Below are 139600 nucleotides of genomic sequence, written 5' to 3' on the forward strand. Positions count from 1 at the left end.
AAAAATAATATTAAAAAAATGTTGGAGTGTGCATAATGATTCATATCATCTGTTCGAGTTTTTACTGTTTGCTGCTGAAATAGGTAAGTAAAGATTTTTCCTGTGGCAATGATTAAAAATTTTAGAAAATTTTATGAATTTATATTTTTTGACTGGAGCCTGGTTTACCTTTCAGTGTGCCCAATTTTGCATCTAGTAATCTAAGTTGATAATACTTTCCTAGGTCTTGTTTATTAACCTGTTATTTGCTGCATGTAATATATGTGGTGTATCCTTTGACTTTTTGTGTAAGCTTAATTGAATGCATAATTATAACCTATATATATATATATATATATATATATATAGTACTTTGCAGCATGTCAGTTTTTTTCTTACCAAGATGATTGGCGGTCTAATTGAAACATCAGTTCTTATTTCACCTTGGTTTGTTGTGTAAAGTCTTTCTTTTATGGATACTATGCATTGACAGATGAAGCTACACTTTTTGTCTATCTTTCTATATGTTTAGGGTCTTAATGTAAATACGATAATATAGGTAAACATGTGCATTGTTTGTTACATGAGATGGGCCATAGCCTATTGTAATTATTGATTTCTTGTTGTAACGCAAAAATCAAACGATTGTGTAATGGAGGACCATCTAATAAAAAATCTAGGTGCACTTCTATTGGATGCAACTATAGAAATTAGAATTTTTTTATTAGAGAATTATTGAATTTTATTTTTTATGTGGGCTCTAGGACTAGAATTTTATGAGGATTCTACTATTCTATATCTATGCAGACTCTTAGTAGGATTTTGGCTCTATATAAATCTATTGCTATTTAATTGAGAATACAAGTTTGTATTAATGAGATTTGATAATATTGAGTTGCCCTCTCCCCCCTGCCTTCTCCTCCTCCCTCACTTTTCTTCCCTCCTCTTCTTCTTCTTTCTCCTCTTCTTTTCTCTCTCCTTCTTCTTCTTCTTTTATGCTACGTCAATTTGGTATCAAAGTATCTTACTCTCCTTGCCTCCTAAGCTTGTCCTGCATCAGTTTGATCAACAACCACTACTGTACCATGCAGCTCCATCACTGTAGCTCTAGCAACCCCTCAAACCACCCTCTCCAGATCCGTTGGCCGCACCCCACCTAACACCCAAAAAAAAGGAAAAAAAAGAGAGAGAGGGGGGGGGGGGGTCCCTTGTTCACCATCGCCCCCTCATGTCCATCAGTCGCCAGTGGGCTGCCAGCCCTTCATTGAAGCCCTACTGCTCACGATTGCACTAGTGCCGGTCTTCGTAGCCTCCAACAACAGCCGCCTCCCAAATCCCTTCTCCATTCACAGTCAATTGTGGCCTACATCACTGCCTTTGGCCATCTCATCGTCTTTGCCCCCCTTTGTCGTGGGAAATTCTTTGCTGCCCTCATGAGAAAGTAGAAGCCCCATGCCATGATCCGCGCCTCTCCATCGAGATCTGCTCCCCTCCGTCCTTTCATCGTGCCGTCCCACGATCAGGGTTCGAATTTGACGCCTCCCTTGTTTCACCACCACGAAGATGCCCCCCACCTAAAGTTCCTCATCCTGTGCAACATCACTAGCGTCGCCCGGACCTCCCTCGCCGGTCGCACCAAGAGGTGCACCGCCTAGGGCTTCGAATTGAAGCTCCTGCAGAATTTGGTCGTATTGCAATCTTTTGCACATATAATCTTAAATCCTGAGTTTCCAACTATCTGAGTAATTCAATGAAAGATATACAGAATTTTACCAATTACACTAGTTCATAAACCAATGAATAACTTCCTCCTTTCAAATTCAGGTTCTTGTGGCATACAGAAATAAAGATCCAGACCATGTAGAGTGGGCAAAAGCATTGAAGGAGCTCTATCTGCCTGGCTTACGAGACTATGTCAAAGGTTTTTATCCTTTGGGCCCTGTTTGGGGTCCTGCCGGGTCAACTGTTTCTGCACCTAGATCTGCTTCTTCCACTTCAAAAGCTCCCCCAGCAAAGGCTCCTGCCCCTCCACCATCTCTTGTCAGTTCTGAGACTGCACCATCGCAACCTAAACAAGGGATGTCTGCTGTCTTTCAGGAAATCAACTTGGGCAAGTCTGTGACTACAGGTATCCGTGCTTGTTTTTTCTGAAAACAATGGATCACACTTCTGTTCTTCATTTTGGGGGAAATGGATAGGGTGTAATCCGGAGTCATGCTGCTCAGGTTTGAGGAAGGTTAGTGATGACATGAAGACCAAGAATCGAACTGATAGAACTGGTGCTGTCAGTACGACTGAAAAAGATTTTCGTGCCAGTTCCTTTTCCTTTTCTAAAACAGGACCTCCGAAATTGGAGCTTCAAATGGGTCGCAAGTGAGAAAATTTTCACTTTTCTTTCGAATGTTTAGTTTACTTTATTTATTTATTGGAAGATCGGGCTTGCTTTTCCTTATCTTGATAATATTTTGCAACTCTTCATTTTTTTAAACATCTTTTGGCAGATGGGCAGTTGAAAATCAGATCAGAAAGAAGGACTTGGTAATTGATGACTGTGACTCAAAACAATCTGTATATGTATTTGGGTGCAAGGATTCTGTTTTGCAAGTCAAAGGTAATCTCAAGCTTTATGATTTAATAGTCTGTGTATTTATTTTCATTGTTTCTAGCTCAAGCTTTACAATTATATAGTCTGTGTATTTATTTTCGTTGTTTCTAGTCTTGAATGCGGTTCATATATTTCACAATATGCAGGAAAAGTGAACAATATAACTGTTGACAAGTGCACCAAAATGGGAATCGTGTTTACGGTCAGTGCCCACATGCATTTTGTAAAGGACTTCATAACATGCTTATATATTATAAAATCATGTTATAATATAACAACACATCCTCTTCATGATTGTGACTCAGGATGTGGTCGCAGCTTGCGAGATTGTGAACTGCAATGGTGTGGAGGTGCAATGTCAGGTATCTCGCTGTTTCTGATTTGGAACATAGAATCAGAAAAGAACTAAGAACCTTGTATTTGTGGGAATCTGTTATTTGAGGTATCCACGATTAAAAAAGGTAATTGCCATATAGCATACGAGCCATCCGGAGTATTTCCTTGTTTTGACCAACGGTTGAGCTGAAGAGGTGCTCTGTTCATTTTTTTCTGAGAGTATCTATCTCCTTGTTTTTTTCTAGAGAAAGGCGTGAAATCTTTCATCCATGCTGCTCTGCTCCTCATTTCACTCCAAAAACTTGATTCAAGGCATAAGTCAGCACACACATTCAATCCAACACCCTTTAAGTGGAGTCATTGTAGCTTGTGCTGCATAATAGGACTATGACAACAGCTTTAATGTGAGCATCTTGGAATTGTTCCAAAGATTCTGGTTTAAAAACATGACTCTTCAATGTTCAAGTGCTCGGGGAATCAGGCTTGGAATATGGAGATATGTTTCATAGAAAGGGGAACAAAATATAAAGCAAAGGAGTTCGTTCTCCCCTTGTGCTATTTTTAATTATCTAGCATACAACATGATCAGCATCTCCACATATATAAAATTTCTAAACTAATCTAAGTTAGTGAACCAGTTTTGGTTTAGTGAATCAATATTATGGGAATATATACATACATGCATAATATATATACACACACACACAGTGGGTGATTTAAGTCAAACCTAGTCGAATTGGTTATTTGATGATCCAATCCCAGTATTCAAAAGAAGCATTTCTTAACAGAGTATCTACAGTTTAGAAATCTGTGTATTTTGTCATCTTTTGCTTCATTTACTTTGTTGCTATTGTTATCATATATGTGCAGGGTTCAGCACCGACAATATCAATAGACAACACATCAGGCTGCCAATTGTACCTAAGCAAAGATTCATTGGAGGCTTCCATAACAACAGCTAAATCAAGTGAAATTAATGTAATGATTCCTGGTGCAGGCCCAAATGATGACTGGGTAAGAGTACCTTGTCTTTCAGTTTTCACTTCTTATTTATCAGATAATAGAAAACTTCCTTTTTGTTTAAGAATGTGCTCGAGTGCATGCATAATTTATTGGACATCAAGATGACTCCTTTGGATATGGCTACATTATGACATTTAGACTTATGCTTAGTTTCTGAAATCAAATTGGTAGCCAAATTATGTATGCATTATGCAAGGACATCAAGATGACTCCTTTGGATATGGCTACATTATGACATTTAGACTTATGCTTAGTTTCTGAAATCAAATTGGTAGCCAAATTATGTATGCATTATGTTTCCTTGCAATGTGAATTCAATCTTCATGAATTAAATAGAAATTCCAGAAAAGCCTCATGGCAATATCATTTTAGATTATAGTGAGTCTGGCCTTTTCTTCACCGATTCAGCAGAATTTTACTTGATACTTTACAGATGAATGCATCTGACCTGAGCGGAGTTAATTTTGTTGCCTATCCTTTTTCTTTTACGATGGTGTAGTTTATGAAGTCGTTGTCTACCCTTGAAGGCTTGGTTTCTTTTGTTTATGATTTTGCCTTCCTAAAGTATATTTATGTTTGATTAGGAAATTACTTATGTTGTATTAGTGGCTGAGTCAACATCTTTATCGTTTAAATTTGAGTTTCCATGCTCTAATAAATCATTACATTTTTATATTTTTTTCATCTTTTTTGTAGCTAATTGATTATAAAATGGGATTTAGAAGCGAGCCTATGACATGATTCAAGGATGAATTATGTTTATGGGGTTTTACCATAAACAAGCCTTATGGTCCTTATTTCATCCATATAGCATTGGCCTGAGAAATAGCACTAGGTCAAAGAACCAGGATTCCAGATGGAAGGGTAAGTGGAAACTAGCATTTGATGGAGGAAAACATTCTGAAACAGGCTTTTGTTTTTCAAACTAGAATTGGGAAAGAATTTTATTTTTAGCTCTACAGAATATTAGATTTGACTCCATTTGTCTTCTGGCTTGAACCTTGAACCAGGTAGGCAAATCTATGACCCATATTCACATTCCTCTCTGAAAGATTAGGAAACATGGAAAAATATTTCTTTTCTTGGTTGTATGCTTAAATTTGGCTGCCTAATCATGTCATTAATTAAAGGTAGTTTAACATGTCAAAAGAATTCAGTGTGGGTAGGACTTGTTTTAGCTAGAATAGACTTCTAAAACTACAAACTCCTATCCTTATTAGCATACCTAGTGTCAGGTCCTGTAGCCCTGTACTTGAGCCAGATGGACTGACTCTCATGCAAAAATGGAGCTTCAGTGCCATTTTGGAACCGCCATATGGCAATTTGTAGAAAAGTTTGATCTGACTATTGTAGTAACTTCTTCACGGAGAAAAAGTGGTTGCCTGACTTGCCATTTACAAAAATGCGAGTTATACATGTGTTTTTTTATGAAGAAGCGATCTATGGATGACTAATCCACTTTATTATTAGGCATTCCTGTAGGTAGGAAATGGATGTTTGATGTTTACATGCATACCATTTTGAATGCACTTTGTGGGACCTGCAAGAGATTAGTTAAATAAGATCTGGAATAAGAAACCAATGAATCATTTTGTATCTCGAAATCCTAGAAAGACCTCAAATCCAATCTAAGGATCCAAGTCATTACTAAAGTTTAGAAATTAACACATCATGCAATGGGGGATATTTTAAATGTATATAATGGGGTTCGCACGATAATTGGTATTTAGCTGTTGTTCCATTATAACGGCCATTGTGTAATGGGGATAACAGCTGTAATTGGACATTTTAAGCATTCATCTCAAAATTAATATTATTATAGTCTGATCTCCATGACAGCTGAGCAAATAATGTTGCTGCTATTTGCCTGTTTAGCAGCAAATAAATTAATATTATTATAGTCTTATTTCCTGTTCTAACAGCTAATGAAAGCTTGTAGCAACAACCATTATCTTCATTCCTAATAAACTGAGCCCAAGGCTGAACTACAGTGACTATTTCTTTGATAAAAGGAAATAAAAGTTTCAGAGGCAGCTCATTATTTGGTTGTTATCAGCTTTGTTGGAATTATTCCTGTTATTTGCATTGATAACAAAGGAGGTCATGTTTTGTCGCCATCTCTGCATCAGAGTTCACTAGTAGACAAGGTTTTGTCCCGGTCGAGATGTCGGTTTGTATCCGTATCAGGCGCCTCTCCTTGATAGATAGATAGATAGATAGATAGATAGATAGGTAGATAGATAGATAGATAGATAGATAGATAGATTATCTCAGATCCAAATATCTTGGCTGATATAAGAAATCATGAGATATTGGCTGGTACGACATAAATCTATCAGTTAATATTTTTCATCTTTTTGCCTTTTCAAACAGGTTTTTTAAGTATTAAGTTTCAGCACCAGTACCTTAAAATAGTTGGTAATATTGGATATACCGTATTGAGATCTCAGAATATCTCAGTTTCTTTGGAATTTTCTTCTTTTTTTTTGTCTATATCTATATTCGCTGAGATAAACCAAGATCTCTGTTCATCTCAGCCTCGGCCACCCACTAAGATGACGGTGATCTCAGCCTTTAAAAACCTTGGGAGTGCATAATAATGAATAAAATGCTTTGTCACTTAATTGAAATTTTTTGCTTTTGATGATTGCAGGTGGAGCATGCATTGCCACAGCAGTATGTCCATACTTTCAAGGATGGCCGGTTCACAACATCTCCAGTCTCTCACTCTGGCGGGTAACTGTGCTTATTACCAACTTTATCCCTATCTATGTCTAATAGCATTATTCCATGGCAGAGAGAAATAAGACCAACAGTCGTGTTAGTGGGTTTTGCAAGTCTGCATTTAAGTTTATGCTGCAACTGAAACAGCCCTTTTTCGTTCCCTCTTCATTTCTGTGGATTTGTTATTTTTGCCGATTTGTGATTTATTTGGTTTGGAAAGATGCAAAGCTTTTCTTTTGCTTTTTGTTTACCTTGTGTACATGAAAAGCAGCCCTAGTGGTCATTTTCTATCTCCTCGTTCTTTATCATATGCATGGTTTTGTTGTTGGTGTTCTGCTATTAATTTGAACAATAGGAGTTCATAGATACTTGACCTGCACATTTTGCAATGGTGATTGCCTATTAACATCCCCGGTGCCATGCACGACAATCTCTCATGAAAAGATCCTGCTTATATGTATTGTAGTGGTACATGTTGGAATCCCCCAGTTGTATATCAATAGAGGCAGATAGGCCCATTTGTTTGTGTAAACAAATGAGATGGGCCTTTCTCATGATTCGTAAGTGTATTGGGATGGACGTGTGAGTAGTCAAGGGCACGCCCATAGTTCCGTATGTCGATAAAGCCACTACTTGATTTAATCAGTAAGCAAGATGAATTATAGTTGTTTGATCATTATGATAGATGCATTTAGTAGTTGATACAGAACATCAAATAGGCATTGTGAACTCTCTTGAACCCCTCATTAGAGAAATTATTCAATGACATGAACCCCTTTCAATTCTCTCGATGGCCTGTAACTGCCTATCTTTTTTCTTTGTCCTCGATGTTCTACAATTTTCTTTCGTTCCTAAGAAGATGTGCAGTTCTACATATGAGGATCTGAATATTATGGGAACTTGGATTCTAGTTTTGGGGACAAGTCGGGTTAGATTAGATAAGATACGGGTCAAGTTGGATACGGGTCATATTAAGAATCTATCAATTTGAATCCAATCTGTTTTTTTAAATATGGAAAAATTTCAGATCCAAACCTATTCATTCTATTAAATAAGTAATCTCCACAATGAATTCCACTGTTGTATTTTGTATCATTTCTTTGCCCCTTTTTTTAGAAACGAGGGACATGAGGGGGACTGTGTCATGACAAATGCCATGATCCAAATCGGGTATGGTTGAGTCCCATGAGATGGGTGGTCCTCATAGGCTAGCTGCAAGCCTCAAGTCAGATACCCGGCGGATCGAGGGTCCCTTATGTAAATTTCTATGCGCGTTTCAGGGGTATAGATAATAGCATTGTCCCGAGTGGATGTTCCAGTTGACCCTAAGCATTGGTTTATTATAATTCGTGTACATATCCGGGGAGCCAACTTTTATTTAATTAATGTGGGAGCCACAAGGCAATTGGATTTTGGGTTGCAGGAGAACGGATAGACGACGTGCGTCAACGTGTTCGTCTTTAATCGCACGAGTGGAACAAAAAGAAGTTAAAAGGTTGTGATGCAGCTTTTGTGGTTATAGAATCGTGTTATCTTCTCATCTTCCTCATTTGGGGCTAGGTGTGTCTATGGGGCTGGGTGTTCTAGCTTGTGCCTTTTTGTGTAAGAAAATTTCGTTATCACATGGTGACCTAGGTGGGATGCTTTTTATGAGCTTTGTTTCACTGGTTGATACATGCATGACACCAACCATGACGTGCATTTGGAGGATGAAGTCATGTCTTTGAAGCGTGTCATGCTATTTTACAAAGAACAACGCAACAATGTGAATACGCTTGTGCAATAAGGGGTTGGTAGTGTGATACCAGACACAAGAAGCATTGAACTGCATGAACCCTTTCACAAAATACACATTTGTTTGAATGATCATTTGAAGATAGATTGTTATGAAACGTCGCAATTAATAGGATGTGGATTATCAGCTAGCACCTCTTATGGGCCCGCTTAGATTATTATAAAACATCGCACAATAATGTTTGTGATCTCTCCGCATGGAGGTTGAGAGACGGAAACGAGGCAGGAAGACACGATAAGGACCATAGGAAGTTACCTCTTGACAGACTTACCATAGTTTGGGGGATTTCCTTTGTGACCTCCCAGAACCTTTGCCAGGAGAGCAGGGTGGTTCCAGTACATTGGACTATTTTGATCATCTATTGCAACATAGTGAAAACATCTTGCCTTTAAAATGATTTAGATAATTAAGTTAGATCAAATACATGCAATGTACAATGCAAGTGTGGAATCACTGCGATCGAAGATCTAAATAATCAGACGCCCCCACCCTTCAATATCCTGTCTTTAAACTTCGGCAAATGGTGCACTCATGAGGGCTGGCAACTTGAGACAAAATGGTCCAACATCCACGGAGGGCCACAAACCTCCAACATACAGCATAGGCTTTTAATATATATATACTTATATACACACACACATACATATATCCCCCCTCCATATTCAATTAGAAATCTGACAGAAAGAGGCTATTAGGGTGCAATCGTTATCACTTGTTAGCATTAATGCCGCCCTTCAATGGTGCTTCAGGATGGGATCTTAGGAAGAAGAAAAAATATTCTTCCAATACATTTAAAAAGAAAAAAAAAACAAAAGCAATGGCCTTCGAGCAAAAGAGAACGAGGGGATACCTCGTGGTGTAGGAAAAACAGTGGGAACTTTGGCAAGCTGGATATCGCATGCGAGCACTACTGTCAGTTCGATTTACAACAGCAGCAATATCACAGAAGGGGCACTGTATCTCAAATGATAAAAGATATTCACTTAGATAGCCCTTTCTTGGCCAGGATAATCTCTCTGGGGACTTCTGATATTCTCGATGACCAGCACAAATTAATCATGTTCTAAGTTTGTTCCACAAATAAGATGCTCTTCTGATGATAGGATCTGCAGAGAAACCTTCTGCATATGCTCCCAAAGCTCTCAAGAGGGTTATCCATTTTTCTCCATTGTCCTGCATACAGATAAAGAAGTACATGGTTGAGAAATGGACGCACCAAACTTCTTCTAAGAAACTCAGTATGTCAAGATAATTTGGAAAATAACACAAACCTGCGGTTTCTGAAACACGAGGTCAGATGTTTCAAATGGAACCATGTATGATGGAAGATCGGAACGCAAAGTTGCCTTGGGGGGAAAAAAGAATCCGGTTAGGACCAGTTTCTAGAAGCTTGAATGATTATCACAAAATGCTCAACTATGGCTACTGAAGAATTGAACTAATGGAAGTCTCAAATTTGAGAACTCTGACCTACATATACTAATTAACAATTCGCATATAAAAAACAGCAATTCAATAGAGGAAAGGCAGAAGAAACATCGAGCATGCACAGCAGATTGAGAACCAATTTCTCTGTTTGACTTGTTCTCAGCTCGGTTTTATAATAACTAAAGATTCTACATGATACGCCCTTGTCACACATGCCCATGCACGCCATGCATGCGCACGCGCAAACACAGATAGAGAGAGAGAGAGACTCCCGGTAATATGACAATATTGCAGAAACTTATAACTGACTATTTTATAGCAAGCATTATGATAGTTGAGTCAAGATAAAATACATTAATAGCCTTCAACAAGTCTTCACCAAGGCCTCGTATCACCAAATTAATCTACGATAATATAATCTGGATGCACATCCGAAAATGCACATTTGATGAATTATCATCTAAAACAATAAAGATCATCTACATCTTTACTCTTCAGAAGATTCAAGTATAGCACATGTTCAAAAGTTATCCATGTAAAAGTAGCATTATGTTCCAATGTAGTAGCTTTTACAACTTTACCAAGTACTAGTTGGATATGACTTTTCGTTATCATCTAATGCATTAACGTTGATCTACTAAATGTGAAAGCTAGGATTGCTCATCAAATGGCAATTTCTGAGGCACTACAGGAATGGTCAATGAGCTTCCAGTAATTAGATTTCTTGCTGGTATTATAAAATAAACCCTCCAGATAGTTATTATATTAAAATAAGACTACATTGGCAGTTCAGTTTTCATTAGACTCAAAGATTATACACCAAAAAGGGTTTCACAGCTCTGCTGCAAATGCAGTAAATCTAATGCTTAGAAAGGATCATTGACAAGTCCACCACACACACCATCAATCAAGCCATTTCTCATCAAATGCTTTATGATTCAAATTCCACTGGCTATAACAGCCTTTACTACTACACGGAAGCGGGATCAACGTGACTAGAAGATATAAATTTTATAAAGCCAATCATGTATCAACAAAGTAACAAGCTCCAAAATATTGTCTGCGATGTGGAGAAGACCCATAATTGATGGGAAAAGGAAAAGGTTAAGTACATGATAATGCTTTAAAAGCTAAGTATGTAGAAGACAGAAAAAGGCAAGAATATTACCAAGTTCTTGCAAAGAAGAGCCTGATCGGCACTTGATAACAATGCCTGCAGGACCGGATTTAGAAACACGTAAGTGCAATGGACACGCAAAGATTTATCACTTACGTAGCGATAAGAAGGCCAATAGAATTAATAATACAAAAGGAGTAAAGCTAAAAAGAACAAACATAAATTATGATAAATAGGCATCTAAGCAAACTACTCAACATACTAAAGAAAATTGTTACATATTGACTGCACCTTTTTGATACGTTCCTCCTCAACTTGATCAGCACATTGCAACAAATTCTCCAAGGAACCTGGGTGTACATACAACATAATGCATGTGCATTACTGTGATCTGGATATGAACAAGATTTTTAAAATTGAAGAATCAACTTACATAATGATTATAACAACCAACTCCGAGTAAAAAGAAAATTAACATTGCGAAGATAGAAAGCAAATGTAGACACGGGGAACAACTAGATAATATTGCTCCAAAAAGAAGAAAAATAAACAAAATAAAGAAAAGTAAATTAGCGTCCAAGATTTTCTGACAAAAAATATGGTTTACTATGGAGAACAGCTCTAATTAGAGAAGGCTACATAGAACTGAGCAAATTCATATATTTGACTGTTGAGTTGAAGTCAGTCCTCTAAGAATTGGTGCCATTTCCTTGCAAAGACAACTTTAAACAAGAGGGGGGCCTAAGATGAAACCTGTAAGGCCAATTGGAGGGTAAGATGCCTACTATTTTAGTTGCAGCTTGAGACCACAAAAACAAAGACCCAGATTCTCCCAGATGTAAGAGTGAAGACAGAGAAACGGCAATGTTTGACAATGGGAACTTTGTTCATCTTTGATGCACAAATTATGAACTGAAATTCAGTATCGAAGCGTAGTCCCTGAAGAATGTAGAGATGAGTCCAAGAAATATGTGAAAAGCCAGAGAATTACTAGGAAAAGTTCGAAGTTGGAGACTTCAAAAGCATTTTGTTAAATCATGCCACTGTAGAGAGATATCCTACTAGCACTTATAGCAAGCTGCAATAAAAGAAGTTGGGCCTTCCATAATTTCAGAGGCAAGGACCAAATCACATTGATAGTCCCATGTTCAACTAAGCCACCTGTACCTGGCTATTGATCATGCACCATATGAACCAATTGATTTTTCAGCTATAAAAGTTGGAGCCTAACGCATACCATAAATAATTGCCAGATGAATTGTACCTGCTCCTGTCTTCAAGATTGATGGCTTGTATCTTTACTATCAATAAAGCACCTTTCTAGCATTGCTCCAAAACAAGAATTCATTATGCTTTGAAAAAACATTGTGTTACGACTCATTTTGGGGATAACACGAGACATTTATGCTAGAAGGGTGCATTAACTTTGAAATGTGAGGAGCTTGCTAAAGTATTGCTGAAATTTAATAAGCAGCATAGGCATGACCTTAGAGTGAACTCAAGGACTCCTTTCTTGAACAATGCGAATGATGCAAGAAGAACATATCAACTAGATTTTATTCAGCAGTCCGGCACACACAACAACATTTTGGACATTTTTGTTGATCTATTAATGAAGCCAACCTAGTTCAACTTACTAACCTACTCACCCCACATACAACTCAAAACCAATATCTACCTCCTTAAATTATACAGCTTCCTGTGCATGTTTGCTCATATTGTTATAAGGACAATATCATTGAGCTTGGGAAAATCAAACATGTCATGCAAATGTTCAACACCAATACCGGTAACAATGAATTGTCATGAAGTGAAAACCAATATGCTTGAACCATTAATAATCTGTATAATTGTGGGGGGTGTGGAGAACTTTGAACGTATGAATATGATAATATAAGTTTCTTACATACCTAAAGGTAAATGATCAATGTAAGCTTTCCAATTTTATTTTTTTTTGACAATTACCAATCGATGGTTCGTCCACAATTTATTAGCCTTATCCATCCAGGTTGCCTACCAAACTTTAACCATCGACTGAGAAAAGGAAAAGTGTATGTTGATGATTGAAAACTTCCATTTACTGAATTATGATATCTTTTGACAGTCCTGGTGCACATACCAAAAGAGATATATGTCAAGGTAGCAGAACAAATGTCATGGTTGAATCTGAAATGCTTGAGTACCAATATTTCGGGATATATAAATGCTGTCTGTAATATACCAGGTACTCAAATTTTATCAAACAACGATAACTCATAGCCATCAATAAGCAAGCTATATCTGCACCACTGTCTATCCATACCAGACAAGCAGTGCTTATCATTTTGCATTCATAACACATAATCCAATAAGTTTTTGGGAAAGAAGGTCAAAAGAAATCAACGTACCAAACCTAGTGATAAGTTTTAAAGCATTTACATGTCCTATGCCTTCAACTCCTGCATAAAATGAAAAGCAATCAAAAAATAGCACTTAACATGCAGTAGAACTTTCACTGAGAGGCAATTCAAAACGCCTATTAACCAAATAAAGAATATAGATATAACAATATCGTGTATATTGAGGATTGAAGTTGCAATTTTTATATAAAGACTTAACATAACTATGATGCAAAGTGCTTTGATCAAATGTATTTCCCAGCGACTTCCTTACGTAACCTTTAAGGAAGAGAAAACAGTTAGATTTGATGAGAAAATTTATGTGATACTCCAAGGAATAATTTATCGCTGAAGTTCATTATAGTGTGATTTCTATGACCACATTGTTCCTTGTAATATGACTTAATTATAGTATAGTTTAGAGGATCAATGTTGGTTTAACAGCTACTCACATAAATTTGCTCAATCCTTCCATAATCTCCTCCACTAAGATATGTGCTCATTACAGACCCTCTTTCTGATGAGAAATGGTTTTGGTGGTAATGATAGTGACAATTTTATAAATATGGAAATTGAATAATTCAACAAAAATAAGTGCAAAGTTTGGCTATCAACATATACAGGTCATTTCACTCCCCCAAATTTATAATAAATATGGGAAATTCTCTGGAAGAAACTTAAATAAAAAGGTGGCGTGACAAAAAGATTACATCATCCATCAAGAGAAAAGTGGCAGCACCATCAAGCAAAGTCAAACTTGTGAGCATCTTGAAACAACTTATCACACCCCCTACAACAACTTAAAAGAATCCATCTTAAAATTATGAACTTACAAATTTCATTCCACTCCCCTTTATATGGTGTTTTTAACTATCAATAACAGTTCCACTTAGAAGAAAAACTAAAAAAATAGTTAAGTTACAATGTAGAGTGGGTAAAAATCATGTTATTTACCGAGAGAGAGAGAGAGAGAGAGAGCTTAGCATTTCTGGTCATATTTGGTCCTCCCTCCACTACCTCTTCCAATTCCATGTTCTTGTTACATTATTTCAATACCTTTCTTTCTACTGCTTATTTCACCAACACTGAACTTTTGTTTGTCCAAACAATGGTTGCAATCATAAAGCAAAGTCAGCATAAAAATTCTTCCTTTCAGAAATCAATGAAAAAGAAAAAAGCCATCCATCTGCCAAAGAAACATCTTCTAGGAGAATCCAAAGGATATTAAAAAGCTATAATGCGAAAATTGCTGAGTGGAAAAAATAGTAACATGGCTATATATATTTCAACTATTAAGGCACAAGCAACTTCTCAATGCCGAGATTGTATGAACTCTAGAATCAGAAGATACTATAAAATCATGATAGTTTGCGATTTTGCATGATCTTTTTGAAGTTACAAGTTATAATTTATACAGTACTATTTTTTTTATTGTGCCACAAGAACTCATAAGATGAACATTGTGGAATTGGCAATTTCTAGTTTTAATAGATTTGTCGAGTTCATATTTTTTTCTTCTTCATTCACTTTACAAGTTTCCACTCCCAAAATGTCCTTCCAACAATCAAATAGTTCCTGGAAAATCTTAATTCTCAAAATCTAAACTTTTGAATCAAGGAAAAGGAGAGAAGCTCAATTTTGAAATTTAGCAACCTTTAACCACAGATTTAATGCCACAGTAAGGCCTCTTTTTCCAACAACATGCAGGAAATTATTTTTAAAGTATGCTGTTAACTGTCCCATGCAACAATCAAGTTCGGATTCACATTCCATGAGGCTGAACTTGCACTAAAATAAAGAATTCAGAGAATCATGTTTTAGTCCTCAAAACAGAGTAATACAGCAATCAACAAGTCCCACAGGGTACTAGAAAATAAGATATTACTATAACCTGGAATATTGTCAGATTTGTCGCCAGCAAGTGCAACAACATCAACAAACTGAGAAGGTTGTAATGCTCCATATCTTTTGGCAAAGTCTTCCAATCCAAAAGAAACCATCCTATACACAAACCCCATCTATATCAATAGATTGAACCCTTTTGGATCAGAATAACAAAAGCTAGCAGTTCCCTTCAAAAAAAAGAACAAAAGCTAGCAGTTCATACATTAACTTACACTAAAACCAAAAAATTTACAGGCATAATAAAATAGAATCAAAGTTCGTCATAGTTCAATTACCCATCAGACAGCATAAGAAACAAAAAAAAAGGGTAAATTATGTTTGATGAAAGAAACGCTTCTTCACCACTTCTCATCCAACTAGGAAAATCTGAAAAGGAACTATGGCTATCATATTACAACAATTCAAAAGATTATAATTGTAGTTTTCACCTTTCATTGGTTAAAAAATAGGAATTGTTACAGCATCCATGCTTGGACAAACGATATCAATCAAAACAATAATGGGTGTCAAATTTCTCTCCGTGGAGAAAGGTGTCCGTCAAAGCACAGATGCAAGCATGATTGGTTGGGTTGTAGGGTCAGGCAAGAGCTTTATTTGGAAAAAGGTCCAAATCTTGGGACCATTCCTGATCCAGCGAAATGGTTCAAGGAGAACAAGACTTGATTCTCCTACATTTTTAAAATAAGTTCTTTAAGCTGATCTGGATGAGGTCATATCCAGTTCTGAGGCCTGTAACCAGAAAGTACAGGGACAGGCCTCACATTTGGACTGACCAACAAGCCCAAGTCTAGGTTCAAGTCATATCTCTGAGTAATTCCACTGATTTCATGATGCTAGCATGTTCCCTATAAAGTTATCTACACAGAGAATTGGGACCCCGATTTTTAACTCAATCATACTACAATGAAGGAAATTTCATGTCATTATGACATGAACACATGAAACATATTGAATTAGGATCCAAATGGGGTGACTTGCAGGATGAGATGTTCTTCTAGCGCGAGATGCAAAAATTAATGCACAATGTTTGTATGCAAAGGAGGGGCATAGCAAAAAGTATATAATAATATGTATTCATACTCGAGAATAAGAGTTACATACAGAAATCCATGACAGATTCAAATGGTAGCTATACTAACCCAGACCCACGTGATGCAATTCGTAGAAGACGTAATGAAGGTGATAAGATTTGAAAGAAATCTTTGTCTGGAGAGACAATCCGTACCTGTGAAAAAGATATCAAGAAAATGAAAACATAAAGTAACACCCAAGGACAAGGGAACAAGACTGTCAAGCACACACAGCACACTGGGACACATGTGGGCACATGAAAATGTGTGCAAAATGCATCCAGGAACCTGTATAGGCACACAAGCACAAAGACATACATGCTTCCACTGACAGTAAAATGACCTAACATCATGCTCAAATAGTAAGTTTTTCTTTCAAGGTATTTGCATGGATAATGATGCAATATGAGACATCAACAAGCACTGTTTGCTGATTTTGTTGATTCCTTTGCAACTAATTCTTATTAAGGACTAAATCTATGTAACTAGAATCTCTAAGTTTTTGCTCAAACCTTTCACCTAAGCTATTTGCTTTTCCACTCCCGTGTTCTAAATTTCCCCTATGCATGTTCCGGCATCTTGCCTTGCAAGTTATCAAAATTTTGTTTGGTTTGCTGGAAAAAAATTTTCTCACTGGAATGTTTTTTCTGAGAAGCTGATACCTGAAAGTAGTTTTTTCATGTTTGGTTGACTATGGAAAAGTGGCACATTCTAGAGTAGCTTATATTTGGTTAAACATCTATTTTTCTAGGAAAGTTATAAAATTTCTGTTATGCCCTTAATAAAGGGAAAGATCTTAGCCCGTTCTATCTAAAAGCTTAAGGGTACTTTTGAAAAAAAAATATCCCAATTCCTAGCCAATGGGACAGTCACTTTCTGATGTCCTAGATGGATTTTTCTTTTCCATGAAATGTGGGAATCTTATTCTCATAGGAAAGCTACTTTTTCATCTCTCTCCTTTGAAAACTCCAACCAAATACGAGGCATTTCTCTATTTTTATGTTGACCACACTTTTCCCCCTCCCTGTGAACCAAACAAGTCCTTAGTCATTCTAGATTGGTGCACATGCAACTCCTATGTGCAAATCACCTGAAACATGTGATCAACTTTTACTTTGTTGCAAGTCTTTTTTCAAATAAATCCATTCACCTCCATCGCCTGGACTTCATACCCACTTTCACATTCTTTAATGTTTTTAGGACTACTTGCTCTTGCTCAGATATACACACCAAGCACAATTAGTGGGTTGATAAACATTCAACTTTATGGTAACTTGGAGAGCAAGTACGAAAGAGAAAATGCATATCTCATCAAGAAAGGAGCCTAAATTAATATATTTATACAACACATATTCTCGCTACAGTGGTGAACAAACCACATAATGAAGGATCCCTTAAATACAAGGTTAATATATATTTAAAGATACACTATATAATTTTTATACATTACATCCAACACTTTAGAACACTCTAAAAGTTTTGCATTTGGAGGGAGATTTATGATTGATCATTTTCATATCAGGAATATAAAAATAGGCAGCCAGTAGAATAAGAGATAAGCTAAAATTTATTTAAGAGATGCCTCAATCTTCTATTTCTAATTGTAAACTCTCTTTTCATTGGTCAAAGTTACCATGAGACTTGGCATTACTGCATTAATGAGGTAACCCCACAGTGTCTGACAATTCAGCCACCAGAAACTTGATTTATGACACTGCTATGTAATTCTAATATTTGAAAAAATATGAATAACATCAAAATGTATTGATTACTAAAATTGGTTGGCTGTTAATAGCGTCTTCTTTTAAAACATGCATCTCAAGCTGCATTGCACACTAGAAAAGAAGAACAAAATACCATGCTAGTCAGATGTGCTTGGTTCTTTTAATTAATACAGGTAAGCCATTAATAGAATTGAGAACTGAAATGCCATTAATTGAACTAGTGTGCAAGGAAACCCCAAAAAAAATTGCACCAAGTGCCAAAACTTTCGGATGAAGGGCAGGAAGATACAAAAATGTAGAAATGTAGAACATTTCCCAAGTAACTAAATTACATAAGAAGAAGCATAAAATACAATAAGTGCTTAATCAAACTTTGATGTGCATAATACGATATTCTAGTCTAAACAATCAGGAGCCAACAAGTAATATAAAATTTGTGAATAGAACTTGGCCTTCTCAAGAAACTCTAAAGCTTGAATGCCCAAAGTATGATGATCAATCATATTAACTGCTTAAATTTCTATGATGTGTTGGTATTTTATATTCAAGTTACCAAGTGCCCAAGGTAGATCCTGGAAGCATCAACCAGCCTTAGCTCAGCTGGTTGACACCCCTCTCTGCTTAGGAGAGGTCCAGGGTTCGAACTCTCATGGTGGTGTCACCCTGTATTCGTCGAAGCTTGTAAGTTGTAACAGTATATGATTACCACAGTGTTTAACATATAGAAAAAACAATCAAAGTTCTATTTATCCTATATTAGTGAACAAGGACATGACAATCTACGAAAATAACCTTGTACCCAGCAGAAACGCTGTTTACAGCCAAAGTTCCAATTACATCATCAGCTTCAACACCTGGAACCTGCATCAATGCCTTAGGATGAAAACTGCTGCAACATTCTATGCAAAAACCAATACATCCATGTTATTTACCTCAATGACTTTAATGGACATAGCCTTGATGGATGCTTTCAGATATTGAAGACCCTGAACAACAGTATCAGGGGTCGGAATGCGGCTGCTTTTGTAAGAGGGATATAACATGTGACGGAAAGTCAAGCCTTCAGGCAAAAAAACAATATGGTTAGAAGATGCAGAACTATAATATAGCTCATAAAAGTCTAACAGCATTAGGATAAGTGGCATCAATCACAGAACATACTTATAGAAGAACTGGTGCATTAATAAATGTCCAAGAAATATCAACAAGAAACATGATTACACAAGGAAATTAATGCATAATTGATGAATTGTATTCGTAGAATTAAACACCAAGGATAGTTAGAGTAACCATGACCTTTGGCAGTTATTAGCATCAATTTTTAGACAACTGTAAGTGCAGAAACAATTCCTAAACTATGACTGGACAGGTTATAAGGTTGGCTGAATATAATCTGGAAACGAGGAACCCAAAGTTTAAGTATTGCATGCTAAATTTCGTTCTCAAATGCTCTACATTCTACAGACTACAGTAATCTACTTAGTTTAATTTTTTGAACAAAAAAGTTTTAACAAAACCACAAACTTAAATTTTAGGCAATTTCTTCTCCTTGTGAAAAAGGCTAATTTTTGGATATATATATATATAGAGAGAGAGAGAAGAGAGAGAGAGAGAGAGAGAGAGAGAGAGAGAGAGAGAGAGAGAGGAGAGGATGAGCAGCTAGAACAACAGAAACAAAGAATGGAAAAAACATTACACACAATCTGCAAGCTTGTATCATACCACCAACATAGAGAATAAACTAGATGACTAGGACATAGCTACAAATTTAGACAATTCCATCAACATATTTAGGCTTTTCAGGCCAACTAGACTTGTACTCAGTTGCTCATATCACATAAAAACATTGGTCCAAACCATTCTACCGAATTATGGAAAGCTATGTTACCCAGACCCTTTGGTTTAGCTTATAAGTATCAGCAACGAACACTTAATCTCAGACATTGGTATGACACTTGCGCATGGCTCCATAAGAAGAATTTCTTAGATGTTGAAAGGACCCAACACTTAGACATGCACCAGCACCTGACACACGAACCCCAGTCCACGTAACATAAATGGAAAGGATAACTCTTACCTTTTGCCATGTAAGATTCTTTGGATGGCATGGTAGTAGTGTGACCAAATGGAACTCCTGAAAAGAAAGTTTGACCACTTGTATCACTTAATTTGAAACTTTTGTGAATTAAACTACCCAACTCCTCAAATAACTTTGACAATAGGAAGGAAGGCTCGGTAATATCGGTAATGCAGTTTCATAAGTAAATTTCACCAATAACATGCAGCAAATTATTTAATCAGACTATACAAAAATGGTTTTCTTTTTTGTTTGCAATAATGTTGATTGAGTGATAATGGTGGACAACTATACATTCACACTGATAATGTAAATTAAACTCAATAAATCAAGGGAAGAAGAGGACTTCCTGACACATCCATGAGCTGCAGTTTAAGGTCACACATTTGCAATATTCTTATAAATTTCAAAATCAAAAAAGACCATTATGTAGAAAAAGAACTAGTCCGATGCTACAGATCCATCCTCCAGGATGGTCTGCCAAAAGTTTGACAATTATATATATATTATATAGTTTGTGCGATCTTCTGGCATTTCACCCTTTTATGTTGCAGCGGCAATGTACAAGTGAAGCTTTAAATATATCTTGCAAACTGATAAGAGAATTGCCATGCAGATAAAATATGGCAGATCTATGGTTACAAACGACAGTTCACTCCATCTTAACAATGTTTCTTTTTCCCTTATAGATCAATTGTTATCAGACATTTTCAGTATCATAAATCAAAATTGTCAATCAACCAAACCTTCTTCTCATTAACATAGAGTTACTAGAGAGCATAACTTGAAACTGAGAAGACTATATGGAAATATGGACTTCACAACTTCCAGAAATACAGATTCAGATATAGTAGGACTACAGGTTTGCAACTTCGAGTGTCTAACCTTGGTAGACGTGTATATGTATATTAATCAGCAATTCAGATGTCTGAAAGAGGCAAAAAAAATGAACTTACAAACAAGATGAATCTTAATCAGACATCTGTAACAAACCATATTACTGGTCGTTAGATGCTGCATGCAAAGCCATCAATGCAGTAATATTCTAGTCATTTAAGAATTAAGATAGCAATATGGTCAAAGAAGGGAGCAATTGATATCAGAAGATTGGTTATACTGCCGCCGCATGGCAAGCCACAAGAAACTAAAATGGCATCATCCGTAAGCAAGCATTGTGGAAATGTATATCAATTGCCTCCAATGAAGAGTATGCAGAAAAATCATGAAGATTCAAAGATCCACGTCTTAAGTATAAGACATTCTGTGGTTATATATGGGACAATTTATTATAAGTTATCATATGTAGATCATATAATTCTTATACATGTGAAATTTTATCAGAGAAGATAATACTGTGGTTAGATCCTGATTTTGAAGCAAGGCAAAATGATGCTCTCCCATGTTTTTACTTATGAAATACTTAAGCAGTTTAGAACACATCTGTGGATAATTTAGTTACAAGAATGCTGCAAGCTTTTAGAAATTTCCATTATTACAGTTTCTAATAAAATATGTAAGTCCACAAGAACTTCAAAGTTCCACTTTATATTCAAATCCTTCTTCATGACTTAGAAAGCAGGGATCGTCAAATTAGAGTATCAATTCCATGTCTGTACTGTGCTCCTGTCGACCACTTCCTTGGATTGTAAACAATATGATTGCAATTTGCAATGTTCTTTCAATCCACTCTATCACTCCCAATACACATTCTTTCATCTACTTTGTAAGTCCAGACAAAATAAGACAATCAGAAGTTGCATGCTTATCAAAAATCACAGAGCAGTGCTTGTGGGACACATTGGTATAGTGTCATGGTGAAAGTTCATCATCTGGTTATGCACCTATTTATGGTTCTCCATTGTTACACTTGAAATTTGAAAAGATAGAATAGGTTAATACCACAGGCTTTTCTGACAATATATATTCAAATCCAATAAATTAGTCAATCAGGTCTCACCCAGATAAATTTCTCTAATTTGATACAAATAAAGACGCAGGACTATATACGTATAAATAAAAGGAAGCTGCGCAAATGAGGCAGCAAATGTAATGTATAAGTCATGTACCACATTTTCAAAAGAAGATTTCTTCTAGATGTGATACATAAGTATTATAACAGGATTGAAGATAGCATAAGAGTGAATCAAGACATTCACTGACATATACATCTCACCATCATGGTCAAATATCACCTGCATCAAAGAGAGTTCTATCAATTCCTTTACTTGAAATATAAGCAAAGCAAGTACAGTATAAAAAAAGGTAAGGGCATTAATCAAAAGCAAATGTTATATAAAACATATATTTAAAAAAATCAGAATTAGATTCATCGTGAATATGATATTAACCAAAGGTGAAAACAAACAAGAAGCCTAAAAGGAATAAGTGCAGTAAGTGGAATTGTTAAGGCAAGAAAACAAATATGAGCCCAAATCATTCAACACAGGCAAAATTAAATCAGTGACAATTCTTTTTTCACCCTCTTAGTGCGATATTGTATGGTTAGGAGTTAAACTTTAGGGCCTTCAAGCAAAATTCTTGCCAATCATCCATTAAAACAGTACTTTTTTCCTGACAAAACTGCTGGTCTGAGGCCAAGGTCATGGACTTTATCATAATTCCTAAAGATAGGCAATTGCTTAAAGTGGTAATTCGAACTACGAGATAATTATTGATTTTATGATTTGCTAATGCTGGAATATTTTGTAAGTACTATAAAATAAATAAGTCGCAATTATTTATGCGCGCTAGCTGCTTGGCTTCCATCACTACAATATACCCAAGAGCAGCATACATCCCAACCTTCTACAAAACTTAGCTTTGCTTATGCACCATCATTTTCCTGCCTCATCTCAGTTGCTCCTTTCCATGCCATAGTTCATAAAACCAGCAAAGTCACCCACTGGTTTATAATTGCATTAATCCACAAGCTTGAGCTATATTTATTCCCTTGCTTTAATAAATCTCCATGGCCTAGTCACTCTTCTGAAGATTCACCCTCTTCACCTTCATTTTGCCCCTAAATGGCACGTGGAGGCAAAAAGGCCGCCACTAAACAGCTCCTCGGAGCTACAGTACCTTATTTCACAACATTCAAAGGGATGCCAGAGTCACCACCTCATTTTCTTGCAGGTAGTGCAGGTTTGTATAATGCCTTACAAACAAGAAATTTGAATTGTTATAATGACATGAGAAAGAAAGAAAGAAAGAAAGAAGAAAATAGCCTTTGCAAAGTGACTGTTCAGTTTGTCCAACCCTACAACTGTTCATCTTGTAACTTGCATGTTTATGTGAACACTTGGTCATAACGTTTACCGTGTCTTTCATGCTGTAAGGAAACCACTACATTGGAACTTTGCCTTTTCATAATTTAGTAGAGTTGTGATCTTCTTTAGTCAAAGAAAATAAGACATGCATGCACGAACTCACTCACATGCATCCTGAGATATTCCAATAGCTGCATATTTTATTACAATGGTTAAGTGTTTGATCCCACCCTAAGGAGGTGTCGCAGTTGAGTATTTAGTTAAGATACAACATTAATTATAGAAGTAATTGCCAATATGTATAAATTCTTTGTTCTTTTCCATTTTTTCCTTTTTCTCTGTTGTCCATCATGCATGGGACTATTTTATCATTTGACTCATCCATCAAGTAAATACAAAAAGTCGCTTTAGATTTCAACATAAGATTACCTTATATCATGGAAAAAGAAAGAAAAAAGAAAATATAAAAGGACCTTTTCTCTGGCATGAATAGTTCTTTTTGTTAAATCATAAGTATCTACAGACCACATAGAGCTCAAATAATTTCTTTTGAAAACCAAATTTGCGAGACATTGCACCATCCTAATTCTTTAGCTCCCATGTAAGTCTATCACAAGTAAGATTGATGCAGTGCAGTAACAGCCAGCATTTGAATTAAAGTTATCACCAATGACCACAAGCAGTACAAATAACCAGAAAGAAAGAAAGCAAGGGGAAAAGGACTATAAGCAGATATAATGTATTAAAAAAAGAATCAACAAATTCAGTGGAAAATTTTATTAAAAATGTCCTCACAAATAAGAAGCAGTGGAAGAACAATTGAAAATCTAGAACAAAACCAATTCACTTGAAGGCCAATGCAAGAAAAGCATATAAAGGCCAATGCAAGAAAAGCATATTTAGTCAGATTTTGTAATAAAGCATAAAATTATAAAAAAAGACTAAGCTAACTTTATAAGGATTGATAACATACTGCAACATGAGAGGGCATGAATTCCAACACGTCAAATAGCTGCAACAAAATAGGTGCCAGTTAAGAATTAATAAACCAATGAGCAAAAGAATCATAAGCTGATATTATACCATCCATGCTAATGCAGAAGAAATTTTTAAATGGTGAAAACCTAGAATGGTTAGCATACCTTTTTTGTCTGGAGTAAATGCAGTTGTAAGAATCAACAAAATACAATTAAGAAACAACATCCAGTACGTACTTATCCATACACAACTTAATTGCTTGATGAATATTTGTTTGCGTGAAAGCAAGCAAAACAAATGGAAAACTAGGTAACCTGACCTAGAATAAATCAAACCCCTTTCCCTCTCTATCACTGGGCTCAGGCCAAAACTGAGCTGGGGAAGTGGCAAATGCAGGCTGGGCTTGGGCCTTGTCTTTTCAGGCCCAGACAAGGTCTGGCTGGTTGCTGCTTTTAGAAACAGGCCACAGACAACCTTTGAATGGTCTAGGCAGCCCTAGTTAATACCCAGGTGTCATTCAGCTTTCTTTGAATTTTTAAGAGAGAGAAGCCAGTGTCATTGCATGATTTGATACTTATGCCGGATATATGCTAAAATAACCTCTCAACATTATGTATACAGGAAAAAATGTCATATGGTAAAAAATTTTAAAAAAAAAAATATGGAAGTAGCCAAAATTCGTGGAGAGGGGAACTGCTAGTGAGTACTGAGCAGTCAGTTATTAACCACAAGTACTGAGCAGTCAGTTATTAACCACAATTACAGGAACAGATCTATTAATCATTAGCGATGACTGATGAGCATAGCCAAAGAAGTAGCATTTAGTGAGCGATAAAAGATTGTGGCAATAGCTTCTGAAATTGTACAATATACCACAGGTAGCCATAATTTCTACTTGTCATTAAGAGAATACTAGAATGTGGCATGTGCAATGCACATGTTATTTTATTGCTTTGATTAAAAAAATAATTGATGTAATAAATAATAACCGCTAGAAGGACAGAAATCCTTGATCTTATGGTTAAAAGCCACATAGAGAAAGGAGAAACATTCAGATAGAATGTGGGATAGGTAAAGGCAAGGTGAGGAAACGCGAGGGATGGAAAAAGTGGGGTCGGGAAATACAGGCAGTCAGACATGCCTCATCCATGGACACATTAGAGGAGTTGGCATTATATAATAGAATAGATGTATCGAATCTCCTTTATATAGCTGGGACTTGGGAATAAAGATTGAAGTCTTTAGATAATTTACCTGTGTGGTTCATAAATTTGGTTGTGATGCATGGACATAAATATTCTTAGGATGAGATTAGATTTAAATTCTTTTCATATAAATATGATTATCATTTCGATATGCCAGGATTTGATCAAATCCTTGCCATCAAATGAAGATAACAAGACCCAGCAAAATAACTTGCAACTTCCTGCAACTTATGAACAAGGACTTGAACTACAGCAACTTGTCTGTGCATAACAAGACTCAGACTTGTTATGTTGTGGAGTTCTTGAAATTGTTCAACATAACAAGAGCCAGACTTGACTGTGCTTACAACTTTCATAGGAATATAGTTAATTGAAACAGAAAATAGGGAAAAGTAAGCATATTAGGTTATTATAGCTTTTGAAAAACATGCACAAATTAAGATTAAGTATGCTCCAAAAAATGAGCTCAGCTTGCAAGATAAACTGGCCAGATAATAAAAAAATGGTATAGCTTACAAGCGATAGAGCTGTAAATATGGTTAAAACCCAATCTCCATTGCCATCAGCATGCTCCAAAAGCCCACGATGCAACTTTGCTAGAACCATGCAAATGGTGAAACTATTAATGGGAAATCACAGATGAGGATCCAGAATAATTCAACAGATAGCTTTAGAAAAGCAAATAGTTAAGCAAAAGCTGGTAATATAATTTAGAATCCCATCATTAAGTAAATGAGCAAGAGGGACATGCATAAGTTTGCCATATTACCACCATTTAGAAAGGGAACAAAATGACATTAAGATGGGAAAATACACCACATAACCCTTTTCCTAATTATATTGCACTGGCCCCAAAAGACCCAATTTTTGTAACAGCTAATTAAAAAATATATGTAGCTCCAAGTGGTAAAACTAAATTGTCTACCTTAAAAGAATCCTGATTGATCCAATTGCCCAAGCTATAAACTAACCATCCAAGAAAGCTGTGGTCATACACAGCACAAACACTTCAACTACCAATTTTCTTCATGAGATGACTATGGACAAGGATAACATCATTAAAGACCTGCCTATCGATTCATAATTTCATCCTTCAAAAAAAATTTAATCCCATCAAATAGGCTTTATACCGACCATAGATTCTGTGACCAGAAGTTCAGTAACAGTGATAATCTGAAATAAGGACAACATTTTGATAAGCAGGAACCTAAAACAGGCTATAACCCATAGTTTCAACACAACCTGAGCAAAAAACTTTTTCTTATGTCTACAAGATGACAAAAGAGGGTTTTTTTTACTTTATTAATTTACCAAACTAAACTGATGACATGTAAACTATTGCTTACATTTATATCATTTCAACAAAAAATGTATTACAAGCAATACACCAATATGCATGTATTCAAAAAATGCTAGCAACTTGAGCTTGTCAAAAAAAAATATATATATATATATATATGACTTTTTAAAATAATTTTCAAAAGAAATAATATTCTAACAGTTAAAAAGAAGGATAGAACATGCAATATTTAGACCCTGCAATATAAGCTAGTAGCTGCAATCTTTCAAAGAACGCATACTTTAATAGGCCTATGTCTCAATATCTAGTAATACGTTGGTTATTGTTTTTTCATTATATGGTAAGGTGGCCTAACTATAGTGTTGCGATTGACCGTAGATGTGCCCATACCAAACCAGTATAGTGGAGAATGCTCAGTGTGTTGAACAGATATTACTTTGCAAAGATCATTTTTATGCACAGTCGCCTAACAGTTCTTAGATATTTTTGATAAAGAAACCTTTGTCATATGCATGAGCAATTGTATATAATGGTGCATTTACAGCATTATTCTGTATTTGAGTGTCTATGACTCTCATGACTGTGGACAACCATAACAATCCAGCCTCAGCCAACTACTTGGTGTTGGCTTCAGGTATCCTCATTCATCAAGCATTCCTATTTTGGGCCACACGAAAAATGTATTTAATGGGCTATTGAACCCACAAAAGAGTATCATTGCATTTCCCTGATTTCTTTCTCCTTCACTTACATGGTGTTAGAACATCCAGAGTTTCATAAGGTGTCTTCCAACCTGAACAGACAGCAATATTGTCCAATCAGTTGATTTTGATGCCAGTCCAAACACTTAATTCACCACTCCAATGTCGATATTAACAATTCTATGATCAGGTTATACTTGCTAAAGTAATCTTGTGGTATTTGTCCTCCATGATGGCTTCACCAATATCTTTAGCAGCTGATATATGAACAAACGGATGAGATCCAAGGTCTCCTAAAGCTTGTTAAGATAACTGATAACAAGCCACTACCTTTTTCTTTTGATCCTCCTTTGTCAAACCTCACTCGTAGTTGCTTGTTGTAGGAGAACCATGCCCTAGAACTTATTCGCAACTATTAGTAGTATTCAATGATTTGAAGCACATCTTAATAATGCCTGTCGGAGTAAGTGCCAAATATCAGTCCTGTTCCATCTTCCCATAATAGAAACATTTGGCATTTGAATCAAAATTTAATAATAGAGTTTAAGATTAGACTGCACAATGGTAATAGTGAAATAAAGGGAATATAAGCAGTTATTTTACCGGTACGGTAAAGAAATAAACATGAAAAATTGAACAGATAAGAGAATGTAACAATGTATTTTGCAACAAATCATGCAGTGCCTTTATGATGAATAGGATTTTTATAATAAAATTACATTTAGGATAGCTAGACGAGAAAATGGAAAGTTAAATTTAAAAATGGTCATAGTATTTATTTTTGGGCCTTTATTTAAGCTATGTTAGACTAATAAACAAATGGTGAGCAAAGCAATTCAAAGCTTTTTGTAAGCATTTCAGCAAAGATTAAGGAGCATAAACGGAATCATAATTAGAAAATCTCATCTGCCATGTGATGCTTGTAACCAAATGCAAAAATTTATAATGAAATTTCTGTGAATTGCTGGGCATATAGAACCTTAAGTTTCAATCATGACCTTAAACAATCAAGAGTATCATGACTGTTCAAGATATCTCTCTACAGCTCAAGTTTCTGTCACACCCCTGTCACATGACTACAGATTGTGTTTGTTGGATGCATATGCAGATAAATACCCACCCCATCAAGACATAAACTGTATAAAGCAAAAACCACACAGCTTTATCAAGTAAAACATGCATATCTATGTCAATTGAATGAGAAAGAAAGAATAATGGCATCCGAAGAAACTTGTGAAAGATGCCAAGAATATACAGGCACATAAATGCATTTGTAAAAAGAATTAAATAGAAAGAGTAACTAACGGTAAAGTTTAGTAGTATACCAATAAGTTTGTAGTAAGACCTGTACATAATTGCAGTTCCGTCAACAAGCATCACTCGATTATTCAAAAGATCTACACTGGCATCACTTTTGCTAAGTTTTGAAGAATCAGCTTTTATGGGCCTTGTGGTTCTCAAATCTTCCGAAGAAACAAGTGGATCACTTTGCAAGTGCCTTGCTTGAGCAGCGATAAGTGGCTCGAATTTTGGAAAAATAGCCAGCTTGGAACAACCCTGGTAGATGAGCATCTAGTTAAATACTTCAACCAAACACAGGATTTTATTTCAAGGATGCTTTTAAATTTTCTTTGTTGGACGTATTCTGGCTAGTCACATCTATTGAAGGTCTGATGCCTTTTTTAGGGAAAAGTCCGGGATGAGAAGAAGACTATAAAATGACTATGCAAAATGAGGATGGAAATCAAAATATGGAAGTTGAATGGCACAATCTCATAAGACTCAACTAAATTTAAAATAAAAATAAAGTTATATCAGGACCTTTCTGGACAAGGTAATTGAACCATAACGGAGATGCATAGGCAACCGGCCACATAGCATCTTGCTTCCAACCATTGGACTCGCCCAAATCCACCCTCCTATCCCATCAATAGTTCTCCAAAACGAGGAGATGTGATTGTAAGACAGCCGACAGCAGGCCATAGCAAGACCATTTCAGTTCAAACTTGTCACTTTTTACAGCGTAGAATTCACCACGTCGAGAACAATAGAAGAGGGCATTTCTCCTGCAAAATTTTATAGCATTGGAGAAAATACATGACTCGAACAGCAGATAATTCTACGTTTTACTCGATGATAATCTTTTTGGAAAGGGGGGCAGTACTTAGAAGTGCAGAGTACTAGGGTTCGTGCAGATGATGATATCTGAGTGGAAACTGTTTTTCCCCAAAAGGCGTAATGTGGGAGCTTACCTGAGTTGGATAGAGGGATGGAAGAAGAAAATCTGGAAGAAGGGTGGCGCCAAGGAGCCGAGACCTGTTTGTGGTTTTTCCCCAGTGGGCGAGCACGGCAAAGCGCGCGCTCTATTTTTTGAGGCGCTCCTACCTTAACCGGTCTTCCGGAGGCTGTCCGTGGTCTTATTAAGCTGCGACTTGCGACCACGAAAAGCGAGCGGCTCAACAAGCCACCCAACGGGCCTTTTTATTTGCCTTTCTTTCTATAGCCGAAACGATTACATCCCCAGGCCCACAAACAAACCTGAATTATGACATTTAATTAATACATTTTGTAGACGTATATTGCATTTGCACTTGTTAGATTGCTAATATTTCAAAAAATAAATTATTTCGTTTTTCATTTAAGAAATGCAAAAGTTTGTAACATCATCATTATAACACTTGTTTTGTGAATGAAAACATGATTAGGCCCATTATTGATTACAGAAAAAAAAAAAAAAAAACTAGGATAGGAGGAAGTACCATTAAAATTAGAACAAAGGTGGGATCAAACATAAGTTGGATCTAATCCAACTGGTCGGCACCTTGAGAGTTAAATATTCTAATATACTTTTCGTACACACCATTATTGCAATAGTCTCTTAAATAACTAGATGCCTCTATGCAACAATCAAATTGAACAATATGTCCGAAAAAGAATCTTAATAACGGCGAAAAGTAGCATCACCAACCTTTTATATATATACATATAAAGAAGAAATAACATTTGCCATTCAAAAAAACATAATTTGACAGATCAACAATTTCAATAATCCTGCATGTTTGTTACTTCTCGGCCCTTATATCTCAATCTTGTCACTAAATATACCAAAAACAATATTTTAAAGATGAAACAATGTTATACCCATATAATGACATATAGATAAGGGTTTTGCTACGGTACTTTTCATAACTTTTTTATTCTTGCTTGTTCCTTCATGGCTCTCACTGCTCCAACGACAAGGTTGCTTGCTTCAATAGCATCCACCTCTTCCCCCTCCAGCTCCATTGCCTCTGATGCCAATACTTTTTTAGAAGCTCCTGACTCTTTTTTGATGTAGTAAGAAGCTTCTGACTTAAAGATAGTATTATTAACTTATTGACCCAAAGCCCCTGACTTTTAGCAGCATCAACGTCAATCAGTTTCGATCGTAACAATTTGATCAGAATTTTCTTGTTCGTCAGGAGTTACGTCTCTTGTATGTACGGCCCTGTGGCTGCTGTTATAAATGATACCATTAAACCTTTCACAATCCATTGTCGTCTAGTCCGGTTAGGATACCTGGCTTTCACCCAGGCGACCCGGGTTCAAATCCCGGCAATGGAATTGTTTTTTGGTAAAATCTCGGCAATGGAATATGACTCCTCTTTTTTTTTTTTTTGACTAAAAGGGAGGCAAGGCCACCCTAAAATTCCACGCTTTGTTAATTGTTACCGGCTACAATTTTGTGAAAAATTCCACGGCTAGCACTTAATACTTTTAATTTTCTTAAAAAACAAGGGAAAAAAAGAGAAAAACAGCCGGAATATGGCAATCCGAGAGACTAATATCCAAGTTTCTTTAAAAATATAACCAGGTGTAAAAGCTTAAGGCTATTTTTAAACTACAATTGTTGGGCAATTGTTACTCAGAGAAGCTATCCAATTTCTGGAACATTCCTATAAAATGGAAGCCTTATTCTTCAATCACCATTCCCATCCAAATTCATTTGACTTTAAATGTCTCAGGCGTCCTACTGCATGCTAAAAAGGCACTGAAGCAAACATAAAACACTGAGAAGTTTGGATTCGACCTATTAGCTCACTCCAAAGCAAAATGGGTGTCCTAATCTTAAAGAATCCCACAGCAACGGAACACTAACAAATCATGAAGAAAATATATCTAAATATATTATGAGCAGAAGCACATATCATCTTATAGCCAATTTGCGCAAGGGACACGGTGCCATATCATTTTAGCTTACAAACAAGAATTCTACGTTCATGGGATGGAGGCTAACACAGCTTGTTGCTTCCCTGGAGAGTCTTGTCAAAATTGCAACAAACTACAGGATCTGCCCTCGCTTTTTCTTGCACTTCCTATACAAAAGTTCCATGAACCAATCCCATGGACTACCATAGTGTGAATCCAATGGAATGATCACCACCCAAAAATAAAAAGGGTTCGTTCACTGCACTCAAGAGTCAGCTACTGAGTGAAGAGAGCACACTGCCACCACTTTTAGCTGCTATCACCACCTCCCAACCAGGTCCTCTAAGAGGAAGAGAACTAATTGATGCTGCATCACCATCTGCTGGTCCTGTCAAGTCGCTGCGATCCAAGACTCTCAATAGATCTTCGTCGCTGATGTCAGTCTGAATAAGCTTATCCTCTTCATCCTCTTCGTCTCGAAGCAGTGCCAATAGTTCAGATTCCTGAAGGTTTTAAAGCAAAAAATCCATGATTGCCCCAATGAGTATAGATATCAAGTAGAACATAACATTCTTGGACGAGAAAAAATAAGGGCCTGTTTGGGCTAACCCGCAGGATCCAGACTGATAAGTGCAGGATATCGGCGCAGGGGGGCAAGAGAAGGAGCAGGTGAGGGAGAAAAAGAGAGAGTATATAGCAGGGCCCAATTCCCATGGAAAGGGGAAAAAAAAGACTTCAAGAGGGTTGTCTTTCTTCTAATTCCTTCAAGGATCGGGCCAAGCAACAAGCAAAAAAAACAAGATCTTATGAATCCCAACAGTTAATTCAATTATATCAAGTAAAAGAAGATAAACAAAAAATCGATGACCCTTGTTGCCACCTTATTCAAGCCCTAAAAACCATTTGACATATGCTTTCAATAAGTATGTCTTAAGTCATTGCCATCAAATTAACTCCGTAAAGATTAGGGTTGCAACTGGATTGAGTACACCTAGATACCTCCCAAAACCATGTCAGTCGGAGTTCGGGAAAAACTCAAAACAGGAAATACACCAACAAGTTTGGTCTCAAAACATCATCCAATTAGTTCAGATTCAAAATAATAAAATGTGACCATAGTTGACCTGAAATAGTTGAGTTTTAAGAACATCGGATTGGCTCATACTGCTCAAAACTGACCAAACCAGTTGAGCAAATGGCTCAAACCTGGGTATAGGCATGATCCAGAACCGTCATATATTAGGACTTTAGGCATGACGCAAGTATGCACCAAACCCAACCAAACTACACCCTAAATAGAATCAGACAACACTTGTCGTAAACAAACAGGACCTCCTTTACACTATTACAATTCCCAAAAATTCTCAAAGGCTCAATTGAAAGACCAAACTTTCTAGCATGAAACAGACTTAATACTTGCCCATTCCGCTACTGTCAACACCTTCACATGACAATTAATACAGTTTCACAGTGACCTGCTTAATTGTGTGCCATTTATTCATATTTAATTGTTATCTTGAATTTTGTTAACATTCATGTAGCATTTTCCTACTATTCATGATTTCATTAAAAAATATACACACTAGAATATCTATGTTCTAATTATTTATTTTAGTTCTTTCCAAATCTTTAGAAATCTAAGCACAGTACTATTCAAATTTCAGAAGCATTCAGCCAAGAGGATTGCAGCTAGGGGTGGTAACTTCTCACCCAGACCTGCCAACCAGCCCAAAATAATCAAGCTGGGTTTGGGGTTAGCAAACTGATTGTAGTTATGGGTTTGAGCCTCCAACCTGCCAAGTCACCGTGGGTTGAACAAACCTTTAAACTAATCATCAAACAGCTAGTATGTGTAGAGAAAGGTGGAGGGGGCAATCAGACAGTGTATCTAGGATTAGCCCAAGTCCCCTTATTTTTCGCAATTTCATTTCTATTTAACAGAATAAAAGATTTGACTACCACTAATTGGGTTGGTGGGTTAGATATGGGTCCATATAAAATAAATGGGTCAGGTATAGGATTACAAAGCTCGAGTATGAATTATGGGCTGAAGGATTTTCTACGTAACCAACCTATCGCTATGCTGGAGATGTCAACAAGAATGAATACCCAAACATTTTACATGTCCCCGAACCAAACCAAGCAGTTTTAACCGAAATTAAATGGAGATGGTTTCAGTGATGGGTTTAAAAATCAAAAACCATCCAGTTTTGGTTTTGGTTTCGGTTATAGTTTTGATGATTCCCTGAGCCGAAACTAAAATCAAAACCAAATACACCCGATACTTAATAGTTAATACCCTTAAAACCCTTTATATTTTGCGTAAACCGAAAATATTATATGATTAATTTGGTTAGATTATGGATTATATTATGAAAATTATGGACAATATCTTTAATTTGGTTACTTAAATGTGAAAATTTTGAAACGAATAAAAAAAGTTAACAATTTTCGGTTTTTCAGTTTTAGTTTCGATTTTGCGGTCATTTCCGGTGGCGGTTATGGATTTTTATGTCAAAATCATTCAATTTTGGTTTCGGTTTCGGGGGCGGCAGTGGATTTCAGTTTTGGTTTCGGTTTTTTCAATTTCAAACATCACAAAGGAAAATGGAAAAACCATACTGACCTCAAATGTGTTGGGCTTCACCCTGTCTTGCTGAAACTGTCCTTTTGCAATAACCACATGCTCCAACTTTAATTTCCCAAAAGCTTTCTTTATGATTCGTCCCTGCCAACACGAAGGGTATAAGCTTTCATCCTGTGATGCATAGGTTCTCAAAAACATAAATGGTTTCAAGAACAATCAACCTCTACAGAATGTGATGTTGCCAGCCTATATACATGCACTGGCCGTGTTTGCCCAATCCTGTGGCATCGATCCATTGCCTGCAGATCCATTTGAGGGTTCTGTATTTAATGAAAAGATCAGTCAGTTCCCAAATATTGCACTACATTATAATGCAAGTATGAAATATCAACTAGAAAAGAAGCTTACCCAGTCACTATCATATAATATACAGGTATCAGCAGCAGCAAGATTAATACCTAACCCACCAGCCCGAGTGCTGAGAAGAAAGACATTGACATCGCTATTTGGATCATTGAATGCCTCTATCTGCCATCCACAAGAACAAGGCATAATCTATTTAGCACTACAGCCGAACACTGCTAATAAAACCATAAAAATTAAGAATTAAGGAACACATTGACCACATGAGAAGGAAAATGTTTCAAAAGCATGCTCTGTTAGTTACAACTTAACCTGCATTTAAATAGTTAAACCAGGGCTGCAAATAGGCCAGAGGATCCATGACCTGACACGATCCCAACCCAATTAGACCTGGCATGACTTGTATTTGAAGACTCATGGGTCAGGTCAGGTCCAAAATTGGACCTGATTTGAAAACTGGGTTGGCTCTGAGTTTTATATTTTCTGATCCAACCCGATTGGACCTGGCTCACAAATCATCTAGGCCTTATTTGGGTCAACAAAAAAAGAGCCCGACCCAACTCATAAGCGATCCTACCCAACCCGAAAAACAGAATCATATAAAAACCCTCCTCCTTTACCATATATGTATTTTTTTTTCAACTCATTAAACAAACCCTCATTTAAACTATCCCCATTTGTTTATCTCAACAACCGCATTTCCTCTAACCTACTTTCTGTTAATTATATTTAAACACTCATTAATTATTTTAGAGAATTCTTATTTATAATGTTCTCAAGCATATTAATATATGATTTTAAAGTTATAGTGTGTAAACTTGTACCTCAAGAAAGATAATTTCTTCCATAAAACTTAAAAAATGAATAAGAACTTATGTTCAAGGTGATTTTAATTTTATTTAAATTTTTACTGATTTATATTTAATTATAAATTACTATATGTTTAGCTATAAAAGGATAGCTAAATTCTTGATCCAAAATGCAGATTTGACTTGACTCAGTTTAAACCAAAGTTTGGGTCACACTTGACCCTGATCCAGCTTACAAGATCCATCTAAAATATTTTCCATAGGCCTAGCCCAACCCGATTCAAGTGGCCAATGGATTGGGTTTGGGTCCAGAATCAAGATCCAAATATTAAGCCAGTCAGGTTGGGGCCAAGCATGCACCTGTCTGACCTACCCCATTTGCAGCCCTAGTTAAAACCTTTAATATAAATGTAAGAGTGCATTCAATCAAATGATATTCGAAACATGCTAATATGATATCCTCCCAACGAACTTTTAGTTCTTTAATTCAAAATCCAAAATAATGTGGTGGTTCAATCCTCAAAATTATGGCCATTCAAAGAAAAATGTCAAAAGAAAAGAAAAACAAGTCAGTTTCATATTTGCATTTTATGTATGCATGCTTGACAGACATGCAAAAGAAGGCATATCATACCAGGCACATTTTCCTCCTTCCTTAAAAGTCACCATTCTGACAGTAAGGGAATCAGCTTGCATGATAGCATACACAGTCCCACACAAAAAACCTCATATTATCTAAATGCATTAATCAGTATATGTATTATAGTCTACACTGCGACCGCTAGTAAAATACTGATACAATCATCCAGTTCGCGATAATATATCTGCTTGTCCCCTGTGTCAGTTAAAAAGACATGTCAATGTTGAAGTAGCATGAATTTCCCAAATTCAATTTAATGGAGGCAAACCACTTCATGAGCTGCATGTACAAATTGCAGGATGGTAAATGATGTTATGTACACAGGATATAAACAATCCATCAGAAAAGTAGACATAAATCAAAACTAACACAACTAGAAGCAAAAACCAAACCCAGAAAACACCAGCATGTAACAGGAGATCTTGTGATATAAAAACTGTTTTTTGTAAAGGAAAAAAGTCATTTTATCCAGAAAATATGTCACTTGCCTGCCTTTTCCTTTCATCCAGTTTGACTCCCCCATCAATCCTGCAAATCTCAAGGCCTTTCTCGCTGAAGTAATAGTCCATGATGTCTAATACTTTTGTCCACTGGGAGAAAATCAGAACCTGAAAACAACCCCGATTTCATAATGTTTTAAAAGTCAATATTGTCCCATTAAAGAAATATTTAAAAAAACAGACTTTGTGCTTCCGAGCAAGTAATAAACCCAATAATCTGTCCAGCAACTGAAATTTGCCACACTGTTCCACTAACTGTTCAATGGGAGGATAAACATCTGTAGAGGAGGAGCAAAAGAAAACATTATGAAGTTGAATTCATCTCCACTTGCTGAATATAAATTTACCAGTTTATAAAACACGTACATGAGCCATCATATGCAGACTCTAGGAGATCAGGGTGGTTGCAGTTCTTTCTAAGCTGAACTACCAAATTATTTAGCTTTCCTTTCATGCCAGATCTCCAAACTACTGTATTGCAGTCCAAACATTAAAACAAAACACGGAACAATGCAATACAAAACAAATAGGCAGGCTTTACTTTGTCCAAAGCATTTTACAAGATTTAGTAAAACTTATCCCACATATCGAAAATCCTTACTATTGTCTGCCTTCTCTTGCAAGTAGTTTTCAAGTGATTTATTGACTAAAAGATCCTGGAGATGCTTTTGATGCTGAGTCATATTAGCATATAAAATAATCTCTTTCTTTCGAGGGAGCAACTGTTCCACATCTTCCTTCATTCGTCGTAGGAGGAATGGGCGTAAAATAGAATGGAGCTTTGATACCACCTGAAAACAACTCATCAGATATTACTGAAAATACAAGGGAAACCTACGGGAAGTTAGTAACTGCAGAATACGTAAAACATATCTACAAAAAAGTCAAGTACCTGAACCCTTCTCTTTTCTTCACTCTCTTCCTGCTGATTCTCAACATTGCCCCTCCCAGACAGATCAAACCTTGGAAAAGTAAATGTATATCGATACCCAAATCAACAACAAGAAAATGATCAAAATACAGTCCATGAGCCACATACCATGTATCTCTTGGTACAAAAAATATGCTTTACCAATTGAAGAAAGTTATACAAAAAATTGAATAGGAAACTAAAGGAGAAGAACCAATTTATATACCAGCTAGAGATCCATAAAAACTTAATGTTGTCCTGACAACATCAATCAGTGTTCAATGGACATGGATTCGAGAATCAGATTTGGACACGTGTCCAAGCGTCTGACTCGGCAAGAGAGAGAAAAAAAGGAATATGGAATACATAAATAATGATTAAATCATATATTTTATTTCTCAACATCGTACAAAAGAAAATATTAGAATATATATTATTTGTTAAGGTCTTTCACTATATGTGTTTTCCAGACTTCCTAATTTGTTGACAGATACAGGAAAAGGGATATTTTGCAAAGTTATTTCAATATCTACATATTTGGCCAATATATAGAAAAGAAGAGAAAGATCACTTTCGACATTATTAGGGTCAGCTTAACTCATTATCAGAAGAGTCAAATTGTTCATCCATCTGTAAAAGATGGGGGGAAAACTAAACATCCAAGTGCCTGACACATATTTGATTCCAATATGTATCCAACACATAGAGTTAGACACGAGCGTCCATGTAACATGGACATCAATGGACAGAGAAGACTCCCAAAACCGGTACTCAATTCCGTCATATTAGAATTTAAGAGCATACTGCCAAAAATGATGTGACAATAGAATTTAGCAGTATCTAAATAGACCAAAAGCAATGACAATCACAAAGGTTGAAAATAAAGAAGGCATAGTTGATCTATGAGATTCATAAAACTAACTAGAAAACCAGTTCTCAAGATATCCATTTAACATGGACAAAATCATCATAGCTAACTTATTGACAACCTATATAACAATCAACCACAAAAGTAATTCCAACCTATTCACATGCAAGATTTCAGTTCTTTCTACATTTATCTTTCGGTGTTGATGTGGACTTTCTATTTACTAAAAGGAAACGTTATTTCCTTGCAAAGCCTCACAAAATCAAACAAGAATGTGTATGACAGTAATGATGATGACAGTGAAAAGATACAAATTTCAACAATGTGCAATTCAATTTAGAAGGGAAATGAAACCCCAAAGCATCCTTACCATGACTCAAACTCTTGATGGGATGAGAAAATATCAGGTAAAATGAAGTTCAATAATGACCAAAGCTCAGCCAAGTTGTTTTGAAGAGGTGTTCCAGTTAGAAGAAGTTTATTTTCAATTGGCAGGCGTCTCAATTCCCTTAATAATATGCACTTTGAATTTTTCAATCGATGGCCCTGTGAAAGGGAAAAAGAATAAATGATCAAATGCCATGTACAGATCACTGATATGATGCAAGAAAGATAAGCAAAAAATGGAAAGAAAAAACAGTAATTTAGTTTCAGCATCACCTCATCCACCACAACATATTTCCATTTATACTGAGCTAGAACCTTTGCATCATTGAGTGCAACCTCATAGGAAGTAACAACAAGGGGAAATTTAGGGCCTATCGCTTGAGGCATAAACTTTCTCCGCATCTCCATCCTTTCTTTCTTTGATCCATGGTATATAATAGCACTCATGGAAGGCACAAACCTGAAATTGAAAATTTTCATGTTAGATAATAATGTTTACAAGTATAAAGAATGAGAAAAAGGACAGAGTTTTACCTTGAAACCTCATTTACCCAATTTGAGAGAGTAGAAAGAGGAGCTATAATCATGTAAGGACCATCTAAACCCTTCCCTTTAAGATGTGCAAGAAATCCAATTGTCTGAATTGTTTTGCCCAGGCCCATTTGATCAGCTAGTATCCCATTGAGACCATTCTGCCAAAGTGAAATTAACCACTTAACACCTTTGGTTTGATAAGACTTTAACTTTCCCCCAGTCATTAGAGGCACAAGTTTGGCCTGTTCTTTGGCAGCCCTCTCCTCCTCTGTAAGATCAGCATCTTCAGGAGCAATAGTTTCATGGGATCTAGTAAGCATTGCTGCAACAGCAGTCTTTGCTTTCCTCTAAAGACAGCAAAGCAGACATACATCTTAGTCAGGTACAAGGAACCAAAAAGGAATTGCATGATAAAAGCACAAGGATATGAATATATAAATATATATAGCTAACTGATAGATAAATCTTTTTCTTCTGAAAATGTGCTGCTTTTGGGCATAACAACACTAACCATTCTGTATTGGCTTGGCATTCAATTGTAAGACCCTTTTCTTCTTTCTTCTACTCTATGTGACTTGAAGTTAGTAGTTGGTAGTTGGTACTGCCTCCATAAGCTACTTCTCATTTTTCAAAACTCGATCAATGTTAACCGCCCTTTTACTTAATGGTTTATAAGGGTGTAGCCCCCTCAATGCGGTCACCGGGATTTTGTGTTCTAATATAATCTCAGGTTGTCTAACAAAAAAATGTTGGAAATAGAAATTGCACGCAAGATATTCAATGGCTTCAATAATGATGCTAGAATAGTTAAAGGGAACAGAATATTATGAAACTTTAGATGTGAAAATTAAAATGATCGACCCAATTTTGCAGTTCAGGCATCCCACTAGTAAGTAGAATATATAACATAAGCAAGAGAGAATTTGCATGGTGCAATTTCGAAAAACATATAAAGCAAGAAATATGTGTAAAGAAATCATAAAATAATGTTACCACCCAACATTTGTTAAAAGACCCAATAAGTATTTTCTAAGTAGAAAAAAGGAAATGAGTTTCAGGGAGTGTCATATTAAAGACAGTCTTAGGAAACATGTGACTATGAGGGGCAACAGGAACTGAGGAAAGCATGTAGGCCATGTACCCTTTCACACTAGCTAACATGAGTATGACATCAAATAATTAAAAAGTGCATGCAAGAATGCAGAGCTAAAAACCTTCACTAGAGAGCCATCCAATATAGCCTAAATTGAAAGAAAAATCAGGTATCTCCTTTGCAGTAGATCTTTAGCTTAATTCTAAATACTTAAGAACAAGAAGCAAGCATAATTCTAAATTTGGTACCAAATTTAGCTACAAAGCACCAATCATCAAGCCTTTGTATGTTCAAGCAACACCATGACTTAACATCTTCATCAAGTATTAAGAGAAAACAACAAAAATCTAACAAACTCAGTAGGAAGCACATCCAAAAGCAGTTCCCTTCGACTAATAAAAACATTCCAAAGCCCTAAGATGACCCAGGAAATTTATCATCCTTTTCATACTACTCCAACAGTCACATCCAATCTTCAGTATCAAATTTAAAATCTTAGCAAAGCACAGAGGTTGAGAAAGGATCACTGCATGAACTCACAGTGTTGTATTGAGTGGTGGCTTTCCTCTTTCGACCCCGATCGGTCTTCTTTCCTTTACCCTCGTCCCCTGCTTCAGCATGGTTCTCCATGCCATTCTGCTGGCCAAACCCATACGAAAATTCAAACAGGCATCCAAACAAACAGAAGGACTGCAGAAAATAAGATACGCCACAAGAAACTTAACAAATGTAATGTCGTCCATCTTCTCAAGGAGGAACTCTGAGTAGAGCTGGGTCTGTGTCAACAACTCATCCAGCTTGCTGAACCGAAAGTTGGGATTTTGAGCATCCTGAGCCTCTTCCTGCTTTATCTTCATATCCTCCTTCACTCGGGCCTCCAGCAACTTCTCCTCTTCCTGTGTCATGGCTTCTGTGATGAGGGAGGTGTCACCATTCTTTGCTTCGAATTCGAGTGGCAGCGAGGAGTCTTCCTCAAAGGCCACCCCGTTCTTCCTATTGCCATCAACTTGCGGTTTTTCTTCCTCTTCCGATGTAACACCACCAGTGGCCTGACCGTTGCACATCTCCTGTTTTCACCCATTAAAAAAACGTACAAATAAGATATAGCATCGAGAAAAGGAGTAACTCCCGCTTCCACGACCAAATAGAAAGCAAAAAGGGGCAAAAGTAAAGGGGGAAAAAAAAAACTTGACGGACAAGTGAATTGAAAAGATGATGGAAGGAAAAAAGAATATCTGAAATCAGATGATATTATTCAAAACAAGGGGAAAAAATGCTTTAGCAATGGTTAAAAATATATGTTAAAAAAAATTGAAACCCTAACCCTAATAGAAGCGCGAATTAGAAGTACAGTGGAAGAAAGAAAGGAACTTGAGATCAAATGAAACTATAGACAACAGAAACAAACAAACAGAGAAAGCAAGAGAAAACACTGAAAGATACCTCGTCTTCCAAAACGGATGTGGGCGAATCCGCTGTTCCGTCGTTTTTGCCCCCATTCTCCATTTCCCTCTCCATCTCTTCTACTGAGATTTAAGCAAAATAGAAACCTGAAAATAAGAAAAAATAAAACAAGGCATTAATCAATCATTTCAGAATAACCCAAATTCAAAAAAAGAACATAGAAAAAGCTATAAATAACGATCCATTAAAAAGGAAGAAAATTTCTTTTCACGCTCTCTCTCTCTCTCTCTCTCTGAGGAAAAATAAAAAATAAAAGCATACAAATCTTTTTCCTCCATACCTAAGCGGCGAGAGGAGAGCGAGATGAGTTCGAGAAGCAGAGAGGAAGAGAGAGGGGAGGGACGGCGTCGCTTGGCTAGATTTCTTGACATATTAGGGCAGATCCCTGGGTTTTGAGCGGGAAAATGCAAGCCTGTGCGAAGCGCTACACTCAAAAGGGCCTGGGGATCGAACATAATTACGAGAATGCCGTTTCAAGGGCGAGGGTGATTTGACTGAGATTTCACCCGGTCTGCGCGGTCCGACCGCTAGAGAAGGTCGTGAGGGCAGCAATGTCAAAGGGGAGTGGGGATTTGAAAAGGCCCCAACGGGTCCATTAGTGGGTTGCGGCAATTGGTTCTCCGGCGCTCTGCGTCGGGACAAGGTTTTTTATTTCGATTCGTGAGTGGCTACGCATAAGATAGTCTACGGAATGAGCCAGGCCACGCTTTTTCAGTACGGTTGGACTCAAAATTGGCTTACAACGTCAGAGGCGGTTCAGTGGTGCACAACAAGTTAATGTGATTCACTAAAAAACTTGGCTGAAATCTATATTTTTTCAGATAAATATTTTCTGGATAATATTTAGATAAAAAAATATTTTATTTATATTTTTTTATGCATTGGTTTTCCTAGATATATTGCTAAGATCTATCTATATTTTCTATAATATCTTTTATTATATAAATATTATTATATATCATATTATATTATATAATAATAATATATTATAATATAACATATGATCATCTATATTATAACATAATATCATAATATCTTATGTATAATATATTATATTATATTAATAACATATCATTATATGATAATAATATCATATTATATTATATTTAATATAATAGTAATAATATATAATATAATGTTGATAATATATTATATTATATTACACTAGTATAATATATGTTATAGCATTATTATGTTATTACATTATTATTATATTATTATAGGGTTAAGGATACTTTAAAAACAAAAAAAAAAAATGTTATTTTTTGGCTAATGAAAAAATGATTTATCTATCTCTTAGGTGAGTAAAGCTTTTCCATATTTCATAGATAAATGTTATCTATAGGAAAATAACTTAGCTATTTAAAGAAGTATAAAAATATGGGTAAGTTGGTCGATGAAAAAGTTGACCAATTTTTTTTATGATACTTATCCACCCAAGGATGGTTTTGAAATAGGGATAGAAACGAGTGACTTTCATTCCAATTACTTAGTTGGAGAGAGTCCCATATGGAATATGAAGACTCCAATCCTCTAAAACATAATAATGATTATCCCATAATATTCAAATTCCATAATAATTTAGATTTCGATTTTGGTCATGAACCAAATACATTGGAAAATATGACCATTCTGATTTTGACTATGATTTTAATTTCAATCATGTACCAAACAGAACCTCAAAGTATTATAGACATTCGGATTCCATCCATATTATATATATATATATATATATATATATATATATATATATATATATTATCATACATGCTATGCATAAGACAAATAAAAATAAGGTTCACTTTGATCCCTTTTTTAAAACTTTTTTCTTCTTGTGTGTCTAAGATGATGCAAGCATGGTTTAGGATGGTTCTTTACGGAAATAAGGTAAAAAGGAAAGGTAACACACTATACTGAAAAATGTTGACGTTGACAATAAAACCATAGCCATAATGCTTTTGGTGGGAAAGATTCCTACCTTTTGGCAAAAATTTTGTGCTCATATGGATCGATAAAGGGTCTAGATAAATAAGTAGGGATCAGCTATTTTTAATATGTTCTACCGCAATGGCTGTTATTTAGTTATAATTTTATTATAAGCAATCTTCATTGCAATGAGGATGCATCCAAAAATGATGTCTTTTATGTAAAAAGTTATGATAACATGGACTTAAAAGTTTTCATTGTGAAGTTTCTCCTACCATCTGCAATTCTTTTTTTCTTTTTTTTCTTTCTCTTCATCCTTCTTTTTTTTTCATGCGTGAGACTGGATTTATCTATGAAGCCTTCAGTCCATATCTTCTTCCCCACCTTCACACATTTCTGTGTTCTATCTTCTCTTTTCGGTCACATACATTACAACTACAAATATCTAGTCATCAAATAATGCCATCATTTCATCTTTTAGCTATTTTTCATTGCAATCTATGACAATTCAGAATAGTGGCTATATCATCCTACAAAATCTGATTAATACTAGATTATATAAATTTAATCAATACTATTTGGAAAGTCAGGCCAATAATTATAATATCGATGAAATAGAAAATAAAAACTCATGCTCAATCATACATAAAAACTATGGTGTTACATGTTGCTATGATATGCATAGCATCCACAAATGACCAATCACTCATTAGCACAAGAGCACCCATTTAAGCCGTGGGTTAATTAATTAGGTACACTATAATATTTAAATTTAAATTTTCTTTTGGTACACCGTTGCCTCACACAACACTCATGTAAGTACAGCCAACAAAGTAAAAAAAAAAAAAAAAATGGCGAAAAGAGTAAGGAACCTCCACTTGGCTCGTCTAGAAAAATCAATGAGAGTGATGCGCCGCAAAGAAGGCTATCCAGTCAGCTGCACTATTCATCTCTCGATAAACATGAGTAGCTCAAAAAGAGCCACAACCCCCAGCAAGCCTCTGGATGTCGTAGAGCAGAATCTACCCGTCTGTCATCGTGTGCCAACCTCAGATCCACTTGATCACAGTAGCCGAATCCTATTCGAAGTGGATGCAGCATGCACCCAGAGTGTGCCCCGCATAAGAGATGCCTTTTCACGCCACTCTCAACTCAACTCCGAGAGCAAAGACGTCATATATAGATATGCCGTCTACCGACCGCCACAAGTTCAAAGTAATGGTCTCTAATAACAAAGTTCACTCCCTCCACTCACCTCTCTTAGCAATATTACCATCGAAATCTACCTTTAAGAAAGCTAGGATGCGAGGGCTTTTAGAAAACAAAGACAAGTCTGGCCGCTGACTCAGCTGAGTGGGAGAATGATGACCTTGATGTGGCGTAGAGCTCTATCCTTTATTTTTTTTTCAAGATAATTCTTCAAAGCCTACTACTAAGAAATGATTTTAGAGCCACACGTCATTGTTGTTTTATGCCAAAGACCTCCCATATGATGGCCGGATTGGCCTCCGTCGACTTAGCCGTTGCTTCCTCCCGCCACACGGAACGGAACGCAGGAACCATGCCTCTCATGCACTCCCTCCATCTCCCTACCCTCTGTTCCTCCCAAAATCCTAACCCCAACCCTAATTCCCCTCCTCTCTCTTCTCCACACCCCCCTCTCCTCCTACGATTCCGCCCCTCGCGGCGCCAGAAGATCCAATACCTCAAAACCCTCGGCGTCGACACCTCCTCCTCCTCCTCCTCCTCCTCCTCCTCCTCGCTGGAAACCCTCGATTGGATCCTCTCCATCGTCGACTACCTCAGATCCAAAGGCTTCTCCGACTCCCATTTCCCCCGGCTCTCCTTCCTCTGCCCCAGGATCTTCTCCTCGGCCGACATCGATCGCACCCTCGCCCCTGTCTTTGCCTTCCTGGCGACCGACCTCTCAGCCGATCACGAGCAAGCTCGTGATCTCATCCTCCGGTGCCCTGAGCTCCTTGTCTCCAACGTCGAGTATCGACTTCGGCCGACCCTTCAATTCCTCCACGAGCTGGGGCTCAAGAACCTCAACTCCCCCACCAATCTCAATGCCCACCTCCTCAATACCCCCATCGAGAAGCTTGTCTCCAAGATCAGATTTTTAGAGAATCTGGGGTTTTCTTACGAGGAGTCAGCTGGTCTTTGTGCCCGCTGTCCAGCAATCTTTGGCTACAGTGTGGAAAATAACCTGAGACCTAAGATCGAGTACCTGGTGAACAATATGGGGAGGTCGGTGGCTGAGCTGAAGAAGTTTCCACAGTACCTTGCTTTCAGTTTGAAGAAGAGGATAATTCCGAGGCACTTGCATTTGAAGCAGAGGAATGTTCAAATTCCATTGCAGAGGATGCTGTTGTGGAGCGATGAGCGGTTTTATGCTAAATGGAAGTGAAGCATGTCGAGGCAGTATGATTCTGTCCTCCTTCCTTTATTTTTCTGTTTTACTAGAGATTTTTATTGGATATATGGAGGAATGCATATTATAACAAACAATTTGCTGATGTCTATGTAAAATTGGTGAATTAGAATCTTAACAAAAAGTTGTTTGTTTTTTGCTAGTTTGATTGTGATTGCAAAATATCTGTTGTCTATAATTGAAACAGAAAATTGTTTTTTCCTGCTCACTTATTTGCCAAGGATCATGCTACGAATTCCACCATTATAGAAAAGTAATCATTCGTCGAATCATTTCTTCATCCTTACAAGCATCTCAAATGCTAGAATAAGTAAGGCTCTTCCTTAAATTCTGAAGGAATTTAAGAATTACCAGTTTTTCATTGAAAATTTTGGTGAATTGATAGGTCATGATAGCAAAAGTGATGTTTATCACCCTGCAGGCATTAGCTGGATAGTTTTATCCATCACAAGGGGATGGGTTTTCAAAACATGAGAGAAACTCATAAACAACTAAGATAGGTATGGCAATAGCTGCTCCGGGTAATATCAGAAAGAGTTTAAAGACTGTTGATAAGCTGTAGTTTTACCATTCATAAATTGAACTTAGAGATCGAATCAAACAATCACAAAGTCATACACTCAGAAAATCACTGATGGCTGATAATGGCGAGAAAGGGCTGGAAACATCATACAAGGCATTCTTTGAGCAATTTATTTTGGTCCATCACTTTCATTGCAAGTCATTAACTCGTTATGGATTAACATGCAATCGTTGTTGAAATACCAATGAGCATGTTTGGTGAATTCAATTCTCAGTCAGTTTGATGGAAGAGGTATATGAATGTCACTTAGATTTTTTTTGAGTGTGTGAAGCTTCCTTAGCCAACATGGTACATATCACTAGTGATATTTCACAATGATGTCCCAATAATCCCATCCCCCTATTTTTTTTAAACCATCTCAGATTGTAGCAACAATAGGTTAATTTGCAATTTGGGCTTGTTTTTAGATAATATGTTCGGTTGGTTTCATACATAGAAGTTTCCTACTAATTTATACAATGAAAATCTTTTCTGAGTCTCAGCTCCCATTGCTACATGAACAGTTACAACCTTCTTGGTTGAGCAGAAAAAAAGCTGGAATAAAAACTACTTGCTAAAAAATGAATACTACAAGATAGTTTAGTTGACAGAACCTAGGCTGGTAAGAGAGGTTCTCAAAACCCATATACTCCTCCCATTCTAGCTTATCTACCATGTTTGCTATATCCATACAACCGCAGTGAGGCATCATATTAGTTTTGGAATTTATTGGGTCATAACCTTCACTGCATAACTGGAATCGAGGTCATAGTTACCTAAACAGATTATACTCATAAAAATGGTCACAACCAGGATGAATATGATCAATGATGTGTATCACTAGAAACTTTCAAACAATGTGCTAATCATTGAAAGCAGCAATTGTTGTTAGAAGCAAAAGGTAAGCAGCTGCAACAAAAACAACGAGATTTTGCCTGAAGAAATTTGAAGCAGTCTTATGTGCAAGCAATTGCAGTGCACTGGTGTGGAACGGAGGCTGCTGCTACTCACCATATGGAACAAGGAAGTGATCTAGCAGGTAATATTTTATAACAGACATAGATGATGAGAACATCATTGCAAAAGTTGATGTTGTTTTGGCAATCTCTGTGAGTCTGTTTGGATAATCCAGCAGGATTGGGTCGGATTTCTTGCTGGCTTCGTGAATCGGGCAGCCCATTGGAGCATGGCCTATATCAACCCAACACCAGACTGGCCCGAATCCTTTTGGAGGAAAAAAATCCACCGAGGTTTTTTTTTTTTTTTTTTTTTTTTTTTTCTGTCCACAAGATTTGGATTGGAGGGGTGTCGGGTTGATATGGGCCCCGACCCAAATAAACTTCCCAATCGATGAATCCAGTAAGAAATCGATGAAGCCGCCTCCGAGCGCAAGCAGATCTCCAACTATCCTGGCTACAACACCATAGAAGCAGTATAGAAAAGCTGGTACCATCTCCATGTTAGGCTATTGTCCTCATTCCTTTGTAAAGGCAATTGCCTTCATACAATGTAACACCAACCGCAATTGGCACCTTGATGACACAATTTGTCTGATGTGTCATCTTCCATAATGTGTCATGAAGAAATAAAGCCTTGAACATAACTTCTTACTGATCTGGTGGCTGATACTTCAAATGCTCAGCTTCTGCTAGAATCTCTTCACTTGTTGCCTATGAAGTATTAATATAGGTACAGGACATGGATATAAATATGTTGCTGATACGCCGTAGCTCATATTTCATACAGTAGCATTAACAAACCCCAACTTTTAGTCATTACTTGAATCAACGGACCCTAATATATACTCTTTACAATAATATCAGCATCACAGATTCTGAAATTAATTATTCATCAATGAAAGTTCTGCATTTATCGTAAAATCAATGAAAATAAAGCAGATCTCTCTAGTGCTGTAGAAGTGATACATAATTTAGTTTGCAGATATGCACATATATTTCTTGGTGGAGATAAATCCATATATAGATTAGAATGCGGGCAGCTACACTAGCAAAGATTTCCTAGCAACCTAACGCCCTCAAATTTTAAAACAACAACCGGCGGCTGCCACGCCATGCTGCCCAATTGATACAACATAACATACTTTAAGATAGAATTTAAGTAAAGATATCATCAAATTTTAATTCAGATGGTAGGAATTCTCGATAGTTTAGATATGGGTTGGTGTTTTGACTCTGAAATGAAAGAATCCAGCCTTGTGTTTGGCTCACCCAATTAAATGCAATCGAAATAAGGGCGTCTTTTATGCGAGACGAGTTTTGGAGGCCCGATGTATCATCTTGGAGGAGGACTCGATGGACGTGGTTGAGTGGATTCTAATTTCTACATGAGGGGTTGGGGGTTTCCGATGAGGATGTCTGATGGTTATTGTAGGGGTGTGACGTCTTTTAGGTTGCGCATGTATTTTGGAAGGCAAGCAGAGCTGCTGATTGGGTCACCTTTTTTCATCATTCTAGAGATATTTTTTGGACCTGGTGTGTATATGTTCCTCTACCATTGTGGAGTATTTTAGCCTTCGATTAAGTGGGCAGTGCTCGTGCAAGATTAGTGTGAGATGCGAGTGAAAAAAAATAAAATAAAAACAAAAACAAAACAAAACAAGGAACCGAATCACCACCATTTGTCTGGCATGGCAAGCCTGTGCAGAAAGCAGAGCACTCCGCTGGTCCCAGACTTCCCGATGTCATGCCTTCAATCTCTCGCCGGCCAACCTCTCTCCCTCCAGAACCCAAACCCTCGCTGCCTCTTCCCATCCCTCCTTCCTCTCAGAAGACATTCTTCAAACGATCCCACCACCCAATCCTCACCACCCCGGGAAGATGACCTCCCCGTCCTCATCGCCGACGCCGTCCTCCGCCACTCCGGCGACGACGACCCCCAAACCCTCGCCCGATCCCTCTCCCGCCTCTCCCCCAGTGCCTTCCCCCCCGCCCTCGTCGACCGCGTCATGAAGCGCCTCTGGAACGACGCCCCCCGCGCTCTCCTCTTCTTCCACTCCCTCCTCCACCTCCCCTCCTCCCGCCCCGCGGCCTCCTCCTTCGACCTTGCCATCGACCTCGCTGGCCGCCTCCGCGACCCCCGCGCCCTCCACGGCCTTCTCTCCCTCCGCCGACGCCATGGCCTCCCCCCCACCCCCCGCACCTTCGCTATCATCGCCGAGCGCCACCTCGCCGCCGGCAAGCCTGACCGCGCCGTCCGCTCCTTCCTCTCCATGCCCCGCCTCGGCTGCCCCCACGACCTCGCCGCCTTCAACTCCCTCCTCGACGCCCTCTGCAAGTCCCGCCGCGTCGAGAAGGCCTCCTCCCTCCTCCGAGCCCTGAAGAACCGATTTCTACCCGACGCCATCACCTACAACATCATCGCCGACGGTTGGTGCCGGCTCAAACGCACTCCAAAAGCTCTGGAAGTTCTCCGGGAGATGGTCGATTCTGGCCTCGAGCCGACGCTGAACACCTACAACATCTTGCTCAAGGGCTTCTTCAGAGCAGGTCAGATCAAGGAGGCGCTGGCATTCTTCTCTCAGATGAAGAAGAGAGGGAGGAAGGAGAATTCGAATTCGGGGGCCAATTGCCGGCCGGATGTGGTCTCCTACACCACCATGGTCCATGGACTGGGTCTCGCCGGTCGGCTCCACAAAGCCCGGAAGGTGTTCGACGAAATGGTCGGCGAGGGCTGCCTCCCTTCGGTGGCGACCTACAATGCGTTGATTCAGGTCATCTGCAAGAAGGGCTGCGTCAAGGATGCCGTCTTGGTGTTTGATGAGATGGTGAGGAAGGGATACACCCCCAATGCCATTACCTATAATTTGGTGATCAGAGGGCTTTGCCACGCCGAGGAGATGGACCAAGCCATGGAATTCTTGGAAAGGATGAAGCGTGAGGAGTGCGAGCCCAATGTGCAGACTTATAATATATTGATAAGGTATTGGTGCGAGGAGGGAGAGATAGAGAAGGGTTTGGAGTTGTTTGGGAGGATGGCGGAGCGAGGGGGTTGCTTGCCAAATTTGGATACATACAACGTGTTAATAAGTGCGATGTTTTCGAGGAAGAGGCCGGAGGACATGGTGGTGGCCGGGAAGATGGTGATGGAGATGGTGGAGAGGGGACATCTCCCAAGGAGGTTCATGTTCAATCGTGTTCTGAATGGCTTGTTATTGACCGGGAACCAAGGATTTGCCAGAGAGCTCTTGAGGATGCAGGACCGGCATAAACGTCTAGCTCGGGTTATCAGGCCATGATTTTGTTTTATTTTTCGGCATTGGAAGGCTGGTTTTGATTAAAGGGTGAAATTCGAATGCCGTTCGAGCATGCGAAGAGTTGAAGATCCAAGGAAGCTTAAGCTAAGAGTGATGCTCAAATCTGGGTCAAAAAAGATCTAGAAAGAGAAGGGGAATGCTTAGGTTGACTTGGATGGACATTGTGAAGGATTTAGAAAACCCTGGAGTAATTTGCGAGCTGGTCCCTTATTAGCATGGACCGAAGCCAAACAGATGGAAGAGGGCTTGATGATCAAGTTCAAGATAAGTGGATGCCTTTGAGAACAATTTGTGGATGTCAAGACCAGCACATGGCTGGGGTTCATGACCATTGTTGCAGAATTTTGAAAGTTGTTAAAGCTGCGGTGTTTGCCATCGTATCTTGCATATCATTTGATCAAAGACAGCCGAAAAAAATTAAGCATCAAGTCATTAACAAAAGAAGTGCAGGTTCTGGTTTGAGCTGGGAGTGAAAGTGAGGGTGGAGGGCTAGCAAGAAGAGTTGGTAGTCTTTGCCAATCATTTTTCTCATAGTGTAGAAGTTCATCCGTCCTTTTCATTTTGCTTCCTCTAAACCTTCCTCCAATTTGAATATGGGTGGACCTCCTCATTATGTATGCTACATTGGACTACCACTTGCAATCTAACTTGATTTATTGGCTGCATTCCTGATCTGATATCTGCCATCTTGCTGACTGTGATGCAGTTTTGTCAGCCTAATAAGAGCCCAAAATGGCATGTTAAACTCTGAATGCCCATCAGATCCTGAGATGATTCCCTTATTGTCTCACACAAGATTGAATAAATGCCCATCAGATCCTGAGATGACTAGTTTGTTGCTGTTTCAGCTAACAGCCTTTCAGATTTTTTGGGTCTTTTTTGGTGTCAGAAGAGGTTAATACATCCTAACCTGATTCATTGGTTCAACCAAATAAGCTAATGTGTATTTGTTATATTTTAATAAGTTAAAGGTTAAAGAGCACCATGCAAGACAGCTCTCCAGCAAAACAACTTCCATTAACTCGATCCTTGTGGCTGTTTTAAGGTGCTTTAATCTATGGAAAGCCTTTTTTCCTGAGTGAGAATAAGTGATTCTTCTCATTTTCACATCTGTTATTTTACTCTGCTTGTATTCTTTTATTCTCTAGAAAATAATGGATGTTTTTTGCTTCCTCTATTCTCAAAAAAAAAAAAAAGGTTAAATCTAGGAAACCAAACAAGAGGAGAGGCTTAGACTATGGTTACATGTTTTTTTTTTTTTTTTTTTTTTTAGGGGATGGACTGTGGTTTCATCTAAAACAGAAGAAACCACACATTAATGCATGAAATTCCCTTAAAACAGATCTATCCAAGGTCAGTCTCTCCTTTTACTTGGTAGTATGGAAGTGCTATGAGATGCTACTTAGAGAGGCCGCTTTGCTCTTTAGTTGATGGATCTAGTGAGAGTGTTGTATGGCCATGCCAGAAGCTTACTAGAAACCAACCAAAAAAAAGGAAAAGAAAGGCTCGCCACTTAAATATGAAACAAAAGAAAACCAGGCTGCAAACATGGACACTACTGCCAAATAAAAGAATCCCAATTTTCTCTTTTCACATCCTTTCCTGTAAACAAGAATCAAAAACATGCAGTCAGTGGGGCAAGACAATTCTAGATATCCCCAGCTTTTTCTTAATTCGAACAATAGTTGCCCATGCTGTTAGTAAATAGTAGAAGCCAAGTCCAATAATTACGATATTAATAAGAACAAACACTCATAGGACATCAACCAAATCATCTCTCCCACCAACAAAAGAAGGCTACAATGCATTAGACTCATTAAGCTTCTTGCTTTCATGAATGAGTACATATCTTCTATTATGATCATCTTTTTTGTTCTTTTTTTTTCTTCTTCTATTTTTTAGGAACATTTAACGAGCTTTATGCCTCTGATTTCCAAGAGCATTCGAGTCCCCAGAGCTGCTCGTATCGGATGCATTGAGCCCATACTCGCTGGTCTGTCCACTGTACTCATTGCTGAATTCCTCGCTTCCAAGCGCAACCCTTCTGAATTGCCTCATATTCGCGCTGTATGAACCTGACTCGTAGTCTGAGCTTGAGTTGAAATAAGTGCTCTGCCCAGGCTTCACCCCCTCGTTCAAGTCTTCCAACGATGTGTCACCCTCCAATGCCCTCACAATCTGTTTCAAGACAATCATTTATGGGCCCTGTCAACTTTTTTTTTTTAGAATTAAAAAGATTAAAGTTCCTTCCTTGCGAGCTATCGAGCAACAAGGCGATGCAAAGGCTCCATACCTGGCTCATCTTGGGGCGCCTTTTCGCAGAATGGCGAACACAAGCAGCAGCACATGCTATCATACGTTGCATCTCGATTGCATTGTAATTGTTCTCCAAGCGCGGATCTACCAGCTCATCATAGTTTTCATCAGACAATGCACGGCTTAAGAGGGGCCTTGCCTGCTCCCAACAAACATATTAGATGCGCATAGTCAGCGGTTTTATTAGTTGGTGCATGCGAAAAATAATGAACCTATAAAGTAGCATACTAACCCAATCAACCAAGCTATCGTCCATAAATGTGCTAGTGTTGTCAAAAGGACGCCGTCCGGTTATCAGCTCCAAAAGCATCACGCCAAATGAGAACACATCAGATTTCTCTGTCAGCTTTCCACTTGATGCATACTCGGGAGCCAAATACCTATATTGAAGGAAGAAGATTGTCTCAAAAAGATGGAATTCATCTGGATTAGCTGTTGATCTTCGATTAATTACTATATGGATGATCTTGCTTACCCGAAAGTTCCCATGACACGTGTCGAAACATGTGTGTTATTGTCGGAATTTAACTTGGCCAGTCCAAAGTCCGCAACCTGGATATGCAATCGTGTAGCTGGTCAAGTCCTTTCTAATGATGAGAGAAACAAAAGACTATCACCCAAAGCACTTGCAATAACAAGAAAAACTATGGGTAGGCCATCTTACCATGGCTTCAAATTTACTATCCAAGAGGATATTAGCGGCTTTGATGTCACGATGGAAAATACGAGGGTGGCCTTTATGTAGATACATGAGAAAAAGAATACTCGGACATGTTAATTCAACCAAGTAAAATGAATTGGGACTACAAGAATATAAACATGAAACTCACAGTCTTCGTGCAAGTAAGCTAGACCCCTTGCTGATCCTAAAGCAATCTTCAGTCTTGATGGAAAATCCATTGCTGGAAGGCCTTTCCCTGAAAAAGATGAATGCAAACTATTAATTTTTGAATCCTGCAGGGAATTATATGGACTAGCTATTCTACTTCCACTAAGACAAAGTGCAACATAAACATATAGATTCTGTGTTTTTGGAGCATGTTTAAATGAAAAAAACTACCAAAAGAGAGAGCTAACCATGAAGATGGTATTCAAGGGTTTTGTTGGGAACAAAGTCATAGACAAGCAGCCGTTGCGACCCAGCAATGCAATATCCGACAAGGGACACAAGGTGGCGATGATGGACCCTACTGATGATATCGACCTCAGCTTGGAACTCCCTCTCCCCTTGCCCACTTCCCGACTTGAGCTGTTTCACTGCAACCTCCTTTCCATTAGGGAGCACGCCCTTGTATACGTACCCAAACCCGCCTTGTCCGATGAGATTGGCCTGGGAGAACCCGTTCGTTACGGATGCCAGCTCCTCGTAGGTGAAGGTGCTCTTGTTGAACCCTAAGGCGATGTTGGGTGAAGGGGGCGGCAATGGAGGACCATGAGGGCCGGAGTAGCCCGAGCTCATGTCACCACTACTCATCATCACCGGAGGTGGTGATTGCTGCCACCCGCCGCCGCCTGGGGCAATTGCACCCGGAGGTGGTGGGATCTTGCCCATGCGGTCCATCCCTTGGGGTTGCCATTTTGGAAGCGATCCATTGTTATAGTATGCACCACCTACAAAGATGACCATATTTACAACCACATACAAGAGTGCTTGAAACATGTAATAAAACACCATAGACATCAACAATTATAACACAGCGAGATCATAAAAATTCACAAGCCATTCATTACCTAATGACAAATTCTCCCATCCTTTGCTCCTCATAACTCTTCTTATGATAGTTTAGGAAATTAATTTTAGAATACCAATGTCACCTCTCTTTTCTCTAATAGAAAGAAGCAGAGGACTAGTCAAATGCAATATACTTGTTTGCATCAAACACAATAGCCCGTCCAGCTACATTGAAATCAACTATCTTTAACAAGAACTGTAAATTAATCTCAGCGAGGTTTCAGGCATCATCATTAATGAATGACACAGCAGCAGAAAAGGCGATCAAAAAGACTAACAGCAGATGATCAATTCAGTATCTAATTGGAATGCTCAGATTCCTTCCATGCTGGTATTCTTGCAATAAAAGAACTTGAGAGCTTTTTGCCAGGTATATAGTATAGGTAACCATAGAGCTAAAACTAGCTTAAAGTACCTTTGGGCGCTGGAGAATCATAATACCGCATGCTATTGCGAGGCTTCTTCTTCTTAAGGCAGCAGTATAAAGCGACAGCCAGCAAAGCAATAACGAACAGCGTGATGCCCACTGCGGCCCCTACGATAAGAGGCAGATCAGTTGGGTCAGATTTGCCGCTTCCTCCGCCGCCGCTGCCGCCGCTGTTCTTGCCATTCTTCGATGGCTTCGAGTCGCCCTTGATCGACGACGAAGGTGATGCGTTCCCGGAACTCTTTGGAGGGGGCGGGACTGCACCAGAATAAGAAGGGGGCGTCGAGGACTCAGACTCAGGCGGTGATGACGGTGTCGCAGGAGGCTGGGTTGGCGGAGCCGGCGGAGAGGGAGACTTTTCCGACGGGGATGGTGGTGATGGCGGCGGAGGTGGGGGCGACGACGGAGGCGGGGAAGTCCGTGGCGGTGGAGCAGTCCGGGTGACCGGTGGAGGTTGCGTCGAGGGTGGTGGCGATGGTGGTGGAGACGCTGGGGGTGGTGATGCCTGAGGTGGTGGGGATGTAGAGTTGGAAGAAGAGGGAGACTCGGCCATGTTTCTCCGAAGGAGTGCCGGCTCAGAGGACTCCACCCTCCCCATCCCTGCTCGACGTTGCTCCTCTACGCCACTGAGAACCCCTAGAGAAATTTGCAAAAGCGACGAGAATATTTAAAACAGATCGATGCAGACTATGATGGTTGAGAAATAAATGAAGCAAGAAATTTTTGCTTTTATACTCATCGTTTAGGAGAAATAAAAAGATTGCACTTCACAGAGACCATGCATGGCTAAGAACAATGGGAAGACAAAACGCCATGCGCTATTCTACGTCGGAAAAAAAAAAGAGCGTATATTCTTTTAAGATTCAAGAATTCCTTTTCAGAAAAGAAATATTCTACACAGTTACGTTGATCTGTGCTACAAAACTGGATGAATTTGTATAACAAGGAAGGGACGTTGGTGCATGCATTGGTGAGAAAAAGTGCAGCAAAAGAATGCTATTCATATTTAGTAAAAAAAGAGGAAATCTTTGCAACAATGCCAAATATTCTTTTAAGATATCTTGAATTCATTCTTCGTAGAGAAAATCTAGAATCCAAGCATGCTTAAAATGGATTTGTGCTACGAAAGGCCGGTAAGAAAGAAGGTGATGCACTTCTATATTAAAAAGTAAAAAGAGAAATAAACAAAGACAAAGCCTTAGCAAAGGGGGACATATTCTTAAAAGTTTCCAGAATTCTTGTTCCAATTGATTGTGTTACAAGATAGAACAAAATTTTTATAACGAGAAGGGAGGTAAATCCATGAATTCGGGGCGACAATGCGCAACAAAAATTATGCTATTCTATATATTATGTAAAAAGAGAAAAATCTCTCCTCCACGTCTGGATTTGATTCTGCTTCAGAAACTCAATAAATTTTTATAACAAGAAGAGAAGAGAGAGTGCAAGGCCAAGCAAACCTTTTTTTTTTTGTCTCTTAGAAGAGAAAAAGGGTTCTCAGAGATGGAAGAAGGGGAAGAAATGTAGCACTATGGCTTGGCTCCACCATTCTCCAACCACCACCTCCATCCTCCAGGGATTTTATTTGGGACTTGCTATTTTTGTTCACTTATTTCATTGTCATCTAGTTGTGTTCGTTCTCAATTGGGAGGTTAGCAATTAAAAAGGTTAAAAAGAAAAAAAATAGTAATAATAAAAAAAAAACCGACCTTTTGGTTCCACCAGCGTTTTGGTTGCCGGCTTTTACCTATTCTTGACCGGTCGTTAGCTCATTCCCGCGCGACCGTGCGATACACGGTTTTCGGGACACGTGCCGCAGTTGCGGCCACAAGAGGGCGCCCACCGTCCGGACTCCGGAGAAGCCGCAATCGTGGCAAAGTCGCAATGACGACGAAGGAACCGAGTTTATATGGGAAAACGGGGAGGAGATTGGATCTGGTGTTGGGTTCATAACATCTCCTATTTAGAAGCCCGCATCTCGGCCATAGAGAAATCCTCTCTGTTTTGTTTTTTTGCTAAGCAAAGTTATTAACTTTCACAGCCAGACTTCAACAAATAAATTTGTCAACTGCTCCCCAACTTGTCCATTTTAGACTCACGACCCTTTCAAGCCTTCGGAAATAAGATTTATAATAGTAGTGACATTCATAATTATAATAAGATTTTAAAGGCCATATTTTATCCATAATGAGCTTTTATAATAATTACACACACAAAAAAAAAAGAAAAAAAAAAGCTGTTATATGATATGTTCATTAGAATGAAATTATATTCTTAAATTCAAATTGTACTCACGCCAATATTTCCCATAATTCTCCTTTCTAACATCTAGTAGTTAATATTTTGCTCCTTTTTCGACAGCAGCTGCATTTTTTCTCTTGAAGAAATAACAGCTGCTTCTTGCTTACAGAAACTTCTTCAATTGTATACTGACTGACTATCATGTAATAATTTTATAATTTTATAATGCTCCAGTTAACAATATGAACTTGCTTTATAGAATTTTGCAAGTGCATAAGCTTAATAATTAAAAACTTTGCAACATGGAAACCTACGCAGGAATTAACTGCCGAAGCTCTCCAAATCTGCCCCAGGAATCTGTTTCTGCTCTTTGGAAAGGAGAGGATAAAATATAAAACTAACAAACCAGCGAATTAAATACTTAATTAGCTAGAGAGAATTTTTCAAGCATCTTCACAGTTAACAGAAATAAAGTTTTTTCTCGGTAAAAATTGCTTCATGTAAATGATACACATCAAAGCTAAGCAGCTATTGGCCCTAATGAAGGCAGAATTTAAATTTCAGCCAGGAACCTTGGACAGAATTTTCGGAATACTATAGATTACCTTCGCATCATCTAACTAATATGGTCCATCTTGCAGTGATTCAAATGGGAAAACAATAGGAATTGAAATTGAATATCTAAAAAAAAAAAAAGAAACAAAACCAACCACCCCAAGAAAAGATAGATAAAGTTCGATTGGATCAATCCTGCCAGATCAAAATAGATGATGGGCATTCTAAATTGGGAATCCACGCAGTTAATCATATTCTACATTATAAAAGATATCAAGAAACTAAAAATTGTATATTTTGGTAACCTCCTAATATTGTAATAGTATTACTGTATCAAACTATACTATTGGCCATATAAATTCAAGTTCTTGACTGTTGATCATGATCTACAACTCATAGAGCACGTACCTACCAAAATTTAATAGGTTTGGACCTCTTGATACACAAGTAAATAACCTCTAAAAGACTTGATATTTCGTTTCTCAATACTGTGATGCAGATCATAAACAATGGCATGGATTCTCCGTCATTGATTTTAGATTAGCACGATTGAAATCTCAATCCTTCCAGAAGGAAGGTAGTCCGACACATAGTATATGAACTAAATTAACAAATATATTTATTGAATTACTGTATATGATCCTGATAATTGTGGGTCACAAACCAAGATCTACTAATAGAATTTCAACAACAGCTCTACCATGCTTATAGAAACAAACTTGCTCATCATCCTGAATTGACTCGCTAGTAATAGCTTTCTCAGATTTTCCACACCTTGGTAAGAGCACAGCCATTCCATGGAGAGCATCCCAGATATATCACAGGAAGCAGTTGGCGGTTTCCTCCCATGATGAGCAAAGCCTGAGACTGAGAGCAACCTGCTCATGGACGGCAAACCCATTCCTCAAGAGCTGGCTGATAAGACGAGGAGGAAATTGTTCTACCACCTTATTTACTAAACTCCTAGAATCCTTTCCGGGCGGTTTTAAGGGTAAGTTTAATAGAAGTCTAAAACAAGGGCATATGCTCATGAATCAACTGTTCCAGAAGTCCCCTTTTGCGTCTTAGAACAGCAGATATTGAGCTCGATCTATGAAGAGGATCTTTCAAGCATGTTGGCAGCAAACAGAACAAAGATTTTTCAGTTAATTGCTTCATTTAATGATGCACGACGAAGCTGACAAGACTGTATTCCTTCGGCCTTAAAGCATGTGGCCCTGATGAAAGCAAAATTCTCTGCTCGGCCAGGTATCTGACAACCCAAATTGCACGGACAAAACATATGGAAAGGCAGTTAGGCAGGCTCTGGACATGGTCTTTAAGCATTCGTCACTTTCCAACGCTCGCTTGCACATAGTCCTTCAACGATTTTCCACTATTAAAAATAAATGCTTACATGGTGAAAGTCAGATAATAACAGCACATACGAGAACATTCAGATCTTCAGGTGAATGCACTAAGAATCCGATGAAAATGTGCTGTATACAAGGATCTTAGGACACAAGGAACACCTCGACAAAATAAAGTAGGCTTCCCCCAAAGAGTACAGGATATGTTAAGCTCACAAATGCAGAAGAATACCACCTCAACACCAATTAGCCCATCATACATTGATGATGCCAAAACCTGAAAATTCTGATGATCATAAAATTGTCAGCTTTAAACCAAAAGATTAGCTGTTCGAACATTTGATCATGCTAAAAGGGGGAGAGAGGATTACTTACAATGTAAAATTACTGCAGGGAGCAGTATGGTACATTTGCAAAAGCGGAATACCAAGAGCAATAACACATCCCGATGCTTCTGATGTGCTTAAAAAATGACTCGATGCATGGTATCATGAAAGGAACATCTTGATTGGCCAAACCTCACGGCCTTCTCATAGGTGGTGGTTTTTGAGCAGCCATGTTAAGGGGCCTTGGACCAGCAGTACCATAGCCCATTGCAAGTCTGCTTGTTGGTAGGGAAGGTGGATTTGCTCTGAACGAGGATGTCGGCAGGCCCAGTCGAGCTGCAATTATTTGAGAACGCTCATGGAGAAGTCTCTGTCTTGCTCTGTCTGTTTGTTCCCTCACCCTCATGATGACACTTTCAATGTCAGCAAATAGCGTCAATTTAGCCTCCAACTTTTGCAACTGCAGAAAATGCAATTCCAAACTTAGCAGTGACATCACTCTAGCAATTTGTCACAAAATGAGCTTCATGATCAAATCTCACACTATCTTGTCTATCATCCATTGAAACCCCCAAAAAAATAAACCTCCCTGAAAATGTATGAATCTCCACCTCCATGATCCCATACAATACCTGCTTCTCAATAACCAGGGAGACGAGCTGCCGAATATGGTCTTCCTCCTGCTTGGCAAGAAGCCTAGCTTTCACAGCTGCAGCTGAAAGTGCTGTAACGGCAGCACGTTTTAACCTGTCTATGTTATGATCATCATTTGCTGCAGTTGAGTCACAATTCTTCTCATCATTGCTTGGAGATTCTTTTTTATTACTCTCATCTACAAGATGCAAGGAAACAAAATCAAATTTCAAGAGATGTCAAGCTAGAATTGGATGCTAAATTTCCCCATAACTCATTAAATCATTTGCAAATTGCAATCAGAAATCACGATGTGATGCAATGCGGAGGTATAATTGATGCCTTAAAGTGATTAATGACTAGAGAAGGCTAGGTCAATGAGGGAATTTCACAAGCCTAAAGCTAGGGTGGCTCATGAAAATATGCAAGATGCTTGAAATTGGTTGTTAGTGTTGATAGAAGATTAGGCCGTCAAGTGAACTGCAGGTAAACAGAGCTGTGCTATAAGCAAATAATAGATTGGTCATTCCCAAGATATCTAATGTGAAAATAACTTAAATTTTACGTTAAGAAGCTAAAAACTTTAAAAGTATAAATGGAAAAGCCTCTACTTATAAAAAACTAGCAAAAAAGTCTTTCAAAGAATAAAAGGAAAAAGAGATAATGTAAAAGGAAAAACAATATATTAGTCATTTTATAGAGGGTGACAACTCGCTCGGTTGGTAAACTCACTGGGATATTGATACCAACAACTTGGTTCCAAATCATGCCATCACCTGACCTCAGCCAGGCAAATTAGTAGATTGTCATTTCCTAGATATCTGATATGAAAATAACCTGAAAATTACATTAATTAGCTAAAGAGGTTATAGGTATAAAGGAAAATGCTTCTACCTATATAAAACTAGCAAAAAAATTTCAAAAGCCAAAAATAGGAAAAAGAGGAACCGGCAAATCAAAAAGAAAAAATAATACACCATTTTATGGTGGGTGCCAATTGGCTTAGTTGGTAAACTTACTGGAACATTGATACCAATGACCAGGGTTTGAATACTGCCATCACCTGATCCCGACCAGGCTTCCTCCCATTCTCTACTAATATAAAACTAGCAAACAAATTTTTGAAAGCAAAAAAAAGGAAGAGATGGTGTAAAATTTTTAAAAAAAGACAATACATAAGTCATTTTATGGAGGGCGCCAACTGGCTTGGTTGGTAAAGTCATTGGTATGTTTGTACCAATGACCTGGGACGGAGGAAGAAAGTTGGTTATGATTGCAGAAGCAACTGCAATTGTCCCATAATTTGGTTATTTCATCATAGTCATTATGCTATGTAAGGTTGTGCATTACGAGCCTTCGGAAATGTCAGACAAAACAACAGTCCCCAATATCAAGACAAGGGATACAGCATATAAGCTGAAGCACTACAGAAAAATGGCAGACTGAATCATTTAAAGAGAAATAAGCAAGTTATAGCAAGCCTATAACATTCATGCAGATGAAGAAGAAGAAGTAGTAAGCATATTTTACTACTTATCTGCATGTTACTGAGCCAACTGAAAGATAACACATTCAAGTATCACATTTCTATCGGTAGACCCTGCATATCTCATAACTGTAGCCAGGCCAGATTCCAATGAAATATTCAAAGGTCCCAATCAATAATAACAGAAGAAACTAGGAAAGCAAGAATACAGAATCACCTAGTTATAGAGAGCAGAAAAGCTACGAGGAGAGTTTGTATGCCACGAGTGCCAGATGGTGCAGTTTCCACCTGGCAAATGGGATAAAAATCAGCTGGTTGGCATCCCAATATTGCTGGAACAGGTCTTGGATCAAATCCAAGTGGTGGCATTTCCACCATGTTTCTGGAAGGGGGGAAAAGAAAGAAAACAAACTGTAGAGAACAGCCATGTGAGCTAAGGTACAGGGTTAGACAATGAGAGTTGATTTGTTGGTCTGGAGGATTTCTATCTCAGATAATAGAAGATGCTTAGGTATAGGACTACTTCCTTTTGATAATAACACAATAACTATTTCATAAATGAAGATCGATGGTCAAGATCTCCCACAAATGAGAGGGATCTTGGTGGACCACATAAGATGAATGGATAGAATTTATAAATTTCCATATGAAAGAGCACTTTTAAGCTTCATGATTGGCCATGCATGACACCCAGATTAAATAGACTTCCAAGGTTTACGCATGGGACTCTAAAGAGCACATCAATAATTCTCAGCATTAAGTTCTGAGATTGTATGGCAGTGGGAATCAAGGAGGTGGGATTGAAAAACTTTCAGTCAAAAACTTGGAAAATATCGTAACTAAGAAATGTTATACAAAAACTATCAGAAACGTCAATACAAAGGAATCAGTCTATTGAATGCGGATATTATTGCAGATAAGTATTTCTAGCCAATCCCAAGTTGGGGATTAAGGTTTATTTGAGTTAATGAGTTGTTTAGACTTTAGATATTTTATTTCTATAATTGCTACTTAAATTTTTAGATATGTGTCTTTCTACCATGATGCCCTCGTAGATTTCAGGAAGAGATATCATTGGAGAGTCTTCAATATAGGAACAAAAAGGGGCAACTATATGAAATCTAGCAGAGAACTTCAATTTCGTACCTGTTTTCTCCACAATTTCGACTGCTGAACCATTTCCAGTTGTTTGCTGCGGCTCCTGTTCTTCCAGACCAGCTGAAATAGCCTTCATATCTGAAGCCTTCAGTGTATCTGACTGTTGTTCGACCTTGTCTGGTGAGGCTACGTCACCTGTCTCCTTCATAATACTAGGTTTGTCCTCTGAAGACTTTAAATCATCTATTTTCTTCTCTGCACTTGGTGACTTCTCTCCTGGTGAAGCTAAATCTCCTGGTTCTTTTGTATTATTTGGTGAAGAGACTACAGGCAAAACAGAATCACTTGCATCCTTTGGAGCACTAGACATAATCGGCTCCCCTGACGAAGCTCGATCAGCAGAATCCTTAATAGTGCTAGGGGCTTTCTCTGATGGGAAAACTACATCACACGATTCCTTTGCATCAGGTTGTTTCTGCGAGCAATCTTGTGATGCAATGGACAAGTTCTTTTCATTCTCCAGAGAAACAGCATTCTCCTCATTCTTGTCAGTGCAATCATTCGATTTATCAGCACCTTCCAAATTGGGTGTCTGGCTCACATCTTTATGAGACTCCTCGTGAACCATGTCAGCAACAACACTGCATTTTACATTTTATTTATCAAGACAAGCACTGCAAGCTGTCTATCACAGTATTACACTAGGATACTATTGCATATGGCTAGTTCACAAACCTTGCACAAGCTGGTGAATCCTTTCTATCATTTGGTGGATCTTCAAGAATAAAACAATGCCTTGTGGCAAGCTGGATGCCAGGAGACTCCTCTGACATGGCTTTCAAGGAACTGCGGCATGAGGTCGTAGCAACATCATGTTCCACCAGACCTACTAAGAATGCCGCCTGCAAAGCGAACGTTGAACCATGTTTAGCATCCACACAGAGAAAAAAAAGATGCCAAATTATTTTCCAAGTCACCTATGCACACTTACCAGTGCCATGACTGGGTTTCCTGCTTCTGCAAATGAGCCTAATCCTCCTTCTTCAGGAAAGTAACCAACAGCATGAAATGCTGTCTTCAGTGCATCGAGAGCAATGCTGACACCAGTTTCATAAGAAATCTCAACGTCAACAGTACTTTTTTTCTCCGTAGCATTTGTTGCAGAAGTTATAGCTTGATCGGCATCACCTGCATTTTCAACTTCCTTTGTTTCAAGATCATCTATGGCAGCCGATTCCTCTTTAACTACAGCATTCTCAGCTTCTGTTGTTCTGGAAACATGTGCAGCAGTTGATTCTTTTTTTGCACCTGTATTTTCAGCTTCTGCCGTGCCAGGAACATTTACAGCAGCTGAGTCTTTTGCTTCAGCATTTTCATCTTCCATTGGTTCAGGAACATTTACAGCAGCCAATTCTTTATCTGCTGAAGTGTGGTCCCTATTCTCCTGGATATTGTTTCTAGCATCGTCTTCGCCTTCCAAAAAGGAATCCTCGATGGGCATTTGAAGAAAGTGCAAGATGCATTGAGCTTTGGTTTTTGTGGCAACATGTTCAGCAATCTCATTCCAGTTTTCCCCGAAAAGTTCTAAGGCTTCTAGAAGAAGCAGGGTTTCCTGATCTGTCCAACTCCCACCACTAGCACCAGCAACCTCCACAGAATCCATAAGAATGAAATCACCTGGTGCCATGCCTGAACCAAATTTCCCATCATTGTAGCAATCAGCGCATAAATCAAAATCTGCCTGTGGAAACAAAATGATAATCAGCACAGCTCTAGAGTAGAGCTATTAATGAGCAAGTCCTGTCAAAAGAAATCCCAACTATTGCATTATCTTTTTAATACCAGGCTAATATTAACACTCTTTCATTTGAAAAATCTATGCCCTGAAAAAGGAGTGTTATATTTCATTTTACAATATCTAAAATGTTTTGAACAATGCAAAGGAAGTAAAAGCTTGCAAAGCAAATCATGTCACATTTTCATTTTATAATTATTATTTCATTTTACAATATCTAAAATGTTTTGAACAGTGCAAAGGAAGTAAAAGCTTGCAAAGCAAATCATGTCACATTTCCAAACAATTATACCTTGTTCAGCAATGCAGTATTTCAGCCAACCTCACAAGCTGATCATTCAAGCAGTCATCATGAAATATATACAAAAACCCATTACTAAAATTGATCTTGGAATCTAATAGCAGAACTCAGATTTTGATGAGAGCAGCATCACCCTGCAAATGGATATTACTCTCTTCTGCCAAACCCACTATAAAAATTGCCAAACTATATGACTTGTCTTTCGCAGCATTAAAGAGTCTTACCATGATTGCAAGACGTCAAAGAAAGGCCAAGGCCTTGCAACCTCCTAGCCTCTTTTTTAACAACATTGCACCCCCACACCCCCGCCACCCGTGTCGTCCCCCGTTAAGCTAGGCATTAACTCAACCTTTATCCTCTTTAGTCAACTTAAGCTCCCAACATGATATACTTAACCCATGTGGCGCAATTTCTAGCACCTAAGGCATGCGAACTGACCGAGTTTCTCACTTTTAGTGTCCCTGATTGCCGAATCTGAAGAGACCCTCATACTTAATTTAGTTCTAGATATTTGGAATTATTAGCCTCATCAAGATCATTCATTTGACTAAGTTCAGATCCACGTTTTAGAACTACAGCAATATAAACACTTCGCCTGGTGAATTAGACGTTGTAAAAGTAAAATGACTCAAGGAACACCATGGACATGGATGCGAATTGGAAAATGTTGCTTTGCAAGGAGCCCAGGTAAATCAGTTGTATCAATAGTGACAGAATTTGGCATTATTTAGAAAGAGACTCCTACCTGCAGCCAGAGCATAACAACACAAAAAATCTCCCAAGTAGATTAACAGTAAGCAATTGGAAAATGTGGCTTTTACGGTCCCCTTCTACCCACCTTCTCATTTCCTTTACTTTTGAAATCTAAAGCATTAGCAGTAAGCACAAAATCTGAATCAACAGTTTAACTGCTATAAAATTAGAACAGTAAGTCATTGGCAGCACCACAGCATGTTAAGGAAGCATCAGCAATGATAAAAAAAGACATGGCAGTGAAGGCAATAAAGAAACTCCACAGACACAACAATCATGCCTCTTTCTTTTCTAAAGCTCGATCAGCAAATGGAGCTTGGGAGAGAGGAAAACAGAAATAGTTGGAATCTAAGAGTTTAATCTTGGTTGTTGGAATCTAAGAGTTTATTCTTGGTTATCTTTTTTTCCTACAATCTCTACTTTTAAACCTTTCGAGATAAGACAAAATTGGGGATTTACATAAGTTGATAATTGCACTCTTTATTTATGACATCACTAGAAACATTGATTAAATAATGACAAGTTCACCAAATGCAGACTCTCTCTCACACACACACAAAGAGAGAGAGAGAGAGAGAGAAAAACTCTTTGGTCTCTTCATATGAACTTTTGTTTGTCATCCCTTATTTTTGGTTGTTCACCTATAGGGAAACAAGGAGCGAAGAATGGCGCAACCAGTCTTACAGGTACGAGAGGTGATACATGCCCTGTATCTGCTCATAACGTGCCAAACTGGAAGATACCACTATATTCCTGCAGGTCAATATGGGGTTGATACAGTACAATATAGTTAAGAAGTGAAATCTTGGTAGAGGGAAGGGAAAAAAAGGGACCATGTAGAGGAATTTCAAGCAAACCATGCACTAACAGTAGATTGCTTATAATCTTGCCAGGACAGTTAAACAATTATTAATACTCTGCATGCGATCGAGTTTATTCTCCTAAAATAAGTGAAGCTTGCCCATGCAGATCAACTTGATTGCTTTCCAATAGGTAGAAAGGACCAAGGGAACAAACAATAGGCCCGATAGAAGTTAGAATAACACTTCTATGACTTGCTTTGAGGGAAGGACACAAGGGAACAAACAACAGGCCCTAGAAGCTAGAATAACCCTTTTATGACCTTCTTTTAGGTGCAATATAGCAAGCAACCTACATGTTGTCTCCTTACCTTTTGAGTTTTGTCACTTACATCTTTAAACAAATTTTGGCGGAAGGAGCAACCTGGCTAGAATGATTAAATGCAAGAGCATGATTTGGATAATAACTCCCCCCCCCCCCCCCAGGGCAGCCCACACACACACAAAAAAAAAGGGTATAAAGTACAACTCAAAGAACCTTCTTTAACCAAGGCATGCCCTAGTCACCTCAGTCAGCATCTCATCACACAAGATCGCCATCCTGCCCTATTCACACGTCCGTAGGAGTTACTTGCAAAATAAGGATTCCCTCAAGCTGATAGATAAAATCAAATTCCTTGCAAAGGTCGAGAAATTATTGCTTTACAATTTTGGGAATTCAAAACTTATGAATGACATGTAATTCTTACCCTTCAAACAATTTGGTACAACCATCATATGGAAGCTCTAATTCTGGCCTAATATCTTAAATGCAGATTCTTTATGAAAAGAACTACTTATTTGTTGATCTCTATTGCCTATATTGTTGGAGATAAAAGAGTTTATCCCCCTCCCCTTTAACAAACTAGCTCTAGCCCTCATAAGTTGGCTTAGAGGATAAGTGAAGACCTTCAAGTTACTCAAAACATAAGTATGATCCCATAAAGAAGGGATAATCAGTCATGCAAGGGTATGAATACCATTTATATGTGTCATCATCTCAAAACCCTTGCAGGACATAGAACATACTTTGTCTGTCAAATGACTCTTATCATCTCATTTGCCCATAATCCAAACTTGCTTGCTATTTCAAAGAAGAGATAACTATCCTTGTTGTGTGAAGCTAACCATGTAAATTGAACAAGAATGCCAAGCAAAGTGCAACTGATCTCTCCCTCTCTATTCTCTTAAGCACTGGCAGACTAGGATTTTGATGAAGGGGAAGGGGCAAAACAATTGGTGATCTATGAATTACTCAATCACAATTATTAGAAACCCAAAGGATTATAATGCCTGCTTGAACATGCTATACAGGAATATCACTTCACCTCAAAAATCCAATACATAAGCTCTATGAATAGAGTAGAGATAGTAGCTGGGGACAAGATAAAAAGGGACATAAGGAAGGGGGATAGAAGCCCCCAATTGCAAAGCCAATATAGGCTCCAACATATCCACAATTCATATCAACAAGGGCCCCACCACATAGTAGCAGTCCTTCGTGCCAATTGTACAAGGTGTGGGTTGTTTGAAAATCTTTTGTAAGGGTGCGAATCATGAAGATCATACACTTCGTAGAAACTTGACAAAAGAAGCCAGTCTAGATCCAACATAACAAAGTTTTCAAAAGCAAGCTGCCAGATTTGATTAACATAATAATCCATAAAAGGCAGATCCAAAGATTCTAGTAAGGGAACTTGATGAAAAGGAAGCTCTGGCCCAAACATCAAAAGTATTCTAAGGGACCTTCCTCTCAAGGCCCACATTAGGCTTCATTGTTGCTTCTAAAAGGATATAGGCCTTGCTAAGATTCTGCAAGGCTTCACTAAACCCTGATGCAAAATATTACTTCATAAAAGCTAAAGAAGAAGAACAATTCCTGAAAACTAAAAAAAACCACTCCACTCACCATCTCTATGTGGTCCCTGCCAAACTAGTGGTATCAACAAGGTGATGGATGTGTTCAAAGGTTTTGCAGCAGAACGTAAATTAGAAGGGAACATACAATATCCAAAACTAAAGACACATGGAGAGAATTGCTACTTACATACAAACCATGGAGTTGATTAATAAAGGTCGAAATTAAAACTTTATATATTATTTGTTTTATGGTGGTGATTTTTCAAGATATGAACATTTATCCACATCTCCAAATGGCCAAGAGTGAACATTTATCACTTATAGTTCCCATTGTTTCAAAAGTTTGACTACATGTAAAGGCCATTGTAAAACATTGAAACCTGTACGGAAGGCAACACATCTGAAATACTCCATAGAGTACCGATAATAAGTTACACCCATGTTATCTTTGTTTATGTCTCCATAAACTAGAGACAACATCAGAAAACAATACATGGTCACATGTGATTAGTGAAGGGCAATAAGCTGGTAAGTAAACCTGTATTGTGCTTCCAGTTTAGCATGAGAACATCTAACGTGCAGGTTTACTTGACTTCCATTACTAGTATTAGTATCCTCAGTTGAGAGTAATCAATCAACCTATGACACTCCGAATTCAAATTCACAATGCACGACAAATGGCAATTTTTAATTTCTAATAAAATTATCTCATACAAACTTCAGCATGTCATGAAAACAATTGTATCATCCATGAGAATCTACAGAGAATATGGTACAAGTAATTCTATATGCACTATGTTTCACATAATGTCATGGTCTTAAAACGAAGCCCAAACTTCAATGTTGTATTGTAACTTAAATGCTAAGAAGTCAGAACAGCTATCAGCATTAAGGAACCAACCAACCTGTTTCTGGCAATGGTAGCGCTTGCGGGAGCAATCAGCTGCACAAGAGTTGCAATGGTACTCAACTGAAGGTCCGACAGGCCTAATCAAATCATCAGCTAGGGCAGATTCAGGAAGCAAACAAGGTGTTGCAGCGGGTACAGACAGCTCTGCTTTCTTGGGAACATAGCGAGGGAATGAATTAACTGTCTCGAATTGATACAGTTTATCAACCAAGGATGGTGTTTTAGCTCCACTATCAGCATCAGAGTTGGCCACATCAGGTTTGGATGGTGGGAAAGGATGGAAATTAATCAAACCCCAGTGATCCAAGAACTCCATTACTTCTTGCCTCGCATCCATATCTCCAGCAGATAAGTCAGAAAAATCCTTAAGTTCCACTTGTGTCTGTGGGTCAGCGTGAAACTTCTTCATGATGGAATTCCTTATCTCCATGTATATCTCAGGTGTCCGATTCTCAGACTTCCCGTTGAAAAATGAAGCCAGCATCTGATTCTCGATTGGATGGATCCTCTTCCATGAAAACCATCCTATAATTGGAAACAGATAACATATGAATTTCCCGCAAGTGTGTCAAAAATCCAAATTTTTATTGTTAAAAATAGAAAGAATTCACCAGTGAGAATTGGCTTCCCACCAAGCATAACATAAAGCTATAAGAAGAATGGTGTTAAATAAACTAGATGAATTCTTGGATGCTCCAAAATAACCATAAGAGATACAAGATTCTCGCAATGAAAACAGAAGCAGGAGCACTGCACTCCCAAAAAGGCCAAAACCCCAGTATTAGCAAACTGGCCAGAAACCCTTCAGAATGGAACGAAGGCAGCCGAAACAAAGACTCCTGCTCGGGTTTCTAAATAGATCTGAAAGATCCTATACTGGTTTAGAAGCTCACCAGCAGGAGTAGGGACGGCATGCACATTGGCGCCACGGGATCGAACCAAATCGAAGTCCACATCCACGAGGGGCTCCTCGACCAGCTCCTCCACCTCCGCCTCGGCTGGATCTGCCGCGGCGGACCCGCCCTTTCCCCCGGAATCCGCCAGCCGCGATGTCTCCGTAGTCCTCTGGACGGCAGCGACGACCTTGTTGGGGGACTGGCGGGCTCGGGTGCAGGGGCCGTTGTGGACGGGGGGAAGGTGATGGAGAGGGTTCCGCTCCTTGGCGTGGCGCTTCGAAGGACCGGCGGAGGAGGAGGACGTGGTGGAGGCCTTCCTCTTGGCAGCGCCGGCTCTCCTTCGAGGCCCTTCGACTAGGGTTTCCGCCACCGCCACCGCTGGCGCGGCCTCGGAATTCGCCGGAGCCGGCGGGACGTCGCGGCCTTTACCTTCCATCGCCTCTTCGAGGCTGCTTCTTCTCTTTGCTCTCCTTTGCTCGCTCGCGATGTCGTCTGTGGGGAGAGCGGCCGCCGTCACGCCCAAACCACCACCCCAGTCCCCTTTTATTTATTTTTTTTAAAAAAATCTTCTCGTGTCTACTCTGGGTGTTCTTTTTTTTTCCCCCGGAAATTAATTTATTTAATTACTTATTTATTCGATGATGGCCATGGGGGATATCGTGCGCTGGACGGAGTATGAAAATTGGTGGAATAAGAAAAAAAATGGAAAAAAAAAAGGAGAAGAGGAAATTTTTAAACATAAAACAATAAAAAAAAAACGGAATGCCCAAGAAGGTTAAAAAAATAAATACATAAAATATTAAAAATAAAATATAAATAGGTAAATTTTGAATTAAATCTTAATGATTGAATAATAGCAAATGGTCGTCCTCCAACAAAAATAAAAAAAAAAAAATCAAGAGACCAAGCAAAAACTAAAAGTTCAACATTTAAATTTATCCGCAAATTCCAATTCTCAAAAATCTGAAATTTAAAATATTCAAAGAAAACTAATAAAAGCGTGGAATAAATCAAGAATTATACATTTAAAGAGTCTGCTCTCATCGAGCACTAAGCTTTTTCATTTTTATGGATAGATTGGTCTAATGAGCAAACAAAAATATAAAAAGAATAATGAGTAATTTTTTTAATAGATAAAGAGAAACAAAGAGAGCTTGATTTGATTTAATTCTATGCGCAACGATTTGATCAAGAATCTTTACCCTCTTTTTATTGCTATTATCCTTTGAGACAATATCAAAGCCCAGAGAATTTTAATTGATTTTAGTTAAAAACAACCGTTTCTTTTTTTCTTGATTAATATTTATTTTTTCGCTTATATCTATTTGAGAAGTCCTTAATAGGCACGTAGTTTTAAATTTCAAAATCTGACTCCTTGAACAAGAAATAAGGTGGAGAGGATTTTTAATTAATTTCAATTATGAATAATTCTGATTAGTTAAGAAACGGTAAATTTTTCTTTTTTAACCTATATTCTTTTTACAGTTATATCTATTTGAAAAGCTCTAGATAGGTTATTTTAAATTTAAAAATCCCACTTCTAAAATTGGGAATGATATGGTTTCTTCATAACATGATAGGAAACTATTTTCTCTTTTTTTTGAAATTTTGGTGAATTTCTAGAGAGGGGGAGAGAATGTTATTTAGGCACCATATTATGAGTCTATTTTCATCGATGACACAACTTTGAATAACTGAAACCCACTTCCTTATTTTGCCCTGTTGCAATTGCTCACCTGCCCTCACTTTCTCCATTCCATCTTCAAGTGCCCTTCTATTGTTGCTATGAGGCACCTCAATTACCACTTGCTCTCTTAATATGTTGCACATCATGAACAAATTCAAAATGGACCTAAGTTAGTGGCTTAGCTCAAGCTTGTCATATTATTGATTAGGCATGCAATCCTGACAACCACTCCTTGTTCAAGATTAGACAAGTATGCAAACCCTTCCATTATTTTTCTTACTTGATTATACAATCTTCTAAACTCTACATGAAAGTAATCTACACATTGTGTCATGAGAGAGGCCCTATTGTTCTTATACACGCATTAAAATATTTATAAGAGGACCGAATAATGTTACTGTAACAACCCAGGACCTCACCCAAAATGGCTAGCCGGAAGGTATTATTTGGGTTCCTTGATCCTGTATAAGTACCCAAGATCTACCCAGCAAATAACCGATGTGGGACTAAACACACGCCCGCTGGGTCCTCACATACTCCCCCCGTTCAAGCCCTGACGTCCTCGTCAGGCTAAGGGTTCATATCCATTCAAATCTAATCACAAACACCACGATCAGCCCGTGGTCAGCCCCAATGGATCCGTGCTACAGTGTCCCCTAGTCCACATAGGTTATGGGCCAGGTCCGCTCTGATACCATTTGTAACAACCCAAGACCTCACCCAAAATGGCTAGCCGGAAGTTATTATTTGGGTTCCTTGATCCTATATAAATACCCAAGATCTATCCAGCGAATAACCGATGTGGGACTAAACACACGCCCGCACGGATCCTCACAGTTACGTAAGCTAGTTATATTGCGAATTTAGAAGATGAGGGATAACTTGGTTGCAGATGAATGATGTATAATGTACAAAATGACTAACTAATATACCAATTGCTCCTCAAACATAAGCATATTTTTTTTAGCATACAAAGCATTTTCTTATATAACAAATGCATTTGTTTCACATGAATTGATTAACAATCTTTAATTTTTTGAACATGTTTATTCCTTTTGAGATGTCAGATAAATAATGATGGCCTATGACAATTTTTTCCTTATATCTATATTGTATAGTATATAATTAGGACTTATGAACATGTTTACTGGCAGACAATTGGATTTTGCAATGAAGCACTTAATGCCATATTATAATGAGAAACAAGTTAACTCGCCATGCGAAAGATGATTACAACCAAGTGCTATCTATTACATATAATCACATAGTTGAAGAGCGCTGTCAACCATGCTGGAATTTGGTCGAGGTTGGACACCCATGATGGGTTGACCCGACCCAACTCAATCTGATTTTAAACAAGGGAGGAACATTTTTTAGCGGGCGGAAAACCACCCAAAATTGCTCAACGTAATTAAAACTCGTCTCCACTTTTTGGATCAGAGAGAGAGAGAGAGAGAGAGAGAGAGAGAGTTAGGAAAATAGAATAACGAAGAGCATCTTCCATTGGTTTGAGAAGACACAAGTCTTGTGCTATGAGTAGATAGAACTTTTCATTCTTCTGATTGTTCTTTAATCCAAGGAACCCTTGAGAGCAAGAACATGAACAACGATTCACTCCAAAGTTTTCTTTCTTGTCTTCGTGAGATATACACTTTTTTTATTCCCTTTTTTTTCTTCTTCTTCATTCAATGAGATTCAAACAAATTTATAGTATTCTAATCTAATGCTCTTCTCAAGCACGTGCAACACACACACACACACACACACACAAGAAAAGAAAAAATAGGATGCTTATTATTCACAAATAAAGAACGTAATTAGTCTAAGAATACTCAAAATACAAGAAACAAGTTTAAAAAGAGCAGAAATTTTTCCACTTGATTGCATTCTAATTTATTCACAAACAAAAAGCGTAATTAGTTCTGCAAGTTCCAACTTAGGTTACTTATTGGAGCTCAAATGTAATCAATATGGTTCTCCAGCAATGTTCTAGATTGTAACAACATTTTCGTATGCAAAAGACTTCAAATTACTATCCAACTCTATCTATTAAGCATTCGTTTGGTTCGTGGAAAAAAAAAAGTATGGTCAATAAATAAATAAAAAATACTTTTTATTTGGTTGTAAAAGAAATAAAAAAAATAGCATTTCTTTGTGAATAAGATTCAATTTTTCATTAAAAAAAATTATGAAGAACATAAAAAAGCTATTTTTCCAACCATTAGAAATTAGAGTTTTTTTTTCAAATTTATTTTTAAGCCCACTTTACCATGTGATATTTTTTTTGATCAACCAAATGCTATAATTTTTTTTTTTTTTAGTTTTTCTTTCTGCAAACCCAAAAAAAAAGAAGTCGTCTAAATGCATGCGGTATATTTGGTTTTTGGTTCATGCTTGAGACCCCGCAAAGGACGGATTTATAAATCAGCAGTTTTTAAGTATCTCCACGATAATATCATCGCGCTCTTTTTAACCGTCCCATTTCCACCTTCCTTCTCTTCCCCGAGAGCTGTCACAGAACAGGAAGAGCGAGTAAAAGGGTATGGTTTTCCTCCGCCTCCAAGCTCCGCTACTACCCCTGCCCTCGACGATGGCCGATAGGACCAATGCCGCTTTCCGCCGCTCCTCGCCGTGGACACGTATCCGCCGCCGCCTCCGCCTCCGCCTCCGATCGCCAAAGGTTCCGCCCCTCTTACCCCAGTCTCGGATCCGGCCTTCCCCTATTCCTCCACGCCAGTAGTTTTGTGTACCCTAACTCCCTCTTCGATTTCTCTCGTCGCGGTTCTACTGTGCTTCCCCTTCTTTTTCATCCTAGGTTTTGGAGACCGTACGTGTTGCCGAGGTTTCTTCTGGACGATCTCTACCTTTTTCTAGGGTTTAGTTTATTGCTATCATACGTCACATTATTTCAATAGGTTCTTCTATCTCGAGGTTTTGAAAATTTGGTTTCTGTTTCGGATTTCTGCGGACTTTAATTATTTCATGTGATCGGTGAGACATCGTGGTTGAAAATTTGAATTTTTCTCATTCCGAAATTATGAAGCTGGCTAATAAATTTTGTCCCTGCCCATGTATATAGTGGTCGTAGCATTATAAGAAGCCAAAACATCTATCACGTGTAGGACGAAAATATGATCTAAAATATAAGATTAGCGATGCAACTACGCCCCCTCGAGCAATCTCTATTGCCGCATCGAGTGCAATTATAGGGTTGGTTTTGATCTATGTGGCTTTTCAGGAAAGCAGGAGACTCATGTTGTGAATTACTTGTAGAATATAGAACCATAGCAAAGCAGCAGCATGCGGGTGGTTGGATATGGAAGCTACGGATTCATCCCCGAGTGACACTTTTCATTTGAAAGATGGCTTGAGGATACCTTCCGACCAGAAGTTTACTGGTCCGGCGCGGTATGCAAGTCCCTCAGTATTGTGAGGCATGTGGTGATACTGAGGAGACCATCGAGCATGTTCTTCTGCAGTGCCTCAGGGCCTATGAGATATGGCAGAGGTCATCGGCCCCACTACCAGACTCGGTGGGCTCAGCATAGGACCTGATGCAGCTTTTGAGAGATTCCATAAGGAGTCCTAGATCTGTTGAAGATAGGATCTTCAGGGCGTACCTGTCCACCATATATGTCTGGATAGGAATGATGGAATTTTCGAGGGGAGGCGGTCGCCTCCGTGGATGGTGGTAGACAGAGCGGCGCATCACGCGGGGAGGTTATTGCGGCTATCGTTGTGATTTCTTCTGTGATAGCCAAGGACACCTGGGGTACTCACGCTGTTTCAGCGCCCCGTTTTTGCCCTTGTTTCTTGGGTACCCCCATCCCTTAGCTATCTCAAAGTAAATTTTGACGGAAGCAGGTCAGCGGATGGCGTGACTGGAGAGATTAGCTTTGTGATCAGAGACCACTATGGTAGGATGCTTGTTGCAGGTGGGCGCCGGACACCTGGGTTCACTGTTGTTGGGGCAGAGCTGCGAGCTGCCTGGGAGGAGTTATCCTATGCCAGGCAGGTGCTTTGTGTGGAGCAGGTGCACCTTGAGGGGGACTCAGCGGTGGTAATCGACTGGATCCGGGGGTGGACAGGCATGGCGATGGTCACCCCCTTATCCGAGAAACACGCAGGATGGCTCAGTCAATGGGCGGTTTTCAGGCTGTTCATGTGTTTAGGGAGGCGAACAGGGCTGCATACTGGGTCGCCTTCTATGTCGCTCGGCACTCCGGGGATTTTTTTTGGACTTTCGGATTAGATGTTCCTTTTGCTTTGTTGTCTTTACTTTCTCGTGACTTAGATGGGTGTACTCAAATTAGACTTATATGAATGAGTAGCCGTTCTTACCAAAAAAAAAAAAAAAAAAAAGCAGCATGGCTGTGAAAGAGTGGTAGCCTCCTAAAAAAATACTTAGATAAATTGCCTTAAAACTGTTGAGGATTAGGAGCTTAGAGGGCAAATATTGTACATACATTTGTCTGAATAACCATCTGTAAATGCTTCCACGCCCCCCCTCTTCTTTCAAAATCTTTATAGGTTTCATCTCATCTTGTGCCCTCTGTAGAATGTAGTTTCAGTAACAATGAGCTTCCAGCTCGAGCGGTTTTGTTGAATTAGTTTTCAGTAGTCCTTTTACAATGTTTGCTTACAAATTTTCCAGCAATAGTAAAAGAGCTGGGGGGTGAGAAACCAATGATCCCTCTTGTTTGGTGCTATCCTGGTGTCGTTTTTTTTTTCTTATCCAGTTTACTCCATGCTTAGTGCTATTTATTTTCAAAGTTCAAACTTTGTAGCCCAATGCACAATAAGATCATTGCCACAGCTTCCTGCAGCAGCTTTATGAGAGCCAGTTCCTATGCTAGATTCCGGTCTAGTGGCAAATTGATCCTAAATTGCATGCCAGTTGGCCAGCTGCGATGGAGGTTGGACAATGCTGACACAGGTGGCTAACAATTCAATCAGGACTTCTACAGCAACCTCAAGTATTTGAACTTGGGTAATTAACTTCAAATGAGCCTTCCTCCCTTTATTTCAGAAAGAAGATTCTTGACAAATTCTATTGCCTTGATTTCCTCTTAGGGATTATTTCATGTTCGACATTGCAAAATACACTGTGTAATATACTACATAATGTTTCTGTGACATGAACAGCGAGCATAAGCAAAAGGAAATGCAAGGTTTCCAATAGTGAATGTGCTAGCTAGGGAATGGGAACTCTGAGACTGAACCCAAAACTTAATAGCTTTCGAGATGTATGTAATTGAAGATTTTATAGGATTTCAGCCTGATATTTGAGAATTCTAAACTTGACAGGCGAATGAAAATTAAGGGTGGATTATCGGACCAATTTTCTTTTGTTTTATTGAACTCCGTTAGAACTATTGGAACTTGCTGATTGTCAAATTAAATTTTATTTTAATTGGTGGTGCTTAATATGATACTCATTAAGTGATTGGTGAAAACCGTATGCTTGTGCTTAAGGAGTAACCATTCTCAAGTTGGTAAATCTCAGTCTAGACGCATTTTCTGCATCATGTTGTATTTATTAGTTATTACACAACTTATTTCATATTGAATGTGATATTGAAACTCTGGTTTGTTTGGGAAATCAAATAAGATTGGGCTAGATTTTTCTCTTGGATTTATGGAGTGGGCAATCTAGTTAGATAGAGCCTATATAGACAAATACCCTCCTCAACCCAAATCTCATGAGCGTTTTTTTTTTTCATGCAATCATAGAGGTCTACAGATAGCATTTAGACAAAGATTAAGATGGGCCTTTGGAAGAATATGGGCAGAGAAGATCAGTAGGCTCATTTGCTGTAGGAACTTTAGACTAAATTTTGACGGGCCTTTGGAAGAATATCGGCAGAGAAGATCAGTAGGCTTATTTTCTGTAGGAACTTTAGACTAAGATTTTGACGGGCCTTTGGAAGAATATCGGCAGAGAAGATCAGTAGGCTTATTTTCTATAGAAAATTCAGTCTAATCCTGCTCCATTTTCCAAACAAGTTTTTAATCATCAAGATATCCTATAGGTCTTGTCAATAATTTTATGTCTTGATATGGGTCAGATCCAAACCATAGCCGATGGAGAGTTTGAATTTGTTATATTAAAGAGAAGATTGTACCATTCTCACTAAAGAAAACTTATTTCATATTGAATTTTGTATTATGACTACACAACTGTGTAGCAAAATATGTCAGAGCAAATTATGCACAAGTAGCAAAATTTCATCTCGTACGGTAATGATAATTTGGAATATCCCAACCCTATCTAAATTCTAAGTTCTAACATACGAACACCAGGATTTAGTTTTCTTCAATGATAATTTATTTGTTCTATTGACTATTCCAAAACCTCAGCTGATTCAAAATGAGGCATCAAAATAACAGTGAAGACAGTAATCCAAAATTAGTTTCTTATTCAGACACATGTATTTTAATATTTAATATAAAAAAAGAAAGCTTATTCCAGAAAGCCAATACACTTGTGTTAAGTTTGGGAATATAGTAATCAAGCAATCAAGATCTAAAATTAGGTCAGATCAAATTATACAGGAGTAAGACTTTTATTCTTATAATCTGATAATTTCGTACTTATTATAAGGATACAGGGATTTGCTTTTATTCAATGATAAAAAGTGCTTATTGTTAGAAGTCCATTTTCTTGTTTTTGAAATCGAAACCAAAATTCCATAAATGTCGATTAGATGCGGGTCAAGAAATCGATTACTTAAAATTTGAAGAAGAAATAAAGTCGGTATTACTATTAAAATTGGGACGCTAACCAAGACACACATGACATATATCTCGCTATCACATGAAATTAACTGCAAAATTAGCAATAAAATGACAGTAAGCTCAAATCTCTTGTTATTATTATTATGCACAAGAATTCACATCAATTACTGCCAAGGGTCTTCAGAAGTAGTTCATTTAACGATCAGACTAATGACAGTAAACTCAAAACTACGCTGCAAGACCTGAAAAGGGAGATGGGAAAAGAGTAGGAGGGAGGAACCGGGAATGAAACGGAGGGAGGGAGACGTAAATGACGTCAGTCAGCATGAGACGGGCTCCAGGACATGCGCCACGTACTCCTCCTCGTCCGGCCTCGGCGCCGGCCCGTCGAACCGGAGCTCCCTTACCCACCGGCTCCCCAGGTCTACCGCCACCAACCGCCCGTCCACCCACAGCACCACCTCGAGATTCGCGCTCTGGAATCTCAGCGGCCGCGGCGCCTCGCGGCACACAATCGGCTCCCCGCCCTCCCACTTGTCCCCGCCGTCCGCACCCGCCGCCACAGCGAACAGCCCAAGAAGGGTCCACCGGTCCGATGGCCCCAGGGCGTGGATCTCCACGGCGGACTCCGTCACGCGCGCGCAGCATAGCCGCCCGCCGCCGGCCTCCCCGAGCTGCCAGTCGTCGCCGCACCCGGGGGGCGCCGGGACGATCCGGGCAGCGCCGGCGGCCGGATCGTAGGCGAGTACCGCCGTCGAGGCCGTCCTCCAGCAGGCCATGCCGGCGGCCGAGACGCCGGAGCCGGGGACGATCGGGTCGGCGGGGAAAGGCGCCGGGTCGGACCGCCATTCGCCAGTCGCGGAGGAGAAGGTGTCGAAACGGTAGGCGGTGGCGCCGCCGGTGCCTGACTCGAGGAGGCAGACGAGGTGGAAGAGGGAAGGGGAATCGGGCCGGGAGACGAGGACGAGGGCAGGAGAAGAGAGAAAGGGGTGGGGGCGGGGAGGGCGGGGAATTGGGGTCCAGCGCGCGGTGGCGGGGTTGCAGATGTAGTAGGAGGACCAGGCGCCGCGGCAGAGGACGAGGCCGTGGGAGGAGGAGCCGACGGAGACAGCGGGGGGTAGGAAGGAGAGGGCCGGATCGGGGAGATCGCGGGGGCAGTGGCCGAATGGAGCGTAGGCGGGGCGTCGGGCGGCAGTGGAGACGGCGTGAAAGAAGACGCCGGCGACGGCCCCCTCGTCGCCATTGTCGACCACCCACTCGCCGTCGATGGCGGGGTCGTCGACATCGGCGCCGTCGGTGATCACCCAGTCGCCGTCCTCGAACTCCATGGCGCGCTCGATCGCTGCGGCTCTTGAAATCCTTTGTAAGAAGCAAGAAGAAAGAGGGGTGGAATTAATGTTGGAGGGGGAGTTATTTTCCTTTCGGGGGCTTTTTATAGGGTAGTTTTCGGTACGAGGACGAGGACCGAGGAGGGCGCCCTCATTCATCAGAGCACAGTGGATGGGGTTGATCGGACGGCTGGGATATGGGGAGAAGAAGCCGACACACGAAACTTCGTTGAAATGTTTTGAGATGCGTGTCCAGTGCACAGCTGCGCTTGCATCACCATTCATCCTGGAAACACGAATGTCGAAGTTAGCTATGGTCAGAAAGCAACATGTAGAAACCAGGGAACGTTGAAAACTTGATTCTATTTTATTCTTCGCTTTTTGGATATTTTTAGGTAAGGGTAAGCAAAGTTTTTTTTTTTTTTCAAAAAATATCCAGGATTCTGAATCTTAGATTCTTTGCGAGGGCAAGCCTTTAGCAACATGAAAAAAGGTTATACCTTATAAGCTGCTCCGAAATACAAATATAGAAGCAATTCAAACCTCCACTTCCTTGGATTTTGGATTCAATGCGGATAGAAAGGTGCATGCCTCTAGGCTCTGTAGTTTGAAGTATTTTTTGTTGGTGGATTGAAGATCTTTGTTGTTTTATCCTCTCCCGCCCTTACATGCCCTGATCTATCCAAATTTGCTCCATTTAATTCGACAAATCTTTGTAATAACGATGCTTAGATTGCATGTCGATAACTATGTACAACGACAATTTTGCTAATTATGGTGCAGTAGACTTGGGCACCCTTTCAATTGGTCCATCTCAGGAGCCAGAGATTCATTCATAGCCGATTCCACACCACGTAGCCTATTTGGGGACTTCATGAGATGCCGTCCCCCAGCTTCAACTCGCATCAGAAGGAAACAAGCCCACCCTACAACGGCAGATCCCACTGGATGTGGCTCTTCTGCCATTCATGCACTGGTGCACATTAAAATGGTGCAGCATCACCTCATGCATCGTTTACATTTAAAACACAATGATTTTAAATATCGGACAACGAATCGGCAAGCTATCCGATTTCTGAATTGACCGGCCGATCCATTTAGTGATGCAAAACTTGTGGGAGAAGGAGAGAGACTCAAGGACGGTGTTGAGGGAGGTCGTCAAGGCAGGCGATGCCGCTCTAGACGTTCAGAGCCTTTGTGTCTTCGGTGGAGATGCTGCTGTGGGTGAAGTATTGAAATTTCTTATAAGATAGGTTTCTATTGATTATGGACTGGTTTTAATTCGATTTTTTTATAACATAATGCGGGTTAAATTATCTTCTGAATGAATGTTTAAGGTGCCCATAATTATTTTGTGACCATATCGTTATTTTGGACCCTATTTTTTTAGTCATATGGTGTGGTGAGATGAATCTATTAGTACTACTAACTAGGTTAGGTCCTCACTCCACTCTATAGAGAAAATCTAGGATATCAACGTCTTTACATTCCAAGGAGTACCTATTCCGTTGAGGAGACAAGCATCAAAGAGGAGAAGGAGAGGAAGATCTACCCCGCTCTTGTAATTTTTTCTTCTGCAGGATATTGCTGCAGCAATCATCAAGGGTTGCCATGGCTCTCAAGGTGCTCTTCGATCTTTCCTATTTTGATTTATAGTATTTTATATTTTAATCACTTGCATGGTGTCCATGAAAATCTCATATGAAGTTGATATGTTCCAGCTGGACCTCCACGAAGTCGTCGTAGAGCTACGTCAAGAGAGGCTAGCTCCTCGTCGCCAATATAGGACCAGACATTGCTTTCCTCCTCGTAGGTGGTCAAGGGCTTGATAGTAGCAGTGGGAGGGAGTTGGAAGAGGGCCGGCTGCAGGGGCAAGGGGAATAAGGGGAGAGGGGGTCGAAAGAGAGGATAGTGCAGAGTAGAGTAGAGGCAGAGGGGAGGGGAGGGGTCAAGCTCAAAATCCTCATAGTGCTCAAAGTGGAGCCAGGCAAAGAGGACGAGGCAGTGATAGACATGGAGGGCATGGAGACGGGCAGAGCATGGGGTTTGCCCTATAAGAACTGTACTAGACCAGCCAGTTTAACTGGTTCGTCCTGTTCTCTCTAGTTTTGACCAAGCTTTGACCAATTTTAAAATATCTCTCTATTTTTTATTTTTTTGGTCAGACAGCATTGCATTTCAAACAAATCTAACGTGAGTACAAGCTGCCAGATCAGTAAACAATACAAAGGGTGTGGAATGTATACCAAGCTCATCCAAATAGCCTCCTCGGAGTTCCGAGCTACATATATAGGAGGCGACCCGGTTTGCTGCATTATTCGTCTTCCAATACATGTGAGGTATCTGGAAGGAGATGAACTTCCGCACCAATCTGTGTATTTCGTATCAGCGGATGACCATCCTCATACCTATCCACTTTTCGGATCCAATCAATCACCATAGAAGAGTCATCCTCAAGCAATATGCTAGCAGCCCCTAGCGTGCGTCTCGCATAAGATATTCTTCGAACCAAACTGAACTGGCGATCGATTCTTAGTTAAACCGGTCGAACGGCCGATCTTGGCCGATTTTAAAAATATTAGTAAAATATTCCAGTAAACCCATCTAGCACGAGCCAACACACATTAATTAACTGGGTCCCTCTACACTACTCTAATACACCTTGCTTGTCTTATTGCTGTAAAATTCATGGTCATATAGATCAATGCTAGTAGGTTTCTCAAATTGAGATTTTGGGCCTAGTTAGACCCATAACGAGTTTGCCCGAGTTAGCCTCTACAAGGGCCTAGATAGTCTTTGTGATGCTCGGGATCATCTACTCAAGGCTGGCCGCTAGAGTTTCTCTTGATTCTTCGAGGATGCACCGAGATGGTCGTCTCATGGGTCCGCCAAATAAATCGGTGCTTCGTGATTGCCACGGCTGGGAAACGATAAGGCGGTTCCGAGCATTTTCCATCATATCAGGAGCAAAAACTTGCGATTTATCATGTACTGGTATATCAAAAGTAAGATGTTGTGATTTCTTTTATTCTTTTTTGAATAATCAAGTTTGTAATGCTATTTACTATCATATTTTGAGGGTAGGTTAATCTACTCTATCAATCCCTCTAGAAAAGTGACAAATCAGCAAATATAGAAATTATATTCTAGACCATATAGCTGTGCACTATGCCAATCATCTCGTCTCCTTCATGTGGGCTCCATTTACCGTGCATTGGTCTCAATGATTGGCCTAAAGAAACTAGGCGGCATGCTTGCTGTATGCCCACATTGGTGCATATGGTGTAGGATATAATTTTTTCAGCAGATGTGCGAAAGCCAGCTTTCTGTAGTAGGTTATTAAGTTGCAGGAAAGATTGAATAATCATATGGTAAAATTCATCTTATCTCTCACATACGAAAGAGCAGCCAATTCTATCTTTATATAAATGAGTAAGCCGACTCATGTTGGAATCTCTTGTGTGAAACCAAAACACAGTAGAATTCATCCGTGACTTCAGGAATATCTCCAATAACGGAGGAGAGATGATTTGCTTACATCTACTACTCCCTCTTTTCAAACGATCTGCAAAACCCAGGCTTAATCTCCATCAAAGGTGCCAAAGTATCGAAGCCAAATAATTCAACTAAATAGATCCACCATGATCAAATAACCAACTTGTTCAATTACAAAGTTTTCAAATATTCATTAGTATCAAAAAAAAGACTAATTAACTAACTAATAGCTCCAATGCTTGAACTCCATGCTCAATCCATCCGAAAGTGTGCATGTTGTGACTCTAAAAAAGATGTGCAACTGATGGATATGAGCTTTCCAATCAAATAAGGATCTCCAACAACCACACCAATATAAATAAAATAAATTAATGACAAAGATAATAAGATAAATAATGCCAGATGGAATAAATATTATAAAAACTCATTCAAAATAACATATACATGTATCATCAATATCCATTTTATTAAAAGGAATATACATCACAAATACTAACAAATTTAGCCATTATTCAACAATAATTTCATATGTCATATCATCAGTTTCTTTTATCTTAATTTCAAGTTTGATAATAACTTATTTTCTAGCTTTGGACTAACCAAGATTGTACCCCAATCTATGAGTTATAAAATAGGTTTTCATATTCAAAACAACATATACATGTATTCCTTATAATTCCAAGATAAATAGAACATAATTCACATAATCGTATATTCAATAGTTGATACCAACATATAATAAACATATAAATATGCTTATACCGAAAATCATATAGCAGCATATTATCTAGTGCAAAACCAAATCCATTGATACAAATCTCACGATATAAATCTAATGGTGCAAATCGGTAAATATTTATATACTAGTGATCAAGTACAAGAATTCTTATCTCTATGATGACAGACTCGACATAGTAAGTATAGTCTCACACTATTATCTATGAACCAGGATGCTGAGTACCCTGCTCAAAACTTTCTTGTGCGGACGACTTCTCCCCTATAGAAACAAACGGTCAAACCCAATTATCAAAAGAACATCATACAGTGGACTAGCAGCTTAGACCTTCTACTAGAGTCTACTAGGTGTCCGTCACTCGGTCTCTCAAATTTCTTCTACTAATCTCTTGGATCAACTAGAGAGAGAAGCAAGAGAAAGAAGCGGGAGAGAAAAGAGAAAGAGAAAGAGAAAGAAAGAAAGATAGAGAGAGGAGAGAGAGAAAGAGAAGAGAGAGGAAACAAGAGAGCTTTGAAAGCTCTCTATCTCTTCTCAAGATAGAAGAAGGCGGGAGTCATCAAGGTGGTAGTGGCCAAGGGCAGCCCGGCCGTAGTGATGGCAACCAAGGGCGGTCTTCCACCTGTGGTATCATCGGTTATGGTGATTGGCCGATGGAAAGAAAATCAGAGAAAGAACAAGAAACAATAGATAAAGGGGGGTTTTGCTCTTCTCCTCCTTCCCTTTTCTTTTAACCCATGATCGATTATCATTCACTTGTCGTGTAGCCAAGTAGAAGTCAAGGGGCGACAATGGCTGAGAGTGCCCGACGGTGATCGGTAAAAGCAAAGGAAGGAAAGTAAAATGGGGGATATTCTATTCCATGCCCATCCGGTAGCTCGCTAGTCTAAATCCTAGCGTCGACAACGGCTAGAAGACCAGAAAAGAAAGAGAAAGAGGCATAAAGTGGTCAACTCAGTTCGACGAGGTCTAAAAAGATGTTTTGGTGACTCTTCCGGCGGCAATCCAAGAAATATATCTACAAAAAGGGCTTGGAACTAGCGGTGATTTTTCGAGAGATCGTTGATGGAGTTTGTAGGGGGAGGAGACCCTTAAATAGATGAGATCCTAGGGTTTAGCCTAACTTTGCCTTACTCTAGGACTCTCGGAGTTCGTCGGAGTTGGGAGGGAAGAAGATTACTAATTGGAGTCTTTCTCTCCGCTAGCATATGCAAAGCATGTGAAATCCAATAGTCCCGAGCTTCTTTAGGCTGACCCAATAGGTTATCGTGGATATCTTGGCACTATCTTTTATTGTTGCAGCTACTACACCTGTGGCCGCCAACAAACTAGAATAGATAAACTACAACAATAATTCGAAGCAAACAACTTGAGCTTGTTAATATTATTTTTGCAGCTTCGATAATTTGACAATGCCTTTCTTCAATTGACCAAATTTTAATGTGTAAATTGAACCTCGATCCTTATAGTGTCCTTTTCCATTCGTGTTAGAGAATATCTTTAAAAAGATATATTGTCATTTTTCAATTGGTCCATCACTAAGAAAGTTATCTAATTGTTTTCGGGCGCAGTATACAGCTGATGACATTGTTATACTTCGAGCAAACGAGGATGGCCCTTACAATAACACTCTAGAAACCTACAATTATCATTTTGCCAACAAGTGATGCACAGGAACGTAGTTGAGATAAAGTTTTACCGCATGCCCTTTGCTTTTCAAATTCTTCTTCGTCTTTTCTTGGATAAATTGATCGAATTGAAGTTCGTATGTGCGGTTGCTGGAATGAATCGTTTTCGATTGCCGGCTACAATTAATAATACGAAAGTTGGTTTTGACGAGGTTCGTACTCTTGAACTCCATGCTGCGAACGCCACAGATGCAGTAATTAACTCGTATTAGTTTGAATTCAAATAGGCTTTAGGATTATATATTTTTTTCGTGGTTATGGATATTGCCGAAAAAGCACAGTTCCACAGAATACCATGGATATTACTACTGGAGTCAGATAACGGCAAGAACAAGACCGAACCAAAGAAAAAGAAAAGAAAAGAAAAGAAAAGGAGGAGGAGGAGGAGAAGAAGAAACCAAGGAACTAATTCATGGCCTCTTAACCAAAGCACTGGTCGCCGGGGAGTGGGCCGGGGAGGGAACCCTTGTCGAGGAACTGGAGGCCAAACACCACAGCGATGGCAAGAACGGTGAGATAGGAGAGGCCCTCCACGGCCCCGAGCAAGCCGTAGGGCCCGGCGGGGAGGCCGGACCCCGTCCGGACTTTGGTGTAGAGAGACCACCCCACGATGCCGGCAACCACCAGGTAGCTCACCCCTTCCGCCGCCCCGATCGAACCCCCGGGCCCCGGCGGGAGGCCGCAACCGGTCGTCTTCAGCGCGTACAGAGACACTCCGATCACCGGGTTCGCCACCAGGCCCCCCACCGCCGCCGCAAACTCTATCGCTCCGCTCTCGCCGCTCTCGGCGTCCTTCGCCTTGCACGTGACCGACAAACTCCGCACGTGACCGTTCCCTTTCCAATTCCTCCCGTTATGAGCATGCGGCCCAGCTCCGGGCGAGGTCAGAAGCGTCGTTAGAGCTGACGCCATTTCCAGCCTCGCCTTCCCTCGATCTTTCCTTATCTTTTTATGCTCGGCTTATCTTTTATAATTTTTTTTTCCAAACCGGATGACTCATGTATTTTCAGTATGAATATATTTAATAAAATTAAAAAAATAAAAAATTTAGAGCTCCAAGCTATACTAAACACGAATGACCTATATATTTCTAGTACCGATATATTCAATAAAACTAGAAAATAAAAGATTCAGAGCACTTTAGGTAGGTAGCTCATTATTCCCAACCCATACCACCGGAATAGCCGGTGACATACAAAGTCATCTTATCTTTTGCTCTCATCGGTGTGTATTTGGAAGTGGCCACTCATTTCCTGCAAACTCCGACCGTACGATTGAAGTTTCGGAATGATGATCTGCTTTACAGGATGATACCGCCCGTTTGATAAGGATAACCAAATGTCGATGTTAGGGTGGCGATTAATCAGAGCAGGTCACAAGGCAGAGGTAATTTGTCTGATAAAGTTTGGTTGGATTCGTATATATTTATTAATAGAACGGGACCACTGGCAAGCCCCACTGGCACGTGATGGTTCCTTTTCAGAGAGAGGAGATTAAGGAGGGCAAATTTATTGATTATTTTGTTCAATGCTTCTAAGTTTCTGCCCAAAAAAAAGAAAAATTCTAAGTACTTAATCACATGCCCCAAAATTAAAAAAAAAGGGGCTTAAATTAGGGTAATTTTGGATAAAGGCCAGTGGAGCGATCCACCTGTCTCAGATACATCCAAGGCCAAAACTGTCATGTCATGGATCTGAGCCCACGTTCATGTGGGTGAACCAGAGATCACACCCTGAATCAGAGGACGAAGCTTGTCAGCGAAACCATCACGGGATGCAGCACAGGATTCGATCGAATCTTTGGTCCATTTCTTGGTCCCCAATGTTAGCAAAATGTCAAAACCCCTTCTCATCTCCCTTTACCACCGCTCCAACCGGGCCCATTACAACCGTTGTTTAGAAATGCGTCACCAACTAGCAAAAGCAATCAACCACGATTGGGGTACCAAGGGTATCCAACAGTCAATTGCCAGATTGGAGCCACCTTATCTCTGAAAACATTGATTTTTTTTTTCTTCCTCATATCTCAGCACCACAAATGAGCCTATGAGCTGTATCCTGCACTAGATCCAGACAAAACACAGCTCCTGGACGATTCCTTTCAATCCGATTGGGCAGCACGAGCGGGCGGTGGAACTCCAGCCAGAAATGGCGGACGGGTGGCAACGTCCAGGCCCGCACAATTAAAGATAGAGAGAGAGACGTCATCCCATACATCAAGACTGTTCTAACGTGACATTTTTAGCTCGCGATTGGTGGATAGGAGGCAAAAGAAATGAACTTTAAGTATCCAGCTGTGAAACACGCAACAAAGATAGTCATAAAATAAAGAAGCTTACCACCCCTCATTAAGGCATCAAATTGTGCAATTCCCCCCGTCCGTATGCCCCGCAAATACCTGCAAGAAAAAGAAAGCACCTACCGACGCCACGCAACACCACACACAAAGAGCGTCAGAATAAATGCTTTGAGATAGGGGACTCCAAGCAGATACCAGAGAAGCTAACCAAGAGAAACAGCTTGCGAATTGCCGAGTCCGCAAAAATCAAACAGTGTCCAACGGCTACTTGTTTTTGAACTTCCTGAGCTATTTGGAAGGAAAACTCAAACCCTGTATATGTATATGTATATGTAACCGTCACTTGAAAGGGATGCAACGGTCGAATAAGGAACCGTGCGCTGACAAGAACACTAACGAACTTTTGAAATAAGGAGGGAAGAAACCAAGCTACACAATGCATTCCCTCCAAGTTTTTAAACTACTGACTTCAAGTTCTACACAAACTTAAAACAAAAAAGAAAAAGAAAAAAAAAACCCACCCTTGTTACTTCTACTAGCATCCATGTACAATGCTGCTGAATCATCATCAGTGATGCTTTGAAGACCTCAGATCCTCAACACTGTCATCATCTTCTTCATCTCTTTTCCTCTTGTTGGGTTGAGAAGAGGAGGGAAGGGGTGGCTGGACACCATTGCTGTGATTATTCTCCTCATCATCAACTTCGTCCTCATCATCTTCGCTGCAAGCATCAAAATCACTTCCTCCAGTCTCATCAACAGGTTGAACAATCGGCTGCACTAGATATTCTGTTCCAAGATCCTCTTCCTGCAAAAATCACAATTTAGAAATATCAAAAAGAAATCCTGTTGCATGCATTAAAATGGCAATGCAAAGTTGAAAAAAAAATAAAACCAAGAAAATAATAAATAAAGATCACAATATAGGCAAAAGAGAAAGGAGTAAGAAAATAACAGAGCATCCATTAAAGATTTATTTTAAAAAAACGTGAAATAGAAAATATAGTTGTAAAAAAACAAAGGTAATCTGTTCAAAGATCCTCTTCCTGCAAAAAATAAAAATAAAATCACAATTTATAAATATATAAAAAAAAGCTATTGCATGCATTAAAATGGGAAAGCAAGGTTGGAAAAAAAAGCATGAAAAACAATAAATAAAGAGCATAATATAGGCAAAAAGAAAAAGGAGTAAGAAAACAACAGCAGAGCATCCACTAAAGATTTATTTTAAAAAATGCATGAAATAGAAAATATAGTTCTAAAAAATTAAAGGACAAAGTTGAACCTATGCATATCAACATCCAGCCGAGTGAAGAAATCCCAAATGGCAGGGAAATAGCAGAAGTGAAATTTTATTAATGCTTCCAACAAAAGTACTCCAAACATCAGGCACAATTATACTAAATTCAAAATTCCTCAGCATGGCATTCAAAATGTAAGCAAAATTGCATGATTAGAAAGGACACTTTTAATTTACAAAAAATATAACATGCACAAAAGCACATACATCAGTAACAGACTTATACAAAATAAATTAATAACAATTTACTTATTTTTATGAATTAATAATCAATTAAGAATACTGATTTGAAAGTATACATGATCAGCCAAATTTCTCTGATCTCTATTAACCAAGACCAATTAGCTGAAATAAATTGTCAACATAAAACCATTACAAAACAATCATCAAAAGCTGTAGGAAAAACAAGATTCAGAAATGAATGAAAGCACTAACAGAACGCACAACATAAACAAAAAAAAAAAAAGTAACAGCAGAATTATATTTAGAGTCAATGACCTAGGTAAAAGCCATTAGCCATAAAATCATAAAAAATTCCCTAAAGTCTAAAACCAATATTAAGACATTCACATCGAGCCCTAAAAACCAAGAGTAGCTCCAACAGGCTCCTAAAAACATGTGTTAGATGTGTCCAATATTCGTCCAACTCTTCTGAACTCAAATATCCTAAACCGATCTAGTCATCTAGAGGCACTAATATCCACAGCAACAACCAACAGAGCTTGTGAGTTTCCAAAACATATGACTCATAAAATCATCAAAAATATGTCAGATAAAAAAAAATTACAGACAACCTCTATATTCCTAAGTTTGATGCTGTTAATATCAAACAAGCAGTCCACAAATAAGTGATCACTGATTTGATTAGAAACATTAAACAATCGCAATCGAAAGACTGAAGCTCCCCTTGGTGAGGAAGTAAAACATCATTGTGTGCCTTAAATATATCCATAAAAAAAAATACTGTTACGCATACATGCAGTGGATATCTAAAGAATTCTGCTGCCAGACCATAGACATGCCAATCCATACTCTGCAGCTAGACTATGAGTAACCCAACTAGAGCTCCATCAACAGATAAATCAAAATACTCAATGCTAGGTATTTTCATGTGCTACTCAGTAATAAAAGCATGCTATCACCGTAAATATTTTGCGGAATAAATTTAAGAACACCAAAGTTAGGGGAAAAAAATGGGGCACCATCTTCTAGTTTTGTACCACTTATAAATGAATCAGAGAGACAACACCAAAACATGGAATTATATGTCAAGCCTACTTAGATATAGCATTTGTTTGCATATTTAATATTATACACACAGAGAAATTATGCCAAAAGATTGCATCAAAGGACAAAATCATGCTGCTTCTAAACTATGAAAATAAATTTCTACAGATCAAAATAGTAAACATGAAATATAGAAAATTTTCTTATGTATAACACAAGAATAACAGGGTAAAGTAAGACCCACAAAATCTCTAAATCAATCAAGAGATGTATGCCTGAAATAAAAAGATATACACATAAATGAAAACAGGGTAAAATGAGAATATACCTCGTCTTCATCCTCACCATCACCCTCCTCATACTCCCTATCCTCCTCCACTCCTTGCTCATCCTCCTCGCCGATCTCCCCATTCTCATCCTCCTCCCCCTGCTCATGCCCATCGATCTCCCCTTCCGTGCTCATCAACCTCCCCGTGCTCCCTGGCTCACCATCATCCTCTTCATCCTCCACTTCCTCTTCCTCTTCATCTCCATCCCCATCCTCCTCATCAACCTCCTCTTCATCTACCGCCTCTTCTCCATCCTCCTCCACCCCATCAGCATCCTCATCACTATCCCCAACATCATGCACCTCAACCACATCATCATCTTCCCCTTCCTCCTCATCGATCTCCTCCACCAAATCCTCTTCCTCCTCATCATCGTCCTCCACGTCCTCCTCTTCTTCCTCCTCGTCCTCGACATCAATGGAAGTTGCTCCGACTGGCGCGACCCGGAACCCATTTGATAGATGGTGATGAGGCCCCCGGCCCAGTCCATTGGCCTCCACACTCCTACCAGTTTCAGTCTCCTCCTCATCGGCGTCACTCTCCTCATCCTCATCCACATCGACAATCGCATCACCTCTGGCACTTCCCCCGACGCCATTCACTGACCTCCCGGCTCGATCCCCACCATCAACTTCGCCGCTCCCAGCGTCCTCCTCGTCCTCCTCCTCCTCTTCCTCATCCTCCTCCTCGTCGTCCGTCTCCGGACGCTCGTTCTCATCAGCATCCATCTTGTCGAGATACTTCAACGTCCTGATCATCCCGAACACCCGGGATCGGTAGTCCTTGACCCTGGTGACCGGGCACTCGTAGAGATCCAGCGACACCAGCCGGAGCTGCGCGAGAGGCGCGAGATCCTCGAGGAACTGGATTCGATTGTTGGAGAGATCGAGATCACGGAGCGAATCAAGCCCAGCCTCCACCAGGAACTCAAGGCCGCCGGCGATCCGGTTGTCAGAGAGTATCAGCCTGTGGAGGTTCCGGAGGCGTGGAAACTTCTCCAGCGACGACACCCCGACGTTGGCGATGGAGAGGTGCTCCAGGCTCTGGTACCTCTCCAGCAGCCTCGGCGGCGGAAGCCGCCCCTGGAGGCACTTCACCGCCCCGTCTAGGGTTAGGGTTCGCGGCGCCGAGGACGAGTCCGCCTGTCCTTCGAGGGCCGTCTCCACGGCTCTCTCCCAGGCCTCGTCCATCCCTGTAACCAATCCGCAAACCCTAGATTCGCAATCCCAATACAAAAACCCCCCAAAAACAACAACAAAAAAATCCGATCAAACCCTAGCAATCGATCAAACTCTTTTCAACCGGCACCAAACAATCAAACGATTCCGCTCGTCAACGAATATCAAGGAAGCAAGGAAATATGGAGACGAAAAAGAGAAAACTCTAACCCTAGATTCAGGAAGTAGAGAACGAGAGAAGAAACCCTAATCCTAACTCCAGATGCTGGGGAAATTAAGAATTTTTTCTCTCTATTTTTCTCCCCCTTCTCTCCCCAGAGTTCTCCAGAGAACCCTCACAAGATGCTTTTTTTCGTTCGTTTCCGTGGCCCCTCTCTCTCTCTCTCTCCTCTCTTTCGATCCCTCCCTGGGCTTTTTATTTCGATTTTTCTAATTTTTAATGAATTTCTAATCCCATTTATTCAATTTTTGGTTGGCATCGGGAATTCGAGCTGACGTCTCGGGTTCCAGGCCGGCGTCTGTTGGGCGGGTTGAACCGGATCCACACGGGCTAGGGAGGGGCGCTCTTGTTTTATTCTTCGGTGTCAGAGCCAATGGGGACCGTTCAATCAGGAGTCGCGGATCGCTGACGTGGACAATTCCGACGGTGGATGCGGTGTTCTATGCGTTGTGTTTATCTGAAGCGAGTTTCGCTGGATGGCGGCAGACCGTCTTTTTTCTTTGTTTTTTTTAAATAAAAATATTATTTATGGGGATAACGCGTATCCGTGTAAAGTAAATCGTGTGTAAACTCTCCGTTACGTGGACTTGACGGCCTGGTTGTTTTACGCAATGCGACCTATCCAAATCTTTACCCAAACAATAATTACCCAACTAACGTATTTCACTCATCCTATCCTTACCCAAATAACATGCTTCGTTGTATTGTTTTCATTAATGGTAAGCATAAAGTAGTATGTTGAGCGAGAATAATTTGCTAGTCCAATGTTATGTAATGTAATATTTTTCGGGTAGAGCTACTCTTTTCATAATCAAATTTTCTCCGCCTCCAATAAGTGAAGATTTTGTTTCATTGTTGGCTTAATATTTCTCTAGAGTGGTGTTATCCATTATTGCAGAAAGATAAATGATAAATAGATCAATGACCTGGCTGAATAAGTGCTCGAACAAGCCATCAGTGTTCGAACAAATATATGATATTGAGTTCTACTGTCTTGACCGTCAAATACTTTCTCTATTAGGATGTCGCACTCTCGAGGAAGGAAGCTATGAGTATGGACCTAAAAAGATAAGAACTAGAAATTAAAAGGATAAACAATAAAAATAATTGAAATATAAAATAATAAAGGTGTTGATCCTTGATTCAATGAAAGGTCTCTTCTTAAAGTTATGACTTAGTACTTATAAGTGGTTTCTATTAATTATTAAGATATGTGTCAGCTTTGAGACTTATTCTTTCTAGTTTTCGCTGAATGGGCCACTCTTATCTCGCATGACATTTGCCTCTCTTTCACTATTTCTATATTCTAGATAGTGCCACTATTCTTCTTACATTCTAGGTAGTGGTAACTAATAGCTAGCCGTTCTATTATGTCCTGTTCTACTAAAGATCTTGTCTTAGATCGATAGCTCTTATCTTCTAGATTTGCACATCATATATTCAATCCATATCTTGGTGTTTCAGCCTGTAGCCATGATGTTTCGGCTTACATCTTTGATACTATGTTGTACTTGCTATGCTACATGATTCAAAATATTTTGTGTAAATAAATGAGCGTGGCTGCGAATATAAATTTAATTTCTCAATAAGCGCTTGAAGCTCCACATCATCATCATTTTCCCGGGGGCAGGGGTAGTTCCTCTTCTCAAAATCCACGCAAAAGCAAAAATAATCCTTCATAAAAGCTCCATTTTCCCCCTTTCCTACATTCTATAATCAATAGACAAGGATAGGCATGCCACGTGCCAGATAATAGTCACATAAGAAATCTAGTTTGCTGGGGCCTATCTATATTTGATGACTTACATGTTTTCATACCAAACACTATTAATCATGCTTCTCATTGGAATACTTTTTTTTGAGTACACTAGAATTATGGAAAATCCCTCTTTAAAACATTAATCTAATCCATGAAAGTAAACTGGCTCTTTTGACGACAGTTAAATTTGCACTTTGCTGTTCATATTTCATCTTGAATTCTTCTATGAAGCCTCTTACTATCTATCAAGAGGCTTTATCGCAGACTGACGGCAAACAACCATACCTGTGATCTCGTGGATTAGTTCAAGTTGGGTTCTATCCATTATTTTAAGTAAGATTTGTCGTTTCGGTACCAAACTCCATATCGGTAACACGCTAGCACTGTGTTGGTATGATACGGTACAGTACAAAATTTTTTCAATGTACCGAGTGTCGGTACGTCTTCTACATCAGATACCGATATCAAACCGGTTTTGGCAAGACTTTTTAGTTTGCCTATGTATATAGCCATGATACCCTACGTGGGCTATCAAGTATCCAGGTCTTGGCAAAAGCCTAATAATACTTGAAGCACCTCCATTGCCATGCACCTTCTTGGACATCATGGGGTGCACGTGAGATAGACGCGTCACCCAACCACATTAATTAATCCAATGTGAAAGTCCATGAGCCATAGCTACTGGGAAAGTCTATAAGTCACCAGGGCCCAAGATAATAACACAATGATTTAAATTTTTTTTGTGTGTTTTTTCTGCGTAAGGACATCAAGCAGGACAAGGGGTAGTCTCTCTTGCTTTTTAGACCATGACATCCAGTACCATGGACATGAATTTAATCATTCTGACGATTCAAAAATTCCATAGTTTTTGACCCCTGTAGTTGTTAATTCATGGGAATCACGAGTGGGCTGTCATGACATTATCTTCATGCTCTATGAATAATATTGAACCATCGATGGTCATGTTTGCATGAAATGGAGACTGGCTCTGTGAGCAAGCATTAGCTGTCAACTTCCAACGGGAAGTTCTATATACACCCCCCCTATTGCTCAGGACACCCCCCAACAACCAAAAAAAAATACCCAAACTAACCTTTAGTGTAATTACCATATTGCCCTTGAAATTTTCTCAGTACACCCCCCCTTCCTCCTTCCTCCTCCTCCCCATCCCCCACCTCCCCGTCCTCCTTCCTCCTCCTCCCCATCCCCCACCTCCCCCCCCTCCTCCCCTCCACCTCCCCGTCCTCCACCTCCCCCTCCACCTCCCCGTCCTCCTCCTCCGCCTCCCCCCTCCTCCTCCGCCACCTCCTCTCACTCCTCTTCCCCCACCTCCCCGTCCTCCTTCCTCCTCCTCCCCATCCCCCACCTCCCCCTCCGCCTCCCCCCGCCTCCCCGTCCTCCTCCTCCGCCTCCCCCCTCCTCCTCCGCCGGCGAGGTGCTCGTTGCTCGGGAGATGGCCGGGGAGGTGCTTGAGGCGAGGTTTTTTGGGCGGAAGGAAGAAGCCGGCGGGTGTTTTGGAGGGGAAGAGCGGGGTGGGGGGGGTTTGGGGGGTGTAGAGAGCAACTTAGGTGAGGGGGTGGGAAGGGTGGGGGGTAATTTAGGAATTTTTAATTTTTTAGGGGTGTCCTTAGCAAATGGGGGGGTGTAGAGAGTATTTAATTTTTTTTTAATTTTTGGGGGGTGTCCTGAGCAATAGGGGGGGTGTATACAGAACCACCCACTTCCAACGCATGCACGATTTCCTGGGCGAATCCAATTGGCAATTCTTACAAAAAAATCACAAAAGGAACTGCTAATTACGTTTCGAGTACAAAAGGGGCGGCCTGCACTTAATGCAAGCTTTAACAAGGTCGACCGTTAGGAGTGATGTTTCATGTGATAGCCATTGCTCAAATAAAAGAAAAAGAATAACGATGTATCGCTTTTTTTTTTAAAAAAAAATGTCAGAATGCCTGTTATAAGTGTGAAAGTATGATGAAATTAATCAAAAGGATGGAGAGAACCAGGGTTTTGGAAGTCTATGAATTCTACCACCTCAAATGTTTTAAGATGCTGAAAAGTTGCCATTTCAGATTGTTGTCCGATATACACCCGTGATTCTTTCTGCATTAACTTAAAAACTTTTGATTCAGTCAATTAACAGGAAGAATTTATACTGTTAAGAACTCAAGAGCTGCAAGTTGTTGGTTCCTCAAACTTCTTCCCTCTTCCTCCCAATCTTTGTTTGTCGCCAACTTTAAATCTTGCCTCATGCTTGCGAACCCTTGCAAAAATTATGCTCAAATTCTATTCAAGCTTGTAAAGAGAGTAAAAAAATCTTTCTCCTTCACTAGTTTGAGAGAAACGACCTAGCATACACAAGCCCGATAGCTATACATGTTTTTAGAAAAAACTAATTATACCGTATTTCAATCAACAATTAAGGAACCCTTTTTTTTTGGTTTTCAAGTGGAGAGGTCAATCCTCACTTCCACTCTATACCCATGTCATTCCTCAAGGGTCAATGCTAATTAGAATTAGACTTAGCATTTTTATCCAAATGATAAGAGGTGATACCATCCAAGCAAATACTAGATGATAACCTATTTATAATTGTTACGTTTTCATTTTTATATTCTATTTGATGATCATACTATCACTATATAGGCTTAAGAAGCATAGAAGGGTACACAATAAAACAACATGCAAGGAAACTATTATTCATTTCATTCTAGGTTTTGACATGTCCAAAGTCCATCAAAAGTCTTATGCAAATCTTATGGATTTTTATGATTCTTTTATCTGATGGATATATATATGTTACTAATCATGCAAATCTGATAACACAGTTGGAGATGGATGCGGGCGGAATCAAACCCGAACCCGAACCCGAACCCGAACCGGCCAGCCTTCCGCCTCATTTTCCGCGCTCTGGCTCAACCCATTTGGCATATCGTCGCCTCCCAATCTCCGAAGTTCGCCCGGCTCGTTTTCGCCATTCCCCTTCCCCCGTCTTTTTCCTCCGCCGGCGGCTCTAATGGCGTCGATGGCCATCTCCGCGCCCTTCGGCTTCGTGGCCGCCTCGCTCACCTCCGTCTCCCCTTCGCCGTCTTCTTGCAGGTAGCTCTCTAATCCCGCTCACCCTTGTTTTGATTTCCCAAGTTCGTTTTAGTAAATCGACTTTCCTTGATTTTGTTTTCCTCTCAGGAATTTGCTCAAATTCGCCCCCTCCGCTTCGCTCGACCGCCGGGGTGAGTTCCTCTCTGTTCCCTCCATCTCTAGTATGAGAGGAACTAAAATATAATGGACGATCGATTTCGGTACCTAGGTCGCTTAATTTATTAATGTATTGATTTCAACAAAAATTAACTTTTTTGATGCCAATCTATGAATTTCTGACAAGATATTGTCTTTAGTTCTACTTTCGGATAAGATTCGTACAATCAGTGTGAGTTGTTTGCAGATTATGTGTTTTGAAATAAATGGAGAAAATGGAACGGTAATTGATCTTGAGTTTGTTATCTGAATGTCATAGAAAAATTCTGTTAGTATTTGGCCGAGCTTCCTACTTCATAATTCTAAGTCTGGCATTAAAGTTTTGGGAATTAATAATCGATGAAAGAATAAGTGGAAAGTTGTTGGTATGGGACCAAAGAAGTTATAGGAAGCTACTTAAATGAAATAAAGAAACAGGTTCTTTCCAACCACATTTGGTTTGATATCAGCATGATAAATTGATTATAGAATAGAGGACTTTTTTTTTATAAAAAAAATAAATGGATGAAAGAGTGATAGCAAGTGGCTGCTTCTGACTAAAATAGAGACAGATACACTAAAAAAAAAGAGAGAGACTAAAATAGAGGCAGAGATGGACAAAGAGGAGACAAGAGAGAAGAGAAGAGTTGGAATAAGGGAAGAATGATAGAACAGTCTCTCCTGCTCTTATTTATGACCAAACTAGCATTATAGAATTGATAACACTTACTTTGGATGAGCTTTCTGATGCAATAAGGATGTAGTTACCTATGATAAAAGATATGTAAACTAAATGTCTCAAAAAAAGTGTCAATGTTAAGAGGTAAGAAGGCTATGACTCTTGAAGATGTTCTACTTAGCTTTTTTTTATAATTAAAAGAAATACAGATAAGAACGAGCAAAGTGTCAGATCTAGGACTCTTTCTAGCCTGCGTTGAGTTCCACTTTTTGAAAAGATAAGAGTAAAAGATGGAACAGTTTATCCCTTTTATGATAAGATAGGGGAGGAAGGGGGCAGGGATGTTTTTTCCTCTCACTTATATACAAATTTGAAGCCCCATAGATTCCTGGATATGAGATGCGATAGTCATTCTCAAAGACGATCATAAGTTAGTAATGAATTCGAGCTTTGTGAATCCAACTTTCAACTAGACTAAAACTTTTTGTTGACATTAACAGAATTGGGCTCCTAGGTATATAAGAACTTTACCTTGCTGAGAAACAAAATAAACTTATCACTTTGAAAACTGAAGAGTTAGATTTAAGAAGTTTCAAATCAGCCATTCTCTTCTTTCAAATCTGCATTCCACAAAATTACAGTCACGTATATACTAAAAAATTAAGAATGAAAACTAAAATTCAAGTCTCTTAAAATATATTTGGTTGTAGAAAATTTATCCCTAGGTTTATGAGCTTCAACTCAAGGAAGCACTAGAAGTGGGTGTAACCACTGTATTCATGAATTCAACAGCCCTTGCTTCTGATAGGCAATCCTTCATAAAAGTTATAACTTGTTTTGATATCAAATTGGTGTAAAGTAGAGTAAATAAGTCTTTCCAGAATGAGGAAGGCAGGGAGTTTTAAAATTCAATTGCTAGAAAAAGAAAATAACTTAAATATTACCCAGTCTCTTTGATGAGTGCCCATTGACACATAACATTTTTGCACTTAGGGGCCGTTTGGTTACCTACATTTGAGCCTCAAATGCTGCACTCTGGTTGCTGGCGGATAGATGCAGATGTTTGATTGCATGTAACCGAGTCAGATGTAGGCAACTGAGTTGCACCTTAAGGCTCTTTTGCTGCATCTAGAGATGCAGCATAAAAGGCTGCATCCCCAAATGTAGGCTCTAGATGCCACATTAAAAGCTATCATCACATCCTTTCCCTCTAATAATCATATGATAATAATATTACTGTAATTATAACAATAAAAGTTATCATAATATTATCATAATTCTTAGTATAATAATTCTTTATGATAAAATAATAATTAATATCATAATATCACAACTAATATATCATATAATTTATACATAATGATATATTTATAATATCAAGATATACAGCTATAATACTTATTATAATAATATGATAATAACTATTTTAATATATTGTATTGGTATACGAATCAATTATTCATGCTAAATAATATGATAATTATATGCATTGGTATTATATTATAATTTTCATTATAGTATATAATATATAATATAATATATGATTATATTATATTATATTTCATTATCTAATAATATTATAGTTGTATTATAATATATTATTATAATAACTATGTAATTAATATTCTATTGTATCGTACTATATTATCGTATTATATTATGTTATAATATTTTTAGTATATGATATTATAGGATAAGATAATATTATTTCATATCATACTACATTATATTATATCATTTAACACAATGTACCATATCATGATCTATTATATTATATTATATTATATCTTATGGTATAATATTATGTATTATATATTATATTAGATCACATTAGGTTTCATTACATTATTTTATATTATATCACATTAATATAGATATATTATAATATAATGTTATAATAATTATGTAATATTATAGTATAATATAATAATATCACTGGAGGTAATCTTAGTTCTCACCATGTTAGTTGCAGTGTGATCACACTTTCTTCATGGTAAACAACCAAACACAGGAATTGCAGTTGCAATTTTTAGATGCAAGCAAGCCTTATACTTGCAAATGCAAATTCAACATTTAGCTGCAGCTGCATCTAGATTACATACATCTAGGAAAGCAGGCAACCAAACAGCCCCTTATTGACTTACAGAATCAGTTATTTGCCTCTTAGAACTGAGAAGTCTTCAGGTATTTACTATTTTAGCAACTTAGATTATAAAATCAAGCATCTTTCTAATTTTTTATTGCATGGCATGAAGCCTTATCCCATTAGTTGGAGATCAAATAATAATGCACGCCTACCTATATCTCAATTCCTTTTTCATGTTTGATTATTCTTATCTTTTACATATCAGTACTCAACTATTTTTTTTGAAGGTCATCTGACCTTTATTTTGGTCAAAGACTAACTAACAGTGCTTATGAGTCACAACTTATCTAGAAACTATGTTGGGTGCTTGATAACCTTATTCTTTGTGCTGCTGCTTGTTACCATTCTACATGTTCATGTGTTATAGGTGGTGCTTCTGTGCTTGTTTAAAGATAATTTTAGCCCAAGAATCTGTTACAGTATATTAGGTTTACAGCCCAAACTGTTTAAAAAGGTATACTCTAACACCACTCCAAGTTATCTCCAGGACTGCATGGTAGAATTCGTGGTCTATCTCTGAAGCTTAATGAGCAGACACAGCACCATAGCACTTTGAGGTATATCCCAGAATTAGTTTTTAATTCTTCTCTATTTGTATATCCTTCTTAGTATTTACATCGCTCCCCCCCCCCCCCCCCCCCCCTCCTCCTCTTTCTTCTTGTTATATATATTTCCTCTAAATGCATTATACTGATGTCTTATCTGTGCATTAACTGGACAGATTGGATGCAGATCTGGATGTTATTTGAAATTGACAATGATGGAGTTCTTAGGTTTCCTAAGTTTAATTAAGTTCTTTGTAGGGATGATATTGATAAAAAGGCATGCTCTCTGTGCAGTTTTAGTTGCAAATGTGAGCTGCTCTAGATGATGATAACATTTGGTATTGGAAAAGAAAAGGGGCTTTTATTGTCTGAATATTTGCTTCCATAGGTGGTGGCATTGTCTATCCCAAGGTTTTAAGTCTCAATGGGACGGGTGGCATCCTGGCTGTCTCATCTCGTTCCTATGAGAAAATGGGACCGGACCGGGTCCATCCATGCAGGAAGAGGAAGAAAAAGGAAAGAAAGAAAGGAATGAAATTTGAAGAAAAAAAGTGAAAGGAAAGAAGAAGAAGAAAAAGGAAAGAAAGAAAAGAAGGGAGAAGAAACAGAAAGAAAGGAAGGGAATAAGAAAGAAATGAAAGAGAAAAAAGTAGAAAAAGGAAAAAAAAGGAAGAAATAAGAAAAAAAAAGAAAAAAGAAAGGAGATAAAGGAAGGTAGAAGAAAAAGAAAAAAAAAGGAAGAAAGAAAAGAAAGAAGAAAAAATAGAAAGAAAGAAAGAAATGAAAAAACAATGGAGTGAGACGGAGGATATCTATCAGGATGCATGACTAGAACCACCATTAGGATGGGATGGGATAGTTGGGCATCCCATTCCATGGAGAAACCGGGACACCGCCATCCCACAGGATTTAAATCCTTAGTCTATCTTGATCCCTCTAAGAAAAAAAAAATGGTTAGATGGCTAGGTTTATTTAAAAGTTCTTCCACATGATCATTGAATATTAGGGTGTCATTTGTCACAATGTTTTGCACTCTGCAAAGAATTGGATATGGAGAATCACTTCATGTTACTTGAAAATCTACAACAGTAGTTTGGAAGTTTAAAGTCCACTGTTAGCTTTGTTTGCTCTCGGTTTTTCTTTTCTTGGTCAAGTTAGAAATTGTTCATATACTATTACTGTACCTTGCTATATGGCAAAATAATGTTGCATGTATACCTGCTCCTCTAATTGCGGTAACGTGGGAAGCATGCAGTAGCAGAATCCGAGGGGAAAGAAAATCATACATAGAAATTGGAAATGGCAGTGAATACGAAAAGTTTTCAATTTCAATGGATTATAGATTATAGAATACAAAGTAAATAAGCAACCAGATGCTGGTAGACATAGAAGTCAGCATGATGTTGGGAAGGGCAAACTTCAATGATTGAGGAAAACTAGCCTTTTCAGATCAAGAAAATCCAAAACATTATCTCAGATGTTTAATTGGTGAAACATCATCTTCAACTGCAGATCAATGGATACAAGACTTTTAACCACTAAATTCAGCACATAATTTTTTGGGTAAATGATTTTATATCTTGCTAGTCAAAGCTAATTACTTTGGATTTGAATTTTAGTTTCTTCATCTTGTTTGGTTCGTTAGATCTGTTAGTAACAATCTCCTCTTATTGTTGGGCATGTTGTAAGTCTTCGTGTAGATCCTATTAGAGAAAGAACATTGTTTTCTTGTTTCGGCTGAAAGGAATATTGTAAAATAAATCCTGTAAGAAATAAAGGACTATTTGAAAACTAAAGCCTTGTAAATCCTTAAGAAAATAGCAGGGTATCTCCATGGGGTGATACCTTGTGAAAGAAGCTAGATATCTGCATATTGATTGGTATGCTTGAGAGCTATGCAGAATCTTGGATACAAGGCCTTACAGAAGGAAACAGGATGCATGCCTCTCAAAAAAATAGCAAAACTGGGCTTTTAGGGTACTTCCTTGTGTATGTGAGCCAGTGAGGTAATATTTGGAAGGCTCTTAGATGGTCCAAGTACAATTCACTTGTCCAATAATATTTAGATGGTGACTCATAGAACCCTACTTCATGGGAGAAGGATAGTTTAGGGGACTGTATGACATTATTAGTATTGTTAGCAATGACTTAGTTTTCTTTCTTCATTTTTCTCTTCAAGAGTATTGTTTCCTTTCATCATGTTTATAGAGTCTCAATTAATTTGCAGACCTACTTGCTAGGGTAGGGTAGAATCTATCGCAAGGGAATCTCTAATTCTCTTCCAAGCTTGTCTTTTTGGTCCTATTGTATTTGTGTCAGAGAACCTTCTCCTTGATGCATGTATCGTTGTCTTGTAGCATGTCATTATGTCTTATCCTAACTCATCTATCTATTTACCCTGACCTGTTAAGAAGTGGACATGGAAGATACAAAAATTACTTAACTATTATGGCAAATATTTTGATGTTGTTATGTCTTATTTCTTTGCATCTGTAGAATCCATTTACCTTGATCTGTTAAGAAGCAGACAAAAAATGGTAACTTGTTTGATAATTATGTATATATTTCAGTGTTGTGAAACTGAGGTAAAGAAAAATGAAGATGGGGTATAAATATTCTATCACTTTAAGCACAATCTACCTGCATTTTATCGCTTTTCCTTTTAACATTCATTAGAAACCAGACTGAGCCACAAATAAAACCATGCACCTCTGCAATGTTAATTCTTCCCAACAGCCTAATTGTTGACAGTTTTCTGCATCAAGTAAAAGCCATGAACTTACCATAAAGGATAAAGCTGTCCATCAGCTCTGGCAGAGACTAGATTTAGCTACCAAAAAGGCCAGAATCAATGCAATCTCACTCACAATGGCTGAGTAATTTATTATTTTAGGACTTCCTGGATTATAAAGTTCTGATGGTGGAGGTGGTAACTTGTGTCATGGAATTGCATATCTGGTTTGGTTCTTTCCCTGTGTCGAATGATTTAGTCATATCTCTTGAGTTGAAGGAATTCTCTTTTTGATTTTAAAATTTACAATTTTTTTGTATTTCTTTATCTAATCTTCGGAAACACTGGGTTGGTCTTGGGTCGTACATGAGCAGCATGTAACTGAATTGCTAGGACAATACCAGAAAGTAAAATGAATTATGCTAAAAGAAGGTAAATTAACCAGAAAAAATGGATAGAGAACATGCATGAAAAGTCAAATGGGGAAAGATCTAAGACATCTTCTAACATAAGTGTAAGAATCATGTGTTCAGACCGGAAATCCTGTAGAATGCTCAATAAAAAAAAGGGTCTGTCAGATTTCCTTATCTTAATTTAATTCGGTGATTCTGGTGTGAACTGCACATTGCTGCAGTTATATCGCCTAATAAGCGGAAGTCCTAGGTTCAAGTCTTGGGTGGTGCATCTTCAACAATCTGAACTTGCAATATATTAAAGATGCTAGGTCTCCTTACCTTTGGTGATCCTGGCCATGTTTTGGCGAATGAAATATTTATATGTGGAATGAAGTGACTCTGTATGTTAAGCATGGGTTGATAGCTTCTATTTCATAGGTTTCTGGGCAAATATATTTGTTTGGTCTCTTTCATCTGAAACAGCTGAGACTTTGTCTCTTGGATGAAACTATGCCTCTTTCTGAAACAAGGTGAAGAAGAGCATCGTATTAATAACTGGCATCAGCTGTTTGAATTGTCTACTAGCTATGATAGTGCCATTCGGAAAAACTGCAATGTTCCAAATGAATTTCTGAAACAAGGTTCTCATACTAGAATTTGTATTATTTGTTTGGATTTCTCTCTCGTCAGGAAGTTTTGTTATGCATACAGATATGATGCAGCTATAGAAGCAAAAAAGGGGAACCCACCTATAATGCCTGCTGTCATGACTCCAGGAGGACCCTTGGATCTTTCATCTGTATTGTTCCGCAACCGTATTATCTTCATAGGACAACCTATTAGCTCACAAGTGGCACAACGTGTTATATCACAGCTTTTAACACTAGCTTCTATTGATGAGGATGCCGATATTCTGGTGAGGAATATTTCAATACCTCTTCTACCCTTTTTCCATCTTTTCTTGTTGGACTAACTGATATAAATTTTTGAGCAGACTCTTTTAACCGACACCAGACTTATATTCCTTTTTGCTCACCTCTCTCAATTTCTGAGGTTAACTTGGAGATGCACCTTTTTTACAGGTCTACCTAAACTGCCCCGGTGGAAGCACTTATTCTGTCTTAGCAATTTACGACTGTATGTCATGGGTAATAACTTGAATTTTGTCAATTTTTTGGTATCATTTTTTGCATGATTGACCATGCTCCAGATCTTTAGTGTAAAGCTGGATATCCTATCCCTCTCTCTCTCTGCCTCTTTTGCATGTATGAATTTATCAATAAAGTTTTGAATCATGGTATGCTGTATCAATCCGAATCGGGTGGTACGGAGCATACCATATTGTACTGGTACTTGGTACGGGTGGCGTACTGATACTCGATATGCCAAAATAATTTTGTACCGTACCGCGAACCTTGTTCTAAATTCTATACTTTTGTTTGTGTTTCCCATGACAATCATGAAGTTTACTGTCAAAATATTAAGTGCTTTAGGCTGCAGCACAAGTCAAGTTGGCACTCGACAAATTTTGTACTGTTGCTATTATTGTCTATATGGGTCGATGTGGGGCATATAGACAATATAATATATTTTCTGTCATGCTTATATGCTCTGGGTTTGATGTGATGCCAATAGCAACCAAAATTTCCATCCAAATGATAGTCAAATATATCAATTTTTGGATATTCATGAAGCTCACTATCCTGTGTACCTAGGGTTTTGTTTAGATTGTTTGGATTCAAGATGTCATGTGAGTCATAGAATAATCATATCTTTGCTACCACCCACATCTACTATTTAAGACACTGAAGCAGAGTACTTAAAATTCAAAAGACTAGAGTTGACTAGCATCACTTAGGAGAAAAAGGGAAGGTCTAGCTTGCAAATTTCAATTTTGAGTTTTTGACCCAAGCCCAACTTGATTCCATGAGCTAACTGGGCTGAACTAGATCCAGATTTTTGACATGAAACCAATTTGGCATTGCATCCAGATTTTTGATATGACCCAAGCATGACTCAGTCCCCAATTGTTCATCATTCCATGCTTCGTAACTAAGGAAAATTAAGGTGGTAAAAAGAGAGAAGGAATTGTAGCTTCCTTTGTCATTTGGCCCTTTCCCCCACTACCACCGTGTTGAGTTGCAAGTCTTAGGAAAAAGGGTCATAGTATATAATGAAGATCAATAGGATGAGTCAATCATAGCTCCTGTTCTATATAAAACAAACACAGGCATGCTACATACGAATAACTATGAAATACATAGAATAGTTTTTCTTACACATATGGAAGGATAAATATTGCACACATTTCATAATACATGCACATATATATGGCAGCATACATTATATAGGCATACTAACATTTTAGTATGTAATACAAACTACAAAAATGTAATATCTAAAACATAGTAGAGATGGCTAGTTGTTAATAGGGAAAGAACATGGTTCCGTATAAATTTATTAGATATGAGCGATTATTATTGCTTTATAAAATAATAAAATGTTGATTAATACAGTGTTGAAGCTGACCCGAAATACTTGTGCCAGTGCTTGATGGTTATAATTATGTGCAATGCCAACTATATTTTAGATAGATACCACAAATAACACATTCTTGTTTTCGTTCTCTATCAATTTTCTGAAGGTAAGTTTTGTCAGTCTTTGAAGTGAGATACTGTTGCTTGCTGACTTCAACTACAAAGATAACCTTCCCATAATTTCATCTCACTACTGCATCAATGGATAATATTCACAGCATTTTCTTCTAATGTGCTCCAACATATACAGTGCCGAAGCTTTTAAAATTACTTGGCAGTAGAATATCAGCATGAGTATCTAGGAAAGTCATTTACTGGAGGATCTTCTAATGTTTTATAATTTTGGGTACATATTATATGTTCCTTCCCTCCCCCTTTTTTCTTTGTGAAACACTATCAATTTAATAGTTGCATTTTTTCAAAAAAAAAAAAAAAACAAAATAGTTGCATTATTTCCAATAACATTTGTCCCTTTTTTGCTCGACTTTACAAGGTAGCACATAGTATCATTTGTTGTTCTTTAATGATCAGATGTAGCACAAATCTAGGCATGCAGGGATCCAGTTTAATCTTGGGGACTTTACTATTCACAAGATAGTTGTTTATCTGCTCATATTCTTCATAGTTGTTTAACTTCAATTTTAAGAGTATTAATGTTCACTAACTGTTAGAAACTAAATGATGGATCTCTGTCTCACTGAATAACCAGATAAAGCCTAAGGTGGGAACCGTATGCTTTGGGGTGGCTGCAAGCCAAGGAGCACTTCTTCTTGCTGGGGGTGAAAAGGGAATGCGCTATGCGATGCCAAATGCTCGCATAATGATACATCAACCACAAAGTGGATGTGGGGTATGCATTAATATCATCCTGTAGTTCATTGCATCATATTGAAAGAATTGATTTTAGTAAGTGTTAACATGTCATTCTTGCTGCTGACCTTTAGGGGATTTATTCTTATTCTCTTGTCCGTGCCATCTTATCTCAGGGTCATGTGGAGGATGTTAGGCGGCAAGTGCAAGAGGCTGTTCAATCTCGTCATGTGAGTTTCTCTTATGGGTTTCTTAGAAGCAAGTTCTAATTGCGCCTGAGTGGAATCTCATGTTATTTTATGTTGGATGGCTATCTGTTTTCCTCCCTCATCTAAATCGAAGTCTGATTATGCATAAAAGTAGCGAAAAGCCTAGCTAATTGAATAATTGGAAAAATGAGTAAAGTCAGTAGGCATGTCATATGCACTTTTACCAAAGTTTCTTGTATTGAGGACACTGTGTCTAGAGTTAATTGTAATCAAGTTACTCTGGTCGTGTTTCAATGGATTTCTTTCTTTGAGAGACATGGTGGAGACACCACCACTTATGTTCAAACACCACGGACCACTCCTGGGAGGGGTGCCTACCAGCTGAGCTAAGGGCATTCCATTGGACTTTTTGTGCAGTGTGCTACATGGACTTAACCATGCCAAATTTTTCATCTGAATCATGATCCTGAGATTAGTTTGTATATTGAGCATTGAAAAATTGGAAATTAGAAAAACAAAGGAAAACCCCTGTAACGCCTCTTTACATTTCTGATAAATTCTTTGTGATCTAAACATATGGAACAACATATGCAGAAAATTGACAAAATGTATGCTGCTTTTACTGGTCAACCTTTGGAGACGGTGCAGCAATATACTGAAAGGGATCGCTTCTTCTCTTCTTCGGAGGTATTTCAGTACTTGCATTCTTTGAGAATGTCGAGCTACAGATATGTTATAACTTATAACAATCCTTTGACTAATGTCATCATGTTGTTGAAGTGCTCTCACATTCTTGTTTGCTTTCCATTCAGGCCTTAGAATTTGGACTTATTGATGGGCTGTTGGAAACAGAATATTAGTTAGAAAACAGACGGTATCCTGTCAGAGTTCATCGATCAGGCATTCCACACTTTAAGTGGTGGACTTGCCCTAAAATTTGCAGGTTTGGTGGTTTGGCTGTCTCCTTTGTCTCCAGTGGACTTCTGAGCTTAGAAATTCAAAGCCTTTACTCAGCAAGCAGAAGCAGTCTGTAATTTAATGATCTCATGTATAATCATTCTCAGGTGATTGTTAAAATTTTAGCTCTCGGGCACTCCCAGAGACTAGATGACAAGTTTTATTAACACAATAAAAAGTTAAAAATAAATAAGTTTTACAAAAATTGTTGTTGGGTTGTTTTACATAATTTTTTTTTGCCAAAATTGGTAAGTCATAAAATTTGAAAAAAAATAAATTTTATGAAAAATAATCCCCTTTCTTTTTTTCATAAAATATATTTTATAGAAATCATGTTTTATAATATCTGTTTTAGAAAAGCTTAGTGACAATTAAGCAGCTCTTTAATATGATCACCACGTAGCTATGCTTATCCTTTCTTAATCAAATTTGTCTCTACCTCTATTCATGATATTGTAAGATGGTATATATTCCCCATTTTATAGGTAGCTCTGAGGGTGTGTGACTGTATAAAAATACTTAAAAGAATTGGTCATCCAATATTCACATATAGCATATAGTAAATTAAAAAAAAACATATTAACAGCATTTTCATGCTCAAGAGCAAAGTTTCCCAAATATATGTTGCATAGTTTTGGCTATCTATCTTTGTTTATTATGATTTAAAACCTAGATAAAATAATTGTTTATCCAATAGGTCGAATATAGCATATAGTAAATTAAAATATATATATATTAACAGTATTTGCATAGTTTTGGTTATCTATCTTTGTCTAGTATGATTTAAAATTTCTAGGTTGTGGTCCATCTTGTCTTGCCCCTAGTACTTGTTAAAAAAATATTATTTTTTTCACCCATATCTTCACAATTTTTTCTTTTTTTGAAACCCATATTCATATATTTGGTTTATCCTGTTTTTTCATGTATATATATTTTTTTAATAAATCTCTCTCTTTCTGCCCATAAAGAGGTCAATGATTATCTAGCCTTAGAATATGTACAACCACAGGAGTCTGCTACCAAAATTGCACCTACCAGGTAGAGAATGTTGGAAGATGATTCCTGCACCCGAATGATTAGTAACATGCGAAGCTATCTAATCTGTTATGCTATTCGCCTCTTTATAAATATGTTTTGCTTCAAAAATAGTTAACGAAGAGATAAGTCTCTATAAACGATGGCATTGTCTTTCTAGTTTGTCCAATCCCAAATCCATGAGAATGGTAGTTTTGGAGTCTCCTTCCATTATTATATTTGATACTCCTAAACAGCTTACAACCCTACGAGAGGTACGCTAGTGTCAAAAAGCTGACATCCACCTGCAGCTGCAAAGGTGGAACCATAATTTCTTATCACAAAACCAGCATCCTTCACTGATCCGATCCATTCCTTTTCATGCTACCATCAAAGTTAATTTTAAGAAAGCCAGATGATGGGGCCAAAATTCATATGAGAATGTGCAGGAGTTGCTGGACAAGAGAGCTACATTTTCGTAGCTATTAAGGATCCTTTGGGCAAATTGGTGAGAACAAATTCGAAGGCCCAGACCGATTCACATCACGGTTATAGGCATGAGAAAAAGTGTTGCACACGTACCTTTCTATGTTGATTACAAGAAATGATTATGGACCGGATGAGAAAGCATGTATGTACTTTAAACCTTTAATATAAGTATGATCATGCCCTTCCATCAAATATTAATTTTTTTGCCTAAGTAAATCATCGTACCTTTCATTCCACAAATTAGGTGCAATCCAAGCCTTCAAATATTTCTAAATTTTAAGTGCTAATCCTTTTTTTTTTTTGGTAACACACAGTACTATGTATCATTCTAGTACGAGTACATTCGATAAAATTAAGAAGAAGAAGACAACAAAAGGGAGGGAAAGACCCATAAATATCGCATAATAGTTTCAGGCTGAATGTACTCTGCTGAATAGATGAGCGCCTTATCGACAATAACCCTCTACCTCTACCTTCTGCTCTCAAAGATTCTGGTATTTCTATTCAACCAAATATGATAAGTTATATAAGTGCATCTGACACTATTAGCCACATTGGCGGGTCTCTCCATAGAGCCCTTCCTGTAAGCTAGGTATGTCGTTACCGTGGTAGAGTCGAAGACAGCAAGAAATATCAGTCAGCTCCAATTAGCTGCCACACCAGAGTAGCCAAATAAAGCATGCTCCACTAATTTGTCTATCTCCAAGCATCCATCATAGGTAGAAAAGAGTTAGTAGAAAAGGGCCTCGCTCCCCTTATGCAAAGAATAACCCTAGTCGGCACACAGCACAAAGGAACAAGACAACTTTTCAACTAATGAATGTCTTTATCAAATTTTACTTCCGTTACCATTAATCAACGGGGGAGCAAAATAATCGTAGATAAAAAATCCGTTTAAGGGCGGTAATACTCTACCGGCTCCGTTGACTACCCTCCGATCCGATCCTTGGCTCGGACTTCCGCCATGGAGAGCACCGTGGAGGCGCTCAGCGCCGCCTACCAGGAGTTCGTCGCCGCGGCGGCCGGCGTCCTGGAGGCCAAGGAGCAGTCCGGCGGCCAGAAGACCGCTGCCACCGAGGCCGCCCTCGAGGTCTTCAAGCAGCGATGGGAGCTCTTCCGCGTCTCCTGCGACCAGGCCGAGGAGTTCGTCGAGTCCATGAAGCAGCGGATCGGCTCCGAATGCCTCGTCGACGAGGCCACCGGCGCCGCCCCCGCCCCCGCCCCCGCCCCCGCCCGACCCCCCGCCGCCTCCGGGATCCCGCCCATCAGCGCCGTCCGCCTCGAGCAGATGAGCAAGGCCGTCCGCTGGCTCGTTATCGAGCTCCAGCACGGCGCCGGGACCGCTCCCCATCCCCACACCTCCGCCCCCTTCGATGCCCGCTTTTCAGAAGATGGAGCTCAATAGGTGTGTGATCCTCTATGGATTGTTGTTGTATGACTTCAAGATTGTTCCTTTATACATGAAGACCTAAGAATGTTAAATTAATTAGCATCGGAGAGATTATTTTGTTGATAATCATATCATTTAAGGATCGTTAAATGACGTTTATCTTTACGATGCTTCTGAATTATCCAGAGATGTATTACAAGAGTGCGTTTTACTGAAAAATTGTGTAAAACAAGGATCCTATCTAGGTAAAGTTGTAGATCCCTGGACTGATAGCATGTGTTGGAGCTGTGCTTTAGTGGGTCATAGAAAGTTCTATTGTGAGTTCATATGAGCTATTGGAATTAAAATACGTAATCACAATCTTAGTAGCTTAACAAGAAAAAATCATGAAACATTGTAACTATTTTCTTGATTTATGTGAAACCATTTATTGGTTTTTACTGAATCTTTTGGAGTATTCCATCTTTTTGTTTTTTTGTTTTTTTAATGGAGGTATAATTGGTTTTCTGATTTTATCTCAGGCCTGATTCTCTTACAGATTATATTCCAAATAATTTCTTTTGCTTAACCTAGTTTAAGAACTTCATTTGCCAAACTAATCCCAAACTTGGCTTAATTGACTTTTGTTACATTGGCTAATCATGGTTAACTGCATCCAGAATTCCTAGTCAGCTGTCAGTTTGGCCAGCTTTAGCATCTAAACAACTGATCGAGTAGCAACTAACACTCAAATAAACCTATATACACCAAAAATACTTATTTAAACTTGAACGAAAAACATGGATGAGCATTCTTTTGGTTCCCCGTTCTCTCTGAACATTAAGTAGAACCTGATCACAATACTCTCCATCAATCTCAAGAGCATTTTGAAGTCTCACTTGACACACCTGCCGACATGGGCCCTTCAGCTATAGAATTTGATAGTCCGGCCTTCAACAACCAAACCCTCTTTAAGGTTTTCATCTTGGCCTATATCTTGGCTGAGATATTGGTTTGTGCTGGTATATTTCTTTCACCTGTATGACAGGCATGTATCTTGGCCCTTATTATAGAGGATGATTTAATATCCAAATATTGCCTAAGACTTCCTAATCGGCCTTTTTGGATCTTAAATTGATGTTTTAATTATTTATTATTCATATCACAATCTTAACATGGAAGTTAAGCCAGGTTTACTATATTAACTGAGATCTCAGTTCCCCTACCATCAGCTGAGTTTTTTGGAAAACTTGGTTAATTTCTATTATCTCGGCGCAGATAGACCAAGATATATGTCCATCTTGGAAAGGGGCTCCTTCTGTGGTGGCCAAGATCTCTGTGACTAAAAAACCCATTCCCTTTTGATTGAAAGAACTCTTGCTTGGGTTGGCTTCTCTTGTACCATACTTCTGAATAGTCTTTTGATTAATCTACATTATCTATCACACAGCTGAAGTGACATTGATATATAGTTCATTAACCTACTTAACAGAACTGAATGCTAAAATAGGCTGCTCTCTTGTTAACAACAGTCTCCTATTGTACTCATATACATTTGAATCATTAAAGATCTTTAAGAGTATTTTAGCTTGACAAAAGCTTAAGCCCATAATTATTGGCTCTAATTCTGATAAACACTAAACATAGTGCAACTTTTTTCGAAGCATCCTGATAACTTGATCACTTGTTTACCGTCAGGGGCACCAACAATAGCTTTAATGTCCCAGCCTACAATAGTTCTCCTGGGATGAAAGGATTTGTGATTAAGTTTTTTTTTTTTTTTTTATAAGATTAATGACTTCTCTATGGCTGGAGATTACAGATTTTCACTAGTTAAATGGAGAGGCCATTAGTGGCACCAACCTTCTGGGGAGTTACACAAGTTTTTTCACCATTCTGTTTTGGTATGTCTAACCTGATAGGAGTAATATGAACCTTGACTCCAATGAAAAAGGTATATTGGTATATGATATCTGCCCTCATAAGCCCTTTAATCTTTTCTTCTCTTAGTAATTTTTTGACTTTACCTCATTAATTTAATTATGTTCATTCCTGTCACTCTAGGTAGTTCAGTGTGGTATTCAACTAAGAACTTGGGATATGTATTTTCCAGTTGACTTCAATTTATCACAAATTTTCGTTTGTTGGGAAGACAATAAAAATTCTTGCAAGTCATTACCTCTGTGACCTATCTGGCAGTTAAAGCTCAGATTGAATCTCAAAGTTAAAGCTTGTTATGCACAGATTCAACCTCTTGTTGAATCATTTTCACTTAAATTAATATTCTCAACTTTGGGATTGCCTGATGTCTATATATCTGCGTAAACAATTAGAAATTTGGACGGCTCTAAGTTTTACAATTTTTTTTCAGTTTACTTCAATATCACTGTTTGACAGCTTGTTCCATCGCTTTAAGCTTTAAATTTGACATTTCCTTCCATATCTATTTCTAGCTTTCCCTCCTTCTCCTAGTCCTCATAATGATCAATCTAAATGTGAAAGGCTCAAATTCCAGTGCTGTTACGTTTCTCTTCCTATATCAAGGTTGTGATGAAGTAAATACTTAGGATTTTGAAATTTCTGTCACCATTCTCTAAGCAAAATCACTAATTTCCTACGACTGCATTTGCTTGTAGAACCACTTTTATATTTCTCTTCGCTAAGCTTTCTGTTTAGTAGATACAGCTGGAAGTGTTAGCAAATAGATGAATTGTGTTCCTGAAATTGTGTATTTATCTAATTACAATGTTAACAAACTATAAACAGCTTCTTACTGTTATCTTGGATTTTCTGTATATCCTATGAATCATAATACTTTCTTTGCAGATGCATAGTTGTAGACTCTTCTCATTCATTACATGGATTCAAGTTTCTTATAAGAAAATAATCTGGAAAAAAAAAATCTCGTATAGCAATCAGTGGCTTTGGAGGTTTCTGTTATTATCATCGTTCCTAACTCATTTGTCATCACCATGTTGACAGCTCCTTGTCACTGCTTGGAAGGGTTTAGCTTAAGCCATCTTAAAGACCTGAGTCATATTAGAAGCATTGTGTTTCATCCAGTTCCTTGATATCCATAATTTTAATGCAATCTATCAAATACAGCATCAGCTTTTGTGGGAGATGCAGACATGCTGAATTAGGCTTACTGCGAGATCACAATTAGAGTCAACTCTAATGCAGCCATTTTTTGTTTGCTTTTCTGGAAAATGTTTACTTGTTTGGCCTGACAAAACTGGCTCTAAGAAATTCTACTGGCATCCTGTTTGACAAAACTAGTTCGTAAAGGTCCTTATCTAGCTCAACTGGAAAGTCATCTTTTCAGTAACAAACCCTTCTGGAAAAGGTGTCCTCAGGTTGCCTTCTTAATTTTCTGCCATTCCTTTTGGTTTAGTGCCATCACTAATTTCTGATCCAACCTTTGTCAAATTGCTTATTTACTTTCTTTCTCCCCACCTTTCAATTTATGCTTGATATTGCACTTGTTCTCCATTTATTTCATATACTTTTGTTTGACAGCTACTTTTAGCTTTTCGATTGGACTCCCTTTCTTTAACATAAATTACCTAATATACATGTCCTCTAGCAAACAATATCGTGGTCCCTCTAGCTGCTATTCTTCTCCCCCACCCCCATGCTAATGTAATGTTGGTTGGATCCTGCTTAGCTCTATTTGGATTATATATTTGCCTTCTGCCCCTTTTCACTCTTTTTTAGACCTTCTGTGGTTGTACCTTAGATATCATAATTTACTTACAAAATAGGCATGCTGCTATTTTTCTTTTTCTAAATAGGTCAGAGGTTAAGCTGTAGAAAGAAGTTAAACACTCCTAGTCTCCCTTTATAGCATTTCCATGTCAATATGTCGAAAGATTTGCTGTTGGATGGGTTTATCTTCTTTTCCTTGGAAAGACTGGATTAATGGGATATAGGATTGCATTATAAGACCCAAGTCATCCAGTAAAAATTCTGCCAATCCAGCACCCTGCAATGAAAGGATCCTCTCGTTGGTCTTAGACCTGCTTCCATGTGAGCAAGACTAGATTCCACCTCCCTTTACCATAGATGTACATATCCTCAGCTGGCATCATTCCTAGGTGCTATCTATCAGCCTCTTGTTATGTCAATCCATTCTTTTTTTTTTTTGGTCCCAGAAGTTGTCGTCGTCATATTCAACATCCCAGCATTTTCCCATTGGATATGGGTTGTCTATAGAGCATAGACCAGGATTGAAAAAATAATAACTACCATACGTTATATTATATCTAATAATAATGGGAATTTAAACAATAGCCTTAATTTGTCTGTTATTCCATCATAACAACAACTATCTTAGTGATCATTTAACAAATTTTGTTCCGTACCAGTTGGTCCAAGTATTTTATTTATTTATTTATTTTGGTAATATGTGAGGTTGAAAACCTCAACAGTGTTTAAAAATACAACCAATGAATTCAGCATTGGCAAGTAATGAAAGTCGAGGAGGAATCTCAGCATGGGAGTGAAAATCCTCCTGAAGCCCCCTGCCAGCAACCGAATCAGCTGATTGTTTTGCTTCTCGGAAGGCGTGCGTTGTGCGAAATAAGACAGTCGGGGATGGTACTCTTTATGTGCCATAAGTCCCTTAGGAGATGTTGGAAATAAGACTTTCTGTTCTCTATTCAGTGTCCATTATTTCCTGTCATAACAATCATAGCTACCATTATAAAAGCTTTTCAAATATTGTTAGTCCAAGAAGGAATAACTGAAAGGACCCATAATTTATTGAGCAGATTTTGGCATCTGAAAGTAATCTTCTTATTAGACATGAACTGTTCGCTCTTGAATTTTTTAGGTTATGCAATCTTTCTCGATGTCATAAAAGTGAATTTTCTGTTAGTGGTGATTCCAAGGAGAACTTTCACCTCCGGATTCTGAGAGAGCACCAGCAACCCATGTACATATGACACCATGCCACTGCAAATGGATTATTTGTTCACAAAGCATTTAAGCATGGATTAGGTGTGATGGTTACATCTTGCTTGTATGCAGAATCCTTATAGCTTATTTATGCATTGCATTTGCTTTTAAATTTGATCTAATCTGCTTCTTGATTCCAATGCAGTCCACATGCTAATAATTCCCAGCCATACCTAATAATATGCTCCCATGCTTGCTTCTTCTTCTTTTTTTTGAATTCTATTATTTGTTTTCTTTGGAGAATATCGGTTGGAAGATTCTTTCCAATTCCCTGCGGCTGTCACTCCAAGATTTTGTGTAGCAATTCAAAGTGCCAAAATTAATGAAGTCATCTGTGGGTTCTGCCAATTACTGCAGCTTCTCTGCAGAAATCCATGCAAGAGATGGCCCTATCCAGCTGAGAATGGAATGGAGGAATTCATCTGTGGGCCTGCTGTGTTGGCCTATTCCCTCCCTCAGAAAATGGCGGGTTTCGAATGTCTCAATGTCTGAAGCTTTTAAGAGTTTTCCTTTTAATGTGGTGGTTGGTCCTCAAAGACACCATGGCTGAACTCCTGCGGGATAAGGATATTGGCTTTCGGAGCAGCAGAGTAGCATTTTAGTATTGGGTAGCACATGTAATTCTTTTTAGCACACTATTCTAGTTAACTCTGATTCTAGTGCCAATTGCCGTCATCTTCAATGCTGATCTTCTTCTTTTCACATGAATTAATTTTCCTAGTGTATAATACAAGAGAGTATAGACATGGCCCAGGGCAAATTATACCATATGCCAGGTGCACCATGTCAGCGGTGCACTACAGAAACAATCCGAGATGAGGTGACGAGGCGATAATCCAAGATAAGGCACATGATGAATGGAGCCCGCATATACGAGACATATAGTTGGTGTGGTGCACCGCTTTTAAAGCACCCACCTAATGGAAGTGCTTGATTGGTTTTTGCTTGGTTGAGAGAAGGGCTTTTGGATGGCGAATGATAGTGTGAGAGGGAGAGGGTAGCTGAATGTGGGAAATCGATCCTCAAGCAAGGGTTCTATCAATGGCAATGGGGATTTTGTTCTCACACGGATCATAGAAAAACCAAAAAGAAGACGAATCTCAATGGAAGCTGATCTTTTCACTGAACTTCCGTCTACCAAATCTGAAAAAGTTCACAACGAAGGACCATGGGACGACGAATCAGCTAACCCAAGTGATGGGTTAGAGCCTCCTGGCCCACTTTAGCATGTATTGTTCAAGATTGGGATTGCACAAAGATTGCAATATAATGCACCATAGGATCAATTTGATACGCGACAATTCGAAATGAGCTGCAAAAGTGGTTCGCTTGCTGCACCGCCCGGGTGGCGCACCTGGAGTAGGGTATAATTTTTCCATTGGGGGTTGTACCCTTTCACACCAGCTATTTGACTTCAGCAGGATTGGCTCACGCGGTTTCAAATTTTCTCCTATCCATCTTACTTATCTCTCGCATGAAAGTAAAATGCGTCCCATGCCTAACGCTGTTGAATACATCAAGTATAAATATTGTTCTCCAAGCATAACCGGCTCCAGAACTTTGTATTTTAACCGCGTAAATTACCTGTGCCAGAAGAAAAAAAAAAAAGCACGTAAATTTGTATAATTTATAATAACCAAATAAAAGAGTATCCACGTTCAACTTTACCATCTCTGTAAGCCGAAGCGGACTTCCAAGTCCCTTCATCTCTCTGTAATACTCAACGAGCGAAACGCAGAAGCTCCCAGATCTTACTCTCCGCTCTTCTACTCAACGATGGCGGCCGCTCCCGTTCTCTTCCCACCGAAATAGAAAGCGAAAGAGAGAGCAAGCAGGCTGTTTTTTTCTCCGGTCTCTGATGAGATGAAGGAGGGCGATCAGCTAACGACGGCGGCGAAGCCCTCGTCCGCCGCCGAGGCCGCCCTCTTCGGCAAGGGCCGATACAAGTTCTGGGCCCTCGCCGCCATCATCCTCCTTGCCTTCTGGTCAATGCTCACCGGCACCGTCACCCTCAAATGGTCCGCCGGCAACCTCAACCGCCTCTCCGACGATCTCCTCGGCGCCCCCTTCCGCGACGCCGATCTCGATGTCCTGGTCCGATTGCAAATTCCCAATCTTCTCCTCGCCCGCGATCTCGATCTCTTCTTCACGATCTCTTCTCTTCCCTGATCGCTCAAGCATTCCTCTTGTTTGAAATCGTTATTGCAGGAGATGGAGGAGAGGGAGAAGGTTGTGAGGCACATGTGGGACATCTACGCGCACAGCCTCCGGATCCGGCTGCCGCGGTTCTCTCAGGAGGCCTTTGAGGCGGCCTACGAAGAGCTCGCCAGCGACGATCTGGCCGTCCGGGACGCCGCCGTCTCCGAGATCGCCCGGATGTCCATGCGGATGGTCGATCTCGAGCCCCCGCCTCGCCATCCCAAGGTTTAAATCCAACCCGGCTCGCTAGGGTTTCTTTTTAATTTCGTGAAATTGTTCGTTGGTGGCATTTGTGATTCTTAAAAGTTTCAACATCTTGTTCGAATATATTCGGCAACCTAGGAATTTCCCTCAGTGTCTTTTGTTGATTCAGTTAGAAGATTCGCGGAAATTTTGTGGCGGGATCAATGATGAATTTAGAATGCTGTTGAGGTTCAATGCATGAACTTGACACCAGAGAGATGAGATGAGAGCTGAAAGTTCGAGCTTATACGACTTCTAATTTTTCTATGTGTTATTATAGCTTCTTGGATTATGTGAGTTAGGAGTTAGCTTCATTCTTAAGCTTTCAGTTTCTTGTTATTCGAGCTTTTTGAGGTCCTATGAATTACTCGGAAATTCACCTCAGCGTTTTCATCTCATCCTCTGTTAATTAACTTATTTCGAGGGATGTGGTATTGGCTGAATTTTGCGGAAAACTTTATTTATTGAAATTTTCAAAGAACTGAGATTGTTCTTGAAGTGCAATCCATGAAATCGACACAAGAATGATGAGATTGGATATGAAATATCTACTCTATAGTTCATTTTTTGTCATATATGTACAAATTACTTGTTGGATTGTGTGAATTAGGAATGAGCTCAATTATAAGATGAACTTTTGGTTCACTTATAGATGATGTTGCTTTTCTTCGAGGTTTGGAAGGCTAATGCATTTAACATCCTTTAGATCTGATTTTTCTGTATGGTTCAGTTTGTTTGATGGTCTTTGCATTGGTCAAAGGTTCAGGAATGTCCTGCAATGGTTCCAGTGATGAACAGGGGACAATATAGCAAAAAGCTAAAAGAAGCTGACAGCAGACAGATGACATCAAAGCTTGTTTGTGTTTGCGTTTTAATAGTCAGAATGTAATATTTCTTTTTAACGTGTTTAGTTTGTTATTGACATCTACTTACTTGGGTTGTTTTAGCTTCTAGCTCGCTTAATCATTTGTATGCTTTAGATTCAATTTACAAATGTTTTTTTTTTTTTTTGCCTTAAACCTTCATGTGATTATATTTCTCAGAATCCAAAATCAATGTGCCATTTAATTCGTTTTTACTTTTGTCAGGAAATTGTACTCCGTGTTAGTTAATTTTTCGAAACAAAACCTCTAAAAGACCAAAAAACGAAAGATTGTAACTTTGATGGTTCTTATGCTTCATCTGTTTAGTTGATGTTGGCCTCCAATTGACTTGCTGTAATTGACCTTTGTTTTATAATATATATATATATACACGTTAAATCCAATTATTGTGATTTGGAACCATTCCAGTTGTCCTTGTTGGGGTGCTAGTTTCTCAAATTCTTCCTGGATGATCATCTGCATTAATTAAAAGGAATATAACGGGTATGTTGAATATCTTTCTGCAGAATGCTGAGCTGCATGATTTTCAAAGGGACGGCAGAAGTGGGCTTAAGGCGAAGCCGTCAGCCTTCTCATCAATGGGAGCCCAATAAGTTGCAGCAAATATTCTTCGGCCCAACATTTCTGTTGTTGAGCAATGTTCTATAAACAGCTGACTTACCGAAGTTTGCCAAGGTTGTTTCCTTATTAAGCAGGATCATGCAAAAAATTTGTTTTCCTGCTTTCTAAATTCTAGCTCTGGGTGCATGCTCAAGGCAAGCTTTTGCAAGATGCCACATAGTTATAAATTACACTAATGAGTCGTTATTGTACTCTTAACTCGTTTTAACTAGTATTGGAAGCTAGGTAGAGTTTGCCAAGTGAGTGCTCTTAAGACTACTTCACCTGGCTTTGTGAATTTATATAGGCATTACTGTAGTTGTAACTGTGGAGCCTTCACCTGGCTTTCTGAATTTTATATCCTTTATTAATGTAACTAATGGACGAACATATCTGCAAACTTGCTTTGCTGTTGTTGCATGGATATCAGTTTCAGTATTTTGATGGGCACAGATAAAAGTGTTTAGGTAGAATGAATTGAAAAAAGATAAAAACATATTGGATCGAATAAGAAGTCCATGCCATTCAAGATTTTGAATATACTATATTCCAGTAAATGTCGCAGGAGATCAAAAGAAAGTCCAAGCAACAAGCAGCTTAATTAAAACATTCCTTAATCAAAGTGGCATGTGGTGCCTTTGAGATTTCTTGTTATGCTGTCTTAGAACAAAGTGGTTAGGTATGACTTGGGATTTAGTTTGACAACCAGCAATGTTGAGATTTACGTGTAATCAAAACCTATTTGGAATATCTGGGTTTGATGAAAAATTTCAAGGGTGTTTTAAACCTGATAGGCATATATGACATACTAGTCATGGATACGCGGTCTTGCTATATCATTGGGAATGACTGATGCACTTTGCTTTTAATCTCATGCAACTAAAACAAATTGGCACACGACTTCATGTATTAATCAAAGTAAATTGCACTATGGTTGATGGATGACTTAAAACTTATTTTATATTTTGCACGAGCTTTAAATGGTGCTTTGATAGTTTCTTTCAGTGTCTGATTTCTCCTGATTATCTTTTTCCCCCAACTCCAGATTCTGTGTTAAGTTTTAGCCTTATTTTGAACCTATTCTTTTTTATGAGCATGTCCTGTTCCCTGCCAATTTCATTTTGCTTCCTCCACATGCACATTTATACTCAGCACCTCCATTCTCTTAATTTTGCAACTAGTGCATTAGGAAGCCTGTTTTCTTTACAAATTACTTCAGTCGTTAGTCATTACACTTGATTTTAAAATCTTTGACTTCTCTGATGTCATTCGATTCTCCAGTTTGCTTTCCTGGTACAAGAAGTGAGAGCATCAGTATAACCCCTATAGATCAGCTTTTGCATTTCAACTCAGTTACAACTATACGAAGGGAATGCATTTTTGTAGCAAAAAAAAAGAGGGGAGGGGGGAAGAAGAAAGACAGAGAGCAAACTGAAAGATTATTTTATTCTTAGTGTTGGGTATCATTGTCTGGCTGCTCCATATCAGATCCTTTATTACAGATTATGTATGAGATTATGAGAATAGGATTAGCGTGTTATCTTCACATGTTTTCTTTGGCTCATGCTACTCTATGAATCTCGTGCTGATTTTTACTTCTTTTTCACTTGATGTTTTGAAGACATAGTTATGATGAATTCTAATAGTTTGGTCCATGATTATGCTCCCAACTTGTAACAGATTATGAGAATTGGATTAGTATATTATCTTCATATGTTTTCGTTGACGCTTGTCAATCTATGAATCTCATGCGCCACTTTTCATCCTTGGAAGTCTATATAATATAAAGAATTATCAAGCTTTTTGGCAATACGTTGTTAATAATGCTTGAAGGTACATTGGTACAGAAAGAATGAGTTATTTCAATGAAAACCGAAGTCTAATTTTGTGAAATGATCCTTGAAGTCCTAGTTTGCAAATCGAACTTTTTGGTGTTCGTTGCCAGACCTTTAGTACCTTTTCAATTAAATTATATAGATATAGGCTAACGGGCCCCACCAGATTTCTCGCTCTGCAACGGACCATGGTCGTCCGTCAATCCTTGATTGCGCGAATCGTAAAGCCGCGGGCGAAGCATCCAAAGTCCTAGGCTGCGTCGACTTCGAACGGCTGCCGGTATACTCGTTCGTCCAGGTATTGGATTCCCAGGAGGATTCGAACTCCTATTGCCAGGAAAGCGTCACTATCTGTTATATATAGAAGGTCCCCCTGCCACTTGCTTCTGCCAAGTCTTCATCTTCTCTCTTCATCGACATGGAATCCAGGAGCAAGAAAGCCCGGAGGAGCGAGAGCGTAGCAGCGAGGTCTTCATCTTCTCTCTTCATGGACATGGAATCCAGGAGCAAGAAAGCCCGGAGGAGCGAGAGCGTGGCAGCGAGGTCTTCATCTTCTCTCTTCATCGACATGGAATCCAGGAGCAAGAAAGCCCGGAGGAGCGAGAGCGTAGCAGCGAGGTCTTCATCTTCTCTCTTCATCGACATGGAATCCAGGAGCAAGAAAGCCCGGAGGAGCGAGAGCGTAGCAGCGAGGTCTCACGTTCCACCTGACATTCTTCTCTCCAACATCCTCCCCCGTCTCTCCTTCAAGTCTCTGACCAGGTTCGAGTCTGTGTGCAAGAGTTGGCGTGCCCTGATCACCGAGGATTCCCTCTTCGCCGCCGATCAGTCCCTGCACCCTTCCCCCGCCTCCTCTGGCTTTGTCTACCTCGGCTCCTCCGGTCTCGAGTTCCTTTCAGCGCCGGGCACCCCAGTTGGCGTTCCCCGCCCCTCCCTCGAAATCCCTTTTCATGCCTATAGCCTCAAGCTCGTGGCCTCTACCAACGGTCTCCTCTGCTGCCTCATCCGCGCTCCGGCCTCCAACTTTTTTAATGATGGGGGTCCCTGCTTCAACTTGCTCTACGTTCTCAATCCCGCAACCAGGGAGTCCCATCTCGTTCCTGCGGCCCAAAGTCACAGCAGCTTCTTCATCGGGCTAGCCTTCGACCCCTCCAACTCCCCGAGCCGTTACGCTCTGGTCTGCCTCCGTCGTTGCCATGGCGTTATCGAGGGGTGTCTCAAGACCCAGCATTGGTTTCATGTCTTCTCCTCTGAGACCCGCGAGTGGGTCGTCTCGAGCCAGACGGTCCTCGTCGATGATTTCGTGTCGGGCGAGCCCACAGCGGTGTTTGCTGGAGGGGTCTTGTACTGGGATTGCATTAGCTATCTGATATGGTTCGACCCCTCCAAGGACCTTGCAGGACGGACGCCACTGCCGGAGGACCCATCGAGTGCGGGCGTGCATTGGATCGGCGTATGGGAGGGTCGAGTGACGTGCACTCAAGCCTGGGACGGGGAGGTAGAGGTGTTCGTGATGACGAACGGGAACGGCAGCAGCGGGAACTGGGTGAGGAGGCACCGGGCAAGCTTCGAAGCAATGGTCGGAGGGAATCCGGAAGTGTTCGCTAAATTCTGCCACCCCATGAGGCTGAGGAGCGGGAGACTATGGGACCGGCTGATTTCACGGTGGTTTCTGCGGCCGCTGGCGCTCGACGGAGGAGACAAGCTCTATATAGCGCTGAAGCCCATTGCGTGGATGCCGAACGAGAAGGAAAGAGTGCTGTGTTACGACCTGAGAACGGGGGAGATGACATCGATCAGCGACGGGATCAGGCTTATACCATTTGAAGACCGAGTATTCTCCTACCACAACAGCATGGTTAGACTGCCCGAACTATGCTCGGAAGCGGTAAATACAACCACATCATGAATGTTGGGTTGTGCATGATTTGCTCTCGGGTGCAGCTCCGAGTTCAATCTCGTATACATCTTGAGAATTTAGCACGGTTGTAGTAGTTGGTGCAGAGCGTTTCAAGTGGGGATTTGGCTTTTTGGGGACTGGCTGCTTCATATTATCCTCTTCTGTAGGACATGAAATTATGTATCCACTTTGTGAGCATTATATAATATCTCCAAGTAATTTGTTTCTCACATATCATTCCCTGTGAATCTCATGCACCATCCTTCTCTTCTTTTCACCCCAATGTTTTATATTGAATTTTATTTGGTCGTTAGGTTTTATTCTCATCTTCCATAAAAACACACCCCAAAACAATGACAGTTACGTTCAAATAATCTTTTCCCAGAAGTGATGCTAGATTGCGAAGGATGTGCCGTTAATATCGAAAGAGAGAGAGAGGAGAGAGAGAGAGAGAGAGAGAGAGAGAGAGAGAGAGACCTTGTCCGCTCTGAAACGGACCATCGTCCTCCGTTTACCTTTGGTAGCGCGAATCCTAAAGACGTGGGGGGAAGTATATCCAAAGTGATCAGAATTAGTGTCGATCAGGGCGTCGGATTCTCCGGCCCTTTCCTAGAGAAATTCGAACTCCCATTACCAGGAAACCCAAACAATCTACCATATAGAGGGGTCCCGGCCGCTACGACTATAGCTACTTAATTCGTTCGTCTTCAGGCTTTCGACCTTCTCTCTTCATGGACATGGAGGAATCCAGGAAGAACAGGTCCCCGAAGAACAACAGCGGCAGCGGCGAAGTAGCGAAAGGCTCTCGCGTTCTATATGATGATCTCTTTCGGTTCAACATCCTCCCAAGGCTGTCCTTCAAGTCCCTCTCCAGGTGCAAGAACGTCTGCAAGGCATGGCACGGCTACATCTCCAACAGCCCGCTCTTCGCCCTCGAGCAGTCCCGCCGCCCTTCCCCCACCTCCTCCGGCTTCGTCTTCCTCAGCTGGCGCGGCCTCGAGTTCCTGTCCCCCCCGGCACCCCGATCGGCGTCCCCGACCCCTCCCTCTCCATCCTCAGCTCCCATCGCATCAGCCTCGTCGGCTCGACGAACGGCCTCCTCTGCGTCTACGTCCACGCCCTCTACTTCAACTTCCTCTGCGTCCTCAACCCGGCTACCGAGGAGTACGAGCCCATCCCTCAAAGCAAGCGCCGTCGCTATGGTGTCGGGCTGGCCTTCGACCCCTCAACCTCGCCGGCTCATTATTCCTTGGTCTACCCCAAACGGGATAACGTCGAGGGCGCTGTCGATGAAGTCGAGTACCAGTTCGTGGTCTTCTCTTCTTGTACGGGCGAGTGGGTGCAGTCCAGCCAGAAGGTCGCCGTCGGTGGCTTCCGGTGGCGTCATGGGACTCCAGTGTTCGCTGGAGGAGTCTTGTACTGGGACTGCGTCGAGTATTTGATATGGTTCGACCCATGCAAGGACCTCGCAGGCTGGAGGCTGCTGCCAGCAGCGGTATCAGGACGAGCTCGGCATGCTCTCGGGGCGTCGACGGAGGGTCGGCTGACCTGCGCGGTTGTGGTGGGGGATGCGGTGGAGGTCTACGTGATCGAGGATGGCAGCCGTAGCAGCGAGGCGTGGTCGAGAAGATATCGAGTGAGCTTGGCGCAGATGGTTGAAAAGAATCGGCATGTCCTCGCCGAGTTCTGCAACACAATGCGACTGAGGGGCAGGAGCCTGTCGGAGCGGCTGTTCTCGCGGTGGTTCATGCAGCCATTGGCATTCGAGGGAGGGGACGAGCTTTACCTCTGGGTGAGGGCTGGGAATAGCATAGAGAAGAAAGTGAGGGTGCTGCGCCACGACTTGAGAACAGGAGAGGTGACACTGATCAGCAGCAATGTGAGCTTCGCGCTGGAGGAAGACCAGATCTTCACCTACCACAATAGCATGGCTAGATTACCAAATTGGTTCAACTAGCGAGATTTCCCCGATGTGTATTCCCGCTGTAACTCGTTAATAAAATTCCATTATGGGACCACTGCACTTTTTGTTAATTTTCCGAATATAATACCAGCCTCAATAATAAAAACTGATTTAGTAACGAGTTCAGTGTGCCCTTGGGTATTACTTTCATCTTCTACGGATGGCTACGTTTTTGCTTTTTGCTGGATATATTTTCTGCACTATTTAACATTTGGTTAATTCTACTATGTGCTAGATCACAGAAACCATGAGTGAAACAGCTCTTGGTAATATTCACGTACAGTTGACAGGAATTTAATAGATTAATTTTCTTACTTGGCAACTGCTTCACTCTACTTTAGGAATTAGGACTCGATAATATATCCTTTCAAGACTACTCAGAATATCAATTTGAGCCCTCAACTCAGATAATCTTAATTATGGAACAATTTGCATTATCACACTACAAGCCCTCATTCACCTAAACCTTCCCAACTTTACAATGGTAAATTATTATCAATGTTTTTTTTTAAAAAAATATTATCAGTGAAAAATGGGTAAAAAGAGAAAAAAGGATCCAGGGATATTCCTCATTCAAAATAATAGCCATATATTTGCATCAAAGAGAAAACAGGTAATTCTAACACTGTCCTGACCATGTTTGCATAAAAGAGAACACAAGTAATTCTAACACTGTCCTGAGGACCATCCCCCACCCCACCCCACCCCACAAGAAAAACAATAAGAAGAAACTGTTAGATGTTACATCAGTACTTTGCTGACGCTTAATAGTAGATATCAGCTGTAATCAACATTAAAATTTTGAACAGATTGTAACAAAACGATAATGTAGGTACAAAACAAAGCAACGATAGCTCCTTGTTATATGAGTTGCTTTTATTGACTGACTGAAAAGAATGAACATTTTCCCTAAGGACCTGGTAGCTCAGTAGATTCATCATAGCACCAAGAGATGCAGGAATCCCACAAGAAACACTTGTAAGTTTGAATGAAAAATAATCCGCATAAGAAGATATTATGAGACAGAATATAAGATCGAAAAAGGTAACAAATTATCCAGACTGGTATGCTTTGAAGAGCACCATGCAACTAACCTACAAATTTGGGAAAAGAATAATCAAATGCCTTTGTAGGAGTTGATGGAAGAATATCAAAGTAGAAAAATTTTAGAACATATCCAGGAAGAGCAGCAGCAGGCAGCAAGTCATAGCACTGTTTGGATAACCTGATGCAATCCAACCAGTGTAGCACCTCTGCATTTGGATCCCTCTCCACCACCACATCCCTCACTGTAATCTGTAGCATCCCCCTATAGATGGTGATTCTCCCCGACTCTAACTAGCTCCCCCAGCTGAACTATCTCAGATTGCTTCAGTGTCATCTCGGCCATAAGTTCGAGATTAGATGAACCACCATGGGAAGTGGGGTAGTGGTAATTGAGCCAGAGGATGCAAGGGATGCACCCACTCCCATCGTCCACCAGGAACCTTAGAAATTTATTCTTGTGCTCACGGCTCACCACCATGCCTACAGTTTCAGCACAAGATATAGGCCTGCCCTTCCGGGTGAAGTAGGGAGGGTTTGAGGGCCAGACAGTTAAGGAGAGGAGATCAGAAGCCATAAGCTTCACATGAACAATTTGGATTGGATCCATGGTAGTAGCCTTGATTTGTTCAGGATCTGAGACAAAAATCAAGTTCTTATTACAATAATGAGATATATTCGCAACCATATACATAGATATATGTAGGGATGTTAAGAAAGAAGAATTCAGAACAATAAAGAAGAAAAAAGAGAATGAGATAGAGAGGGTTGGACTGCCCACTGTTGGAACTACATGGACAACCAAAGTAAATAAATATCTCTTTTAATTAAATGCAAAAAAAGAGAAATAAGAGAGAGTTCAAATTTAGAGCAAGAAATCAAAACTATCAAATCACCTAGAAGAAAATATTTATTTATAACCAAAGTACAATTAAAAGTTTTGTTCCACAAAACACAGAGTGATGCAAGGGATAAAAGAACTTGGCAAGTCAATGCAGCATAAACCTTCTGCGAAATTTGTTAATTAGAATTATCCATAAGTTTGTACATGCTAAAAGCTAATGCAACACATGAGAGTGGGCAATCAGCTAAACAAAGAAGTAGTTGATACAATTTGATTCATGATCGAGAAGCCAGAAATTAAAAGAAAAGAGTGAATAAACAAGAGCGTTGTCTTCCGTGTAACCGCTTAGAACTCAAACCCGAAAAGTAGAACAATCAAGCGGACAACCCAAGTGGTTAGTACTTACTGTTATAACCATTAATTAGATGAAAGTGAAGAAAAAAAAAACAATGGATAAATTATAGTTTAAATTTTCCATAATTCATTGCCCACTCTTTTCCAAAGATCAATTTTTTACTAAGATGCTGAACTTTGACCCTTTCATTTTTAAGCAAAGAGAGAAGATGAATTCCTAAACCCCAAAGCTATTCCCCCAATTCCCAAACTCAAAGGAAAATAGAGAAGTTGGGTTACATGAAATCTTTAGAGAAAAATCTCCAAATACAGAAACAAATAAATCAACTATCTAAATCTCATGATTTACTAGCATATATTAAACTACATATATAACCCAGAAGACAACTGTCTCCCAAAATGGTTATTTAGATAGTGCAATGGAGGAGATAATACCTTATCCGATGCTCTCGGAGGAAGATTTGCAAAATCCAAGGCATTCTCGCAGGCGAAATCCAAAGCTCAAATTTGTGAAAAATGGGGAAGAATGGGAAGAGCAATTGCGTCAATAGCGGAAACCTTTTACCACGTTTTCTAGCCCGACCGCGGCCAGTCGGACCGAAAACACTGCAAACTGGCCCATGCCCCGGTCCGATTCTCTCTCTCTCTATCTTTGTCGGTTGCTAATCAAGCAAACCAACTTCTAATTCAGAGTCTTGTAAAAGTTTTAAACAATAGAAGAATAATTTTATTTTATCCGTTCTAAAGGTTAGTTCTCTTTTGATCAATCATTTAAGGATGAATATATTTCAGAAACTTAAGGAATTAAAGAATTCTAGTTTATTAAAATTACGACCCTTCTCACGTAAACAACCCCTAAATTAATTTATTGAGGAGTTGAAATATAGGTAGCCTCCATATACTTATAAATGTATAAAAGGATTTATATCAAAAAATATGGTCATATTTTTAGCATCTTTCAAACATGATATTTATTTATTTTTCAATATTTAAGTATTTATTTTAGTTATTTTAATTATTTAGATATGTTTTTGATCAATGTTCGACCAAGTGACCTCTTAGTGAGGCCAAAGGCCGGCCTATCCAGCCACGCAAATATTTTGTTCAGTAGTTTCTCAATGTTATGATTATGGTTTGAGATTTTTTCTAATTGAGGTGGCTAGCATGTATCAAGTGACCAAGTTTGAAAGCATAGGAGGAACTTCAAAAAAAATGAAGTGCTACAAGGTTTATTTAGGATTAGGAACAATAAAAGACAATAATATCCTAACTTGATAAACTATTAAATGGGTTTGAAAACTGAAATCAAAACTTTATCAAATTCGTTTGACGGTATAAGTCGCTTGTATTTTGATATATTTATTTTTTGAGTAAAGTTTTAATTTATTATTTTTTAAAAAAGAATGTGTAGAAAAGTTTAATAGTTGGGTGAAGCTCCTAAAAATAAACTCCACATCTCTAAATGTTAAAAGAGAGAGAGAGAGAGAGAGAGAGAGAGAGAGAGAGAATAAAAACTGTCAAATGATCGGGCTTCTTAGAAATAAACCTGACATCTTTATCGTTTTAAAATTTATTAGATTATTTGTATCTATAATCTATCAGATCATTTATGTCTATCTTATAATTTATGATTTTCTCACTTAAGTCAAAATTTTATTAAAATCCATCTGATACTTATTTGTAAATTAAGCCGCACGCATGGTACACATGAGAGTTCCACCCAGGTATAGAAGTAGAGTTGTAAATCGGATTGGGATTTAGATTTTGACAAAATTAAGCCTCATTTTGAACCCAATCCTCTGCCACCACACATCAAACTTTAAATCCTTCAAAATAGTGATGTGATATATGCTTTTGAAGAAGATTCCCATGTGTTTCTCGTGTCCCCTAATTTTTCATCAGTTCTCCCTCTGATTTCATTATAAGGAATTTATCTTTTTCACTTTTCTATCCATTTATGTAATTGTATGTACATTGATCTTGACTAGAACCTAGACTCTGCTTCCCATCCTAAAAGTTGAATGCTGCTAAACTTTGCTTGTGGTTTAATTGGATTTCACAATCTCTCCCTCTCTCTCTCTATGTGTGCGCTCTCTCTTTCTATTAGTCTTTAGGCTCTTCGTATCATGCATGGATCGACCGAATGGCCTAAATATACTTCACGTAACTTACAACATTAATATGGATATATATATATACACACACATAGAGAGAGAGAGCGGGGCTTTAGAGTTTTTCACATTCCTGTTTCAGTTACAATATATGACGTAACCGTTGCGTCTCAAAAAATCTAACTACTCATTAACCACCCGAAGGCATCCCTTCATGTCATGGGAGACCTTCCCCCCCCTCTCTCTCTTTGTATGTCTTCTTATCTTATCCAACCGTTAGTCTTATAGAATCCAACATTAGATAGAGAGGAGTAGAGCAAGAACCACGCTCCCAACATTTAATACCATCATCCGTTTCCACCCCTTCAACGCCTCCACTCTCAATAACTTCCACACTCTATAAGACCCAGAAGAATGCCAGCATCTAAAGCAGTGCGTTAGAGAGAGAGAGAGAGAGAGATGGACTTCTTTGTTTTCAGTCTTTTTGTTGTGGCTTGTTGCAGGATCTTGAGTTGTCAGGGAACCCAGTTGCAGTACAAGGATTTCATTTCTTGGGATGACTTCAGTGCGGAGAATTACTCCGGGAACTTCAACTTTAACGACGGGGCTCACAGTCGGGTCATCTTGGTGTCGCAGGATGGGAGCGGAGATTCGAAGACGGTGCAGGGAGCGGTGAATATGGTTCCAGATGGTAATAGGGAGAGAGTGAAGATATTTATTTCTCCAGGAGTATATAGGTGAGTGCTGTGTTACTCCTAGCTAGAAATGTAATTAGGTTTATAAGTGAGCGCTGGTGATTTGGTCAGTGAGTTCTGTTTTGGCCAGTGCTTTATACTCAATTTTCTTTTCGTTTAGCTTGGTTTGAGTGTTTTTACTTTGTTTTGTTCTAGGCTTTTTAAATTTGTGATGTGCGACTCTTTTCTCCGTAGTAGTTTGCATTGTCAAACTGTTCTACTTTTTTTCCTCCTTCCTTTGTGTCAAAAACTTGCAAAGCAGCCTTCCAATTGAGAAGCCTTGTTAATTTCTGTATTTCATTAGAGCACGGTCTCATCGCCTAGAGGTTCCTCTTTTCCATATATTAACATTACAGAACTTGGATTCTTGCAGAGAGAAGGTGATCGTTCCCATAACGAAGCCTTATATTTCATTCATTGGGAACGGAAGCTCTGAAACTGTTATCTCGTGGCATTCCAGGGCATCTGATCGAGATCACAATGGCCAGATAATTGGGACCTTTTACTCTGCATCAGTTGCCGTGGAGTCCGATTACTTCTGCGCAAATGGAATTACTTTTGAGGTACCCAGAATCCCCAGCGAAAGCTAGATATGCAATGCGAGATGCACACAAAGGAAAATTTCTGACGTTCTTTGGTTCTGATAGCTTGAAATGGATTTGAGTGACAGAACACAGCACAAGGTGCAGTGCCTGGTGCGATAGGAATGCAAGCGGTGGCGCTGAGACTGTCGGGCGACAAGGCCATTGTATACAGATGCAGGATCTTGGGATCTCAAGACACACTCTTCGATCACATGGGCAGGCATTATTTCTTGGAATGCTACGTCCAAGGATCCATTGATTTCATATTTGGAAATGCAAGATCTTTGTATCAGGTTATGTCCGAGCAACAAATCTCTCTCTCTCTCTCTCTTTCTCAATTATGCCAACTTTTTCTCAGTCAGCCATCTATATTAGCATGTGCAAGTTCGCATTATCTTTGTGAATTCAGTCATCGACTGCAGAATTCTCTTAACTCTTTCGACATTGAATTGGTTGGCATAAATTTTTCTATAAAGCAGGATGTTCTCCTTCCAAGTTTGATTTTTAAATTTTGATTTTGTTTTTTTAAATTCAACAAGTCATCAGTAATGTATGCTGAAGAATGGTTGCTGCTAGTTTCATACCCTGAGTAGGATTATTTATACTGATTTAGATCAAAAAAATCTGTCACTGTTGTACGGGTCGATTGGAGAACAGTGAAATGCTCAAATTGTTCTGCTTAGATCTTGTGGTCTTGGATATCTATCTATTCATCGATGTCTTGATGTGGAGCAGGGCTGCACACTTCATGCAGTTGCAATGAGCTATGGAGCAGTCGCAGCTTCTCAGAGGAATTCACCAAAGGATGATTCCGGGTTCTCTTTCCTGGACTGCAGGCTGGATGGCTCTGGGATTCTGTACTTAGGGAGAGCTTGGGGACGGTATGCAAGAGTGGTCTATTCTTACTGCCAACTGGAAGGCATCATCATCCCTGAAGGATGGAGTGACTGGGGAGATCCATCAAGGACAAGGTATAAGCATCTCTTATATATATAAAAAAGGAGGCCAACGGCAATTAGGAGAGGGATAGTTAAAAGCAACAACCATGTTATTAAAGTGCCATTGCCATTCATTAAAAACTCCACAGGATAATCTTGTTTACTAGTGTAATAGGCCTTTGAGGCAGCTTATGTTAGTTCATTCACTCGAAACCAATTTTGACTCTAAGAGGACTTGACTGATCTCAATTTTGCAGGACAGCATGGTTTGGAGAGTTCAATTGCAGTGGTAAGGGTGCCAATTTGAGAAAGAGGGTACAATGGGCAAGATCACTCAACTACGATGAAGCACGGCCTTTCCTAGATCGGAATTACATTCATGGCAATCAATGGCTTCGATTGTAGTTCCTTATTTTTGAGCTGATCTTATAATTTTGTGCTGTTTCACCTTCCAGGCATATCCCTGAAAGTGTATGTACCAAGTCCATACCAATTGATGATGATAGTTACCAATCGACGAAATCATGTACCGGTCATCATGATGCTATCTTTTGCTGACATCAACAAGGGACTTCACAATCTCATGTAACATAGCCCAAACCATTCAGTGTGATAAACGAAATGCTCATCATGAGTCTGTTAACCATTTCAATCAGAGTAGTTGCAAGTCTGGAAGAAAGAAGGAACAGAGCATGGATGCTGTGACACCCTTCCTAGTGTAGGTAATAACATCAGCATGGAGCCTTTCCTTAAAAGAAGAAAAAGAATGAAGCCATGTGGCAGGATAAATGATTTGTAGAAGTAAATGAATGCCAGGGACTTTATTGCAAGACTTTAAATGGAAGGGGGATGGGTATAATGTAAAAAGAAACAACTTGTCCCTACCAATTCCCAAACCACAGTATATATGCCTGACAAAAGGAATCCGTGACTCCAATGAGGATGGGTATAATGGATCCTGACTCATCAAATTTAAATGCTAAAAATAAGCGCTTGAATCAAACTAAATACTACCACTACATCTGTGACAAGAGAAGTAACATTAGGTGATCACTTCACTGACCATAACATCCAGTCACAGCTGCCGAGCCGCTAATGCAAACATCCAACATACTTCTGCAGTGGACAATGGCTTTCAGGATAAAGATTTGTGGCAGCTTACAAGGTTCCACAAGTTCAGATAAACTTCACCTGTCTACAGATCAACAAATTGGTCTCTGTTGTACTTCAGACATTTTCCTAATTTAGCTACATAGTGCTGCAGTTAGGGCCAAAAATGATGAGATGGCACCAAGGATCACACAGAGAGACGAAAACATAAACTGTCAACAGAAAACAAGATACGGTTAGTTTCATATATAAAATTACCATGAAAAATTAATGTAGGCTTGGATTATATTCCCATAACACCCATGACAGGGGTACCTGGAAGCACTAGTGGCACAATTTGAACAAAGCCGGAAGAGGGGCCATTTCTTACCAGATACTCAAGGTCTAAATCTGGAATTAAATTGCTAGATAAGATGGCAAAAGCTTAAACTTCAAAAGCTACAAAGAATGCCAAGTCTTCAGTCAGTTCACCTCCATTGTTGTCCTAATTACAGTGCAGTTAATTTGGCCCCAGAAAGTAACATCATCGTGATTATATATGATATTCTATACGCACACGTTTACATACAAAAAAATTTAAAGCAGGCCTGGTCCAACCTCATTTGCCAGCCTTCAACTCTAGTCACCACTTATGCCTGGCTTTTCCTCAAAGTCTTCCTCAGAACTTTCATCCCTCAGCCGCTTTCTTGAATTAACTCGCTTCATGTTTACATCAGTTTTATCACTCAAGCTGGTTTCTGCTTGTTTATCTTCTTCATTTGAATCCGCTTGTGCAGTGATGACATCTTGGTCTGACATTGCAGAACTACCTGATTCCGAAAGCCAGTTGAACAGTCCCAGACAAGCATTTGATGCATGTTGCTTATCAAAATCAAGCATATGTTGCAAGAAGACAGCAAGTGGTCGATAAGAAAATTCCAAATTTTGATTGCATATCATGGTTGGTTTGTATATATTTGTTAAAAACTAAAAGGTTATGGAAGGTTTTTGTTCATCTTTATGTTATGTACTTTCATCTAAGATTCCAGGAATTTTCCTTCGTGAGTGATAAAGGTGCCTAATTAGTTCACATCCTACACTAGTACCTTGTCTGCATGAGCCAAATCATCAGAACCTTGATAAATCATCTAGCCTTGTCCTGACAATTTTGTTTCGGATTTATAGATCCTAATGTGCAGCTGCCTGAACCTTGATAACATGGGATAACTTGTTCCCAAGTACAGATTATTACATAAACTGGCCTTAGATCAACATGTCCTCCGAATTATTGATGCAAAAGTCCAGACAACAAAACATAAATGCAGTCAAGATAATTATTTCACCAAATTGGCTAGCTAAGTATGCAAATCAGACTTAACAGACATCCAGACTGCAGAATGATTTGAGAGCGTGAAAAGGGAGAGACAGTCCAATTTTTCTAGATGATAACAACCTAGGATGTGCTTGAAAAATGTGAATGTGGTGAAGAAGATAAGAAGTGCTGAAATCATTACTTAATGTTATTATATCAGATAAGCGTTATAACATTAAACTGTAAGTAGAAAGTATGGTCTTTTGTCTGTTTCAGTTCGCACAGGGTCAGAAACATTTGACGAAACAGGTTGAAAACAACCCAGCAGGAAGAACACCAATGCCAACTGGTCTTGGTTGATTTCAGATAGTTTTAGCTTGGTTTCGTAGTTTTAGAAATCTGTGTTATATGTGAAGTGAATGTAAACGTGTCAAGTTTCAAACTAGCCCATTAAAAATTTCAAATGTATCTTTCAAGTTAAAGATTACTGAGGCAAGCATGTACGAAGAGCTATACTGTAACTACAATCTTGAAATACCAATTTGTCAGCCGAGTAACATCATGTAAAAGTTGTTTCACAAGTAATGAGATGATTGCGTGACTCTTCTCCTGAAAGATATTTCCTATCCAAAAGCTATACAACTTTTCTGTTTTCTGGGAAGGTTGACATAAAAAGGGCCTTTTTTCCCTTTTTTTTTTATTTGGAGGGCGGGTGGGTGTTGGATTTGTGTCAAGTGGTCTGAAGGCAGGGATCCATTCCTACAGAATACAAACTGACAAACATAAAATCTAGCGAGACAGGTGTACCAAATTAAATAAACCTTCAATCAATTCCTAAAAAATCCGCTTTCTGGGATTACTAATCCACAACGGCCTCTTTCACAAAAAAACTTATATTTTTGTAACTAGGGTTCATCCATTAAGCATTCCCCAATCAAAAGTACTGCACTGAACATGCCACATTGGATTAAGGTTGCTACTTAACAACCTTTAGATTTCTTCTGATCAAAAGTACAAAACAAAGATCTGAACAACACTTTGTGGTTATTCCCTAACCAACAGTGACGACAATCCAGGAATTCCCAAGTCAGCAGTCAACGAACTGGACTTACCCTACCTTGCTTAGCTTGGTGAAATTTTCCACAAAGGAAACTGAAAGTGGAGAGAATGACCCCGCCAAGATGCACCCTAAACCAGCCTCCAGCTATAAAATTCCAAAACCTCATCCACCACAACCTGCTACTATGACCATGAAAATAGAGTCCTTGAGCAAGCCGTCTCCTCAGACCACACAGTCAGTGAAGACGGTGATCGATGAAGAGAAGTAGTCCACTGCTAGGCCGAGAGAAGCTGCTAAGATACATCAAAGATATAATCAAGATACAAAACGACCCACTCCAGACATCATTGGAGATCATGCCCTCTACTAGCTTCCTGTCCAGTCCCTTCTCCACTTCTGCTCGATCCCCGCAGTCCAGAACAACCACATCCCTTCCTCTTCGCCCATGCCCAGTCCCAACCCTGCAGGGCCTCTTCTACCCCACGTCCTCTCAGAGCCAATCCACAACTGAAAGGTGCCCTCGTGCTCATCTTCCAACCTTCTATGTTCAACTTCTGTGTCGATTACCACCTGATCTGCACCAAGCACCACTTTGAAGTTTTCTCCTCAAAGGCAAATGGCGTACATCAAATGTTGTACTTCCAGAGAGGGCCCAAATGCTGCGGAGAGCTCCTGGTTTAGCATGGCTGTTAGTGGGGTGGCACCAACAAAGATACCGTAGTCTCCTATTGTGGATAAGCATCATGTCATAACTCCATCTTCAGTAGCAACTGGAGAATGGTCAGGTTGGGAGATCGGAGAGATGGATGGTAAGATATGCACCGGAATGGCAAAGGGGAGAGTCGAAATTCACATACTGGAGACGAGTGGGACATCTTGGTGGAAGATGGGTTCTCTGGATGCCGTGGGGGACCCATGGCCATTGGTGGCTGAGGGAAGGGAGGACATGATGATTGTATGGGTGAAAAGGAAGGGTCACCGGGATTAAGGTGGTGAGTGGGTGGATAAGGGTGCTTGGTGAAGGCGCATCCCTGAGCAGCATTGAAGGTAAGATAAACCTCCACAGCCTTGTCTCGGTAAGGGAGTTGCATTCTGCTAGATGATGCATAACTCCCCTACTTCGTTTGAAGGATGCAAAAGCTTTTAGAGAAAGTACACTCTTTGACAGGAAAATCAAGGGACTCATTGCTTCTCTTCATTCAGGCTACAAGTCAGTAAGCATATTGATCTCATGAAGCTTGTAAAATCACTTTTGAAATCAGAGGAGAATGTAAATTTATTAAGTTATAAGATAAATTAAATCCTTTAAATACGTCAACAGAGATTGCATGAGAATGAGGAAGAAAGAGGAAGGGCGATGAATTTACCTTTTGGCTTGAAATAACAAGCCCAATTCTCGTGATTCCTCTGCAACAAATTGCCACGGTCAGATTTTCATTGGAGAACTATATCACAAATTATTCAAATATGGCAACCTTCAAACTGACACATAAGCTCAAAAAAACAAGGGTGAAGCTTCATGCAGGCCATACCAAAGAGGAGGAAATCATGAAAATCCCACGCATTAGCAACATTTCTTCAAAGGCAGGAAGCAACCAAAAGAACTCACAAGATAAAAATGCTCAATTTTATGCAGAGATTCCAACTAGAGGATGGGATAAAAAACTTGCAGTTGAATATGATATAAACAATTATTATCTCTCAGCATGAGGAAGTTACAACAAAAGCCTCAAAATGCTGGGCAACCATAAAGAGAGCCCTATACTCCGTAAAAGTATAAATAATCAAGAGATCCATTGCAAAAAAAAAAAAAAAAAAATCTCATTTGTTTGCCATTTCATCATGATTTGCACTTTTTATTGTCGAATACTTGCATGTTATGCTACATCAAGGTCCAATGAGTCCAAGATATATGAGAACTGCCAGAATTATATTAAATAGCAGAAACTTTTATTCACATATCCTTCATCTATTTCTTGAAGTATTCTTAAAACTGCAAATAAACAATACTTTGCTGGCACTATCTGAATAGTTATAATCTGGATCAGCCAAGTCACCTGCATCCTATTTCATTATTTTCTTAAATAACCAAAAACGCAAACAGAAAACCAGTTGTCTTTAGATAAATTAAATATATCAGCAAGCTTTCTCACACCTAGTCTGCTTGATAGCTTATTCACATACAAAATTTGGACGCTTTTGACAAATATATAATAGCCATGAGCCATGTCTAATAATTTTTACAGGACAACATAATGCAGCTTTCAAATGCAATGTGCAGTTTCCAGCCATGGAAACACCATTAGCCTTCTCTGGAATCACGACTAGTTCCCAAATTCCATAAAGGCCCCTAGTACAGAAAAATCAATCTACACATACAGGATTTTGTCCCTTAAATTTTTAACCTACGCAACTCTCCATTAATCTCCATGCCCTCTCGAAAATATCAAACAAATAGTAATTCTGTTAGGTCTGTGTTTAAGAAAATAACTTCTTTATGCTTCATGGTGCTTAAAAGGACATGCTAGTGCATGAAACTCCCACAACTGCAAGGATTCGGAGAGGGTTAGATATACACAGTCTTACCCTTGCGTACAGAGAGATGGTTTCAATATTTTAAACCCGTGACATCCAAGTCACAATGAAGTAACCTTACCGTTGCGCCAAGGCTTGCCCTCTTATGGTTAGTGTGCTTATGATCAATAAAATGTTAACAACTTACCCTACAATACTTGCATGTCTAAAACAAATTTATGCATAACTAGTTAAATGGTAACCACAATATTTTGTTCGCCTTCCTTAAAAGTCCAACAATTTCAAAACTTACTCCAAGTGGAAGGAATGGAAGACTGCGATTTCATCTTTAAGAATGAAGCAATGTCTATTATTCCAAATGAAAGTAATCATATATTACACAGTTGTTTGGATCCAATTTGATATACCTGGGATATAACGGATGCTTGAATCCATTACCTGACCCATATATAAAATGTTACGATGTGATTATATTAAAAACAAAATTACATATGATATGATCAGAATTTTGAGACGCGGCCTTAATCCGAAAAAAAATAATCAGATATAGCAGAATGAAAAATGGTCAAATACAGGGCTAAAGGTTGAAAGCACAATTTTTTTTTTAAAAAGGAAAGATCATGAAGGGAAAAAGATATTTGATTAGCTCCA

The 139600-nt window shown here is 39.1% G+C and overlaps 17 protein-coding genes and 1 non-coding gene across 38 annotated transcripts in view; 9 read left to right on the forward strand and 9 right to left on the reverse strand.

Annotated features, from left to right (window-relative positions):
* The window catches only part of LOC103697965 (cyclase-associated protein 1), an 8704-nt gene extending 1729 nt beyond the window's left edge, over positions 1-6975 (forward strand). Inside the window, exons 4-10 of the mRNA XM_039127597.1 lie at positions 1804-2107; positions 2205-2352; positions 2481-2590; positions 2731-2786; positions 2890-2946; positions 3791-3934; positions 6597-6975. Coding sequence (XP_038983525.1) covers positions 1804-2107; positions 2205-2352; positions 2481-2590; positions 2731-2786; positions 2890-2946; positions 3791-3934; positions 6597-6683 — 906 coding nt within the window. The 3' untranslated portion in view covers positions 6684-6975. The remainder of the gene's footprint in view (positions 1-1803; positions 2108-2204; positions 2353-2480; positions 2591-2730; positions 2787-2889; positions 2947-3790; positions 3935-6596) is intronic.
* A 1934-nt stretch (positions 6976-8909) lies between these two features.
* Positions 8910-30068, reverse strand: LOC103707593 (5'-3' exonuclease). 4 transcript variants are annotated; one of them, XM_039127600.1, is made up of 16 exons: positions 29864-30065; positions 29433-29677; positions 28937-29168; positions 26127-26206; positions 24401-24439; positions 22335-22353; positions 20162-20218; positions 19017-19144; positions 18877-18945; positions 16430-16515; positions 15277-15386; positions 13395-13445; positions 11299-11398; positions 11059-11103; positions 9734-9808; positions 8910-9635 (listed from the first exon to the last, which is right to left on the reverse strand). In XM_039127600.1, the coding sequence occupies exons 2-16, from the start codon at positions 29592-29594 to the stop codon at positions 9614-9616; spliced, it is 1275 nt and encodes a 424-aa protein (XP_038983528.1). In that variant the 5' UTR covers positions 29595-29677; positions 29864-30065; the 3' UTR covers positions 8910-9613. The 4 variants fall into 4 exon arrangements, with proteins under 4 accessions (XP_038983528.1, XP_038983526.1, XP_038983527.1 ...); XM_039127598.1 differs by having other exon boundaries at positions 11299-11357; positions 29864-30061; XM_039127599.1 differs by having other exon boundaries at positions 11299-11357; positions 29776-30060.
* A 1072-nt stretch (positions 30069-31140) lies between these two features.
* TRNAE-UUC lies at positions 31141-31214 on the forward strand. Its single transcript has one exon. It is a non-coding gene; the product is annotated as a tRNA-Glu (tRNA).
* A 541-nt stretch (positions 31215-31755) lies between these two features.
* Positions 31756-42348, reverse strand: LOC103707592 (ATP-dependent DNA helicase DDM1). 4 transcript variants are annotated; one of them, XM_039127605.1, is made up of 16 exons: positions 42235-42348; positions 41934-42040; positions 41216-41557; positions 41031-41126; positions 39398-39744; positions 39137-39323; positions 38847-39022; positions 37591-37660; positions 37300-37489; positions 37065-37166; positions 36882-36976; positions 36687-36806; positions 34795-34914; positions 34608-34706; positions 34426-34527; positions 31756-32302 (listed from the first exon to the last, which is right to left on the reverse strand). In XM_039127605.1, the coding sequence occupies exons 2-16, from the start codon at positions 42006-42008 to the stop codon at positions 32072-32074; spliced, it is 2352 nt and encodes a 783-aa protein (XP_038983533.1). In that variant the 5' UTR covers positions 42009-42040; positions 42235-42348; the 3' UTR covers positions 31756-32071. The 4 variants fall into 4 exon arrangements, with proteins under 4 accessions (XP_038983533.1, XP_038983531.1, XP_038983532.1 ...); XM_039127603.1 differs by having other exon boundaries at positions 37065-37169; XM_039127604.1 differs by having other exon boundaries at positions 41031-41129.
* A 3000-nt stretch (positions 42349-45348) lies between these two features.
* On the forward strand, positions 45349-48530 carry LOC120111110 (transcription termination factor MTEF1, chloroplastic). The gene is made up of 2 exons (XM_039127606.1): positions 45349-46304; positions 47853-48530. The coding sequence occupies exon 1, from the start codon at positions 45352-45354 to the stop codon at positions 46288-46290; it is 939 nt and encodes a 312-aa protein (XP_038983534.1). The 5' UTR covers positions 45349-45351; the 3' UTR covers positions 46291-46304; positions 47853-48530.
* A 919-nt stretch (positions 48531-49449) lies between these two features.
* On the forward strand, positions 49450-51814 carry LOC103707645 (pentatricopeptide repeat-containing protein At1g74900, mitochondrial). The gene has a single exon (XM_008792216.4). It carries the CDS (start codon positions 49524-49526, stop codon positions 51129-51131), a length of 1608 nt encoding a protein of 535 aa, XP_008790438.3. The 5' UTR covers positions 49450-49523; the 3' UTR covers positions 51132-51814.
* Positions 51815-52804: 990 nt separating this feature from the next.
* Positions 52805-57172, reverse strand: LOC103707644 (proline-rich receptor-like protein kinase PERK4). Its single transcript, XM_008792215.3, has 9 exons — positions 57085-57172; positions 55613-56260; positions 54543-55076; positions 54296-54382; positions 54130-54200; positions 53941-54017; positions 53698-53845; positions 53443-53604; positions 52805-53327 (listed from the first exon to the last, which is right to left on the reverse strand). The coding sequence occupies exons 2-9, from the start codon at positions 56220-56222 to the stop codon at positions 53058-53060; spliced, it is 1959 nt and encodes a 652-aa protein (XP_008790437.3). The 5' UTR covers positions 56223-56260; positions 57085-57172; the 3' UTR covers positions 52805-53057.
* A 2595-nt stretch (positions 57173-59767) lies between these two features.
* On the reverse strand, positions 59768-71190 carry LOC103707591 (SWI/SNF complex subunit SWI3D). The gene is made up of 8 exons (XM_008792129.4): positions 70664-71190; positions 69766-70295; positions 64304-65053; positions 64048-64214; positions 63361-63953; positions 60728-60927; positions 60145-60555; positions 59768-60055 (listed from the first exon to the last, which is right to left on the reverse strand). The coding sequence occupies exons 1-7, from the start codon at positions 71100-71102 to the stop codon at positions 60289-60291; spliced, it is 2946 nt and encodes a 981-aa protein (XP_008790351.1). The 5' UTR covers positions 71103-71190; the 3' UTR covers positions 59768-60055; positions 60145-60288.
* Positions 71191-79206: 8016 nt separating this feature from the next.
* LOC103707590 (F-box protein At5g03970-like) lies at positions 79207-80494 on the reverse strand. Its single transcript, XM_008792128.4, has one exon. The coding sequence runs from the start codon at positions 80417-80419 to the stop codon at positions 79412-79414; it is 1008 nt and encodes a 335-aa protein (XP_008790350.1). The 5' UTR covers positions 80420-80494; the 3' UTR covers positions 79207-79411.
* A 6053-nt stretch (positions 80495-86547) lies between these two features.
* LOC103707589 lies at positions 86548-87317 on the reverse strand. The gene has a single exon (XM_008792127.4). It carries the CDS (start codon positions 87245-87247, stop codon positions 86756-86758), a length of 492 nt encoding a protein of 163 aa, XP_008790349.2. The 5' UTR covers positions 87248-87317; the 3' UTR covers positions 86548-86755.
* A 608-nt stretch (positions 87318-87925) lies between these two features.
* On the reverse strand, positions 87926-93059 carry LOC120111111 (acidic leucine-rich nuclear phosphoprotein 32-related protein 1-like). 5 transcript variants are annotated; one of them, XR_005512272.1, is made up of 4 exons: positions 91489-93053; positions 88842-89441; positions 88674-88752; positions 87926-88556 (listed from the first exon to the last, which is right to left on the reverse strand). XR_005512272.1 is itself a non-coding variant. In XM_039127607.1 (3 exons), exons 2-3 carry the CDS (start codon positions 92677-92679, stop codon positions 89202-89204), a joined length of 1431 nt encoding a protein of 476 aa, XP_038983535.1. In that variant the 5' UTR covers positions 92680-92728; positions 92878-93053; the 3' UTR covers positions 87926-89201. The 5 variants fall into 5 exon arrangements, 2 of the variants coding, with proteins under 2 accessions (XP_038983535.1, XP_038983536.1); XR_005512270.1 differs by having other exon boundaries at positions 87926-88752; XR_005512271.1 differs by having other exon boundaries at positions 88674-89441.
* A 4510-nt stretch (positions 93060-97569) lies between these two features.
* Positions 97570-109094, forward strand: LOC103707586 (ATP-dependent Clp protease proteolytic subunit 6, chloroplastic). 2 transcript variants are annotated; one of them, XM_026804844.2, is made up of 9 exons: positions 97570-97745; positions 97833-97876; positions 101193-101262; positions 105067-105292; positions 105459-105524; positions 107623-107763; positions 107900-107953; positions 108527-108619; positions 108745-109094. In XM_026804844.2, the coding sequence occupies exons 1-9, from the start codon at positions 97663-97665 to the stop codon at positions 108790-108792; spliced, it is 825 nt and encodes a 274-aa protein (XP_026660645.2). In that variant the 5' UTR covers positions 97570-97662; the 3' UTR covers positions 108793-109094. The 2 variants fall into 2 exon arrangements, with proteins under 2 accessions (XP_026660645.2, XP_008790347.2); XM_008792125.4 differs by having other exon boundaries at positions 97571-97745; positions 105088-105292.
* A 1972-nt stretch (positions 109095-111066) lies between these two features.
* On the forward strand, positions 111067-117422 carry LOC103707585 (mediator of RNA polymerase II transcription subunit 32-like). Of its 3 annotated transcripts, none has more exons than XM_039127622.1 (2): positions 111067-111797; positions 116962-117422. In XM_039127622.1, exon 1 carries the CDS (start codon positions 111357-111359, stop codon positions 111795-111797), a length of 441 nt encoding a protein of 146 aa, XP_038983550.1. In that variant the 5' UTR covers positions 111067-111356; the 3' UTR covers positions 116962-117422. The 3 variants fall into 3 exon arrangements, with proteins under 3 accessions (XP_038983550.1, XP_008790346.1, XP_008790345.1); XM_008792124.3 differs by having other exon boundaries at positions 117089-117422; XM_008792123.4 differs by having other exon boundaries at positions 111069-111797; positions 117078-117422.
* Positions 117423-118378: 956 nt separating this feature from the next.
* Positions 118379-121084, forward strand: LOC103707584. Its single transcript, XM_008792120.4, has 3 exons — positions 118379-118814; positions 118929-119144; positions 120553-121084. Exons 1-3 carry the CDS (start codon positions 118584-118586, stop codon positions 120637-120639), a joined length of 534 nt encoding a protein of 177 aa, XP_008790342.2. The 5' UTR covers positions 118379-118583; the 3' UTR covers positions 120640-121084.
* Positions 121085-121467: 383 nt separating this feature from the next.
* Positions 121468-124606, forward strand: LOC103707583 (F-box protein At5g07610-like). Of its 3 annotated transcripts, none has more exons than XM_039127612.1 (2): positions 121468-123099; positions 123175-124606. In XM_039127612.1, the coding sequence occupies exons 1-2, from the start codon at positions 122900-122902 to the stop codon at positions 124388-124390; spliced, it is 1416 nt and encodes a 471-aa protein (XP_038983540.1). In that variant the 5' UTR covers positions 121468-122899; the 3' UTR covers positions 124391-124606. The 3 variants fall into 3 exon arrangements, with proteins under 3 accessions (XP_038983540.1, XP_038983539.1, XP_038983538.1); XM_039127611.1 differs by having other exon boundaries at positions 121468-122824; positions 122911-124606; XM_039127610.1 differs by having other exon boundaries at positions 121468-124606.
* Positions 124607-127411: 2805 nt separating this feature from the next.
* LOC103707643 (CST complex subunit STN1) lies at positions 127412-127998 on the reverse strand. The gene is given in 2 exon segments (XM_026804836.2): positions 127412-127674; positions 127676-127998. Coding segments are annotated over 2 exon segments (564 nt in total). The 3' UTR covers positions 127412-127433.
* A 2885-nt stretch (positions 127999-130883) lies between these two features.
* On the forward strand, positions 130884-133475 carry LOC120111113 (pectinesterase QRT1). Of its 3 annotated transcripts, none has more exons than XM_039127615.1 (5): positions 130884-131434; positions 131805-131994; positions 132102-132308; positions 132751-132986; positions 133216-133475. In XM_039127615.1, the coding sequence occupies exons 1-5, from the start codon at positions 131157-131159 to the stop codon at positions 133244-133246; spliced, it is 942 nt and encodes a 313-aa protein (XP_038983543.1). In that variant the 5' UTR covers positions 130884-131156; the 3' UTR covers positions 133247-133475. The 3 variants fall into 3 exon arrangements, with proteins under 3 accessions (XP_038983543.1, XP_038983542.1, XP_038983541.1); XM_039127614.1 differs by having other exon boundaries at positions 130887-131434; positions 131892-131994; positions 133211-133475; XM_039127613.1 differs by having other exon boundaries at positions 130888-131434; positions 133211-133475.
* Positions 133476-133755: 280 nt separating this feature from the next.
* The window catches only part of LOC120111114 (CST complex subunit STN1-like), a 12141-nt gene continuing 6296 nt past the window's right edge, over positions 133756-139600 (reverse strand). The window contains exons 3-4 of one of the 4 annotated variants that reach the window (XM_039127616.1): positions 137782-137821; positions 133756-134275 (exon numbers count right to left, since the gene is read on the reverse strand). In XM_039127616.1, the coding sequence (XP_038983544.1) occupies positions 134251-134275; positions 137782-137821 (65 nt within the window). In that variant the 3' untranslated portion in view covers positions 133756-134250. Of the gene's footprint in view, positions 134276-134459; positions 134873-136467; positions 137087-137407; positions 137619-137781; positions 137822-139600 lie in introns of those variants that run through there. The other 3 variants (XM_039127618.1, XM_039127620.1, XM_039127617.1) reach the window with 3 other exon arrangements.

The sequence above is a fragment of the Phoenix dactylifera genome, chromosome 6 (assembly GCF_009389715.1).
Source record: "Phoenix dactylifera cultivar Barhee BC4 chromosome 6, palm_55x_up_171113_PBpolish2nd_filt_p, whole genome shotgun sequence".
NCBI lineage: Eukaryota > Viridiplantae > Streptophyta > Magnoliopsida > Arecales > Arecaceae > Phoenix > Phoenix dactylifera.

Coding starts and splice junctions, on each gene's coding strand:
- LOC120111110 (XM_039127606.1), top strand. CDS start 45,352: ATGCCAAAGACCTCCCATATGATGGCCGGATTGGCCTCCGTCGACTTA.
- LOC103707589 (XM_008792127.4), bottom strand. CDS start 87,247: ATGGCGTCAGCTCTAACGACGCTTCTGACCTCGCCCGGAGCTGGGCCG.
- LOC103707591 (XM_008792129.4), bottom strand. CDS start 71,102: ATGGAAGGTAAAGGCCGCGACGTCCCGCCGGCTCCGGCGAATTCCGAG. Junction 63,954..64,047: donor GATTCACCAGCTTGTGCAAG/GTTTGTGAACTA, acceptor TGTAAAATGCAG/TGTTGTTGCTGACATGGTTC. Junction 60,928..63,360: donor CGAAATTGTGGAGAAAACAG/GTACGAAATTGA, acceptor TGCATCTTGTAG/ATGAGAGTAATAAAAAAGAA.
- LOC103707644 (XM_008792215.3), bottom strand. CDS start 56,222: ATGGGGAGGGTGGAGTCCTCTGAGCCGGCACTCCTTCGGAGAAACATG. Junction 54,201..54,295: donor AGCTTACTTGCACGAAGACT/GTGAGTTTCATG, acceptor ATCTACATAAAG/GCCACCCTCGTATTTTCCAT. Junction 53,605..53,697: donor ACGATAGCTTGGTTGATTGG/GTTAGTATGCTA, acceptor TGTTGGGAGCAG/GCAAGGCCCCTCTTAAGCCG.
- LOC120111113 (XM_039127613.1), top strand. CDS start 131,157: ATGGACTTCTTTGTTTTCAGTCTTTTTGTTGTGGCTTGTTGCAGGATC. Junction 131,435..131,804: donor ATTTCTCCAGGAGTATATAG/GTGAGTGCTGTG, acceptor GGATTCTTGCAG/AGAGAAGGTGATCGTTCCCA. Junction 132,987..133,210: donor GGAGATCCATCAAGGACAAG/GTATAAGCATCT, acceptor TCAATTTTGCAG/GACAGCATGGTTTGGAGAGT.
- LOC120111111 (XM_039127607.1), bottom strand. CDS start 92,679: ATGGACGAGGCCTGGGAGAGAGCCGTGGAGACGGCCCTCGAAGGACAG. Junction 89,442..91,488: donor ATGGTGAGGATGAAGACGAG/GTATATTCTCAT, acceptor TGATTTTTGCAG/GAAGAGGATCTTGGAACAGA.
- LOC103707592 (XM_039127602.1), bottom strand. CDS start 42,008: ATGGAGAGGGAAATGGAGAATGGGGGCAAAAACGACGGAACAGCGGAT. Junction 39,023..39,136: donor AATATGTTGTGGTGGATGAG/GTGATGCTGAAA, acceptor TCCCTTTCACAG/GGCCATCGATTGAAAAATTC. Junction 36,807..36,881: donor TACTTGCTCGGAAGCACAAA/GTCTGTTTTTTT, acceptor GGTTGTTTTCAG/GTTCTGATTTTCTCCCAGTG.
- LOC103707593 (XM_039127598.1), bottom strand. CDS start 29,594: ATGGCCTGCTGTCGGCTGTCTTACAATCACATCTCCTCGTTTTGGAGA. Junction 19,145..20,161: donor AGAATCTTACATGGCAAAAG/GTAAGAGTTATC, acceptor TTTTGCCTGAAG/GCTTGACTTTCCGTCACATG. Junction 15,387..16,429: donor ATTGCATCACGTGGGTCTGG/GTTAGTATAGCT, acceptor GTTTGTGTATAG/GATGGTTTCTTTTGGATTGG.
- LOC103707590 (XM_008792128.4), bottom strand. CDS start 80,419: ATGGAGTTCGAGGACGGCGACTGGGTGATCACCGACGGCGCCGATGTC.
- LOC103707586 (XM_026804844.2), top strand. CDS start 97,663: ATGGCGTCGATGGCCATCTCCGCGCCCTTCGGCTTCGTGGCCGCCTCG. Junction 97,746..97,832: donor CCTTCGCCGTCTTCTTGCAG/GTAGCTCTCTAA, acceptor TTTTCCTCTCAG/GAATTTGCTCAAATTCGCCC. Junction 108,620..108,744: donor GCTTCTTCTCTTCTTCGGAG/GTATTTCAGTAC, acceptor CTTTCCATTCAG/GCCTTAGAATTTGGACTTAT.
- LOC103707583 (XM_039127610.1), top strand. CDS start 122,900: ATGGAATCCAGGAGCAAGAAAGCCCGGAGGAGCGAGAGCGTAGCAGCG.
- LOC103707645 (XM_008792216.4), top strand. CDS start 49,524: ATGGCAAGCCTGTGCAGAAAGCAGAGCACTCCGCTGGTCCCAGACTTC.
- LOC103707584 (XM_008792120.4), top strand. CDS start 118,584: ATGAAGGAGGGCGATCAGCTAACGACGGCGGCGAAGCCCTCGTCCGCC. Junction 118,815..118,928: donor ACGCCGATCTCGATGTCCTG/GTCCGATTGCAA, acceptor TCGTTATTGCAG/GAGATGGAGGAGAGGGAGAA. Junction 119,145..120,552: donor CCCCGCCTCGCCATCCCAAG/GTTTAAATCCAA, acceptor ATCTTTCTGCAG/AATGCTGAGCTGCATGATTT.
- LOC103707585 (XM_039127622.1), top strand. CDS start 111,357: ATGGAGAGCACCGTGGAGGCGCTCAGCGCCGCCTACCAGGAGTTCGTC.